The sequence below is a fragment of the Diabrotica virgifera genome, chromosome 2 (assembly GCF_917563875.1).
Source record: "Diabrotica virgifera virgifera chromosome 2, PGI_DIABVI_V3a".
Taxonomy (NCBI): domain Eukaryota; kingdom Metazoa; phylum Arthropoda; class Insecta; order Coleoptera; family Chrysomelidae; genus Diabrotica; species Diabrotica virgifera.
In genome coordinates this window covers 236,712,899-236,835,828 of record NC_065444.1, presented here as the reverse complement: position 1 = coordinate 236,835,828, position 122,930 = coordinate 236,712,899, and the positions used below count along the sequence as shown (strand labels likewise).

The window sequence follows — 122,930 nt, the reverse complement described above, 5'->3', positions numbered from 1 at the left end:
TACCATTGTTTTAGTTTTTAGTATATTAAAAAATGCGGTCTGTCGCTCAGCCCCGTTTTTACCTAGTTTGATATAATATTTTCGTTGAACTGGCAACGTTGCCCTAGAAATTAGAATGACACTTATGACAAGATCAACTTACACAACTTGAAAATCACGATTTTCGGTTATAAGAGTTGTACCAGTTTTTTTTTGACGCGAAGTGTACTATAGGAACAGTGTTCTCCATAGGGACCTAGACATGATTACTGTTAACAAGACCATAGAAAAATTTGCCAAGGGTCACGAACAACTTCTTCAACATGTCAATGTTGAGGCGATCCAGCTCGTCGACAACACGGATCTAGCTAGAAGAGTCAAGAGGAAGAAACCCTTCGAGTTAGTTAAGTGAAAAATAGAGCACGGTGCAAGTGATGGTACAAGTTAAAATTTGTGCAATATATTAACAGAACCTAGGGGGTACTATCGAGTTTGTCCTTAGTCTTAAGTTTTTTAGTAGTAATTTAGGTTAGAAATAAGTTGCTCATTGATCACATTATTTGATCAGATTGTAATGTCCTTACGCATCTTATTGGTGTTTAATAAATAAAAAATAAAAATTAAAAAATAATCAGTAGTAATTACATGACAGCTCTAAAATTATCGATTTGTTTCCCGAGTGACACTTTGGCAGTTTTAATTTCACGACCCGAAGGGGAGTGAAATTATGTCAAAGTGTCACGAGGGCAAAACAAATCGATAAATTTTTAGAGCTCGAGAGTAATAATTCGGTAAGATTATTTCATGAATAAAACTGTAATTTTTAAATCATTTTACCTAATATTTTATTGATATTTTCACCTGAATTTTTGCTAAACTTGTTTCTTGGTGTTCTCTGTGACAAGTTGTAAAAATTAATTGTCATTAATGTCACTGAATGTATTTTTGCGTAGCAACGAAGGACATCTGACGTAATACTTAACGACGGGAAATTATCAAAAATTATCAGTAGTAATTGCACAAGAGCTCTAAAATTATTGAATTTTTCCCGAGTGACACTTTGGCAGTTTTAATTTCACGGTCCGAAGGGAAGTGAAATTATGTCAAAGTGTCACAACTGCAAAAATTCGATAATAATTTTAGAGATCGAGTGCAATTTGTTGCGATTATTTCATGAAGAAAACTGTTCAAGACCAAAATTTTATTGTAATTTATTTATGTAAGTACAAATTAGTATAATTAAACACATAGTTGTTATAAATATTTGACGGTTGAAAGTCATCACTTTTATAATTTTAAAAACATTAATTGTCATTAATGTCACCGAATGTATTTTTTCGTAGCAACGAAGGGCATCTGACGTAATATACTTGACGACGGGATATTATCAAAAATTATCTGGTATAATATCACAAGAGAGTGAGAATAAATTGAAAATAATGCGACAGTTTTTCGAAAATTTGTTGTCTGGCAATAGACACGAGAGCCCGCAGGGCTCGAGTGGCTATTGCCCAATGACAACAAATTTGAGTAAAAATGAAGCATTATTTTCTTATTTATTCTTACTGTCGTGTGATATTCGTAAGATTATTTTTTAATACGTATATTATGGATATTTTCTTAAATTTGACAGTTGTCAAAATTAGGAAACCGGTTGCCATTAAACAGAAACAATCTACTTAAAAAAATTCTATCGGTAATTTTCTACAGTAGATAATTCTCAGTATAATTTTAATCTGATTGGACAGAATTAAACACGTGATCAAATACCTTACTATACGATTGGAAGTTAAAATCATTAAAAAATAATCGCAGTAATTTTTATTTCTGTAGCTTTCTATTGGCCAGAATCTCCTATGAATGAAATAATCGCTGAATTTTTTGTTTTTGTAGGTTTCTATTGGTCAAAATCTCTACGAATGAAATAATCCAAAAAATATAATAGTTTCAAATATAAATCCAAACTTTCTCACTACTGTCCTTTTTGTCTCTTCGTCACTGGCCAAATTGCATTAGAGGAAAACAATTAAGTGTGTTTGTGTGGAGTGTGCAGGAATAAGAGGATTTAGAATTGACATTTTTGTTCGAAATTGCCCCAGACTTAATTGATTACCCTACTGATCCAGATCAATGATGTGTTTGTATAAAGAATTTGCATTTAAATAAAATAGTATGTCGCTTGTATTACTAACAAGATACTGTGTTATTTTATATTCGCTATATTTATATTTAAATTAGGTTTATCTCTATGCATATATTTATTTAATTTCTATACAGGGTCCAATGTATCGAATGTAGTTTGTTACGTAGTATTTTATGTAATAATGACTTTTATAGAGTAACAAGAATAACGTAACTTGTAAGTAACCTTGATGAAACTTGGGAACACTCACGAGAGATCAGAACATGTCTGGAAAAGGCACGTACAGTGTTTTACAAAATGCAAAAAGTTCTATGCAACCGCCAGCTGGATATCGTATTGAGAACTAGAATACTTAAGTGCTATGTATTCTCCACCTTGCTCTATGGTGTTGAAGCCTGGACAATGATAGAAGCCACATAAAAAAAGGTTTCATGCATTCGAATTCTGGTGCTACCGTAAAATGTTCAGAATATCCTACATGAGCCATACGACAAATGCGGAAGGCTTGCGTAGGATGAACAAGGAAAGAGAGATTATGCTTATAATAAAAGAACGGAAAACACAATATTTTGGTCACATCGTAAGAAATCAAAAATATGAACTGTTACAACTTATAATCGAAGGCAAAATCAATAGCAAAAGAGGCCCAGGAAGAAGACGCAACTCTTGGCTTAAAAACTTACGACAATGGACGATTATGACCTCAATAGAACTATTTAGGCCGGCTGCAAATATGATTAAATGGGCAAATGTAATGGCCAATGTCCTTAAGGATAGGGCACCGTAAGAAGAATGACCATTATAATGATCCCTAAATCACAAAGAGCGACAAGGTGCAAGGACCAGAGACTGATTAGTGTAACGAGTCATTTGCTTAAGGGGGGGATTTGGTTTGAAATCAGCATATCAAGCTTATTTTTGTGAATTTTTTTCGAAGCTATGGTACAATTATTTTATTTTTTTAATTAAATAAACATATTAAGTACAATTCAAAGAATATTTAGAAAAAAATTCAATCCAAAATATTAAAAAGTAAGCCATTGGTGACCAATTTTGACAGGCAGCTCACAAAAAATGGATTTGGCGGTGGACATCAGAACTCGTCACTAGATCATACGAAACAAAAAATTCAAAAAGATTTAATTAGCTTATGAGTTTCGAAAGGTCACAACGTCGAGTTTTTTTATTTTTAATGATTTTTGAAATTTTGGTATCATTCAGAAATCAAAAAAATGAAATTTTTGGTAAAAATTTTGTGAAAATCAACAGATTTATTATTGTTGAACAAAAAATAAGCAAAAAAAACAAAAATATCTCAACGTTGTTACCTCACGAAATTTCTTAAGAAAATCTGTGCAAAATATCAGGTAGATCGGCTGAGTATTTTTTCAGTTACAATGTCCACCGCATTTGAAAAAGCAGTTTTGAGAAAAATGCGTTTAAAGTTTTGACAACTGCATCTTCATCTTCTTATTTGTCTACCAAATCGTAAAGTGATGCACATTGGAATATGTTTTTTGAATCGAGGAATAATCTACAAAAGAGAAGGCGAACAGTTGTTTAACGTTTCTCACTACGCTCAAGCGTGCTGGCGCGAAGTCGCGGCAAAGCGAGTCGAAGGTAGGGATATTCAAAACGCTGTATCTCTGGTAATTTTACTCCGATTATTTTGAAATTTCCAAAGAGTATTCTTGAAAGTATGCACTTTTATTTGAAATAATAAAAAAAATTTAATATTTCAAACCATACCCCCCCTGCAGGGGGGGGGGGTATGGTTTGAAACATCAACAGGATGTTCAGAAAGCTAGAAAAACTAAGCGGCGAGAAGCATTCTGCTTGAATACGCTCGTACAAAACTGAATGGACCAACGAAAAGATATAATCATCACATTCCTCGAATGGTACACAATGTTAATATGGATGAGAAAGATATAACGACTTATCCAGAATCTCTAATTGGAATCAAAATAATTGGAATCATATAAAGAGGGGTGTTTTTTGTCCCCTGTGCTGTTCAACCTCTATGCTGAGAATTTCTTTGCAGATGCACTTGAAGGCACTGACTGTGGTATAATGGTCAACGGGTACCCGATAAATAACACTCGTTACGCCGACGATACCGCGATAATCACAGATAACGAACATGATATGCATTTGATGCTAAATAAAATAAACACCGTAGGAAAACGTATGGCTTGAAGATAAATGCTGGAAAAACTAAATGCATGGCAATAAGAAAGGGCGCACTTTTAAGAGTACAACTGCAAGTTAACTTACAGAGTACTGGGCCGGAATGGGACGTTTCGATGCCGCCGGTTCATCGCCGGCCGTTTCGATGCCGCCGGTTCATCGCCAGTCCATTTCATCGCCGTCATATCTCGCAATTCCTAGAACTCCTAATTAATACTAAAAATAACTAATAATTGTAACTGTCGAAAATTCGGAAATATATCAGATAGCGATTAATTGACTGGCGATGAATCGGCCGGCATCGGCATCGAACTGGCGGCATCGAAACGGCGGCGATGAAACGTCCTAGACCCGTACTGGGCAAACAGATCCACAATATATCAATTATTCACGCTGGGGCAGCTTCTAGAAAAGGGATGGGAGTATAACAGACCCATACACAATCTATTCATAGACTTTCGACAGGCATATGATAGCGTAGAAAGAAGCCAAGTATGGCATGCCATGGCGGAGTTCTCAATACCAAAGAAACTCATTCGGATGACTAAAGTCTGTATGGAGGGTGGAATATCAAAATTACGTGTAAATAATAAACTGTCTGAGAGCTTTGAAATCAACAGTGGACTCAAACAGGGTGATGCGTTATCTCCACTACTTTTTAACCTTTTATTAGAGAAAGCCATGAGGTCGGCCAAAATAAAAAGAGAACTGTTATTGGTTCAAGGTCCCAAGTTATTACTAGCTTACGCAGATAACATTGATCTCGTTGGAGACTCCATCCGATCCACAAAAGCTATTTTCAACAAGGTGGAAGGAGCAACAAGCGAAGTAGGGCTGAGGATTAATGAAGAGAAGACGAAATATATGTGTATAAATAGAACGACACGAAGAGACAGGATAGGACAAAATGTGACGGTCAGCACCTTCAATTTCGAAAGAGTACAACGTTTTAAGTATCTGGGGGCCGTAATCACAAGTGACAACGATGTTACTGAAGAAATAAAAGACAGAATGCAATCAGCAAATCACTGTCTATTCGCACTCGACAAGTTTATAAAATCAAAAAATCTTACAAGAAGTTCCAAGATCAAAATCTATAAAACCATCGTCAGACTTGTACTAACATACGGATGCGAAACGTGGACCATGACTAAATCAAACGAAGAAAAGCTCAGATGTTTTGAACGAAAAATACTTAGAACAATTTTCGGACCTCACCACGACATTAACACAAACCAGTATAGGATCAGAACTCAGAACCAACATCGAATTAAAAGCACTCTACAATGACACCGATAATGTCCAAGAAATTAAATCACAGCAACTAAGATGGGCAGGTCACGTGCACAGACTTCATAACGAGAGACTTGTAAGACTGGTATGGGAGGAGAATCCTACAGGCCAAAGATCACTCGGACGTCCCAGAATGCGATAGAGAGATAACATCCAAGCAGATCTCCGAAAAATGAACATTCCATTTGACCCTAGGTTGATGGAAGACCGAACAAATTGGAGGAAAGTTGTACAGTCAGCCAGGGCCCACCCAGGGTTGTAGCGCTATACATGATGATGATGAACTGCAAGTGGATAATACTCCAATCGAACAAGTGAAAACATTCAAAAACTAGGGAATGATGGTGAATGACCAATGGAATCCTCAACAAGAAATAAAATGCAGTACCGAACAAGCAAGACAAGATTTTCTTAAATTTAAACCGCTACTTTGTTACCGCAATCTTTCCTTTAATCTCCGATACAGAATGGTTAATTCTAAGTGCTATGTATGGTGAAATATAAATTTTATTCGACAGGCATAACTATCACTGGCGAACTTTTGCATGCGACAAAAGACGGACGTCTGACCTTAGGATAATTCGCCAATGCACTATAAGAAGAAGGAGACACCGAATTAACCACACCAGACTCACTCATGGTTTCTTGATGTCCTCAGGAACTCGTCCAGCTTGCCTCCATTGCGATGTTTACCTGACCATGAAACATATTCTCACCGACTGTAAATAATTCATCAACCTAAATCATTGGATTTGGAACCTACTATTAAGGAAATACTCAGCAACCCTACAGAGATAATGAAAACTATACTGTTTTAAAAAACTGCCCAGTTCTACCACAAGATTTAGTCTAATAGACATTAGCTAAAGTTCTATGATAATTATTTGTTTTGTTATATCGCTCCCCGACTTCGTTAGTGCCATAACCCCGAAATCGCAAACTTTTCAGGACAGTGAAAACAAGGTTTTATGTGAACTTTTCATTTTTTTTTCTGGAACTACTGTATCTAAATTAAACAAATTCTGCACTCATGTTGACTATATATTTAGCTATCTAATGCTAGTATTTATTTTTAGTTATTGACATTGCTTTACCCTGAAATTCACCCTTAAAATATGATAAGGCGCTATTGCTAGGTCGCCCATATTTAAAATTCGAGGCTTAGGGCCTATGAACCTGTACATATTAATTTATTGAGATAGACATCGTTTTCTTGAACTTTAAAGGAAATAAAACTGCAAAATTGTAAAATATTGGTCAATATATTGTACTGTATTTAATAAACTAAATTTGTCATTTTATAAATATACAAATGAGGATATTATTCTAAAAAACTGAACACTGTAATTGTTTAAAATGATAAGATCATTCATGACATTAAAATGGTTCTTGACATGGGACCATAAGCTTCGGGAATAACTCGCTGACTAAGCAAGGCTTCAATATCACGCTTTTTCTTTTCGTCAATATCATTTTTTTTCTTGTAGGCATGCGTCAGTAATAATTTGGCAGGTTTTTTGTTGCTTTGTCGCTGTTTGAAGAAAACTTTTTTCATTTCATCTATGTCTTCGTACGAAGTAGCTATTAAGTAGTAGTCCGGCCTTTCGTACCTTGCAATCTTGATTTCAGTTAGCTTATGCTTCTGGCCAGCTTCATCAACATCAAAGTTGGCACTCCTTTGTTTTTGGAGTGCCTTGAAATCATAAAAATCTGTATGAAACATTTCTTTCACTTCAAATGGTTTTCCGGTCGTCTTTGCTTCTCTAATTAGAGTCACATATTGCTGAGGTATATAAATAGGTCCACATTAAATGTGTTTATTAGTCTCCTACACCTCTAATTATTAGTCCTTAGGTATACCCTTACCAGACCCGCCTTCCATGCATTCAATATAACCAGGATCATCAAACATCAAATTCAATTTCTGACGTTATAGAATAATCAACGCAGGGCCGTAACTGCGATGTTGGGGCCCCGGGGTAAACGTGATTTTCCAGGGGCCCTGCCGGCGAGTTTGGGGTTTACCCCCCAGCGGAATGGGGTCCGGAAAAATGTTTGATATTTAACCCCTTAAAAACTCACTTTAATGCATTCCGTGACTGAAGTTTCTTGTACCTATTTTAGTTGACCTACACAAAAATTTTTGAAAATACCTTATTTTAAGGTAAATAATTTTGCAAGTACCATCAATACAAAATCTTTTCTGTTTTCATAAAAAATATAGTATAATGTTAATTGCATTGTTCGACTACAATGTGGTTCCTTTCACGTACCAAGATGTAGCCTGGAATAAATTGGTTAAGACAAAGTAGCTGGGACCGGGGCCTATTCCGGTTACATTTTAGTTTTTATTTCGCAAAAATGACTAATTTCCTTAGTAACAATTTATATTTTCACGAAAGGTTCGGGGGCCCCAGCTTAGCCCGGGCCTCCTCTTCCAATGACGTTTTAGGTTTTATTACACCGAAATAACTAATTTCCTAATAATAATTTAAATCTTTTATGTTAAGGTCTCGGGGGCCCTGCTTACCTCCCTCAACTTTATGTTGAGGTCTAGGGTGCCACTGTAAGGTCTTTTTAAAATTGTGTCATTTGAAAATATCTCATTGGGATAGGCTTTTAAAATACATATTTTTATTTTCCTCGTTAAAATCTATGCACGGCCGACAGAACGATGGCCCCATCGGGGCCCCCCTTGCCCGGGGCCCCGGGGCAGTGCCCCGGTTGCCCCAATGGTAGTTACGGCCCTGAATCACCGTTGTTTGCTACTTCGTATTGCAAGGAATTGTCGCGAACTAGGTGCAGCATCAAGGCGGCTCTTGAATTGGTATTCATTTTGCTAAAGGAATAGGAAGGAAAATATTAATTTTGTTTATTGAATGTATTTATCGTGACCAGACATCTCGTAACGCGACAGTTCGTAACCGGACAACTGGTATCGGACAATTCGTAACAGCGACAGTTCGTAACGGCGACACTTCGTAACGGCGACAGTTCGTAACTATACAAATTCGTAACGGACAATTCGTAACGTCAAAATTGAATTATTCTGTTTATTTTTGTTAACGTGGAAATTAACGTTTATTACAGTTATAATTAAAATTATGTTTATTAATTTAACGAATCAGTACCGGGATAACATGTTTAACACATTTTATGTTTCGTGTTTCAGAATATATGTATTAAAAGTCTTTAAACACAAACAAATATCTAAATAGATTCAAACTTATAACAATATTTTTAAAAGTTTATCCCTCTTATTGTTCCTTAAATTTGCATATACCTAGACAAAGGAATAATGAGTAATTCGTGAAATATTTAAGCCAACAACCATCTTTAGACATTCCCAATTTTCTAGTAAACATTTTGTAAAAGAAAGATTATAATTACCTGTTATTTTATTATAAACCTCGTGATTGGTTATAATAGCGTTGGGGGTTGGGGTATTCAATCAACGGTTATAGTTGATACGAGGGATGGCTTTTAATACTTTAATACTTGGTTTAAATACTTTTATTGTATTCTGAAACACGAAATATAAAATTCCTTAAAAATGTTTATCCTGATACTGATTCGTTAAGCTGATATACATAATTTCATTTATAATAATTGTAATAAAATTTAGTTTCCACGTTAACAAAAATAAACAGATTAATTCAATTTTTACGTTACGAATTGTCCGTTACGAAGTTTTATAGTTACGAACTGTCGCCGTTACGAAGTGTCGCCGTTACCAACTGTCGCTGTTACGAATTGTCCATTACCAGTTGTCCGGTTACGAACTGTCACGTTACGAGATGCCATAGAACCGTATTTATACATACTGCAGCCCATGTATTAAGGAATGTGATAATGCAATGTGTCAAAATGAAATTCTGACTCCGAACAATGAAGGGCCAACTCCATATTAAGCTATATACAGCTATTAAAAACTCAGTTTCAAGATTAAAAAAAAGATGCTACAAATTCGCTTTAAATCTCCCCACATAACAATGATGTTCTTATCATGTTCTAAGCATATACTACCAACATTCGTCGGAGTATATTCTTTTTAGTATATGCGTAGTACAAGCATAGCATGCACCTTAAAAAACATTCTAAATTTCATGTTTTTTGCATATACTTTAAAGTATATTCTTGTACCGAATATACTGAGTACATTCGTGTACGTAGTAACTCGGAATATTCGTAAAAGTTTATTCTTATAATATACCTTTATCGAATATTCTTAGCACATACTTATAAGTACATTCTTAACACATACTTATACGTAGATACTTTTAAAATATCTTAAAAATAATATGTATGTATAGGAAGTATAATATTAGCCTTATAGATTATCAACTTCGTTATATTTTAGAATAATTAATAAAATTTATGTATGTAGGTAGTATTGGACGAATTTCATTTTAAAATTGTTGTATGGTAAAAAAGTTTAAACATTAATTGTATTAACGTTTATTATTAAAAATTCGTTTTCATAATTGAAATAACTTTACAATTTCAAGTTTATCACGAGTATTTTTACATCGTTGGAATTTGAATTTAGGTACATTCAATTCAATACGGGAGGCTGTGATACGGGCCATTCCAGAACCAAAGCATGCCAAAACCCATAACCAAAGGCTTTGGTGTTGCCAACCATCGAGTAAGCTTTTTCCGTCAACCTTAAAAATTCCCACTTTTATAAAAAAATTCCCTCCTGTTTACAAAATCTGAGAAGATATTTTTAATTATTTTCAAATATTTTGATTTTTTTTAATATTTTACAATTTGGACTGGAAAAAAATTCCGTTTTGAGTTAACTTTTCCCTTTATCACCTTTTATGTTGAAAATTCCCGCAAAAAGTGAAATTTCCATCCGTTTGGCAACACTCGCCGGTGCACTGATGTTGTTATTCCACTTCCACAATACCCCCTAACCCCGTCTTGTCTTATTCTGACCATTTCTTACCTGAATGGATCAGGGTAGGAAACAACGGTAAAACATGAAATCGAAAATATGTATCTATGCAGTGTGGCAGTGTTAAGGATGAAGACGAATGATAATAAAGTATTAGGACTAAAGAACATACATTATCTCTTTATTTAAATAACAAGTTTGTTTGTGGTGCTTCAAAATAGGTATAATCTATTTTGGTAACTCAATATTATTTAGTAAATACTATTGTGTTTTCAATTTTATCAATCAAAAGCAAAATAAAAATTAAATTAAATTTTGTTTTAAATAACGCGGGGCACAAAAATTTGATACACCCTGTATATTGAGCTGTAGATATTTCTTAGAATGTAGTTTGGATGTAAGTAGATTTCTCTTTTAATGAGCTTTCCGATGAACCATTAAAGACTTTTGTGAATAATTAATGTGAAAATAACGATGTATTTAGATTTAAAATGGAAAAAGATTGTTTAGGGTATAGGTAATTATAAATTTCTCGAAATAGATAATTGAAAAGAAAGTTGGAATTTTAATATCTTTATTTCAACACGAGTATATGTTGGAGAGTTTCTCCGAAAGTAATTAGGATTGTCGGAATAATTTTGAAAATGACTGTTTTGTTTGTCCAATGGAAAAGTCGAGGTTTCTGATGCTTGGCAATGTGGAAGGGGAAAAGTAGAGAGAATGATTGAGAGAGTTTGAAAAAGAAGTCATTATGTTTTTGGCATCGCTAAGGAGCGGTTCGACGTGTTAAGTGGATAGATGGTTAGCAGATACCAGTGGCTGTTTGATAGTGGAGAATAGTGTTGAAAAGTGGAACGAGAGACAGATCAAATTGAGACGAAATACCTCTTTGATTCTGTATTATTGTGAGAAGGAGAGCAGAGAATTTTTGGAGTTTTGTTTGAATCGAGTACGTGTCAAAAGAGACCCGGCTTGTTGGAGAATTGGTGCTGGTATGCTGATAGTTTTAAAGCTGGACAACGGAGAGAGGCTTTGATGAGTAGCCTTTAACATAGTCAACGAGGGAGAGCTGTTTGGGGTCACGAGAAGACATCCGAGTGAGTGAAGCAAAAGGTCAGTCAATTTATGTGAAAGAGATTTTTATGTTCGGGAACTAAATTTTTGAGTAAAAAGCATATGAATTAAAATTCCAATATTTCAAAATATAAATAGTAAATATAGGTAATCTTGCGAAGACATAAATTTGTTTTGTTTAGTTTGTTTTACCAAAGTCATCAGGAACAAACCGATAAATTGTTTTTTGTTAACTATAATAAATTTAAGTGGTAAAAATTTCATTCGGACATCTGTGTCCACAGGTTTTTAGATTCGATAGATTTCAGAGTATTGATTTTGATAAATAAAAGACAATTCTGTATTTTTATTTTAATATTTTGCTTTATTTCTTTTCCCTATTTTATCCCGATTAGGATCAACTCAGAGATACTGAACCCACGAGAGAAGATAAGTATAACGTAAGATAATTTGGATTTTTTTTAATAGTATAAAAAAGGCACCCTGAGATTTTTTATTCAATTTTTATGTATGATTTGCGACAATTAAATAATTAATCAAATAAATAATAATTAATATAAAATTAATAAGAAGCAGATCATAACAATACATATAAGTAAGTACATATAAGTATATAAATTTTAGTTACTCATACATAGTTTAGTTTATCTAAATATTATAATATAATAGTTTATATAGACAACTAAAATTTATAAATATGTACTTACTTTTTAAGTAATATTGCAGAATGTAGGTACTAACTACATTCTCATTTGCCATTAAAATACCTAAATATAATAGGTATTTGGTAGAACCAGTAGAACCTAAGCTGAGATTAGGTGATGCTGAAAACATACTTCTGAGCAATATAGCACTTGATAGCACTTTCTTAGAATATCCTTAAAAATATATTCTCCTAATACAAATATGTGCAGTAGTACGTTCTAAGTATATAAATAGAAGGTTTATAGCACTTCCTTGGAATATTCTAAAAAGTACGTTCTTAGTATAAACTAAAAAGATGTGCGGTAGTACGTTCTAAGTATATAAATAGAAGGTTTATAGCACGTCCTTGGAATGTTCTAAAAAGTATATTCTTAGTATATACTGAAAAGAAGTGCGGTAGTACATTCTAAGTATATACATAGAACGTTTAAGTACTGTAATGTAGTATATACTCAGTATGTGCTATGCACATTCGCAATGGTAATTACGCATATTCTTAGTATATACTTTTTCTGAAAAGTATGTTCTATGAATCTACTAAGAACATGAAATTGTTATGTGGGTCTAAAATACGACTTTTAAACGACTAATAATAATAAGCGTAATAGCGTCTTATGCCAGCATAGATTAATTATAGTTATCCTACAATAACGCCTTAGCACATATAATGTAAAGGCTGTATGACACGATGCATTTTCTTGTACCATTTCTAATATCGTTTCTGATATGTCAAAAAATGCATAGTGTCATACACAGATACAAGAAACGATATCAGAAACGATACAAAAATTTGTGTCAGGCACAGATTTTTGTACAAGAACTGCGCCAATTTCTGCGCAAAGAGCAAAAACGTAAATGCTGCTGGTAAAACTTCTAAATGTCATAATGGCGGCTGAAAATGAGATCATATGATTTATGTCTTGATGAATTTATTTGTGTTTGTATTGATATTATTTGTGTTTGGTATGGACTACTGTTCTACTAATAACCATATATTTAGCTCCTAATAAAGTTCAAACTATGTATAACTTTCGATTTCATATTGCATAATTTTTTAATAGAGGAAAATACAATACAGAAATACAATATAGTTCCTAATTTGGATCAAACTGAAGATAATTCTAATGCAAATATTTTAGCACAAATATCAAAACAAAATAAAAAACACAAATAATCAACAGTCAACGTAAAAATTCTAGTTAACATTAAAATATTTGTTTTTAAAAGTTTATAAATTTTATAAAATCCTTAAAATCAGCTGTAGACGCAGTACTACCATACCAATGTAACGTGAAACAGGGTGACAAACAAAATTTCGACCAATCACGTGCCGAATTTCATACAATTTTCGATGCAAGAACTTGCATAGTGTCATACAGGGCACGTATGTACGTACAAGAAACGATACAAGAAAATATATATCAGAAACGATATCAGAAACGATATTAAAAATGATACAAGAAAATGCATAGTGTCATACAGCCTTAACAGTATTGCAAATGATCTACCATCATAAATGTCTTTCTAATCAAGTTCGCATTACAGCCATAACACAGGATAGGGCAGTCAGCAACGTTGGGTGTATCACACAAACCCACAATTCCAATTTGCATTACTGCCATATCACAGGTTACGGCACTAGAGAAGTTTTACTTGAGTAATTTTTCTTGGTTAACAAGGTTAACAGCGTGACCCAAACTGTCTTGTGGCGGGCTTGCTGTCACTGGGAGCGCCAAAACCGGAAAACATCATAACGACACAGGCGCAATATCTTGATTTTAAGATAACTAAATTATATGAAATTATTACACAATGAAGACAACACCTAAATGAACATATTAGGCCAAAAAAACATTTTTCCATTTTTTCAGGGTTATGGCACTAACGAAGTCGGGGAGCGATATGTTTAATTTTAATGTTCCTGTACCAATGGCCATAGTTGTTTGTGTGTCAATGTGGTTGTTGGCCTCGGACATAACAATGGCCTAGTTGTCGAGGACTTTATGTAAATAAATAACGCTGTACTTAAACTGCCGTCAAACGGTCGTGCACTATAATGCCGTTAACAGCTATGACGTCATTCTTATAATGCGTTTGACGGCATTTTCTTCAGCTGCCGTTCGCTTGGAGGCTGGCCATCTTAGTATCAATTTCTGATAAAGAATTTATTAATATTAGAAGCTTTTCTTATAAACGAAAAAGAAAACAAAGAGAAGTATTAAAACGTATTTTAATTATGGGTAATGATAAATATATAATTAAATTAGTCTTTATTTATTGTAAAACCTGTTGTAAATTAAGAAAGAAAAAATAATTATAGAAATTTAATCCTTTCTTTGAAATGGAACCCTGGATTTATTTGGAAATGTTTTGGGGTTCCTTTCCTTTTTCTTTGGTAGTCCTATTGCTGTTAGGCCTTGTCCTTTTGGGCGTCCTCGTTTCTTTACTGCCACTGGCATTTTAATTGTCGACAAAGATACCTATTGATAATCATTATATGCTTACTTTTGAGGTATCATGATGGTGCTGAGTTTGAATTGACGTTATTTCTAACGCATTTCCATCTAACGATGCCTTGAATCGTACATGTACTAGGCAATCTTCTTTGAATGTCCAAGACTGCCGAATTTTATTCCCACCGCTCTTGAACTTCCTTACACCATGATTAATAGATTAAAGAGCTTACTATCGGCCTCTTAATTGTACTGCTTGCAATAGTACGTGCATCTCGTTTCCAAAACGTGGTAAATGTACTTTCTCCAAGTTCCGAGATGGCTTTTTTGCATCGGCAAATGAAGAAAATGTATCGCCAACTTTTAACATCATTGACATACCAATACTTAACCTAACTAAATGTACCAATATTTAGAAAACGAACGGACGCCCAATAATGACATTTACCTAAGTCATTCAAGTTTTCCAAATTAAAACTTATTAATCCCACAATAATTAACAATTAGGTACAAATATAACGCTTGTAACTATATACTGAGACGGGCACTATAATAAAATAAGATAAGAGAATCGTCAACTCGTGCATTAACTCACCACGTGTATATATGCTGAACTGCAAGTGAAATCGAACGGCAGCCGAAGAAAATGCCGTCAAACGCATCATACGAATGACGTCATAGCTGTTAACGGCATTATAGTGCAAGACCGTTTGACGGCAGTTTAAGTACAGCGAATAAATAAACATATTTACTTTTTTGAACGGTCTATAAATTCTGATATTACTGGCATACATGAAGTTATTTGATAACAAAACAATAAAGGTAGTTGTAAAAATAATTTTATGCGCCATTCTTGAAAATTTCTGAACAAAATGGCTAGTACACAAGTGTTGACCTTTCATTTACTTTATTTCCTTCATAAATTTTTCAACAACATACACAAAATACAAGTACATCTAGTTGCCACCTATTTAGATTAGTGTAATTATCTTACTACTACATTCTATAGAGTACCTACCATAATGCATGTCATAATAGTTATATGCATATGCATGTCATATAATGGCTTCTGCTTGTTTTTATTTTTATTAGTTTAAATTTAACTTGAGTTGAATGAGTTGGTGTTTAAAATGATTTTACTGGTTACTATCTTATTTTTTCTGGTTTTATTTTATTTTTATTCAAACAGAAAAATTTACTATTTATCGTGGAAATTAAGTGGTCCACTAGCTTTACCTCTTATTGGAAACGGACTGACATTTTTTTGTAAAGACAGCGGTAAGTTTTTGCAGATGTTTATAGTAGGCGAGCGGAAGACACCCCCAAAATGACATAGTACTGACCACGGTGTGGTGAATGGCTAATTTTGGTCATAATTTATGTTTCTGATAGTGCTGAAAACAACGAAAATGAGGTTTATTTTGAAATAGAAATGGCGGAACATCATCAAAAATGCAATTTTACCCTAAAAATAAAAAAAAATAAATCACGTTTTCAACTCTGTTCCATTTTAGTATTTTTTCTGAAATTTCCACAGCATATATTACTTACCGTTGTGAAGACTATGGGACCTGTTGTAAGCTTACAGTCTTATTCCTATCCTATAAAAGTTATAAATTTTTTAAAATAAAAGGTACAGATTTGTGAATTGCAAAGTTAAATCGCAAAAGTTGAGTGACAAAATTTGAAGTTTAGCTTTTTCATCACGTTTTATGTTAAAATATAGAGTACAAAGAAGTTTTCTGGGAAGTTATGGATTAAAATATTTTAGAGACAAAAAATGGTGCAGCTTTTAATACTGACGTTCTACACCCCCAAAATAACGCTTATTTCTCGAGATGCTGACCATGGGTGGTGAATGACAAATTTTGGTCATAATTTATGTTTTTGATGGTGCTGAAAACGAAAATGAAGTTTATTTTAAATTTTAAGTGGGGGAACATTGTTAATAATGTAATTTTACCCTAAAACTAAAAAATATTAAATCACGTTTTAACTCGCTACACCTCTGTTTGATTTTAATATTTTTTATTGAAATTTATACAGCATATACTTTTTACTTTTCTAAAGACTATCGAACATATTGCAAGTATTATTCTAGTGAAAGTTATAAATTTTTTAAAGTAAAATGTGCGCATTTGTGATTTGCAAAGTTTAATCGTAAAAGTTGAGTGACAAAATTTAAAATATAGCTTTTTAATCACGATTATGTTAAAATATAATATACAAAGAAGTTTTCTGGGGTATTGTACATCAAAATGTTTTATAGAAAAAAAATTGTGCAACTTTTAATATCAAAAATTTCAGAAAAAAATATTATCACCGAACAGAGTTGTAGCGAGTTAAACGCAGAAAAAACGTGATTTCTTTTTTTTATTACTTTTCGGTAAAATTGCGTTTTTGACAATTTCCCCCACTTCAAATTCAAAATAAACTTAATTTTTTCATTTTCGTTTTCAGTACCGTCAAGAACATCAAGAGCACCATCAAGAACATAAAGTAGAGCTTCACGATATTCGATAAAAATATCGATATTGTATTGATATCGTATCGAAAATCAATACGATACTGATACAATACATAGGTACCTTAGCAATATTAATGTCGATACGATACTCATTCTTTGAAATCAATACAATACTCTTGTATTGTCAATACGCCTGCCGCGATATTATTGAGAATATCGATATCGAGAAAAAAAAATAAAACGCCACGTGAGTGCTACATAAGGCCTATTTACACCAGTTAATAGGGAAAAAAATCGTCGATTTCACGTAAAAATGTTAAGCAGGGTTTTGAAGGTGCTAAACGGTAGATGAGAGATAACTGATGATAATTCCCTGAAGACGTACAGCTAATTTTTCTTCTTCTTTTTTTTAAACAGTTACAAAGAATGAAAAACTCAGGTTTTTGGCTATAAAACGTTTCTTGTGCATTTTAGAGAAAAAATTTTCAAATAAATATTGTAGACCTTAAAAAGTTCTTTAATTTGGTGGGACACATATTGAAATATACAAACAATTGACCGAGATAATTGTTTAAAACTCTCATTTTTTACTAATTTATAAATATTAATAACTTTAACTTTTGCAAAAAAAAATATATAATTTAACTACTTTAAATTATGCTATTTAATGGGTTATTTAAGTGTGCTAAATTTCAACCAGATCGACCAAATAGTTTATAAGTTATTCAATTTGTTTATCCCAGAGGGCAATTGTTTAAACAACTGTTCTTGCCCTAACAGTGACTCTAGAGATATTTTACAAATCGCAATAAATTATTTGAGACTTTAATTTTAAGATGTAAAATGTTTTTAAGTATGTAAAATGTAAAATGTTTAAGATGTAAAAGTGGAAAATGTTTTAAGATTTTATCAAAATTGTTATTAATAAAACCGTCTGAAAAAGACCCTACTTTTTAGGTTATAAACAATTAGAATAGCTTTGACAGTTTTTATGTTACACGCTTGTATGTAGACTCACTAAAAAGCTGGTGAACAAATACACGTTAAAATAGTAAAAAGGATTTTATATGACCAATAGAAATCAAGTTAGAATTTTTTTTTCAATAAATCATATTTCCATTGTTTATAAACATTAAGAGCTGAAAATTGAACAAGTTGTTTAAGAAAATCTATGTTTTATGACCCACTTCATAGATTGCATATGCAGTGAAAAAATAAAAAGTCATGACTCGTTAAACTGATGGTACTCGTGAAATACCGCCAACGAATGTAAAGGTGAGAATAGCTTCGTTTTCTTTTTTAGAATGGAATCCCAATTTGAAACAGGTTGAAAAAATTTGCAGTTTGCTATGACTTACTTTAATTAGTTAAATATAAGTAGTTCTTACGACATTATTGTAAAATTAAAGTATATTATTTATATAAATATACAATGATAAATATAAATTAATCCAATATATATTATTTTTAATTTGATAGTATTTTAAAAAGGTAAGTTTAATTCTATTATAATTTCATTTAATGAAACTATTAATATTTTGTCTAGGTAGATATCTAATTAGTATAAACCATGTTTTTATTCGTTTATTTAAATTAAAATTAGTAACTACTTAATTACTTTTTTAATTTTCTGTTCCCACTTTCTAAATAAATGGTTTTAAAATAAATTTTGAAAAGATTTTTTGTAGGTACTTCACAAAAAGTTTATGCAAGTTGTGATACATGATTTTCCTCTGATCATCCATAACAAAAAAAATACAGTGCTTTTCAGATAAAACTATCCACCTTAATACGTTGACAGACAGAACATCTATAGACGTCTAATTTCCATTGATGAAATGTGGCACAACGTCTATAGACGTTGTATTTTTCTCTATTCTACTATGCAAAATACATATAGTGTCACAACACTTGCTTATATACATTTGACACACACTGTCCGTCAACGTGTTAAATAACTTTTGAACCACTGATTTTTGGAAAAATCGCAAAAACACGTCAAATAATAGTTGACAGAGGAGACATTATACCATACTTAAGCTTGCCGAGAAAGGCACCTTCTTACCCCCATATCATCCCTTAATTTTTTCTTTAATTACTTGCACCTTTTTTATTTTATATTTGGATTCTCCTCTTTGTACTGAATTCAAAAATGTATAACACACGATGCAGTGATTAGTTTATGAGAAAAATAAATACAAAAGCAAGGAAACTGGATTGAAAAAAATTATGTTTTTAACAAACTTCCAAAAATTTTAACAATATTTATTCAAAATGACTTCTGAAATTTTTAATAATTATTATTGTTAAAATCTTGAATAATTATTGTTAAAATTTTTAGCAGTGAAATGTTCATTCTAAATGTTATAAAATTGATAAAAAAATAATTTTCATTCAATCCAGTTTTCTTGCTTTTGTATTTATTTTTTTTTCTCATAAACTAACCAATTTAAGCATCAAGTGTTATACATTTTTGAAATCAGAACAAAGAGTAGAATAGAAAGTTTCGAATAAAAAAATGTGGAAGTAATTAAAAAAAAATAAGGGATGATACGGGGGGTGAGAGGGTGCCTTTCCCGGTAAGGTTAAGTATAGCACAATGTCTCCCTCTTCAACTATTATTTGAGGTTGTTTTACGTTTTTTTCTAGATATCAGTGGTTCAAAAGTTATTTGAGGTGGATAGTTTTATCTGAAGAGCACTGTATATTCAAATGTATTGATTTGGTGACACAAACAAATTAAGTAGTTGTATGATTAAATTAATTATTATATTGATACATTTATATTTTGAATATTACAATTGCTAAAATAAATTTGAGGTTCAGTTTTCAATATCCCTGTCTTCTTTAGACGTCTTCTTAGAAATATGTAATCTTAGCCATTTATTGGCGCGGCGGCGTCTGATAAAAATACAATTCTGACTGCGTTAGTAGAATCTGCTGCAAAATGCAAAAAAAAATAATCAAAATACAACATTCGTAACCTTTGACCAACCACTTTATTGGAAAGCTCGCAGTATAATTGCAAATGTAGATATAAATGAGGATCCTCATAATTTGTCATCGGTTATTGTTAGACTTGGTGGATTTCATGCTCTAAGTTCATTTTTAGGTGATATTGGATATAATATTATATTGGATATGTTTATATTATTAATTGATTCCAATTGGTCATATAAAATTATTTTTTCTTTTTTAATATGTATTTTTTCACCAGCTTTTCAGTGAGCCTGCATGCAAGCGTGTGACGTAGAAACCGTCAAAGTTATTCTAATTGTTTATAACCTAAAAAGTAGGGTATTTTTCAAACGGTTTTTTAATAACAATTTTAATAATATGTTAATTTTTTTTAATATATCTTAAAAATAGAGTTTTGAATAATTGATTGTGATTTGCTAAATATCTCTAGAGTCATTGTTAGGGCAAGAACAGTTGTATAAACAATTGCTCTCTACTCTCTGGGATAAACAAATTGAATAACTTATAAACTATTTGGTCGATCTGATTGAAATTTAGCACACTTAAATAACCCATTAAAAAGCATAATTTAAAGTAGTTAAATTATATATTATTATGCAAAAATTAAAGTTATTAATATTTATAAATTAGTGCAAAAATGAGGGTATTTTACAATTATCTAGGTCAATTATTTATGTATATGAATATGAGTATAATCAAATTAAAGAACTTTTTAAAATCTATAACACTTATTTAAAATATTTTTCTCTAAAATGAACAAGTAACGTTTTATAATCAAAAAACTGAGTTTTTCATTCTTTGTAACTGTTTAAAAAAAAAGAAGAAGAAAAATTAGCTGTACGTCTTTACGGAATTATCATCAGTTACCTCTCATCTACCATTTAGTACCTTCAAAACCCTGCTTAACATTTTTTCGTGTCTTTTCCCTATCAACTGGGGTAATTATACAGTTAAAATGTAAGAGTTATAAGATGCACAAGTGCGTATGCTTCCATTAATACGAGAGAGAAGGATGATGAACCCAATAAGTAAATCAATTTCGATATTTTATTTTTAAAATCATCAGATAATATCGATGTTTTTAAAAGGAAATTGAAAACTACTTGCAATCTACAAGACCTGGACCAGACACAAATATTTTACTATGGGGAAAATCATATAGTAGTGTTTTCCCCGTTTTATCTCGGATAGATAGGGATCTTTTGTGTGTCCAAACGACGTCCGTACCAGTCGAGTGGCTTTTTTCTGAGGCAGCGCTGGTACAAAAAAAATAATAACGAATAAAAGATGCTCTTTAAAACATAAAAGTATCAAAGAAATCATTTGTGTCAACAGATGAATGAAGAGCTCTTTAAAAGATAATATTTTTTGTGAGGTTACAATGTAATTTATCCTATTTCTAAAGATTTTTTTTATTAATTTAATCCTTTTCATGTCGATATTTCATGGAGTATTGTATCGATGTCATATCGAAATCAATATCAATACGATATTTTTATAAGAAAGTATTGCCGATATCGATACACGATACGATACGTTATTGGCATAACCAATACAATACTCAATACTTAAAAAGTATCGATATTGTATCGTATCGTGAAGCTCTAACATAAAGTAAGACCAAAATTAGCCATTTAACACCCGTGGTCAGTATCTCGAAAACTAAGCCTTATTTTGGGGGTGTATAACCTTGATATTAAAAGTTTTAAAAGATGCAAAATTAAATCGCAAAAGGTGAGTACAAAATTTGACATTTAGCCTTTTAATCACGTTTATGTTAAATTATAGGGTACAAAGAAGTTTTCTGGGGTGTTGTAGTTCAAAATGTTTTATATTGACCACGGGTGTTGAATGATAAAAAAGAAATCACGTTTTTTTTCTGCGTTCAACTCGCTACAACTCTGTTCGGTTTTAATATTATTTTTCTGGAATTTTTTATATTAAAAGTTGCTCAATTTTTTTTCTATAAAACATTTTGATCTACAACACCCCAGAAAACTTCTTCGTATGCTATATTTTAACATAGACGTGATTAAAAAGCTAAATTTAAAATTTTGTCACTCAACTTTTGCGATTTAATTTTGTAATTTACGAAACTGCACCTTTTACTTTAAAAAATGTATAACGTTTATTAGAATAAGACTGAAGGCTTGCAACACATCCCATAGTCTTCAGAAATGTGAAAAATATATGCTATAAAAATTTCAGAAAAAATATTATATCTGAACAGAGTTGTGGCGAGTTACACGCAAAAAAGGTGATTTATACTTTTTTTTATTTTTAGTGTAAAATGGGGTTTATTTTTAAATCTTATTTTAATAGTCTATTGTAGTTTTATTTTTAAAACTTTTTCTATAATATTTGCTAAGTTCGATGTAAAAGGCGTCACAAAAGAGCGTGAAAATTCAAACTCATTTTTAGCGTTTTTTTTATTCGTAGATTATTATATGGATTCTTGAAGTTATTTTCCATATAAACGTTCCAACCCCCAGTTGGGTAGGTACCACCCCCAAGGTAAAAGCATACTTCGTCGTAGGATATATTTTGCTTGTTAAGGTATTTTCTATTTCCTGCTAACCCTAACTACTGACGTGGATATTAGGGTGGGTCGAAAATATTGTTTTGCGAATTTCGATTTGTAATAGTGCGGAAAACATGACCTGGGTAGAGACTTAAAAACGTGCATATTTATTTTTTAGTTATATTAACGTTAATTACCCGCGCATGACGTTTGAAAATTCGGAAAAATTGTTAAAATTACATTTATTTTATCAGAGTTTATTGTATAAATTACATGGCATAAAATGATATTACATTCTTATATTCAGAGATACACGTAATACAAATAATAATCAATCCAAAATATGAGAATAATCGTGCGCATACTGCGGAGGAAGGAGTGGGGAAAGAGGGCGTAAACTGTCGATCACGCGTCTTTGCCTCAGTGCACCTAATGAGTTCCGGGCGAAAGGTCGCGCGCATTTATCTAATGTTTTCGCGATTTTAGGTAGTTTTTGTTAGCTTTGTGACTTTGTGCATCATGGAGATTTCAAATAATACCCGAAAATCCACAAGTTGTCCCATATTTGGTGCTCCGGAAGAAATTAACGAAAATCAACTACCCACTTACAAACAAGTTATAAAATATTACAATTTAGTAGGACATCAGCTTAAACTTGAGAACAATTCAAAAAAAGAGCCATCCATTAATGAAGTATCTGAAATAGTGTCATCTAAAGTTGAATATTTATGGAGAAAAGCGTCTATTCCTACTGTGTCTCATAATCGTGTGATGCAATTGATAAAAAGTTACCACGCGAAGTGTAAAAATTTAATAAAATCTTTGAAGCGTTTATCAGAAGAAAAAATTCAAGATTTTCATAGAAATTCGGAAAAACTGTTTGATTTGAGTTCATGTAAGTGTAAAGATTTAGAGTTATGCACATGTTCCAAAGACCAAAAGATTCCTAAGGAAGAACGAGCTTTTTTAATAGATCAGAGAACAGAGAGAAAAATGATTATGGGAACTGTTGATTTATTGACAAGTAAGAGGAAAAGAAAACTGAGTGATAGAAAAATTAAGCTTAAATCCTATTACGATTCTAGCGTTTGTGAACCAGGCCCTTCTCACGAAAATCCTAATACCTCAATAACGTCTGGAAGTAGCGATGAAGAACAAACTTTGCCCTCAAGTTCTCACGAAAATCCTAATACTACAATAACGTCTGAAAGTAGCGATGAAGAACAAACTTTGCCCTCAAGTTCATCAAAACCAGCATCAAAAAAACGTGAAATAACATCTCTCAAGAATTTATCAACTATCTGTGACCGATACGGGATATCCGATAGAGCAGCTGCTGCTGTCGCTTCTGCTGTTTTGCAAGATGTGAAAATCAACAACGAAGTAATCGATAAGTCGAAATTGCGACGAGCGAAACAAAAATTGCGAAAAGAAACCTTATCTCAAAGCCAACTAGATACTATTCCTGCCTTATTTTTTGATGGACGAAAAGATAAGACCCTGAAAATTGTTATGAAAGGGAGAAAAATACCGCTCAACATCTGTGGAAGAACATATTTCAATAATTAAAGAACCAGGATCAGTTTTTGTCGGATATGCCGTTCCAAGCCATGGAACTGCAAAAGGATTGGAGTCTGCTATCTTTCAAACAGTAACAGGTCAACTGAATATGTCTCTAGAGGATACTCTTGCCATAGGTTGTGATGGGACGGTAACTAATATGGGCAAATACGGCGGAGTCATACGGCTCTTAGAAAAGCGTTTACACCGACCACTTCAATGGATCATATGCCTTTTACACTTAAATGAACTGCCCTTAAGACATTTATTTGCAAAACTTGATGGCACCACAACAGGACCTAATACTTATTCAGGTGCTATCGGAAAGTTATTAGATGATTGCGAGAAGCGCTCTGTTGTCGTGTTTGAAAATATAGAAGGTATGTTACCAAACATTTCAAATATAAAAGATCTCAGTTCTGATCAACGTTACCTTTATCATATCACATCTGCCGTCATAAGTGGTAAGTGCCCTTCTGATTTGTCTAATCGCTCTTCGGGAAAAATGTCGCATGCCAGGTGGCTAACAAAGGCCAACAGGATTTTGCGCTTATATGTTTCCACTGAGATACCTACAAACGAACTCAAACAACTCGCTACTTTTGTAGTTAAAGTATATGCTCCTATTTGGTTCGAAATCAAATTAAATCCGACATGTAAAGATGGAGCAAGGCACTTTTGGAAGTTGGTATTTTATTCTCGATATCTTCCGCAAGAATTGAAGAGTGTCGTTGATCCTGTAATAAAGCGAAATGCTTACTTTGCGCACCCAGATAACTTGCTTTTATCTATGTTATCTGACGAACAAAAACATGTGAGAAAACTTGCCGCTAGACGCATTATAAAGGCAAGGAAACCATCTGAATCCCTTCAGCTTCGAGTCTTTGAAGTGCCTAAGATAGATTTAAACGCTTCGTCTTACATCGATTTGATAGACTGGCAGCAATCTTACTAGCAACCACCTATATTGATCAATGTTCTGGATGAGACTCTTCATTCCCTAGTTGAGTCAGGTGGTGATGATGAAGTCCTTTTTCTGAGGCTACCATGTCATACTCAAGCTGTGGAGCGGGCTGTAAAAACAGTAACAGAGGCATCTATGCAGCTTTGCCACAAAACAGCAAGAGAAGCTTTAATTAAGAATAAAATTATTTCACGAAAGCTTATGCCTAAGTTCGAAAGTAAGAAAGATTTTAACGTGATTTGAAGATTTTTTATTTTGTCATATTATTTGTTTATTTTTCTTTCTTTATAATAAAATTTAGTCCAAAAGCACTTTATTTTATTAGTTTACGTTGTTGTTATTCCTATGAGCCACGATAAATCGATTTTCAAACAATTCACAAAAAAAACAAAAATTTCAGTTTTTCAAACTCAATGCGCGGGTAGAAGGGGTTAAACTAGAAAAATTCTTTTTTCATTGTTTTTCATGAATGGATGTGGGTCACGTTTTTTTTACTATTACAAAACTTATTGGACAATTTTATTTTTTTCCATACAAAAGTGACCCACCCTAGTGGATATATCAGAACGGAGTCATACCGTTGCCTCTGGTTTGTTTTCAATATGAATTTGTATTATATCACTCTATTTGTTGTTTTTAACATCAACTTCTTCTTCTTGCAGTACCGTCTCCTATTGGAGGTTGGCTACCATCACAGCAATCTTAACTTTGTTGGCTGCAGCTCTGAACAACTGTATTGAACTGCACCCATACCACTCCCTTAAATTTCGCAACCAAGAAATCCTCCTACGTCCTACATTTCTCTTTCCCGAGATTTTTCCTTGAATTATGAGTCTTAACAGAGAGTACTTTTCTCCTCTCATTATGTGGACTAGATACTCCAGTTTTTTCGTTTGTATTGTTTTTATGACTTCGCATTCCTTCCCCATCTTCAGCAAAACACCTTGATTTGTTACTCTTTCTGTCCATGGTATTTTCCACATTCTCCTGTAACACCACATCTCTAATGCCTCAATGTTTTTGATGTTTATCTTTTTCAGTGTCCAAACTTCCATGCCGTACAGCAGAACGGAGAAAACATAGCATCTTAACATTCTCGTTCTTAAGTTTATATTTATGTCCCGGCTGCATAGGAACTTTTTCATTTTGACAAATGATTGTCTCGCTATCTCAATTCGCCTCTTGATTTCTCTTGTCTGGTCATTAATATCAGTGAAGCAAACGCCTAAATATTTGTAGGACGTAACTCTTTCAACTGGCTGATTATTTATGGCTAAATTCACATTGGTGTAGAGCTTCTTTGTTACAATCATGAATTTAGTTTTTTTGATGTTCAGTTTTAGACCATACTTATTGGTATGAGTGCTTATGTTTTCCATCAAATACTGTAAATTTGCTAGGTTATCTGTTACTATTAGCGTGTCATCAGCGTATCGTATATTGTTAATTAACTCTCCGTTAATGTTTATACCAATGTTTTGCTCTAGGAGCGCTTCCTGACATATTGTTTCGCTATATGCACTCCTGGCCAAAAAAACCTGGACACCTTGAAAATAGGTAATTTTTGATGTCACGTATCTTCTAAACCTGTTGTCCGATTTTAGTGATTTTGTTAATATATTATAGCCTTATTCTTTAATAATATCGCTGTGATAATATTGTTGCTAGACCGGTAAATTGTCATTGTATACCGGGTGTATCAATCAAACTGTGTTTTTTTCTCAAAGTTCGCCACACCCTGTAGAATATTCTAGCAACTATAGAATACTAAAATTAAAACCCAACTATAGCCTCATGTTTTCTTAACATTTTATTGTTTGATTCATTTTCTTATGTTGGATAATAAAAAGTTAGGTACTTTAACAACTAGCCATGTTTTTCATCAATACAGGGAGATATGTGGAAAAAGGCAAGAAAAAATTTTGTTGTAAATTGAACGAGAAATTCAAAAATTATTTTTAATTTGAAATATCTCAGTGGCGTACTATTTTTTTTTAAATTCAGACCATTACCCGTTTGGGTCTTATTACCCGGATGCGCGACAATAATGAATATTAAATTTTTAATTGTTATGTCAAAAAATGCGCAATGGCTACCTCATAAAACCTACCAAATTTAATTTTCATATCTCAACCGGTTTTAGAGCAATACATAAACCGTCAGTTTGTAAGAAAAATTTCAACACCCTGTATCTCAGAAACGAAGCATTTGCGAACATACGTTTATAAAGCAAACTGTCATTATTTTTTCATTCAAATTACCCCTTAAAGTTTGTTATACTTATTTAAAATCTCCCTGTATTGATGAAAAACATGGATATTTGTTAAAGTACCTAACTTTTTTATTATCCAACATAAGAGAATGAATCAAAAAACAGAATGTTAAGAAAACATGAGGCTATAGCTGGGTTTTAATTTTAGTATTTTATAAATGCTAGAATATTCTACAGGGTGTGGCGAACTTTGAGAAAAAAACACAGTTTGATTGATACACCCGGTATACAATGACAATTTACCTGTCTAGTAACAATATTATCACAGCGATATTGTTAAAGAATGAGGCTATAACATATTAAAAAAATCACTAAAATCGGACCACAGGTTTTGGAGATACATGACATCAAAAATGACCTATTTTTAAGGTGTCCAGGTTTTTTTGGCCAGGAGTTTATATTGAATAATAGTGGAGAAAGCACACAACCCTGACTTCTGATGTTGAAAGCACTTAAAAGTAGAACAACTGGATGAAATTGCTGCCATACTAATATTGAAAGAGTACTCAATGGACTGCTTTTAAAAATAGAAACATAAACACTGACATGCGGTACGTGATACCGCAAAAAAACTTTACGTCAACTTAGCTCAAAAACTTAACGATACTTAAACTGCAGAAGTTGGGAGCAGGTACAATTACACACCACTTGAAGGTATATAGATGGTTTCTAGGAATCTTTTATAAAAACAAGTTTTACAACAAAATTTTCATTTTCGGCAGGGTATGGCATACCGCATGTCGGTGGTTAAGGGTTAAAATTCCAGGAAAATCTTGATACACTACACAAAATGGGTGTAAATACTTGGAAATAGAAAAAATCTAAACCATATTTTTTTATTTCATTTTTAAAAACTATAGTAAAATTTATTATAAGTATTTTGTAACACCCTGTATTAGTGTTGCCCAAGTGCAAGACCAAGACGAGACTTAGACAGTATTGGTCTTGGTCTTGCGCCAGTACACCTGGTCTTGGTCTTGGTATAGCGCTCCCGGTCTTGGTCTTGGTCTTGGTCTTGCAGCAAGAGTCTTGCAAGTCTCGAAGTTGCCTGAAGCAAACTGTCATTACTTTTTCGTGCAGAATTACCCATTAAAGTTTGCCATACTTATTTAACCTTTAACTACACGCGCTGGCGTACTTTGTACGCCAGATATAAGAATTCTACTGAAAATATATTTAAAAATTTAATTTTTGACCTTGCTTATTTTTCTAACCTATCACTGGAATGCAGTGCCGGATTTATATTGTTTACGAGTGTAGGCCACTTTATTTGCGCCGCCCCATGTACCTTACTAAAATAATAATTTTCCATATGTAGTAAGAAACGAACTAAGGTTGATCAAAATAATGAATTAGTCATTAGGAAGGGCTTAAGGAAACAATAATTACAATTTTTTACGGGACTTTTTAATAGCAAAATCATTTATAATATCATCATAGTTTATAGTGTTCATTATCTCTGCTTCTATGTAGAGAAGAGCCAAAGAATTCATTTTTTCTTGAGACAATGAAGACCTTTGATAATTTTTTACTCGTTTTAAACAGGAAAAACTTCTTTCCCCAGAGCAATTCGTAGCCGGAGTCGAAAGTGCGATGCGGAGAACTATATCTAAGTTAGGGTAAACATTAGACAGCGAGTGATTCCTCAAAAACGTTGAGAGACTGAGCAATGAGTTTGATCTAGGCTTCACTGCACATTCTGCAACATTACTAGAGGAAATGTAACTGTGAAAATGCACACATTCTTGAACCAAATCTTCCTCTAAATCATTGGTATAATATTTCACCAGCGACTGGGCTTTTTCGGTAACTATTTGTGTTGAAAATTCAGTAATTTTTGTTAAAAATAAAAACTTTTCTTTAAAGTTTAAGTAAGCATTATGCCTTCTCTCTATTTCAGCCCTCAGTCTATCAAGGATGACCAAAAAGGTGTCCACTCTGAAAAAATCTCTGGAGCCGTAGGGTGTTTCAGGTTCTTCATTCGATGTTTCATCCGTCATTTTTTTTCTTTTAGGTTGCCTCTTTATTTCACCTTGATATTGCTTAAGAGCGCTCATCTCAATTGCTTTTTCTTCAAAATAGTCAAAGTTGTCTCGTTCTGCTATTGTAAACTCTACTAGAGATCCATAGAGATCAGATACCGTCAAAACATCTACAGATGAGCTCTGAATCTGAATACTCACTTTATTTAATCTCTCCAAAATAGCATTCCAAAATACGACCATGAAAGCAGTTTCAAGTTTTTCTAATTTAATGCGAATTCCTTTTGCCTCATTTCGCGGGACGGGTTTCTCTGTAGTGTCATTTTCAATAATTTTTAAAACTGTTACTACTTCATCCCAAGAATCTCTTAGACTTTTACAGGCATCTGCTCTAGCCGACTAACGAGTTAGATTCACTCTCTTGAGCCTCTTTCCTCTTCCTATCTCATTTATCAGTTTTTTCCAACGTTCGGTTGACTTCACGAAGAAAGTATATACCTCCTCCAGCAACATGAAAAAGCGGCAGGCTTCTGGACAAGACTCAGCGGCCGAGGTTCCCACCAAATTCAGTGAATGAGCTGCACAAGGAACAAACATGGCAAATGGTGCTTGTTCTTGAATTTTAGCTTGTAAACCATTGTAAATCCCTGACATGTTAGAGGCATTATCATAAGATTGACCACGGCAATCTTTGAGATTAATGTTTAACTGTTCTAGCTCTATAGTAATGGCATCAAACATTTCTTGAGCTTTGTGTCCTACAGAAGGTAAGAATTTGATAAATCTTTCACATGGTTCTCCGTTATCTAAAACATATCGAATGACAAGCGTTAGCTGATCTATATGTGCTGCATCCGGTGTTGAGTCCACAATCAAAGAAAAGTACTTTGCTTTTTTTATCTCATTACTAATGTATATTAATACTTTTTCAGCCATTAAAGAAATAAATTCGTCACAAACAGTTTTCGATAGGTAACTAGTTGTTCCTGATCCTTGGTTTGCATATCTTTCAATGTGTTTAGCTAGTAATGGGTCAAATTCTGCTATTAATTCCAGAAGCATAATGTAATTTCCACTATGCTGGTCACCATACTTTTCATTACTTCCTCTAAAAGCGAGACCTCTAGAAGCTAATCCTTTTATAACAGCAACAACCCTCTTTAAAATGTTCTTCCAGTAAGAAATTTCTTCCTTAAGTTGGATAGTTAAGGAAGATTGGATATTGCCGTGAATCACACTTCTAGCTCTTAAAGCGAGAATGCATGATTTATGACTTGGAGAGTTTTCGTGTTGAGCTACTCGAACTTCTGCATTCTTCCAATCATTGAAGCCTTGCTCGTCAAACTGTGTCTTGTTCTCAAAAGATCCAAAGGCCATACAGGGTCCACAAAATACCGAGCTTTTGCTTTCCGAATAGACGAGCCAATTCCTTTCTTTAACTTCATTATTCTTCATTTTTCTGTAAAATATATTTTTTGGTAAATAACGGCGATGATCGGAATACATTCTTCCACTTTTTGTGAAATCACAGGACTTGTTTTGTTCAAAACCATTTCTGGCAATAATATCTCTCGTTAAATCGTTTATTTCCCATAAGGCTGGATCTGTGTTTAGTTTTGTTATTGAATGAATTTCAGTTGATGTCGTAACTATAGCCACTTCTTCGTTATCTGACTTTGAATAACACTTACTTGTTGAAGGTATTTCGGTGTCAGAATCAGGAGGATGAACAAGTTTTACTGGACACGACTGATTTGACTGTTTTTGATGGTACAGGCTCTTCACCTCAACCGGAACAGAACCTTGTTCATGTTGATTTTCCTTATTATTACTAATCCCCGAGTTCTCTTGTGCATTACGTAAACCCTCGTTGCTGTTTTCACTCTTAAAAAAAGCTTCTATTTTCCTGGTCTTCTGAAGTGCGTGTTCTTGTTTATCTTTTTTTATTTTGGCATTTTTTCTGTACTCAGCACCGCTAAGTCTTTTCCTTCCATCACTCATTTTCCGTCAGTTTGAGGACGCTATCAATCTGTAAAAAGAAAAAAGACGTGAATAACTGCGCCAGTGTGTGCGCCAACTAGAAAACGTCATGACATGTCTCAAATTTTAATATATTCTACCACAATATTGTCTTTCTATCTTCTATATTTTCGTTAGAGAACGGGTAGGGGAAAGGGACATAATTCAATGTTTAAAGTGTAAACTTTGGGCACATGCTGAATGTACCGAATTAAAAGAATATAAATTTAAGATGAGGTCTTGTTGTCACTGTACCATTTAGTTGCATTTTTGTTATTAAACTATTTTTCTTTCATAATATTACATTTAGTTTTTATGTAGAGGGTAGAGGTACCTCGTGATCTTACCCACATTAGTTTGTCAACTTAACTCCATGTGTGGGTATGATAACGAACTGAACACGTTTTATATTTATTTTTCCAAATTTTTAAAAAATATATGTATTTAATAAAAAAATACATAAATCAGTTACAAAACGTATAAACTTAATAAGTTTGCAAAAAAATATTTTTATTTTTCTTAAAGAACGTCAAAATTTAATTTTAAGTCTTATATTCGTCAACTTACCCTCCTTTCCCCTACTTAGTAAGAAGGTAGGCAGGTATCTTTCATTTTAATGAGGCAAAATTTTCATTTAATGAGTGTAAATGATAAAAATATATTAGAGTATTGCTACCATTGTGTAGAACTTACCTATTTCAACAGAAACTTTCACCAACAAAGTATAAATGATTAAATAAATATAAATAAATAAATAATTATTGAGAATCACTGATTTTTTCTTCAGAAGTAAGTAGTCGTTATGTGTTTTGTATAGATAATAGCGAGGCGACTCGAGCATAGCGTATGCAATCGATGCTTGCAAAACACTGCCGCTTTGAACTGTGCGGGAGTGCGGGCGGTTTGTCGAATGTCGAGCGCGGGTAGGAAATGGAGGTGGTTCGGCTCATGTTCGGCTGCATTGAGTCACTGCTCCCGCCGCGTCGTCGCCCCGCTGCTGTTATCCATCAGTCAGATACAGTCACACAATAATAGTATAGTAGATATTATTAGTATATTATTATGTAGATAAAAACGGTAAAAATACCTAGGATTGATAATTTTCGATATGTGAGTTTCTATGAGAATTTAACGTATTAGTATAAAAAACCATGAGACAACCTGTGAACTTGTTTGACCTTTATTCTCTATAATTAAGTGAGCTTCCTGTAAAATCTGCCGCCCCTAAGACGCTGCCGCCCATAGGCCGCGGCCTATATGGCCTATTGACAAATCCAGGACTGCTGGAATGTGCTTTACAATTTGGTTTTAGTTTCGTTATAATCGGCGTTCTGGAAAGATCGTAATTTACATTTTATTATTTGTTGTTTCCGGTGGTGGACAATATACCCCAGGATTATATTACTATAAGTCGTAATATAAGTACATATTTTAATTGTTTTTTAGTCATTATGGCAAAAAATATATTTTTCTTTGTAAACAATACTTTTTCTCCTGTAAAAAATCACATTTAAAAAAATTTTTTATTAGTAATTTTATTTATCATGGAATCCAGTTATTCCATGATTCCAGTTATAAATCCCAATTGGCGTACTGAAAAGGAACTCCAAGTATTCACTGATGCCGAATAAGGTTTATAACAAACAACTAAGTGTATTTTTTCAAAAAAAATTAAACAAATCCGCTGTTTTTAAGTGTATTTTCTTGTGGCGTACAAAGTACGCCACGCGTGTAGTTATGTTACAACTTGATGCGCGGGTAGTTAAAGGTTAAAAACATCCTGCATTGATGAAAAACATGGCTAGTTAAAAAAGTACCTAACTTTTTATTATCCAATATAAGTAAATGAATAAAAAATCATAATGCTAAGAAAATATGAGGCTATAGTTGGGTTTTAATTTCAGTATGCTATTGCATGCTTGAATAATGCTAGAATATTCCACAGAGTGAGAAAAAACACAGTTTGATTGGTACACCCGTTATGCAATGACAATAATTGACCTGTCTAGCAACAATATTATTACAGCAATATTTATTATAAAGAATAAGACAACGTATTCAAAAAAATCACTTAAATCGGACAACAGGTTTAGGAAATTTGAGACATTAAAAATGACCCGTTTTTAAGGTGGTGCGTTAATTTCTTGGAGAAGTGTATATCGTTAAAATTATATTTCGGTATTTTGTTTACACAATATCCGGCATTATTGTACTTTTGTCTCGTATCATTATCTTATGATCACGTATGATACTTTTAAATAATAGCCGCGCTGTTTCGGCAAATTTTGTTTAGCCGAGTGACCTCATAGCAAAGTCAGCATAAACAATACATAATAGCGTATGAAAAAAACTAATTACTTATATATTTATTAAGTATTATTTTCTATTAGCTAAGGTGACACATTTTTAAAAAGTTTGTATACGATATTCGATATTACTGTAGGCGTCGCAACGCAGGAATGTTATGTTATGATTAGAAGACGACTATATATTCTCAAAACCTGGACAATTAATTTCAGAGCGAAGAAGTCGGCTGCTGGGAAAGATTGTACAAAATATTTTATTTTTACATTATAGTAATGACTTCTAAGTACATGTCAAATGTGTCAAGTGTTTTTTTAATGGATATTTTGATTCGCTATGTATGTTTATGGTATTGTTCGTAATGCGCATAAATCCAATTTTCAAAAAAAATTTTGTTTCTCAAATAGTATCTAAGAATATAGCTGAACTTATATACTCTCTAAAACGACCCTCAGTTCTAACTGCAAGACGCAAGAGTCTCGCAGGCATAGTCTTGTTCTTGCTCAAGTTTTGCACGGTAAGTCTTGGTCTTGGTCTTGCTAAAATTAGGCGGTCTTGGTATTGGTCTTGGTCTTGCGAAAACGCAAGAACAAGACCAAGACTGCAAGACCAAGACCGATTTTGGGCAACACTACCCTGTATTTAATCACAGTAAACTGATTAAAAAAGAATTATGTTTTAGAATTACTGGATCGATCAGCAGAAGTTTGTAAAACATATCCCAGTCCATTGAGAATATGGTTTGGCCCAAAATTTTCTATGATTATTACAGAGGTTGAACAAGCTCAGGTATGGCTCTAAATAATATTAGGCTATCCAGAAAGAACGTTACGTTTTGGAATAGAAAAAAAAAACGAGTAAAAGACAAATATTTTTTTAAATATACTATTTGAAAGAGACACTCAAATTAAATATTATTTTTCTACATATCTCCCAACAAATTTAGGCACTTATCATAATATAGTCCAGAGAAATAAGATTTTTCTCGTGACACATCGCTCTCTAGGCCAAAACCAATTTTTTTAAGTAGTATGGACACCTATATTAATAACCTATGTATATGTTTCCTGCAGCCGATTTTGATGATATACATAGTTATAAACAAATGACTATCAAAAAACGCTATATTTTCGCTTTTTTCGTCTATTACAAAAAGTGAAGCATTCTAAACAAATTTGAGAATAAGAAACTCATAAATCATATAAAAAACTTCAATATGGCGTTCGCTGAATATGTCTATCCTTATTTGTTGCTTAGAAAATTCCAAAATAAATCATAAATTTTGAGATTTTATAAATGTTCATAACTTATGTAAAAATTAAGTTAGAACCTTCTTATTACACGGAATGCTGAGACTTCTTATGCTTAAATTATATTTTAAATTTCAAAGCAATTGGTCAAATAGTTTATAAGCTATTTAATTTGTTTATCCCAAATTTATTTTTTTTGCAACACTATAAGTCAGAATATTATGAGGTTACAGTAATATTTCGGACAGTTTATGAAACAAGAACATTTATACTATTAACTTAATTAAAAAAAAAAGAATGTGTGTGTACTTTGTACGCACGTAAGAAGTTATACTTCTACTACGTATTATGTGATTTTTAAGACAATACCAAAAATTAAAAAAAATAAAAGAATAAAACGCACACAAACACATTGAAAAATGCCACAAAGAAAAAAATGATTTCTGAACGATAATAATTGTTGGCAAAAATTTTAAATACGCATTTTCTGAAAAAAAAAAATTATAACAAATATACTTACAATCATAACATGCATAAAAAAATAAAAAAATAAAACTTGCATCGGGAATTGAACCCGTGAATTTCGTGGCGCTTTGATTCGTAATCGAAGCGTAGACTAACTCGTCCAATCCCACATTATTTATCATGTGGAAAAATACGGTAACTGAACGTTTTACTGTTTGACAGTTGTTTTGAAAATTAAATTATGTAGTTTAAATTTTGTGGAAGAAAATATAAAAATATAACAAAACAGTAAGAAAACAATATATTAGATGAAGATTGGTAGAACTTTTGTTGGTAATCAAATTAAGTATGTAAATCAAAGCATTACATACCTACTAGATAAATAAATCTACGCCAAAAAATCATAATTTAAAAATAAAAATCGAACCTAATTTGGGATTTCTCTCTAAAATCCGCATTCTTGAGAAAATAAATGTATGTATTTCAACCTAATCCAAATGTATAATTACAATATGATTATAATAAAAACTACTTACCAAATTAGAATGAGTTTTCCTTGTCCAAAATAGTCCAAAAGTCCAAAAATATAGGTATATGAAAACTATTTAAAAAGGCAGTATAACTATTAACTAACTTTTTTTTGTTGTTTCTTTTCACACAAATTTTAAAACGCAACAACCATAAATAATCTAACTACAGCTGTGCCACAGCCACCATATTGAATAATTTTTGACATGTCATTTGAACTTCCAATCAGAACAAAGTTATAATGCGCATGCGCCCGGTCGCTAGGTTTTACCATATAAAAATTCACCCTCTATCGCTGGTAAAGAAGTATAACTTCAAAAAATATGACAAAAATAATTTTAAATGGTGTAAAATTATTTTGCAAAACATGTCGATTTTTTGCTTACTTATGAACAATTAGAATAACTATTTAACCGTTACTTGTAGAAAAATTGTTTTTTCATATTTAGAAAGACTGAATTTTTATACACATTTAGTAAGACAAACAGTTGTCCTAGGACAATTAGGGACGAAGTTAGCCCCCCCCCTTTTTAATTCACATGTTTTGCAAAATAATTTTGCAGTGTTTAGAATTATTTTTTGTCATTTTTTTTAATTAAATTAATAGTTTAAATCTTCTTCTTTCATAAACTATCCAAAGTATTACTGTAACTTCATCATTTTCTGATTTATAGTGTTGCAAAAAAAAAGTTAATTTGGGAAAAACAAATTAAATAACTTTTGAACTATTTGGCCATTTGCTTTGAAATTCACGGTATTATTTAAGCACCAGAAGTCTCAGCATTCCATGTAATAGGAAGGTTCTAAGTTAATTTTTACATAAGTTGTGAATATTTATAAAAACTCAAAATTTATGATTTATTTTGCAATCTTCTAAGCAACCAATAAGGATAGACATATTCAGCGAACACCATATTGAATTTTTTATACGATTTATGAGTTTCTTACTCTCAAATTTGTTTAAAATGCTTAAGTTTTTGGTAATAGACGAAAAAATCGAAAATTTACCATTTTTGATTTTCATTTGTTTATAACTATGTATATCATCAAAATCGGTTGCAGGAAACATATTATTATAGATGTCCATTCTACTCAAAAAATTTGAACTTATATTTTTTTCCTTATATTTGAATTTTTTCCTTATATCTCTGAACTAATAGGGGTGAACTAGCTTTGAAATACCATTGTCATAAAATGTTGCCGCCTGAGATTTCAAACAGGTGTTCAACAATACGCTGCGTTGCAAGCCATGTCTTCATTGCTCGACACAGGTGGTAGTCGCTAGGTGCAAGATCCGGACTATACAGCGGATGAGGAAACACTTCCTACTTGAATAGAAGAGACAAGATCATCAGTCACAATGCTTAGCCGTCACTTCGTTCTTCATCATGAACATTGGTTCGGCCATTTTTGAATTTAATCGTTGATTGAGGTATTGGAGGGGTGTATACCGTCCAATACCTCAATCAACGATTTAATGCATCATTGACGCACTCCACCTTCAGTGATCACATTGTTCCCATAAACACCACAAATTTCGCGATAAATTTCAATTGGTTTGTTCTTTTAAGCCAAGAAGAATCGTATTATTGCCTCTCACAACTCGCGGGGTTTTCGATTTCGGCACACATTTCATCGTGTTGTAAAATAACTAGAAGAGACAATGACTTCGTGCTAGCACGACTGGACAGCTAGTATGATACAATTGATCCAAAGTATGGCATAACCCAGACATCCAGAGTGAAAGTTATCCTCCAACCAGGGCCCCCGTAACCGGGCGTGCAACGCGTGCGGCGCACGCGGGCGTAACCCCAAAGGGGCGCCAAACCGAAGGTTTGTTAAATAAGAAATATTTATTTTAAATTAGATAATAATTTTTTATATACAATTTTAATTATTTTATGAACAGCTAGAGAAATCTCAAAAATCAAATATTGTGCTATTACTGAAAAAATAATTATTTCCTTCCTGAAATGTTGAACTTACTCCGTCAAAAATATATTACATTTTGTTGTTCCTTCCTAATTTTTTTCTTTGAAGTAGATTGAATTACGCTTGGCATACCATCCAATCGATGTTATTATGTAATTCTTTTATTGTTATTGACTAATTAATTAATAATAATAAAAGAGTTATCACATTATTTGTAATAACTGAAAAGGGCTAATTATTAATAATAAAAGACATCACATTATTTCTAATAAATGTAGAAGGCGTTGTTGAAAAGCACAATAAATGTATGATAAAAAGTTCTTTCTAAAAAGCTTTGCATGGTCTAAAATCTAAGATGCAACCATCAAATCCTATCAAATTTTTTTAATTTTATATGAGATGTAATGTAAAAAAATATGAATTTCGATCAAAAGTAAAGTGCCTTTCTAGATCACAATATATTTCAATTAGAAGGATGTAATTGCATACAGTAACATAGTTTTAATGCTGAACAATTTTTTATAATAACTTTTCAATATTGTGAAAACTAAACGTACTTTGCTCTCGTATAATATTCATAAAATTTGATATTTGTTGGTTGCATTCTGAGTTCTAGACAATGCAGAACTTTTTATGAAGAATAACTTTTTCTGATAAAATTAATAATCAAATAGTTTCCCATATGGTTCCTAGTTATGTAGACACCCTGTATAAAATTTGTTTGAAAACTTTGAAATGACAAAATATTATTGTTTATTTACTTACATTTATATTTTTAATTTATTATGCAGGGTGCTTCATTAATGTTGCAAAAAATTTAAGGGGAAAGGCGCAAAAAGTCGCTTGTCAAAATTTTCAACGTGTTTTAAATGTATTCATTTTTTTTCGAATCTTGAGAAAATTAATTTTTAAAATTATTAAAATTATTTTAAAAGTATTTTTAAAAAATTTAAAAGCAGAATGAAAGATAACGTTATTGCCCAGGGGCTATCAGTCCTTAAAATAAAAAAAAGTTTCTTTTTAATTAAATATTTGCAATTATTAATAAAAAAATATAAAAAAATTTAAGAAACGCTTTTCTTTAGTTACGAGTGACTAAAATTAAAAATATAAAAAAAATCAACCAAAAAGTAAAAAATAAAAAAAATTGAAAAAATCTAACACATTCGTCAAAGAAAAGCGTGGCGCGTCTTCATCGAATAAACAGTTTTTGTCCCACGCTTTTCTTTAACGAATGTGTTAGATTTTTTAATTTTTTTTTATTTTTTGCTTTTTGGTTGATTTTTATATTTTTAATTTTAGTCACTCGTAACTAAAGAAAAGCGTTTCTTAAAAAAAATTTATATTTTTTTATTTTTTACTTTTTAGTTTTACACTTTTCACACATTAAAATATATCGTCAGGTTTATTAAAATATGTATAGGTAAAACATATTATGATATACTAACATGAACAGTAGTGGGAATCGGCAAAAAATTTGAAACTTTATTGTTTATTTATGAAGCATAACGTAAACAATTAACGTAAAATTGAAATTATGTATAGTTCATATCATTAGCTATAATTTTGTAAAAGTTTCAAGTTTTTAAATTTTAAAAAACAAGAGAATTAAAGCATTTTCCATTAAAATATTTTTTTTTATTTAAACAATTAATAAACAAAAAATTTTTATTTTTTATTGACTATTCGTGTATTGTTCCCATGAATGCATATGTCTGCAAATTTTCATTCATTTGCATTGGAGAAAAGGCAGTCAAATTAACGTCTAAAAATTTGACGCAAACTATTGAACTAAATAAAAGCGTTTAAAAATCACACTAAATTTTCTCTTTTATTTTCACCCCTGTAACTTATTAAAATAAACATTATAGAAGTTTTCAGGTACTTTCGGCCTCAGTAATAATGTAGTCTTTCATTTTTTCAAAAATATTGATTAGTTTTATAGAGGGTGAGTGGGGAGGAACGCACCAAACTTTAAGACTGTATAATATACGTAACAATAATCAAAAATAACTAATATGTATGTTGTTATTCGATTTTTATTTGTTTCCGAAAACGGGGTGTTTTTTGGGGAAATTTTTCTTACAAACTGACGATATATTTATTGCTCTAAAACCGGTTGAGGTGTGCAAATGATATTTGGTGGGTTTTAAGACATAGTTATTGCGCATGTTTTGACATAAAATTAATTTTTAATTTGAAATATCTCAGTGGTGTACTATTTTTATTTGTTTTAAAAATTTTAGACTATTACCCGTACGCGCGCCAATGGTGAATATAAAATTCTTAATTGTGTGTCAAAATATGTGCACCAACTATGTCTTAAATCCCACCAAATTTCATTTGCACACCTCAACCGGTTTTAGAGCAATAAATAAATCGTCAGTTTGTAAGAAAAATTTTAACACCCCGTATCTCGGAAACAAATGAAAATCGAATAACAACATATTAGTTATTTTTGATTATTGTTACGTATATTATACAGTCTTAAAGTTTGGTGCGTTCCTCACCACTCACCCTGTATCGTAGATTTAAAGGGCGCTAAAATATGTCCCGCACGCGGGCGCAAATCAGCCTTGCGGGGGCCCTGCCTCCAACACCAAATTGTTCTATATTATGGTCCACATAATGTTCAGCCACATAAAGTCACACCATTTTGAGCGTCGGGTTTGGAGGAGAGAGGGGGAAGAAATCGGTAAATTCGTAGTTTTTTACGTTTTTCGTCAATATTTCTGAAACTATGCGGTTTAGCATGAACAACCTTCTATACAAAAGTGTTCTACAGTAAATTTGAAATAAAAAAGGTTCTATGCATAATCGTTCTAAAATGAACGGTTCCAAAGTTACGGAGGTAGTATAATATAATTGGTCCAAAAAAAGGCCTAACCCAGACATCCAAAGTAAAAGTTTCCCTCCAACACCAAATTGTTCTATACGGTCCGCATATTGTTCAGTAAAAAGTTACACCATTTTGAGCGTCCGGTTTGGGGGGGGGGGGGGTGGGGAGAAATCGGTAAATTTAATATTTCTAAAATATTTATTTTATTAAATATTTCTAAAACTACGCTTTAGCGTAAACAATGTTCTATACAAAAATGTTCTACATAAAATTTAAAACAAAAAAGTCATATACATAATTGTTATAAAATCAACGGTTCCAGAGTTACGGAGGGTGAAAAGTGGAGGTTTTTGATACTTTTTATATTTTTTGGGCAATTGATGATGCTTTTGGGTGGTGAGGTTGACGTTCCTTTAAGGGCATATTATCACTAACATACGATCGGCAACTGAAATAGCAATTTTTATTTACAAAACACAATCCTGTTAAAGAAAATTTCTTTCATCAGTAATAATATTATAAATTGTCCAAAAAATATCGAAAACCTCCACTTTTCCCTCCGTAATTCTGGAACCGTTGATTTTATAACAATTATGTAGAGGATCTCTTTTGTTTTAAATTTTATATAGAATATTTTTGTATAGAACATTGTTTACGCTAAAGCATAGTTTATATTGACGAAAAACTAAACTTTATTAATTTACCGACTTCTACCATCTCCCCCCCCCCCTCCAAACCGGACGTTCAAAATGGTGTAACTTTTTACTGAACAATATGTGGACCATATAGAACAATTTTGTGTTGAAGGGAAACTTTTACTTGGGAAGTCTGGGTTAGGCCTTTTTTTGGACCAATTATACAGGGTGTAACAAAAATACAGGTCATAAATTTAATCACATATTCTGGGACCCAAAATAGTTCGATTGAACCTAACTTACCTTAGTACAAATGTGCACATAAAAAAAGTTACAGCCCTTTGAAGTTACAAAATAAAAATCGATTTTTTCCAATATATCGAAAACTCTTCGAGATCTTTTATTGAAAATAGACATGTGGCATTCTTATGGTAGTAGTATCTTAAGAAAAAATTATAGTCAAATTTGGACACCCCATAAAAATGTATGGGGGTTTTGTTCCTTTAAACCCCCCCAAACTTTTGTGTACGTTCCAATTTAATTATTATTGTAGTACCATTAGCTAAACACAATATTTTAAAAAAAATTTTGCCTCTTAGTACTTTTTTCAAAAGTCAGTTTTTATCTAGATATTTTGAATATTTGTCAAATCCACCACATATTATGTAGACTTGGTAATAATATGAAAATTTATTTATGATTTACATTTTTAGGTATATTTTGAACCATATTAAAAAATAAGTAATATCTCGATAAAAAGTGCCTTCTTGAAAAAATACAAAGAGGCAAAAAAGTTTTAAAAACACTGTGTTTAACTAATGGTGCCGCAGTAAAAGTTTAATTGGAACATACACAAACATTTGGGGGGTTTAAAGGAACAAAACCCTCATAAAATTTTTATGTAAACATATTAAAAAAGAAGCCGCAACTCGATAAAAACTGCCTTATCGAAAAAATACTAAGAGGCAAAAAAGTTGTAGAAATATTGAATTTAACTAATGGTACCACAATAATAATTTAATTGGAACGTACGCAAAAGTTTGGGGGGTTTAAGGGAACAAAACCCCCATAAAATTTTTATGGGGTTCACAAATTTGACTATAATTCTTTTTTAAGATGTTCCTACCATAAGAATGCCACATGTCCATTTTCAATAAAAAATCTCTAATAGTTTTCGATATATTCGAAAAAATCGATTTTTATTTTGTAACTTCAAAGGACTGTAACTTTTTTATGTGCATATTTGTACTAAGGTAAATTAGGTTCATTCGAACTATTTTTGGTCTCAGAATATGTGATTTAATTTATGACCTGTATTTTCGTTACACCCTGTATTATACTACCTCCGTAACTTTGGAACCGTACATTTTAGAAGGATTATGCATAGAGCCTTTTTTATTTCAAATTTAATGTAGAACATTTTTGTGTAGAAGTTTGTTCATGCTAAACCGCATAGTTTTAGAAATATTGACGAAAAACGTAAAAAACTACGAATTTATAGATTTCTCCCCCTCTCCCCCCAAATCCGGCGCTCAAAATGGTGTGACTTTTTTCTGAACATTATGTGGACCATATAGAACAATTTGGTGTTGGAGGATCACTTTCACTTTGGATGTCTGGGTTTGGGTCTAGTTATACCATACTAAACTACTGAACGGATAAATCGGAGAACCCCCACAATGCTAATGTAGCCACGCTAACCCCCCTCCCCACGTACCGAACTTTCTGAATAACCATTATACCTTTATATAACTTTTAAGTAAATATTATCTTTTTTAGAAAATAATGTGTTCTTATAATTTCACTACAAAGGATCCTGGCGTATATAGATTTCTAGAAGAATTCCTTGGAAAAGGTTTAATCACTGCCAGCGGTATGACATTTTAACTATTAAAATTCTAGATTTCAAACGTAAATAAATAATTGCAAATTGCAATTTTCTATTTGTGTTGGAAATATACCACAATTTTAATTTAAAATGAAGTTTTTTTTGCCTTTTCGATTTCTACTTCGAAAATCGTTATACAAAATAATAAATTAAACAATTTTTGTGTTTGTTGCTTGGTAAAAAATTCTTGACTAATACTTATTTTTTTATCTGATTCATATAATAAATACATACAGACGCTTATAATCTATAGGCAATCTGTGGCTAAACTGTGGCTCTTTGAAGGATTGCTCGTGGCTCTCAATAAATCTACCTGAATTACTTTTCATTTTTGTGTTTCAAAATGTCTTAAATTACTGACAACAAAATAAAAAAGACCAAATGTAACATCAGAACTTAGACAAGGAGACCCATTGGCGCCGTTGCTATTCAACTTGGCCTTAGAATATGTAATAAGTAAAATATCATCTGAGCTGACAGAGTTGCGAATCGAGGATCAAAACTATTTTTGGCGTTTGATGATGATTTAGGTGCAGTCGCTTATTCTACAAGAGACGTGAGAGAGGATTTTTCACAATTCAATGAAGAACAAGTAGTCTGGACCTTCGAATAAATGAAGAGAAGACGAAATAGTAACCAAAATCCAAGACCAAGAGTTAGGAGGAACATAATTAATAATGACCACAACTTGGAAGTAGTAAAAAAAGTTTAATTATCTAGGGCCGGTAATTACATATGCCAACCACATATACTTACTTTTTCGTGTCTGGATCCGACTACAGTTTTTCTGTCCAATATCGGACTACGTCTACACCCTTTGTGTTTGCAAGCCATAAATCATCGAGGGTGCACTGTGATGGGTAAAGTCTGCATACTCTCAGATGCTCCAAGTTCTGTATTTCCCCACGTTCACAAAGTGCGTCGTTATCTGTCTTGATACCCCATTTAATAAGGTTCTGTTTTACAGGGGCAACACCTGTGCGTATTCGGTTGAGTGTCCGCCAGGTTCTCTAGTCCAGGTTCATTCCATTAGGTCGTTCTGGATGTAGGGGGAACTGTTGGGGTGGTTCGACGCTGACATTTCTCATAAACCTTTTCCTTGATTTAAGTCGGCTGATTCCTAACGGTTCGTCAAACCCGTATAATTGGTGCCTTTCATCGAAAGTTTGCCTGAACTTCTCCACATATTGTGAGGCGCATCAACGGTCGTCTGGTGATGCGAATATAGCTGCCCGGTACAGTAGGGGTAGAGGGGTAGGCTTCATACAACCGGTAATTATTCTACATGTTTCATTTAACGCCATGGTGACTTATCCCATACGCTTGTCCCAGACGGGACAAGCATATTCCCCTGTTGAGAAACATAAGGCCTCAGCTGTTGACTTTAAGACCTGGGGGTTTGCACCCCACTTGCTACCTACAAGTTTCAGGAGAAGGTTGTTTCTCGTAGAAACCTTTTGTCTTGTGCTCTGACAGTGAAATTTATACGTTAGCGTCCGGTCTAGTATCACTCCAAGATATTTGGGCCTATCAGTTTGTTCCAAGCGTTGTCCCTCCCAAAAAAACATTCAGTTTTACATGCGCCAGATGGTTGTTGAGATGGAATGTACATACTTGTGTTTTAGTAGGGTTTGGCTTTAATGAGTTTTGTTTGTAGTAAGTTGGCATCATGTTTAAAGCCTCTTCCATTGTCGACTCCACTTGTGTGAGTGTTTTCCCCTTTACGGCGATACCAAGATTGGCAGCGTAAACAAAACTCTTAGTCTGAGGGTGCATTGGTTGGTCGTTGGTGTAGATGTTAAATACGGACGGCGCCAGAACGCTTCCTTAGGGTAGGCCATTTTTTTGGGTTCTCCATCTGCTCTTCTTTCCATTTAGCACAACGTAAAAACGTCTATTATACAACAGTGATCTAATGATATTTCCCAGGTCATAGTCAAGCGCAGTGTTATAGATCTTAGTTAGCAAGGTTCTGTGGTTTATCGTATCATAGGCTGCTGTGAAGTCTATCAAGGCTACTCCCACTCATATAAATAGAGGTCACTTCAACCACATATAAATAGACGTCTCAGTAAGGATAGCTGCGTGGTATAGAGCATTATACTCCATATCATCATTATTAAGATCTAAGTTGCTAAAATGACAATCTAAATTAAGACAGTACCTCCCAATTATTCGCCCAATTGTTACATATGGAAGTGAAACATAGACTCTACATCAGCGAGAAACAAATAAGCTGCTGGTTATTTTGGTTATATTTGGTTCTCAAAAAGATGAATTGACAAGAGAGTGGAGAAGGCGCCGCAAAGTTGAATTGGTGATTATGTGTGGTACTGAAAACTAAGATGAGATGGGCAGGTCATGTTGTAAGATCAGAGGAAGACAGAGTGTTAACGACAATGTTTTTGAGAGATAGTAGAAGATCGGAAGGCCGTCCCAGAAAAAGATGGAAGGATGATGAATGGTGACTAAGAATCGAAGTATCCTGAATTAGTAAAGGCTGCTTGTAGAATTATTTGCATGTTTGAAACAACGATGAGCACCATTACTTTAAAATTCGTGTAATCCAATTAGTAAGAGAAAAATTTGATACCTTTTTACACTTTTTAAATAAGTAATTGTTTAATTGGGCTCGCGAAAAATTTTAAATTTTGAAAAATGGCTCCGACTATCAAGTAGCTTGGCCAGCCCAAGGAGCCAAGCCAAGAAGTCTATGGTATCTAATAGGTCTGTAGACTTAGATACATGGTATGGTAGGTAGCCCCTTTTGAAGTTTAAAGAAGTTATTTATCTACTAATACTTATTTGCATAACTTATACAGGGTGTCCCGAAGAGATTGGTCATAAATTATACCACACATTTTGGGGTAAAAAATAGTTCGATTGCACCTAACTTACCTTAGTACAAATGTGCTCATAAAAGAAGTTACAGCCCTTTGAAGTTACAAAATAAAAATCGATTTTTTTCAATATATCGAAAACTATTAGAGATTTTTTATTGAAAATGGACATGTATTATTCTTGTGGCAGGAACATCTTAAAACAAAATTATAGTGAAGTTTGTCAATCCCATAAAAATTTTATGGGGGTTTTGTTCCCTTAAACCCCCCAAACTTTTGTGTACGTTCCAATTAATTCATTATTGTGATACCATTAGTTAAACACAACGTTTCTAAAACCTTTTTGCCTCTTAGTATTTTTTCGATAATAAAGTTTTTATCGAAATACGGCTTCATTTTTAATAAATTTACATAAAAATTTTATGGGGGTTTTGTTCCTTTAAAGCCCCCAAACGTTTGTGTACGTTCCAATTAAACGATTATTGTGTTACCATTAGTTAAACACAGTGTTTTTAAAACTTTTTTGCCTCTTAGTCTTTTTTTGAGAAGTCACCTTTTATCGAGATGTGGCTTCTTTTTCAAAATGTACCTAAATATGCAAATTATAAATAAATTTTCAGATTATTAACAGGTCTCTATAATCGTACTTAACCATATACAAATATGTGGTGGATTCGACAAATATTCAAAATATGTCGATAAACACGGGCTTATCGAAAAAGTACTAAGAGGTAAAAAAGTTTTAAAAACATTGTGTTTAACTAATGGTGCCGCAATAATAATTTAATTGGAACGTACACAAAAGTTTGGGGGGTTTAAAGGAACAAAACCCCCATAAAATTTTTATGGGGTGCACAAATTTCACTTTAATTTTTTTGTAAGATGTTGCTGTCATAAGAATGCGACATGTCCATTTTCAATAAAAAATCTCTAAGAGTTTTCGATATATGATAAAAAATCGATTTTCATTTTGTAACTTCAAAGGGCTGTAACTTTTTTGTGTGCACTATTGTATATAGGTAAGTAAGGTTCAATCAACTTATTTTGGACCCTAAAATTTGTGGTATAATTTATGACCAATATTTTCGGGACACCCTGTATAACTAAAGCTGGTATATCAATCTCTATTAAAGTCTAAAAATGTACTTTTAATTGATATTACCCCTTGAACTGCTGAACATTTTTGACGTAGGTAACTTTCACATTAGTTCAGAAAGTGAAGTGTTTGGGTCGCAATTTTTTCGTCCAGCATGGATTTACTTGAAATTTTCACAGAAGGTAGGGAATAGCCCAAGGATCATTTTCTATATTATGTCACGGTACGCTAAATCCTTGGGTTGGTTGCCACCCCATCTCGGGGGTGGGAATTTTTTATTACATTTTAACTGTGTAAATCGATGGAAAAAGTAATTCTAAGAAATAAATGTTCTTTGCGCGTTTTCTTCGTAAAACTAACATTTTTCGAGTTACTCACATTCAACCGTGAATAACTTGAAGCAACAGTTTTTCGACGAAAAAATCGACTTTTTTAAGGGGTTTTTTGAGAATAACTCGAAAAATATGTATTTAATCAAAAAACTATACTGATTAAATTCAATATTTTAGAAACATAAACAAAATCCTTCTTTTATAATTTTCCTATGACAAATACAAACGGAGATACGGCATGTTAAAGGTTAGCCTTTTTCGTCAATTGCATAATTTGAAATATTCAAATCCAACTAACGGGAAAACTTTGCATTTCTCAAGGAAAGCTTACATAATTTTTTTTAAGTATACAGTTATACTTTTCAAAAAAACAAAAAAAAATGGTTCTAGCATAAAAATTGAGTGACTTATGGTCAAAATAAGGTCGGTACCTACCTACTTTTTTCTACGAAAAATCAGTGAAAACAACCCACTAACTATCTTCCTAATTAAAATTGATCTTCACCCTTCTGTAATGATTTTTATACAGTATGTCCCTGTAAGTTGTATCCATATAGAAAACTTTTTTATTATTAATTTTACGAAAAAAACGTATTTTTTATAAAAAGTTCTGCATGGTCCAAAACCCAAGATTCAACCATCAGATATTGAATTTTATGAATGTTATACAGTGGAACCTCGATTATCCGTCAGGGCACCGAACCAAGGGTATGACGGATAATCGAAAAGACGGTTAACAGAACATTAAAAAAAATCATAGTATTATGGTGACACAGTGAATTATGGTGACAGACAGATATTGACTAATAATTGCGTTTTTATTTTCGGCTTGCGATTCAAAAAATAGAACTCTAAAAGCACGGTGTCATTTATCATTGCCTATTTAAATTGAAATTTAATCCAGAGCCCTGGATAAGAACAAAAATTATTTAGATAGAAAAATGCGGTGGGGGCATAACTGCACATGTACATTTCAACGAATTTTATCCATCTTTATACGAGCTATGTCAAAAACGACAAATTTAGATCAAAAGTAAAGTACCTTTATAGTTCAAAATATTTTAATTAGAAGGATGTAATTACATACTGAGACATAGTTTTTAATTCTAAATAACTTTTCATAATAAAAATTTTCTATATTGTGAAAAATAAACGTATTTTACTCTTGAGCGAAATTCATATTTTTTGACATACCTCGTATAAAATTAATAAAATTATGTCAAATTTTATTGGTTGTATTTTAGGTTTTAGACCATGCAGAACTTTTTATTAAGAATGACTTTTTTTCGTAAAATTAATAATAAAAGAGTTTCTGAATTGAAATAACTAAAAATAATGTTAGTTATATCTATATCCATAAATTTTCAAAAAAAAATTTTCAATTAGAAGGATGTAATTGCATACTAGAATATAGTTTTTAATTCCAATCAACTTTTCATAATAGCAATTTTCAATATTGTGAAAAATAAAGCTACTTTACTCTTGAGTGAAATTCAAACTTTTTGACATAACTCGTATAATATTCAAAAAATTTGATATTTGATTGTTATATCTTATGTTTTGGACCATGCAGAGCTTTTTGTGAAGACTAACTTTTTTTCGTAAAATTAATAATAAAAAAGTTTTCCATATGGATACAACTTACAGGGACATACTGTATATGTATTATCAATATACCCAAGAAGTTTTACCTATTTAAAAGGCCTAATTTTAGAAAAATTGGAGTTTAAAGATAAATTGATTTTTGGCAATTCCGTATTTTTCACACTTTTCTTCAAAATATTTCAGAAAATTCTGGAGATACGAAAAAAATGACACAGTACTAACTTGTAGCTTTTTTAATAAATAAAATTTCCCTGCTCATAGATTTTCTTTGCAGTGAATATTTAGTGAGGTATAGCTGTTTAAAACCTCTATTTACGAGCAAACGCCCTCTTATTCGAGCCCTTTAAACTCAACCCATTTAAAAACTAAAGGATCTTACGGAATTTAATTTACATAGTCTCATAGCTCTTTAAAAAAACCTACAAAATCATGTTTGAAAAAATTCTTTATCGTCAAAAATGTAGGAGCCATGTTTATAAAACGATTTTTTTTTTCGAATAATTCGAATAGTCCTCTTGTGAGTGTAATAGAGCATTTTTAATGAATGTATGTAATTCAGAACCGTTTTTTTTTGCAGTAATACGTTATAATATGTTCCAATTTCTCCATTCAAATCGAAAGACAGAAAAGAAGAAAGATCTGTTCATGTGTCTGAGTGTGTAAGTGTATATTTCGTTGATCCCTCTTTAATGTTAATAAAAATTGCAATGTTATTAAGGGTAGACTTTAAGGGTTGAAATATTATGGTATTATATCCTAAAGCATAAAACAATCATTATTTAACTAATCAAAACCCAATTTTACCCATATTAAGGTTTACAATGTTTTTACATGATTTCTGACAATAAGGGGTAGTTTACACCCCTAAAAATAATCAACGCCCTTGAGTATGATATAGAATAGGAAGTAGCGGGTGAGATGATCCTAGTCCCAAATTTTTATGCAAATTGATGCAAGCCGAAATCATTCTTTTAGGATAAATAAATTTTTTATATATAGCTCCAACAAGGCTAGTTTTAGGGGTTGAAATATTATATTATGTATATCCTAAAACATAAAACAATCATTATTTAACTAATAAAACCAAATGTTGACCATATTAAAGTTTATAATGTTAATTCAAAAATACCACGTTGTAAATGTTAATTCAAAAACCATTCTCGTTGGAACTTAACCACGCTGAGCAGATGGGACGTGAATTATAAATTGTAAAATTTCCTCATCTTCCTTAGTCTCAGCATCCGTTATGGCTTGCAAATTGTAGAAGCGTCGGAGGTGTTACCAGAGAAGGTTCCCATTGTTTTCAATCTGGTAGGATGTAGAGTAACATTTTTATGTTGTTTTATGTGCTATTAGATTGAAAATTTAGTCTTTTAGTCGTTTTTTTAAATTGTATTTTATAATTTTTTACAATTAGGGGTAGTTTTCACCCTTAAAAAACCAAAAGCGTACAACGGCTGAATATAGAAAATTAACTAGAGGGTGAAATGAGCCTAATCCCACATTTTTGTACAAATCGATGCTAGACGAAAAAATTGCGAGGTTTTGCCTTTTTTCAGCTTCATTTTCTGACCTATAAATGTATAATTCAATTTTTTACAGGTTTGAAGTGGAAGACAGATAGACGTTTAATAACTCCAACATTTGCCAAAAAAAACATTCTACAATATTTCCAGCCCATTTTAGATCAAACGAAGATACTGATTAAAATTCTGAATAAACAACTGAATCAACCTACCTTTGATATTGGACATTGCATTCATACATGTTCAGTCGATATTGTAAATGGTAAATGTTTTTCTATTTGCTTTGTGGAATAGTTACTGTTCTAGCCTACTGAATTTTATCGATTTTTAGCAACAATTTTAGGAGTTACTACCAGAGCTCAATTTGGAGAATTGGACGGATTGTGTGACATTGTAAAAAGGTAAACTATGATTAATCACTAGAAAGATGTCAAGTTCGAATGTTTTGTTATTTAAATTCTGTGTGATGTGTGTAATAATTATTTTAGTCAACATATTCATTTTTAAATAACCTCCTGGAATGCTGAATTGAAAGTTAAAGATGAATTTGATGGTTGTAAATCTACAAGCATCTCTTTATCACATTAAGAATATGGAGGAGGCACTGCAAATAGAGGACACTAGAGATATCGTGATAGGTCTAGGTGATCTCAATTCAAAGTTTAAGTCTGCAGCTGGGACACATTTAACTGAACCCATAAACACCTCTTTACGCGAACTGTGCCACCAATATACGAAAATTACCAAACAACACTCTCCGTGAAGCATATTTATATTAACTCAGTGAAAAATATATGAAGCTATAAGAAAAGAACACAACATCCCAAGGAATATGAAGAAATCCTTAGGAGTAAACATAAATGAAAAAAATACAATAAATTATCTAAGACACTGGATTATATCAGTTATTGTAACTTTAACGTCACTTAGAATAAACAAAATGTTTCTTTTAAATGATATGTTTGAAAAAGACTAAGTTTAAAAAATGTCCTGGCTGAGAAATCTCAGAGAATGGTTTGGATGCAGCTCAACTGAACTCTTTCAGGCTGTAGTGTCGAAAGTGAGAATAGCAATGATGATTGCCAACCTTCGTCGCGGAGATGGCACGTAAAGAAGAAGAAAGTTTTCAATCTAATAGCACATAAAACAATACCAAAAAATGCTGTTCCACATCCTACCAGACTGAAAACAATGGGAACCTTCTCTGGTAACACCTCCGAGGCTTCTACAATTTGCAAGCCTTAACGGAGGCTGAGATTAAGGAATCTCTGATTAAACTGGAATAATGATACGGCTGTAGTTTCGTGTTGCAACGAAATTGAAAATGGTTATTCATTTTTTATTTACATGTTTACTCTGATTGGAGTACGAAGGGAACCATTCTCGTTGGAATTTAATCGCGCTGAGCAGATGGGACGTGAATTATAAATTGTAGAATTCCCTCATCTTCCTTAGTCTCAGCATCCGTTATGGCTTGCAAATTGTAGAAGCCTCGGAGGTATTACCAGAGAAGGTTCCCATTGTTTTCAGTCTGGTAGGATGTGGAACAGCATTTTTTGGTGTTGTTTTATGTGCTATTAGATTGAAAACTTAGTCTTTTGCTAGCAGTTGCCGCTAGGGCATCCCTGCCATTTCGTTCGTTGCAATTCGTGACTGCACGCCGGGGTTTGTCCTAATTGGGTCAGAGAGAGAAGCATATGTGCCTCCTGATGAGAGACTAATAAGTTTCGAAACCGATAGAGGTGCTTGCTGCACTCTCTGATTGAACTGGAATAATGATGCGGCTGTAGTTTCGTGTTGCAACGAAATTGAAAATGGTTATTCATTTTGGATATGTTTGAAATTAAAAATCACATTAAATTTTGTTTTTTTTACCCCTGTAAGTTATTCAAATAAATATTATAGAAGTTTTCAGGGAGTTTCGGTCGTCGGTAATAATGTAATCTTTCATTTTGCGTTTAAATTTTTCAACAATAGGTACTTATTAGTTTTCTCAAGATTCGAAAAATATAATGGATTTATATAGCATCGGACCAAGATTTTGCGCCTATTCCCTTTTAAATACGAAATTGTCACATTCAATGAATTATAAATCGATTTGTATTGGTGTTACATTAAAAATAAATCGCTTTCTTTAACGCTCTCTCTTTAACTTTTTATAAAATTAATGTATTATGAGTTTACCTATATGTTTTTTCGACAAAAATTTAAAGTTTTTGTTTCATTCTTGAAAAATCTATTGAAAACAAAAAAAAAATTAAATTTTCAAGCACGATTAAGTCTAAATGTATTGAAAAACTTTACTTTATTGGAATTTTTAATTTTACTCTTATTTGCAGACTCTATATCATTGTCCATGCTAGAATTGTTAAAATTTGGCTACAAAATGATAAGTTATTTCAGTGGTCATCATACTGGAAAGAACATGAATATGGAAAAAAAGTTTTTTATGAGTTTATGGATCAGGTGATTAAATACTTTTCACAATACTTTTTATAACAATATACGAATAAATACCACACAGAATACTGAACTGAAAATTTATGTTTTGTAGGTGATCGATAATAAATCTGTTAACGCCAGATCATGTGTACCAATCATTGATCAGCTAAAAGAGATCAGTGACAAAAAAACAGGATTTTGTAGTCATTTTGACTTAAGAGATCATCTTGCAACTTTATTTGCGGCAGTAAGTTACAGTTTTACATTGTCTATAAATTTTTATAGTCCTAGTGAGATATATTCTTCTATTTTTTATACGATTTAATATAACAGATCACTGGTACTTATCTTCGTAGACTTTCACAAAGCCTTCGACACCGTGTTCCGCCGACACCAGCCAAAAAACAGCAGAATAGACTGCCGCTTTACAAAGTCAGTACAAACATTGTACCAGAATGTCACAATGCGTGTAAAGCTACATGATACGACCAGAGAAATACATATGAAGTATTCTCTTCAAGAAACTCTCACCTAACTTATTTATAACGGTCCTCCAATACGCCTTTAAAATGCTAAAGTTGGAAAATATAGGAATAAAAATAGACGGGGAACTTCTCAATTATCTGCGTTTTGCCGACTATATAGTACTTCGTATATAGGGTGAGGCAGATAAAGGACCTATTAGATATATCTCGAGAACTAAAGGCAAGTGAATCATGAAAATTGGAATGAAGGGGTTTTGAAGAGTGATCTATTTAATGAAAATATTTTTATCTATTTGCTACTTCCGGTTATACCGGAGGTTGCTTATAATTTCGTTTTTTTAAATGGGACACCCTGTATATTTTTACATTTTTGGATTCTCCTCGATTTCTTCTTTCTTAAAATATGAGGTTTTGTAATATTATATAGGGTAGTCTAAAAGATAATTACGTTTTTTTATTAATTTCGTTGCAATTTTCACACCCTATAGAATTGTAGCAATTTGACATTAAAAACTCGATTTATGTTCTAATGATTTTTAATGTAGTCTACTATTGTTAAAAATTATTAATATGGGCTATTCCACGAATATACGACTGTCTTGGATTATCGCGACAATGCATATTTTAGTGTGCAACATAAGAAGTGCGAAAGTAACGTGTACGCAAATAAAAAAGTTAGGTACACGCGAATTAAACTTCATCAAGCCAGTGACGTCATTATTTAGCGTGCGCGGTGACTTTATATTTTGGTACACGCTATTTTGATATTTTTAGTGTTTGTTGTTTGTTTGATAGAAAATATTTTTATTAAGGGAAGGGGAAGGGAAGCAAAACTATTCAGATGTTTCAAACTTAATTGTAATAAAACAATATTCATATAAAAGTATATATTCAGGTTAGCAAAATAAATATTAGTTAACATGATATATACAAAATACTGCTAAAATAATTTTTATACGTAAGTTAATTATACCAGTTTATATTGGTGTTTATTTTTATTTATACAGGGAGTTGAACTTGTTACGATTTTAATAGAAAATTGGTTATAACTTTGTAAATATCCTGCATAACATAATAAACCTTTATATTTTTGTGATATGGAAGTTAAGAAGATTTCGAACATAAAATAAAATATAGGGTGTTCCATTTAAAAAACATAAGTTTGGTCCGCCAGTATATTATCGAACGCCCTGTGACATTCTAACTAATTTTAGTAATTTTGTAATATGAAGCTCAAAGTTTGCTAAAATTTTTGATACTAACTTTTATTGCTATCTATTACTATAGCGGATCTACTGAGCTTTATCACACTAATCAATCGCCCCGTATATTTTATCTTATTACTTCTGCTACCGTTAATCACGAATTTTTGTCTCTTATCTTTTTCATACTGTTTTAGAATGTTGTTAAACTCATTATAAGAACTAAATAATTGTCCACACTCCATATAGTTCATTTAAAAAAAAAACACTAAAGTAAAAAATAAGGAAACTCTTTACAAATCAATATTATCTAAAGTGTAAACCTAACGCGATTAGACAAATTCTAACCACACTCTGACACTCGCGATACTTACAGATACTTAATACCACAGCATACACGCGGCTCAAATTAGCGTGTACAAAAAAACCCAGTCATAGTACACGTTAAAGAATGACGTCACTGACTTGATGACGTTTAAGCGTGTACCTAACTTTTTTATTTGCGTACACGTTAGCCTGTACCTAGACACAGCGGAAAGTAAATGGCTCTAATAATTGTTCCAATAAACAACAATGTATTTTGCAATTTACTTTCGTTCTTCATAATTTGCACAGTAAAATATTCGTTGTCGAGATAATCCACAACAGACGTATGTTCGTGGAATAGGGTATATTATTGCCAAATGTTTAATTTTAGTATACAGGGTTGGTCGAAATTGGAATGAGTATTTTCTGAGATTTCTTAAATGGAACGCCCATTTTATGGTACATTTTTATTTCTTAAGCATTCCCTATACCAAACGACTTTAATTTGTGCTTAATTGTTAATCGCACCAACAATCATAACTACGTAGTATTTTGATATAGCTCAACGATTATTGGTAATTTTAAGTATCAGTCTAGATTAATATTATGTATTTATTTTCGAAAAATTATTTGTGATTGAATATTTTTAGGGCCGACCTAATAAAATTTCACGTATTTTGGGTTTCTATTTATGTTTGGCTTGAATCACTAATACCTCACAATTTAAAGCAGTTAGATATAGGGAAAGCTTAAGAAATAAAAAAGTACCATAAAATATCAATTCATTGCAATATTAAAATACAGGGTGCTCCATTTAAAAAAAAACTCAGAAAATACTCATTCCGAGTTTCGACCAACCCTGTATACTAAAATTAAACATTTAGCTATACTAATAATTATTAACAATAGTAGACCATTTTAGAAATTATTTGACCATAAAAAGAATTTTTAATGTCAAACTACTACAATTCTACAGAGTGTCAATATTGCTACGAAATTAATAAAAAAAAACGTAATTATCTTTTAAACTACCCTGTATATATATATATATATATATATATATATATATATATATATATATATATATATATACAAAATATGCATAAGATGGAATGCAACCACAGACACGTGTTTCTGACTTATTAGTCGTCATCAGTATGGTATAGCCAAACAGGAGCAACGCAACCAATTTGTGGCTGTAATGTTAGAAGACCCTCAGGATTCGAGAGCAACAACTAACACATCCACGGAGGAAGCTACAGCTACGTGAGGAAAGTAATGCCAAACGTCTAAAACGTTTTAAAATCAAAGAAGGAGAGGTTAACGCGAGTTAATAGATATCGGCATGGCTCGCAACAATGAAAATACAAAATATGCATAAGATGGAATGCAACCACAGACACGTGTTTCTGACTTATTAGTCGTCATCAGTATGGTATAGCCAAGCAGGAGCAACGCAACCAATTTGTGGCTGTAATGTTAGAAGACCCTCAGGATTCGAGAGCAACAACTAACACATCCACGGAGGAAGCTACAGCTACGTGAGGAAAGTAATGCCTAACGTCTAAAACGTTTTAAAATCAAAGAAGGAGAGGTTAACGCGAGTTAATAGATATCGGCATGGCTCGCAACAATGAAAATACAAAATATGCATAAGATGGAATGCAACCACAGACACGTGTTTCTGACTTATTAGTCGTCATCAGTATGGTATAGCCAAACAGGAGCAACGCAACCAATTTGTGGCTGTAATGTTAGAAGACCCTCAGGATTTGAGAGCAACAACTAACACATCCACGGAGGAAGCTACAGCTACGTGAGGAAAGTAATGCCAAACGTCTAAAACGTTTTAAAATCAAAGAAGGAGAGGTTAACGCGAGTTAATAGATATCGGCATGGCTCGCAACAATGAAAATACAAAATATGCATAAGATGGAATGCAACCACAGACACGTGTTTCTGACTTATTAGTCGTCATCTTATGCATATTCCATCTTATGCATGTTCCATCTTATGCATATTTTGTATTTTCATTGTTGCGAGCCATGCCGATATCTATTAACTCGCGTTAACCTCTCCTTCTTTGATTTTAAAACGTTTTAGACGTTTGGCATTACTTTCCTCACGTAGCTGTAGCTTCCTCCGTGGATGTGTTAGTTGTTGCTCTCGAATCCTGAGGGTCTTCTAACATTACAGCCACAAATTGGTTGCGTTGCTCCTGTTTGGCTATACCATACTGATGACGACTAATAAGTCAGAAACACGTGTCTGTGGTTGCATTCCATCTTATGCATATTTTGTATTTTCATTGTTGCGAGCCATGCCGATATCTATTAACTCGCGTTAACCTCTCCTTCTTTGATTTTAAAACGTTTTAGACGTTTGGCATTACTTTCCTCACGTAGCTGTAGCTTCCTCCGTGGATGTGTTAGTTGTTGCTCTCGAATCCTGAGGGTCTTCTAACATTACAGCCACAAATTGGTTGCGTTGCTCCTGTTTGGCTATACCATACTGATGACGACTAATAAGTCAGAAACACGTGTCTGTGGTTGCATTCCATCTTATGCATATTTTGTATTTTCATTGTTGCGAGCCATGCCGATATCTATTAACTCGCGTTAACCTCTCCTTCTATATATATATATATATATATATATATATACCCTTACAAAACCACATATTTTAGGAAAGAAGACATCAGAGAGAATCAAAAAATGTAAAAATATATAGGTTGTTCTATTTAAAAAACGAAGTTATAAGCATCTTCCGGTGTAACCGGAAGTAGCAAATCAATGAAAATATTTGCATTAAATAAACCACTCTTCAAAACCCCTTCATTCCAAGTTTCATGATTCTGTTGCCTTTGGTTTTTGAGATATTTCTAATAGGCCCTTTATCTGCCTCACCCTGTATAATCACCGAAGTTGTGGGAGAAGCATAACAGATACTACAAGAATTAGAAAATGTGTGTTCAACAATTTGGTCTAAAAATGAACCTCAGTAATACCAAATTTATGACAAATTTAGTTACCAGTGAACACCCTCTTCTTGTGGTACTTTCTCCTTTAGTGCGGCTCTAAACAACGATGTTGAATCAAGGCCGGTCCAGTCTCTGATATTTCTAAGCCATGAAATCTGGCACCTACCGGGACCCCTTTTCCTTCAATCTTACCCTGGATGATCAGTTGCGCGAGACGGTACTTTTCGTTTTTCATTATGTGTCCCAGGTAGCAAACTTTTCTGACTTTGATGATTTTTAGCAGCTTCCTATCTGTACCTATTCTCCTCAGAACATTTTCGTTGGTGATGTGGGTGGTCCAAGGTATTTTCAAGATTCTTTTATAAAGCCAGGGTTCAAAGGCTTTTAACTTATTTATCAGTGTTATGTTGAGTGTCCCGGCCTCCGTTGTCATTTTGATAAACCTTTGTCAGGCTACGGGGCTACCTCTATTCTCGCTCTTACTTCTTGTTTATAATCAAGTTGACTGTTGAACCAGCAACCAAGATATTTGTATAGCTTTACGTATTCAAGCTGTTGGTGGTTCACATATATTGGAAGGGGTAAATTTTTGTTCCTTCATATTTTCATAAGTTTGGTTTTCGCAGTATTGGTCTTCATCCCCATTTGTTCACAACTCTCATTAACCCTATTTAACAGTATCTGAAGACTATGGCCCGAATCAGTCATTAATACCGTGTCATCTGTATAGCGGATATTATTTACTCTTTGCCCGTTTATCCTGATTCCTTCTGAAGAGTGCGATACATCGTGCGCAAATATTACCTCAGAGTAGACGTATCGGTGACAACACACAACCCTGTATGGCACCTCGTTGTATTTCAATTGGCCTTGACGTGTTATCATTGGTCTTTATGCCTGCTTTCTGATTCCAATAAATAGCTTCTATAATTTTAGAATCTCTTTTGTCGACTCCAATATCGTTTAATCTCTCTATCAAGGCCCTGTGCTGCACCCAGTCGAACGCTTTTTCAAAATCTATAAAACAGACAAAAAGGTCTGCTTACTGATCTTTACACCTTTGTGCCAAAGGTTGAAGACAGAATATTGCTTCTCGTGTCCCCATACCTTTCCTGAAGCCAAATTGTTCTTGACCGGTGACCTCGTCACATTTTCTATATATATATTCTGTTCTGTATGATTCGCAAGAAAAGCTTCAGAATGTTATTTAGTAGACTTATAAGGCGGAAGTCCTGGCATAATTTGGCGTTCTTCTTTTTAGGCACTGGTATGAAGACAGATTCCAGCCATCTTTTAGGGATCGCTCCTGTACTGTAAATATTATTAAATAGTCCGAGAATAAGGTCTAAGTTTTCCTCGTTGATTAACTTCAATAGCTCATCTGGTATTTCATCTTTCCCTACATATTTGTTGTTTTTTAGTTGACGTAGAACATATTCCAGTTCGGACTTCGGTATTGGAGGACCTTCACGAACAGCGAACACCTAACCATCCAAAATCAAGTGGTCGAATGGATAGAAAAGTGCATATATCTCGGTCATGAAATCAGAATAAAAAAGGATAGTCAGACCTGTGAATTTCAACGACGAATTAACACTTGCTTGGGCGGCGTACGGTTCACTAAGAGACATCTTTAAGGGCAACATCCCGATAGCTATGAAACGGAAGACATTTGACCAATGAGTTATGGAAGAACGGAGCGGAAACTCTCACGCTTATAAAACATACGGAGCAGAAACTCTGCTCATTAAAACAACAGCACTAAAAATTCGAGTGGCACAAAGTCGCATGGAAAGATCGTTTCTCGGCGTGACAAAAAAAAAGACAAAATAAGAAACTAAGTCCTCAGGAAAAGAACAAGTATCACTGATGTCGTCGAACAAGATGCCAGAAGGAACAACCAGTAGTTCGCTTAGAGAGGCAGAAGATGTAAGATATAATCTTATAAGCCTCGAACAAGATAGTGTAAAAATATTGTATCAAAACAGACTGAACGAGAAGCTTGAAAACATAAATTTCAATAACATCGAAGACCACTACAATTACATTAAAGAAAGTATTCACTCTGCAGCAAAAGAAGCCCTTGGATATTACGAAAAGAAAAACAAAAATACTCCATACTGGTGGGATGAAGAAATAGACACAGCGATAAAACAAAAGAAACAAAAGTATGAACACTATTTAAGTGCAAAAACAGATACCAATTGGTCTAATTACAAAAACCATCAAGCAAAGGTAAGACAAATGATAAGACAGAAAAAAAATGAATCCTGGGATCAAAACTGTCAAAAAATAAATACGTATATAGGAGGAACCAGAAGTACAGAAAGCTGGAAACTTATTAAATCTCTTAGGACCAACGACAAGAAAAAAGGTTTAATCTCACCAATTTCGTTAGAAACATGGGACATGTACTTCAGTAAACTGTTGCAAGAAGATCGAAGAGAATTCAAAATAAAAGAAAATAACCAAAACATACGCGTCGAAGCATCTCCTATAAGAATCACGAAAAAGGAAGTAAAGGATATCTGTACTTCACTCAAAAACAAAAAAGCACCCGGACCTGGCAATATACCCTCAGAACTAATAAAATATGGAACTGAAAAACTATATGAACACCTGACAATACTCTTTCAAAACTGCATAAACAAAGTAGAGGTTCCAGCTGAATTTAAAACCTCTACCATTTCAACTTTACATAAAAAAGGAAACAAACAAAACTGCGACAATTACCGTGGAATAGCAGTTACTAGTACCATTAGTAAAATCTATGGGAAAATGATCAAAAATAGAATAGAAAGAGAATACACTGATATGGAGGCAGAAGAACAGGCGGGTTTTAGAGCTGGTAGATCGACCATAGACCACCTTTTTTGTATCATTCAACTTATAGAAAAAAAGGTTGCTGTAGATCAAGAAGTCCACTTTTTGTTTGTTGATCTAAAAAAGGCCTACGATAGCATCCCCCAAAACAAGTTATGGAACACTCTAAGACAAACGAACATCAACTCAAATCTCATAACAGCAGTGGAAAAACTATATGATAACGCCAACGCCAAAGTTAAAATAGGAACGAATGTTTCCAAAGGTTTTGTAGTCGACAAAGGACTGAAGCAGGGATGCTGCCTATCGCCGACACTTTTCAAAATATATCTGGAACAAGCATTAAAACTTTGGAAGCGGAAGTGCAGCGGCATGGGTATACAATTAAATAATAACAACCTGTACACTCTATGTTTTGCTGATGATCAAATTGTGATTGCCAACGATTATGACGATCTATAATACATGACTCGGAAATTAATCGAAGAGTACAAAAAATGGGGATTAGAAGTTAACATAGAGAAAACAATGTACATGAACATCGGTGGCAACGAACAGAATCTAGTTTTAAACGACGGACAACACATTAAGTACAACAATAAATATTCTTATTTAGGAGTAGAAATCACGGACGACGACAAATCAGATCAGGCTATAAAAAAACGAAACACTCAAGGTAGAAGGGCCATATCTCAACTAAATAGTATTATTTGGGATCAACATATATCCAAAAAAAATAAACATCGAATATACAACACTATTATAAAGAGCATAGTAATGTATGGAAGTGACGTGTGGCAGTTAAAGACAACTACTGAAAGAACACTACAAGCCACGGAGATGGACTACTGGAGACGTGCCGCAGGAAAATCAAAACTCGAAAGAATTAATAACGAACGTATACGAGAGATTATGGGAGTCACACATACGATTGTCGAAGATATAAGAGTACAACAACTAAAGTGGTATGGACATGTGCAGAGAATGCCAGAACAGCGTCTGCCAAAACAGATTCTAGATTGGTCACCATATGGTAAGAGAAAAAGGGGCCGACCCAGAAAGAGCTGGAGAGAAGGAATAGACAGAGAGATCCGAGAGAGAGGTTTAGACAAAGACCTTTGGGAAGATAGAGATGCATGGAGATTGGGCATCGGAAGACGTCGGAGGACGATTTAAACCGATTATATATATATATATATATATATATATATATATATATATATATATATATATATATATATATATATATATATATATATATATATACGTAGTGAGACTATAAGACTCAAGATAGACCAAAAACCAATTTACTGGCGCCAAAAGGAAGAAAAACGTAGCAGAGGACGACCACTAACACGCTGGATGGACGACATTAAACAAATGTACAAGAAATGGCAACAAGACGCTTAGAACTGTGGAGAGTGGCGAAAAATAGGAGAGACATATGGAAGATCAGTGAACAGAAGAGATTGCATGATGATGATGATGATGATGATGATGATGATGATGATGATGATGATGATGATGATGATGATGATGATGATGATGATGATGATGATGATATTCAATATTACTATTTCGAGTCTACGCAAAGTTGTTGGAATACCTACTCTTTCCACCTTTTTAGTCTGATTACATATTTTGGTATTCAATAAGTATAGCATGTAACATCATTATTAGTCGAGGAAATGAAGCTGAAAAAATGGCAAAACCTCGCAATTTTTTCGTCCAGCATCGATTTGTACAAAAATTTGGGATTAGGCTCATTACACACTCTAGTTCATTTTCTATATGGAGCCGTTGTACGCTTTTGGTTTTTTAAGGGTGAAAACTACCCTTAATTGTAAAAAATTATAAAATAACATTTTAATATTGTCAACATTTGGTTCTTATTAGTTACAGAATGATTGTTTTATGCTTTTAGATATACTATCATAATATTTTAACCCTTAAAACCACCCTTGTTGGAGCTATATATAAAAAATTTACTTATCCTAAAAGAATAATTTCGGCTTGCATCGATTTACATAAAAATTTGGGATTAGGATCATCTCACCCTGTACTTCATATTCTATATCATGCTTAAGGGCGTTGATTATTTTTAGGGGTGTAAATTACCCCTTATTGTCAAAATATATATTAAAGCATTGTAAATTTTAATATGGGTAAAATTTGGTTTTGGTTGGTTAAATAATGATTGTTTTATACTTTAGGATATAATATTTTAATATTTCAACCCTTAAAAACCACCCTTAATAACATTAGAGTTTTTATAAGTAGAAATGTTAATAGATCTGTACAGAAAAAAAGTAGAATTAAAGAATTACAAAAACAAACTGTCGAAACCCAAAAGACTCCATCTTTAAACAAATAAATGTTTAAAAATAATAAAATCTTTGGATTTCTTCGTTCGGAAGCAGATTCTCTCTTATACCTATTCCCCATCCTTCTAAAAATTGCAAGGAAAAGGGTGATGAATGTAGAGACATGGGGAGTCTACATAGTTGCACTCCACAACATATCAATTCACCGAGGTAAAGATCAACAAATCTGCTTCCTAGTACTCGATACGTGAGTAAAACCGTGGGTAGATAAAAGGCATTATAAAGATGGTAATGATCTCTGAATCGAAATTAAATATAATGCCTTTTATCTAATTACAAAAACATTTATTTACACAAAAATAAGGATTTACAAATATGTACAAGTACAAATGCAAATAGTTTTTTGTCATCTTCCAGTATACGAACCGGTTCTGTGGTATTATACATACATTGAAAATTATTTGTAAGAGGACTATCCGAATTTTTCGAAAAAAAAAATTCGTTTTATAAACATAGCTCCTTCATTTTTGGCGATAAAAAGTTTTTTCAAAAATGACTTTGTAGAATTTTTGAAGAGTTATAAGACTGTGTAAACTAAATTCCGTAAGATCCCTTAGTTTTTAATTAGGGTGGGTTTAAAGGGCTCGAATAATGGGGTCTTTGCTCGTAAATAGAGGATTTAAACAGTTATATCTTGCTAACAGTTTACTGTAATGAAAATCTACGCACCAGAGAACTTTAGCAATTAAAAAAACTACAATTTAGTAATATATCATTTTTTTCCTATCTCCAGTATTTTCGGAGATATTTTGAAGTAAAAGGTAAAACATGGGAAATTCCAAAAAATTAATTTTTTTAAACTCCAATTTTTCTAAAATTTGGCCTTCTTAATAGGTCAAACTTTTTGGGTGTATTACTAATACAAATGTAAAAGGAATTATAGAAAGGTGAAGAACAGCTTTTAATTAGGAGGGTAGTTAGAGGGTTGTTTTCACTGATTTTTTCATAGAAAAAGACATTTTTTTCATTATAGGTCGCTTAATTTTCACGGTAGAAGTTTTGTATTATTATTTTTTGAAAGGTCTAACTGTCTACTTGAAAAAATATTATATAAGTTTTCCTCGAAAAATGCAAAGTTTTTCCGTTATTTGGGTTTGAATATTTCAAATTATGCATTTTACGAAAAAAGCTAACTTTTAACATGCTGTATCTCGGTCCGTATTAATCTTAAAGATATTACAGAAAAAGAATTTGGTTTATGTTACTAAAAGATACAATTTTGATATCGGAAATTTTTTTGATTAAATGCATATTTTTCGAGGTATTCTCAAAAAACCTTCTAAAAAAATCGATTTTTTCGTCGAAAAACTGTTACTTTCAAGCGCGAATAACTCAAAAAATATTAGTTTCACGAAGAAAATGTAAAAAACATTTTTTTCTTAGAATTACTTTTTACATCGATCTACATGGATAAAATGTAATAAAAAATGCCCGCCCCCAAGATGGGGTGGCAACCACCCCCAAGGTTTTAGCGTACAGCGGCATGATATAGAAAATGATCCTTGGACTATTCCCTACCTTCTATGAAAATTTCAAGTAAATCCATGCTGGACGAAAAAATTGCGAGCCAAAATGCTTCATTTCCTCGACTATAATATGTTAATATTGCTTTTAGTCTGAAGATACAGTAACGTCGATTACTTCTTTTACTTTACTTCTTCTTGGAATGTATCCTGAAATCCAAGAAAAAGTGGTGCGAGAAATATATGAGATAATGGGTGATGGAGAACATGATATTCAAGAACCTCATTTAGAGAAGTTCGTTTATTTGGATATGGTAATTAAAGAGGTAATGCGTTTGTTTCCGATTGCTAGTTTCATTGTTCGGAAATCAGAACGAGAATTTAATTTAGAAGGTAAGTAGCTTTTCTCCACATTCTGTTTATTAGTATAGGCGTAACCAGGGGGTGGTTTTGGGGTTTATAACCTATAACCTTTTGTATGTACTTTGAGCTCTATATGCTTTACCTTTACACCATTATTATTCCATACCCCCAGATACCTTCAAGTAGATGTAACCACCCCCCCTTAGGATCATCCTGGTTATACTGTTACACCTCTGTTTATTAGCTGTTAATTAGAATACTAATGACTACACAGAAATTGTTTATATGACAGTGACCTACAGAATAGATTAAAAAACCCGAAATGAGCTCAGGACCAGGGCGCATCTGTAAAAATCATTTGGATGTTGAGAGGTGACTCATATTTTTTTTTGCAGAAATTGCATTGAAAATTACGCATATGATAATATTTGAGTTATCCTCCCACTTAAAAAGGTCAGGAACATTGTTTAAATAATCAAAATGTCAAAAAATGAAGGAAAAATTCGATATTTTTCTTGGTTTTGTGATTATAACTTTAAAAGTATTCATTTTCGAGAAAAATTGCACCGACATAAAAGTTGCGTAATTAAATTCCCTACAATATGAGATTAACTGAAAATTTTAAAAATTGTCACCCTTGTTGCAAAATAGCAATAATTTCGAAAAAATCCATGGTCCTTCTCGTAGCACCAAAAATTAATGCTTATTTAAAAAAAAATTCCTGATGCCGTGGTAATTAACCGATTTTAATTTTGCAAATTGTAAATGAAAGGTACAGTATTCTTCTATTTGTAAAAACTTTTGACTTGCTATCTGCTTTATTTTCAGTCCTGCAACATTTTGAAAAAATGAATTTTTTTGCGAAAGCTGGATTGCAAAATTTATTTTGCAAAATGTACTGAACCGATCTTAACTAAATTTACAGTATTGTTTTATCATACCATAACGTGTTTTGGGGTGAAATATGAAGTTCCTATGTGGAGCACAAATGGTTGAAAAACGTAAAATGCTAATACTTGTTTTTTATGTATTTTTCGCAATTATTGCTATTTTGCAACAAGGGTAACAATTTTAAAAAATTTTAACTAATCTTATATTGTAGGAAATTTAATTACGCAACTTTTATTTTAGTCCAACTTTTCTCGAAAGTGAATACTTTTAAAGTTATAATCAAAAAACGAAGAAAAAAAATCGAATTTTTCCTTCATGTTTTATCATTTTGATTATTTAAACAATGTTCCAGACCTTTTTGAGTGGAAGGATAACTCAATTATTATTATATGGGTTAATTCCAAGCAATTTCTGCAAAAAAATTAGTCAGTCACCTCTCAACGTCCATCTCAAAACAGATCCGTCCTGGACTACTCGGTAAACAAGGACAAAATTATTGCAAGTTGTGTACATCATCAGTCCTTCTTCTTCTTTAAGTGTCATCTCCGCAGAAACTACGTACCCATCCCCTTAAACCAGTCCCTTAAATTTTTCAACCATGACACTCTCCTTCTCCTTCCACTTATCTTTCCCTGTATTATCAGTCTTAGAATTTCATATCGCTGCCCTCTCATTACGTGTCCCTGATATTGTAATGACGGTCGGCAATCATCATAGCTATTCGGACTTTACAGACAACTGCTCTGAAAAGTTCATTTAATGTACATCCGTACCATACTCTTAGGTTGCGCAGCCACGATATTCTGCGGCTCCCTATGCTTCTTTTTCCTTGAATCGGTCCTTTCGTAATCAATTGGAACCAGTTATATTTCTCTCCACGTGTAATATGCCCGAGATATTCTAATTTTCTTGTTTTGACGGTATTTGAGATTTCCATTTTTTTATTTATCTTTGTCAAAATCTCTTTGTTTGTGACGTGTTCTGTCCACGATATTTTCAGAATTTTGTTCTGTACGCCGACAGCTCGAATGATTCTAGTTTTTTCATTGATGCCGCATTCAATTTCCAAGCTTCCATTCCATAAAACAAAGTCGAGAAAACGTAGCAGCTAGCCAACCTAACTATTTGGTCCAACTTTAAGTCTCTTGTGCAGAGCACTTTGCTCATTTTGTTAAAATTTGCTCTAGCATTTTCTATTCTGATTTTGATTTCCTGGAAGTAATCACCTGTGGAGTTGATCATTGTTCCAAGATATGCATATTGGTCGACTCGTTCGACATTGGATCCGTTTATGAAGAAATTCTCGTTATTTCTTTGAGTCTTCGATATTCTTATAAATTTTGTCTTCTTGACATTCATTGTTATACCGTATTCTTGTCCAAATTCCGCTATCCTGGTCACCAGTCTCTGAAGATCCCAATATTTTCGGCTAAGATGACTCATCTGCATATCTAATGTTCTTAATGTGAATTCCATTTACCTTTATTCCAGTTGTTTCACCCTCAAGAGCTTTTTTTCAGATCTGTTCCGAATAGACGTTAAAAAGAATTGGCGACAACACCCATCCCTTTCTTACTCCTCGTCTGATTTTAATTTCCTCTGACAACTTATTGATATCACGTACTTTTGATCGTTGCTTATGGTAAAAATTCAATATAATCCTGAGGTCATTGTAGTCTATCTTCTTTGATTTCATGACATGCATTAATTGTTAATGTCGTACTTTGTCGAATGCTTTATTATACTCAATAAAATAAAAATGCTTTATTTTAGTCATCGGTCCTCCCATACCTATTTATTATCGTGTAATAAAATGTTATTAATAAGTGTACTTACATCAAATCAATGTGTAAAGCTTGTTAGCGGGGCAAAATGATAAGATTTTTCGCTTTACCTGCTGCATGATCGCTAAATCAATATAGTTCTTACTTCACAGAGTAATAGGTTTTCTCTTAGGTACTTTATACATATATAGATATTGTTTTTTTAGGATATTTAATCCCTGAAAAATGCAGCGTGATAATATCAATTTACAATATCCATCGAGATAAAAGGTATTGGGAAAAACCAGATGAATTTTATCCAGAACATTTTCTCCCTGAAGCTACGAGAACGAGACACCCATATGCATATATGCCTTTCAGTGCTGGACCAAGAAGTTGTATTGGTTAGTACAAGTTATGTACCTTTTACTTTATGTACTTGCATTATATAATCATACAAAAAGTAGTAAAAAGTTCTTGATTAAAAAAACAATATAATCTTGTATGTATGTATCGGTTCTAGAACGTCTTTCGACGTTGTCTGATGCCTAACTTCCACGTCCTTCTATCATCCCATTGGCCATCTCTAAGATCCCTTGTACTCATTGCTTTAGTTACCCCTTCTTTCCATGTCTTTTTGGGTCTTCCTCATTTTTTGCGGTTTGGCGGTACATACTGCATAATCTTTTTGGGCAATCTTGTGTCTTCCATTCTTTGAACATGACCATACCAAATCAACTGTTTCCTCTCAATGTCTGTTGTTAAGTAACCATCTATTCCAATTCGTCGTTTTACTTCCTCATTTCGAACTGTTTCCCTACGGGATATACCTAACGATCTTCTAAACACATCCATTTCTACAGCTTCTAATTTTTTCCTGTAGTTATCGGTTATTCTCCAAGTTTCTGCTCCGTAAAGTAGGCTGCTTTTAATAAATGTTTCATAGATATTGTATTTTCGCTGTATTCCTATTTCGGAGCTCCAAAGTATTCCATTTAGGCAGCCAATTGTTCTTCTAGCTTGTGTTACCCTTTCTTACTTTATCGTACTATATACGTAGTATAGTATAATAGATAAAGTTATAGGATCGTGCAAAAAAAATTTTTTTCAGATTTCACTTTTTTTCGACGTTTTGAGTCCCCCTGAGTGTAAAAAGCAAATAAAAAAATGTCGGAAGTATGTACGTACGTACGTATGTTGCCACCGCCCAGCAAAAACTACCGGACCGATTTTGATGAAATTCGGTATGAGTTAGTTTAAGAGAATTTTGTCGAGAAAGTAAGCTTTTAAAAAAAAACTCTCAAAGGGGGGCCGAAATAGGGGGGTTATTTAGGGCCCATTTTTGCAAATTTTGACCGAAATAAATGAAATTCAACTCAGAGTAAGCTCATCGATAGGTAAATAAGAATACGGAATTTGACATTTCCAAATTCAAAATGGCGGCCAAAATGGTCGACCGCCCACCCGACACATTTCCCTACCTATCTAAAAACTTGTTTAAGATAAGTTTAATTTGAAAAAGTTGTTATATAGCCTAAAGATTGGGCTATAAGAAGGATGTTATCGTTTTTCAGAAAAAGTTACGGGTTGCCTATATTTAAGGGGTCAAAATTTGACATAAATTTGAACTAGATTTTCTCAAAAATAGCTCCAAGGAATTTTTTTATTTTTTGATATATTTTTAATATCCTATCGGTAAATTGAAAGACATTAGTCAGATTTCTTAACTCCCCATAGGAGGGGAGTTATGATTTTTTTATAAAAAAATATTTGAGTGCCCGTAACTTCCTTCTTAATAGAAACTTAAATTTGAAATTTTGCAGACATATATGCTACTTTATTATCTATTATCGCAATAAATTTTACCTAAAGTATGGCTTCCGGTTGAACCGAAAATGAATAAAAAATCTTATTTTTTTAATATGTCTTGTATATTTTTACACATTTTGAAAGAATGCAAAATTACCTTTCCAATGACATAAAATCTATTGCTGTAGCTCAAAAACTCGAAAAGTTACGGTAAATATAAATTTTGCTATAATCTTATGTGTGTCCTTTCTCACGCGATCATAGCAGAGCATTATTGTAGGGCAGTCAATGAGGGTATTTGGCTCCGAATTCCATCCTACTACATTGATATACTTGATATTTTCACAGTAAGTAGGGAATAGCTTAAGAAACAAAATCTACCCTATATACTATGGTGCTTTTTATCTTGGGGCGGTTCCCACTTCTTCAAGGGGGTGGAAAATTTGTTGGTCAAAATAAGCACGGAAGTGGCTGAAGAATCTATTTCTAAGCAAAAACTGGTCTATACTTTTTTTTGGGAACTCAATACTTTTTGAGTTATGCGTAGTTGAAAATTGGCCATTTTCATGGAAAAATGACACCTTTTCGGACGGATTTTTTGTGAATACCTTAAAAACTATGCATCGAACTAAAAACACTATATAAAACATTTTTTAGATTATATTATATATAACATTTTATAAATAATAAAGAGCTTCGTTCCTTCGTAAATGTTGTATTTATAAAACAAAAAGAGATATGGTAGGTGAAAATAGTTTGTCTTTTGGTGCATGCTCAAATTGGTGTATTCAACTTGAAATAACAGAGGAACGGTAGGTTTTAGGTGTATAATGCTACCAACACCTTTTGTAGTGTTTGAAAATGCCTTTAAAACGAGCACCGTTAAATGTCGGTTACATACAAATTAAGCGAGATATGGTGCAAAAAAAATATATGACTAATGTACTTTAAGGAAAAATGAAAAGTATATACATTTAACTCCCCATCCACCATAATTTAAATGCATTGTTTTTCTTTTGCAATACCTTTTAATATAGTGTTATTTTTACTTTCAAAAAGTTTAACGGGTTTAAAATGAATGGTTTTTGTAAAAAATGTGATCAAATTATAGAATGAATTTTTAAATTTTGTTAAAAATCTTCCTTTCTCTCCATGTAATTTGAAAATAAAAATATTTCACCCATGAGAAGTGGTGGGAACCGCCCCCATGATAAAAGCGCCATAGTATATAGGATAGACTTTGAATTAGGAGATTGGGCTACTCCCAAAATTTCATTAAAATCCATGCAGTAGGATAGAATTCGGAGGTAATATCTTGTTTTTAATCTCGCGCATTGACTGGCGTAATAGAAATAGAATGAAATGCAAATATTGTAAACTATTAATTTCTCAGAAAAATGAACTAATTTGAAATGAAAGTATGACTATAATATTCTATGGATTTATGCAATAATCTATACATACATCTATAGTGTTTCCCCGAAATATGACATCGAACATTTTCTCAAATGCAGGAATTAATGATGCGTAGAACCATAAAATACTTTCAAGTACAGAAAATGTTTCTAAAATATCAAAATAACGAGTAACTTTGTTATTTTTATAGAATGCCAGTGTCTAGTACCATAACGATAATAGATCGGTACGATAAAGTTCTCGGGCGGCCCTTCCATCCAGCGTTTTTTTATTGCCTCATCGTCTTTTCCCGTTCTATCGAAGATTACTCCCAGGTACGTGTATTCACTACAGGATTTAATTTCTTCATTATCCTCTAGTTCGATATTGGGTAACTTAGCTCCTATGGGTAGTTATTTAGTTTTTTCCACATTAATTTCCAAGCCCCACTGTTCATATTCCTCCTTTAGTTTTCTTGCCGTATACTGTAGATTGTCTTTATCATTAGCTATGATGACTTGCTCATCAGCAAATTGTAAGGTATATAAACAAACCTCTCCGAGGTATATACCCATACCGTGGCATTTACGTTTCCACTGGTTTAGTACTTTTGCAACATATATCTTGAACAAAGTTGGTGAAATACAGCAGCCCTGGCGCAGACTTAGACTTAGATTTCTTGTTAAATACAAAATGAAAAATATGAATTATTTATCTAGTATTTTAGTAGTATTGTCACAATAATTATTATAACGTTGATTTTATTATTATTTTAGGCAAACATTTTGCAGTTATGGCACTGAAAATAATATTAGTAACCATTCTTCAGAATTTTGAAATTGAATCTGCAGGTAAATTGGGGGATATAAAACTGAAAACTGACATTAGTGTTCGTCCGAAAGATGAATGTTTTCCTGTTCAAATAAGGAAGAGGCAGTTTATTGATTAAGATATTTTATTTAAATAAATAATTATTTGGTTTTAGTAATGATTTAAATTGAATAAATTTATATTTTTTATTAAGTATCTATCTACTCGAAGTTTATTTAAAACATTATTTTCCTCAATCAGGCTTACATTTTATAGTATATTATAAATAGTAGTAGAAAATCGCCAGGAGAGGATAGAATATCGAATGAACTCCTAAGATACGGAGGACAAGATCTGACCAAACAACTATTAAAATTAATCAAAAAAATAATAGATCACAACAGAATACCACAAGAATGGAGATCAAGCATCATCCCAATACCCCTCTTCAAAAAGGGATACAAATCGGATTCGGAGAATTACAGAGGCATTAGTTTATTAAACACAAAATTAAAATTAAAACCCAAAGTGATAACAAACAAATTGAATGAAATTATAACATTTGTAGAACAACAATATTTTAGTTCGGGACATAGGCGTAACCAGGGGGGTTTGAGGGTTATAACCCACCCCATTGGGATGTACTTTGAGCTCTGTAGGCTTAACACTATACCCGCCAGAGACCTTCCAGTAGTTATAACCCCCACTTAGGATCATCCTGGTTACGCCGTTGGTTCGGGAAGATCAGGCACCAACGATATATTTATTTATAATGAAACAAGTTTAAGAGAAATTTATGTAGAAAAGGACACACCATTAAACTTAATAAAAATAATAAACTTAAAGATAAAACCCATAACTAAATTAAAATTCATGGTGACGTTTCAATTATTACTTTAATAATCGTCAGAATAATAAGTTTCTTGAGCGGATGCTTTAAAATAATTTTAAAGGAACAAACAATAATTAATGAAAGCGTAAAAAATGACATTGACAATCATTGGGTTAAGTCAATAATTTCAAACACGCCATGTCTTGTTGCGTGTTTAAGGATGACTTCAAAAGAAATATGGATAATGCCTCCTTGATGCTGAGTTCCGTTGGAGAACTTGCATGACCAATGATTGAGAAGTCCTTACGACTAATAAGGTGGTCAGAATAAGTCATATGTTGGAATACCGCTGAATTTGGAACTGTTCTTGATCGTCTTCCTAAGTGAGGAGTGACACCTAAGTGTTCGCAACATCTGACATTAAAGTGACGTCGAGTCTTCCCGACGTACGTAGCTGGATGATATTTTTCTCATCTTCAAACATACCGATCACATTCAACATTTTTAGATTATCTCAACCAAAAACACCACAATATGAAATTTACTAGTGAAATTGAAGTCAATGGAAATCTGCCCTTCTTAGGAATTAACATCTTCAGATCACCTTCAGGTTTTTCCACTACAATATACAGAAAGCCAACCTTCACCGGCCTGTATATAAACGCAGATAGCTTCATTCCCAACAAATACAAAACAAGTTTAATCAATATACTTGTTCACCGCGCTTTCACTATCTGTTCAACCTGGCAATTCCTACATGAAGAGTTAGAAAACATAAACGTGATCTTAAGTAAAAATGGTTTTTCGTTGAACTTCTTAGAAAGATACATCAGACGTTTTTTCAATAACAAATTCCAACCAAACAACAAAGTAGAAGAAATCAAAGAAAATATCTATATCAAACTTCCATATACTGGTTACCACAGCTTACAAATCCGACGCAACATCCGTAGAACAATTAAAAAAGCATTTCCCTCTATAGAATTAAGATTTCCTTCTATAGATTAAGATTAAGAACAGTTCCAAATTCAGCGGTATTCCAACATACGGAATGGGACGTTTCGATGCCGCCGGTTCATCGCCGGCCGTTTCGATGCCGCCGGTTCATCGCCAGTCCATTTAATCGCAGTCATATCTCGCATTTCCTAGAATTCCTAATTAATACTAAAAATAACTAATAATTGTAACTGTCGAAAATTCGGAAATATATCAGATAGCGATTAATTGACTGGCGATGAATCGGCCGGCATCGGCATCGAACTGGCGGCATCGAAACTACGGCGATGAAACGTCCTAGACCCTCCAACATATGACTGATTCTGACCACCCTATTAGTCGTAAGGACTTCTCAATCATTGGTGATGCAAGTTCTCCAACGGAACTCAGCATCAAGGAGGCATTATCCATATTTCTTTTGAAGCCACCCTTAAACACGCAACAAGACATGGCGTGTTTGAAATTATTGACTTAACCCAATGATTGTCAATGTCATTTTTTACGTTTTCATTAATTAGGCATTCCAAATCACGTGATATAATATGGCTGCTGGATGGCGAAACTGTCATCCATAGGCGTATCCAATGTTTAAACCACTTCATATTTAATTTGCTATCACAATTTCACAAATTTCGCTACACAATTAACAAAAAAACAAAACCAAACAGGATATTCTTTACAAATTTGTCAATATTCAAGGTAAACATTAGATACGCCATGACCACCCCCCTTAACTATGTCTATGGCCATGTCAGTTTAGCCATCCACCGGCCACCACTGACAGTTCATTGGAATCCCTAATTATTGTTTGTTCCTTTAAAATTATTTTAAAGCATCCGCTCAAGAAACTTATTATTCTGACGATGATTAAAGTAATAATTGAAACGTCACCATGAATTTTAATTTAGTTATGGGTTGTATCTTTAAGTTTATTATTTTTATTAAGAGAAATTGTTAAAATACAACAAAACGTCATATTTATGTTTGGTGAACCTTAAGAAAGCATTTGACAGGGTCAAATTAAACCGGTGCCACCCAAAATTCCGTCAGCCAAAATCCCAACGGCCAAAACACCGACACGCCAAAATCCCAACAGACAAAAATCCCGAAATATAAATTATTATGTATTTTAAAAGAAAAGATTATTTAAACACTTCATTTTATAATATAAAAGCTATACTTACTGAAATGGAAGGTTGTAAGTGACATGATAATATCTATTATATGAAAGTAAACTATTATATGAAGAATTTGATTATACATATGTATATTATAGGACTATATATTGGCAAAAAAAATAATTTAATTCATATACCCATGTTAGAAATTTTATTTAGAAAATTAGTTCATATTAAATGGTAAATACTTTTGTTTAGTAACAAAAAAAGAGTGTGTGTACTTGTGTACGCACGTAAGAAGTTATACTTCTTTGTCGTCATAAAAAAACATTTTTTTTTATATACCTCATACAAAATTGATAAAATTTGATATAAGATGGTTATATTTTAGGTTTTAGATCATGCAGAACATTCTATAAAGGATAACTTTTCTTTCGTAAAATTAATAACAAAAGTTACCATAATTGAAAAAGCAGAAAATTATTTCTTTTTCAAATAGAAGGATGTAATTGCATATTAGAATATAGTTCTAATTCCAATTAACTTTTCATAATAACAATGTTCAATATTTTAAAAATAAAGCTACTTTTCTCTTGAGTGAAATTTATATTTTTTGACGTACCCTGTATATTACCCATAAAATTTACTATCTGATGGTTGAATCATAGATTCTAGATATTGCAGAACCTTTTATGTAAAACAACTATTTTTCGTAAAATGAATAATAAAAAAGTTTTCCATATTATTGTTCCAACTTACAGGTTGACAAAAATATTTTTAAATCAGTAGGTAAGTCAAAAGTGTAAACTTAACCTTAATTTAACAAGAGTTATTAAATTAATATTTATTGACGGAAAACTCCATTTTACAATTAAAATTAAAAGTCAAAATTAAACATTGAACACAAGTTAACTTACATTACTTACAATTAAACTAACGACATCAAAAAATTAAAATAATTCACGTGAAATAGTCCTTTTAAAAGCATTTAGTGTGACTCCCATAAAGTCTATATTTGGAAACTCATTTACACTAGAAACAATTCTATTTAAAGGCATATTTTCTGCATGACGTGTATTGCACGATCTAGCGGATAGCAAGGGACATCTTCTCAAATTCCTAGCTGGAACATAAAAATCTATTCGAACCAGAATGCTAGGTGCAACAATAATACCATTTAACACCTTAAATACGAAATTAAGGTCAAAGTATCGCCTGCGATCCTCTAGACGGTGCAAATGAAACATCTGCATGACCTGACTGGAATTCAATTGCATTCCTCTAGTACCTAATCTATACCGCAGATATCTAACGAATTTATTTTGAATCGATTCAATTCGATATTTGTGATTCTCATAACTTGGACTCCAAATCACTGAACAATACTCTAGTAATGAACGAACATAACTCAAAAACAATCTCACAATTACAAACAAATTATTAAAATCATATGACATTCTGATGACTAACCCTAATGTCCGATTAGCACGCGCAATAATGGCATCATAATGGTCCGTGAAACTTAGCTTACTATCCAGCAACACACCTAAATAATTACCTGAACCCTAGATAAATCCACATCTCCTATCTTGTATTTAAAATCATTGTATTATATCTTGTATTATAATCGGTTCGCTAAACTCAGACACAACTGGCTAGTGTTGTTAGTAGATATTTTTTTTGTTTTTGGCCAATTTTGCGAAAATTGGCAAAATTATTAACAATTTAGAAATTTTTTTTTTTGCCAATTTTACAAAATTGGCAAAATTATTTACTAAAATCACTAGCCATTTGTAGTAACACTAGTGGTACTCATTATTTTCTTTTAAAATATCATACAATATATTATTTACAAAAGTATATACAAATCCCGTATAATATCCCTACTTTATAGCATTTTCAATATCTTCCGTAAGTCCAAACGCTGAGTTTCCAATTTTTTTTCAAGGCGTCCAACTTTCTTTGAAGCGAAGCTCAATTGTTCAAATATAAAAAAACTCTCCTGTGGTCTTGTCCGTATGAGATGATATGCCAGTCGCTAATGCATTATTGTCCTCTATGTTAACTTTTTAATTTATCTGTTCAGCCTACAAGAAAATTTAATGCAATTTAAATTTTAGACCACAACTACACCTGATATGAATAACATTGTAACTCCACTTATAATGTTTTTCAACTATTGCTTAAATGACATCTATAAAGGACAACTTTCATTCTGATCTAAAAACTTTTATCCTATCTTATGTACCTAATAGGTCTGGATCCCGCGTATGAAAAAAAAGTTGATTAATAGCAAGCTGAAAATTTGTTAATAGCTTAAGGGTGTCTAGTCGGATAAACTTTGATATATGGGAACACTGTAACAGGGGCAGTTTTAATTGTGGAACAGGTTAAAAATTTGGAACGGTCAGAACACGAAAATGGCACATTTATTTTGTCCGACAGAACAGACATAAACTCTCCGAACAGAGATTAAACTCTCATGCAAAAATCAGTCTGCTATTTATCACCTGTCATAATTCCTGTCATTTGACATATTCTATATGTTCCACTCATTAAAACGCCAATTTGGTGATAAATAGCAGTCTGATTTTTGCATGAGAGTTTAATCTCTGTTCGGAGAGTTTAAGTCTGTTCTGTCGGACAAAATACATGTGCCGTTTTCGTGGTCTGACCGTTCCAAATTGTTAACCTGTTCCACAGTTAAAACTTCCCCTGTTCCAGTGTTCCCATATATTAATGTTTGTCCGACTAGACACCCTTAAGCTAATAACAAATTTTCAGCTTGCTATTAATCAACTTTTTTTTTCATATGCGGGATCCAGACCTATAAATAATACAGTCGAACCCGCTTATTAGAATACCTCTTAAAGGAATATCCCGGTTTAAGGAATAGAAATATGAGGTTCCGAAACGATTTTACTAGCCGCCAATGATCGGTTATTAGAATATCCCGGATATAGGAATACTTTTGCTTGGCACGAAGGCTATTCCAATAAGCGGGTTCGACTGTATAAAGTTTTTTAATAAAATAACCTCATTGTAAGTGCAAATTTTGAATCACTCTGTGGAAAAACTTTGTAACCAATGTTACCAATACTATTAATTTCTATAATTGATGAATATTTTTATAAAAACATTGTAACATCTATATAATTTACGAGTGAACTAACTTCCACTGATAAAAATAAGGTACCTGATGTTCACAGTGGATTACATGTTCAAGAAGCATCAACAGCGGAAACCCCTTCATGCATCAAAGTCATTAGTTTATTATTAGATACGTCTGCTAAGAAAAAATTCCCAAAGAAGAAAAATCTTGGAAAGAAGAGACAAAGAGATCCAAGTGTTTCCAAAATTAATATTTTGAAGAAACTGAGGAACTCTGACCAAGAATACACTAGAAAAACTGTAAAATTAACGTAAATGAGAGAACTGGGGCCTCGATGTAACGATAAATGTAACATTAAATGTAAATCGAAATTATCTAAAAAAAAATGACTCAATTCATTTAATAATTTTTGAGCAATAGCTGATCATTTAAACAGAGTGCATACTTTTATTTATGTAGAGCATACTTATGCAGATATAGTCCGTCCCCTATAACTTTTCCCATGCGGTACGATTCATTTTCAATCAAATTAAGTCAAAACATAAATTGAAGCGAACGTCGATGTGTATATACATTTTGTATACTGTATACTATACTATATACTACACACTTCGGCGTACTTTTCACTTTCTGTTTTAAATTAATTTGATTGAAAATGAATCGTACCGCACGGGAAAAGTTATAGCGGTTTGCCTATATGTTCTCAAACAATAGAGAAAAGTTAAATGAGTCCACGTGAAACTGTTAAATATGGCAACTCGACTTAAATCAGAACCATTAATTCTAACAACAATGTGATGCATGAAAGCGAAAAGCTGAGGAAAAGTTATAAAAGATGGATTAAGCAAATTGTAGCTGGAGCATCACATGAGCTGATGGTTTATTGCATAGAAGGAGACAGTCTATTACCACCGCACAGTACTCAGCTGAGAATATTTTTTAACAAAAAATCAAAATATTAAATCTGTTATAGTGGAGAGGAGAAGACTGTTTTTAAAATTGTTCAAATCACTCAAAAACTTATCATTTCTATACAAATTTGTCAACATTCTTCATTATTCATTTTTTAGTTGTTATATCCACTTGAAAAAGCATAAGATAAATGTGTTTATTGGATTTACTCACTCTCAATTTACTTCTTCTTTTCCAATCTCCCCATTCTTTCAACATCATGTTACCTACGCACTTTTTTGAGGCTTGCGTACCATTTCCTGTGCTGGAACTTGATCAGGATAATTTTCGTCCTCTAAATAAGCAGGTTCGTCTAAAATTAATAGATTTATGTAAAATATTGTTATGTGAATGTACTAGATAGCCACTTTACACGATGCAACTAATTGCGCAATTTCTTGCAGTAGTAGAAATTGCATCGTGTCACACGAGAATTGAACAGAACAGCTGCAATCACTTGCAGCAACTTCTTGATGCAGGAAGTTGCAGCTAAATAGAATATGTTCATGCAATTTTTTCTGCAATTTGGTTATATCTTTAGCAACTTTTAAGGCTACACTGTTTGTTTTGACATTCTGTCAGCCTAAATTTCAAACTAAACAATATTTAAGGAAACTATAGGAACTTTTTACCAATTTCACGCTTCACAGATAATATTATTCTGGTGGATAACTTTAATTATACAACATAAGGATTAAAGAAACTATTTTCTATTTTTATTTCTTTTGTAACAACTTGTTTCCTTTTGTAAATGAATAATGTATTATAGGTAATACTTGCATTAGGTATTAAATTATTTTGTTATATATAATACATATTATAACTTTCTCAATAATCTAACATTTTTAATCTAATATCTGATAACTCTACTCAAAAAATCACATTCAATTTATAAAAACAACATAACCTAAAATTTATGGTATTTTTAAAACACTTACCTTAGCAGTAATAAAAGACTCCAGCACTGGACTGTCCGATTCTTTAATTTTGAATAAGTGAGATCGTAGATCGTCCCGGTTGATTGATGTTATCCACAGTTATCTACGTCTTCGAGCTAATAGGTTTTTATCAGTAATTTTGTGATTGAAAATCACACTCACACTATGATGTACTGATGGGCTTGCATGCCGCAATGGCATGCAATAGGCATCTCTTCTATGTTAATAAGTCCAAAAATATAATATGAAAACTATTTAAAAAGGCAGTATAACTATTAACCAACTTTTGTTTGTTGTTTCTCTTCCCACAAATTTTAAAACGCAACAACCATACATAACCGTCCAAACCACAGCGCACAGCTGTGCTACAGCTGCCATATTGGATAATTTTTGACATGTCATTTGAACATCCAATCAGAACAAAGTTATAATGCGCATGCGCCCGGATCGTAGGTTTTAACATATAAAAATTCACCCTCATATCGCGCGTAAAGAAGTATAACTTCAAAAACAGCATATTTTTAAATAAAAACCAGGAAAAACACAACTTTTGGTAAACCGATTCTTCCGGTTCAAGACCTCGATCTTATACATCAAAAAAAGAACCTATATATCAAATTTGGTTGAAATCTGAAGTTTCGTTCAAAAGTTATCGTGCTATTGTACAGTCGCAATTTTGAATCCCCGCCATTTTTGTAAAAGGTAAAATCTGAGATGGCCTCCTATCTAAGGTTGAACCTTGATATGTGTAGTATATGTGGTCCAAATTATATGCTTCTATCATTAAATGCACAATTCTTATAATATTTGCACGAATCTGCCGCACTACAAGGCCGTTATATCATACTTAATTGACTTCTAAATCATGCCATTATTTGTCAAATAATATACCCGTCGGACATTAATATTTTAAAGTCATAGCAACGATGTCAAACAAGGCAATTATTGTCAAAAAGCACGTTAAACACTTTAAACACGTCACACAAGTCAACCAGTGCCACCTAACTTGTACCCTCCACTACCACAGACTCAAATTCCACTAGTGCCAATCACATATCATAGTTCTGCTTCAAATTATCAATACAACGATTACCATCCACAAGTGAGGAAGAGGAAGAAAACAACGAACCAGCAGCCAGATCAATTTGGCAAAGAACTCACAGACCGGACGAGAGGACAATTTATAATAACAAAACTAGAAACTTAAAAACAGCTCTAGAACAGATGAGAAACAACTCATTTAAAAACTATATATCAAACCTTTTTTTGCTTGAAAAATGTCTTTGGCCGAGCCAATTAGCCAGACTTGTTTGTGTTTGATTGCAGATTCATAGTCATAAATTTCTTATTTCATAACGTAAGTACTACAATATATTATTAATAATATTTTTTTGATACAACATATTATTATGTATATATTTTTTTATTATATATTTAAATTTGTGGTAATCACTTTTTTTATTTCTATTTTTTTTTTGTTATTTTTTACTTGCTTTTTTATTTTGTTTATTTTTTTTTTTGTTATTATTATTTTATTATGTGTTTTTTTTTATATCTTATTTTTTTCTTTTTAATTTTTTCAATCCAAATTAACAAATTATTCCTAGTTTACAACTTGTATTTACATAATTTAACATGTTTATAAATGAGATGAAGAATTTCCATATCATTTGTAAATATTAAAGTATCAAAGCTTTCGCGTCAAGATAACTCTATCTGGAAACCAATCAAAACCAAAAATAAACCAATAAATACTTCACCTCCAATTCGGAAAAACTCAATACCACCAGGACCATGGGCCAAAAGCAACAAAAAAAAAGCTGCTTTATTTGCTGAACATCTAACTGAAGTCTTCAAGCCACACGACAATGACCAAGTACAAGAAGTAGAGCAGGAACTACATTTACCAATTAATCAACGAGAGCGACTAACTTTAATTACACCGAAGGAGATCAAAGATAAAATTAATAATTTGAATGGAAATAAGACACCAGGCACTGATCTCATAACAGCAACAACGCTAAAACAACTTCCTAAAAAAGGTATAATGAAGTTATTGTACATATTAAATGCAATATTAAGACTTAATTATTGGCCTATATCACTAAAAATTGCCCAAGTAATTATGATGCCGAAACCTGGTAAAGCTTTAACGGATGTTTCATCATACCGTCCAATAAGTCTACTGTCAATAATGCCAAAACTTCTTGAAAGGCTGTTACTTGAAAGAATTATGAGCGACCTAGAATTCCAAAACTGGATCCCAGAACACCAATTTGGATTCCGGCAAGCTCATTCTACAGTGAAATAATGCCATCGCATATCAAATGTAATTAATAGAGCTTTGGACAATAAACAGTATTGCACAGCAGCCTTTATGGACATCAGCCAAGCATTTGATAAGGTATGGCACCCAGGATTACTTTATAAAATCAAAAAATCTCTACCCAACAAATACTTTGACTTATTAAAATCATATCTAAATCACAGAGAATTTGAAACTAAAGTGGAGGATGAACTACTAAACCGTAACAAAATTCAATCAGGAGTCCACAAGGTTATATATTGGGTCCACTTCTTTATGTACTGTACACATCCGATTTACCAACCTCTCCACAAACCACCATTGGAACTTTCGCTGTTGACACAGCAATATTTGCAACTGAAGAGGATCCAACAGCTGCAGTATTAAAACTTCAAGAACACTTAGATCAAATTGGACAGTGGTTAAAGAAATGGAACATAAAAGCTAATGAAACTAAGTCAACACCTATAACTTTCACACTAAGGAAAGACCAATATTAGCCTTAATCAAGTCAACATACCACAACAGAATATTGTCAAATACCTGGGGCTTTATCTTGATTCTAAATTAAACTGGAAACAATACATTTTAAACAAGAAGAAACAAATTGAGTTGAGAGTGAAAGAAATTAATTGGCTTATAGGTAGAAAATCTCGACTCTCAATTGAGAACAAACTGCTGATTTATAAAACAGTCATCAAACCTATATATGGACGTACGGTATAGAACTATGGAGTTGTGCCAGCAAATCAAACACAAAAGTTGTCCAAAGAACTCAATCAAAAATTCTACGCACCATCGCAAATGCCCCGTGGTACATTTCCAACCAAAACCTTCATAGAGACCTAAACATCCCGTTAGTCAGCACAGTAATTCAAGAAAGAGCCAACAGACACCACGAGAAATTGGAAGGCCACCCCAACCAATTAATATTGCCACTACTGCAGCCACTAAACAACAGAAGATTGCGAAGATTATGCGAGGTGAAACCGCTGCGCTGGGTGATGTACCTCATAACGCCATTTTAGTGTACAGTACTATAGTTGATATAAGTTATTGTACTTTTTATCAAATTAACTCATAGAATATGTAAAACTGATTGTTAATAAATGCTTACAAAAAAAAACACCATTTAAAATTTCCACGCATCTTTACTTACGAATTTTAAAATAATTCAGTGATTTAGATGGCATCAAGTGACGAAGAACTACCCCCATCTATTCTCGACGTTGTCAATAATCTTGATGTGTTACCGGAAAAATAAATTAATTAATTAATTAAATTCAGTGCGGAAAAGTAAAACTTTCCAAATTAAAACGCGTGCGGAAAAGTACACTTTTTTGCACGCTCGTAGAAAAAAACTATTTCCTAACGTATGTACTTAGTTTTTAATTAAATTATTTCTTTGGCTTTCTATGACACCAGGGGTCGCCAGAATATTTCAACCTGTAAAGGGGTCGCGAAATCAAAAATATTGAAAAACACTGGTCTACGTCTTGACCTTCTATTTACTTTATTTATTTCGTAATTTTTCCACAACATAAACAAAATACATCTAGTTGTCACCTAGATTCATGTAATGATCCTAATCCTAATACTTATGGAATAATCGTACTACCTTGTATGGAATAAAATAATGCATGTCGTAATAGTCGTAGTAGTTTCTGCTTGTTTTTATTTTTATTAGTACACTTTTAACTTGAGTTGAATGAGTTTGTAGTTAAAATGATTTTACTGGTTACTATATTGTTTTTTCTGGTTTTATTTTATTTTTATTCAAACAGAAAAATTTACTATTTATCGTGGAAATTAAGTGGTCCACTAGCTTTACCTCTTATTGGAAATGGACTGACATTTTTTTGTAAAGACAGCGGTAAGTTTTTGCAGATGTTTATAATGTTTTGTTAAAAAAGTAGTTGAATAATCCAGTTTGAATCCTATTTGAATAATCCAGTCACTGTGGAGGATAACAGGTCAATACCTCTAAATCTTTATAGCTGAACCGATTTTGCTAAAAATTTGAAATGAGACTTATCCCCCTCTCCAAAAGATATATATGCGCTAGTTGAGCTTCTTGTTTTTAAAGGGTGAAATCCACCCCTTATTGAAAAAATTAATATTTAAGCATTTTATTGATTTAAATCATGTTAAATTATGCAATGAAATATTTTCAAGTAGTATAATAATGGATATTGTGTACCTACATTCTCAACCAATTTATTATTATACAGGGTGTTTCATTGGGAAAGTAACATACGTTAACTGTAGAAAGATGATACTTAGGCGGTCTCAAAAATACCATACTTAACCCTTTCAGCACCAGTGGACGTACGACGTACGTCCACTTACGATACTTGATGACGTACGACGTACGTCAAATTTATTTTATTACGTTTGAACTGTTTTTGTTTGGATTTTTTGCTTACACTGAAAAAAAACTATGTAGTTTAGTCAGAGTTTAGCATATCATGGGTCGGGGGTCCGGACAAATAATCCCCGGACAAAAAATCCCCATAAATTATCCCCGGACAAAAATCCCCACAAATAATCCCCGGACAAAAAATCCCCACAAAAAATCCCGGACAGATAATCCCCACAAATTTTTTTGGAGAAAATATTCCCATAAAAAATCCCGGACAAAAAATCCCCAAGAAATATTTTTGCCGATTAAAGTTGTCAAATGAATGCTTATAATCCAACGATGGTACTAAAGATGAGCAATTTGGTCCGTCGGTCTGCCTGACCGCGAATATAACTCCTCCGTCACTGTAATAGGTAGCATGACAAATAAGGTGTCGAATGAAAGCTTGGTCGATGGTACTAAAGATGAAAAATTTGACCAAGACTGTCTGTCCATCTGTCCGTCCGACCGCGAATGTAACTACTACGTCATTATGCCAGGTAGAATGACAAATGAGGTGTCGAATGAACGGTTATAATCCAACGATGGTACTAAAGATGAGCAATTTGGTCCTTCGGTCTGCCTGACCGCGAATATAACTCCTCCGCCATGTAATAGGTAGGAAGACAAATGAGGTGTCGAATGAAAGATTTTAATCCAAGGATGGTACTAAAGATGAGACATTTGACCAAGGCTGTCTGTCCATCGGTCCGTCCGACCGCGAATATAACTACTCCGTCATTATGCCAGACAGAATGACAGATAAGGTGACGAATGAACGGTTATAATCCAACGATGGTACTAAAGATGAGCAATTTGGAGAGGGGGGTAAATTTAAAATTTTAAACACAAATCCCGCGATATGCAAAATAAACATCAGATCGAAAAACTGAAAAATACATTTTTTTAATATTTTTGAAAAATCTATCGCATGGTGTCAAACACGACCCGCCAAGGAGGTCTGGTGGGAGGTTACTTTAAAATCTTAAATAGGATCCCCAAATTTGTATTGTAGATTTGGATTCTTTACGTAAAAATACTAAACTTTTATTCAAAACATTTTTTCGAATTATGGATAGACGGCGCTATAATCGGAAAAAACGATTGTTGTAAATGGAAAAATAAATTAACAAATGGTAAGGCCCCACTAAAATGGAAAATTTTACTTAACTTTTTTTTGGTTTTAGGACCTAGTAATCACAACCCAATAGGTCCCCAGAGCGCTCGAGTGACTGCACATTTAGCATACTTTGCTCCCCTACCATAAGTAAAAAGTGTGGGAAATCCTGGAGAATCCTATACAGGTGTCATCTATCCGTGAGAAAAATTTGGCACAAATTAGTACATTTAGTTGCGTCTCTTTATACTTTTCACTCAACGGTCTCATGCATTGTAATAGAAAATATATTCTTTTGTATAAGTTATTACATTTTTCAGTGTAGGTTCGTTTCTATGACGTACAACGTACGACCGTTGGTATAAAAGCATGGAAACTTACGCCGTATGTCCAAACTTAAAATCGCTGGGATTATTTACTTCAAAAAAATTAGTAGCTGGGGGTGAAAGGGTTTTAATGGGTCTTACTCCATTAATAACAAAGATACTGGGTGTTTTATCTATTTTGCCATTTTCTTAATTGGTTCATAACTTTTTAACCACACTGTATATGTATTTTATATTTGGCACGCAAATATCATTTAAGATGTACAATAAATTAATTTATTTACAATTGTAAAAAATCCAGGTCCGGATTAAAAAATATTGGAAAAATATTCCGACCCCAAAACAACACCCTGTACATTAAATTTTTTTAAAATGGATTTTTCAGTTGAAAAGAGGATAAAAAACTAAATTCAGTGGTATGCTTTGAATTTTCGGCAAAATGATTTTTCTGGTGAAATTTTGAATTTGAATTCTGAAATTAAGTGAAATGCGAAAGCTCTAAGTAGAAAAAAATTGAAATACAGCTTACAACTTGTCAACCACACTGTATATTGATTTTATTTTTAACACGCGAATATTCTTTTAGGTGACCAGTCAATTAATGTATTTACAATTATAAAAAATCCAGGTCCGGATTAAAAAATGTTGTGTAAATGTTCCGACCCAAAAAAACACCTTGTATATTAAATTTTTTTAAAATGGATTCTGCATTTAAAAAGAGGATGAAAAACAAAATTAGCGGTATACTTTGAATTTTCGGCAAAATGATTTTTCTGGTAAAATTTTGAATTTGAATTCTGAAATTATGTCAATTGCGAGAGCTCTAAGTAGAAAAAATTAAAATGCGACTTAATTTTAATTAATACCATTATTTAATCTAAATTGGTAAAATATTAATATTTTAGTGTTTTTTATTATGTGTGAAAAATAGTTTTTGGCGAATATGCATCTTTAAATAATGAATAAATAATAAAGGGCCAATAAAGAATACATCACTTTAATCAATAAAATAGCTAAAAATTATAACAAAACAGCGAAAATTTGCAGCATAATAACTATTTAAAACTAAACTACTTATTCAAAATTACTACCATCAAAAATTATTTTTTTTTGTACGTAGGTACGGTAAATTTTTGTAGTTAGATACCTATAACCTCGTCCAATTTACTTACCGTTGCACGTCATCCGCGCCATAGCCTGTGACACGATACCAACACGAAATATTTAGGCGGTGGGTGTGTTCCTTTTTAGAATCAAAATGATTCTAAAGGGGAACACACCTACCGCCTAGATATTTCGTGTTGGTATCGTGTCACAGGCTATGGCGCGGATGACGTGCAACGGTAAGTAAATTGGACGAGGTATAGTGTCATGTGTGCTGTGTGTGTTGAGTGCATTGTTACTTTGCAAAGGCAACGTCATGCGTCATTGTCTTTGCAAAGAGACGCTAATTGTATCCGAACGTCGGCGGTCCCTCCGGTGAGTACCGATCTCACAAGGACAGAAATTATTTTCATTTATTAATTTATAATAAACGAAAAATTTCTGACTCTGGTGAGATTCGAACTCACGACCATTCGGACCTTTCGATCCAAAGGTAGGCGCTCTTACCACTGAGCCACAGAGGGGGTCATCAAAAATTATTGTTATGTGTGCAAATGTTAATATTTTACCAATTTAGATTAAATAATGGTATTAATTAAAATTAAGTCATATTTTAATTTATTTTACTTTGAGCTTCGGAATTCACATAATTTCAGAATTCAAATTCAAAATTTTATCAGAAAAATCATTTTGCCGAAAATTCAAAGTATACCACTAATTTTGCTTTTCATCCTCTTTTTAAATGCAAAATCCATTTTAAAAAAATTTAATATACAAGGTGTTTTTTTGGGTCGGAACATTTACACAACATTTTTTAATCCGGACCTGGATTTTTTATAATTGTAAATAAATTAATTGACTGGTCACCTAAAAGAATATTCGCGTGTTAAAAATAAAATCGATATACAGTGTGGTTGACAAGTTGTAAGCTGTATTTCAATTTTTTTCTACTTAGAGCTCTCGCATTTCACTTAATTTCAGAATTCAAATTCAAAATTTCACCAGAAAAATCATTTTGCCGAAAATCAAAGCATACCACTGAATTTGGTTTTTTATCCTCTTTTCAACTGAAAAATCCATTTTAAAAAAATTTAATGTACAGGGTGTTGTTTTGGGGTCGGAATATTTTTCCAATATTTTTTAATCCGGACCTGGATTTTTTACAATTGTACGCCTTAAATGATATTTGCTTGCTAAATATAGAATAAATATACAGTGTGGTTAAAAAGTTATGAACCAATTAAGAAAACGGCAAAATAGATAAAACACCCAGTATCTTTGTTACTAATGGAGTAAGACCCATTAAGTATGGTATTTTTGACACCGCCCAAGTGTCCTCTTTTCACAGTTAACGTATATTACTTTTCCAATGAAACACCCTGTATATACGAGCGCATCTATATCTATCATCTAAAATATAATCTTCTGCTTATATAAAGTATTTTTGATTATTTACAATACTTCAACCCTTAAATCCTCTATGTCAAAAATACATAAAAAAAAATATTTTTCAACAACTTCAAAAGTTTTAAATGTACCTTTATATTTAAAAATTCCTTCCTTGTCAATAAAATATTTGGATCGCCTTGTCAATAAAATGGTAAAGTTATTTAAAAAAAATAAAATTTACACATGATTTAATAAAAGAGGCATTGTAAACCGGTTAAACTTTTGGAGCTTATCCATAACAATAAATAAAATGAATTGTAGAAGATATACGTTTAATTCCATTTCTGATAAAAATAGTGTCAGGTACCTACTTATACCACCCTTTTTTTTTTCAATTATTAGAGTAATCCAAATTCTGTCCATCCAGAATACCCAAAAATAAAAAATCTTCAAACAATTCGACATCCAACCCGACACGTGTGCTTTTACCCAAGGTACCTAAAACGAAAAGTAAAAGCACACTTCGAAATAGGATAGTTTTCGCTTGCTACTTACTGCTAAAATTTCATATTTGATAGTTTGTCAAATTTCAATAATTCATAGCTTTCTTATCACTACTTACTGCTAAAATTTCAAGAAAATCGATGCATATTGATGGAATTCAGACATTCAGGGTTCAGAATTCTAATAGTCCAATGCACTAATGGGAGGTTTTCTTCTTCTTGGAGTACCGTCTCCTATCGGAGGTTGGCTACTATCAAAGCAATATTAACTTTTTTGAACAATTGTATTGACATGCACCCGTACCACTCTCTTAAATTTCGCAACCAGGAAATCCTCCTAAGGCATTCATTTCTCTTTCCCGAGATTTTTCCTTGGATTATGAGCCTTAGCAGGGTGTACTTTTTCCCTCTCACTATGTCGCCTAGATATTCCAGCTTTCTCGTTTGTATGGTTTTTATGAATTTGCATTCCTTCTCCATCTTCAGAAAAAGCTCTTGATTTGTTACTCTCTCTGTCCATGGTATTTTCTTTTCCACATTCTTCTGTAGCACCACATTTCGAATACCTCAATGTTTTTGATGTTTATATTTTTTAGTGTCAAAGCTTCCATGTACATCTTCTCCATACAGCTTCTCCGTACATCAGAACGGAGAAAACATAGCACCTTAACATTCTCGTTCTCATAGTGGGGGGGTAAATACTTGTAAATAGGAAGACATGCACCATATTGTCTTATTTTCATTTTAAAATCCATAGTAGACTAATATGTGGTTAGTCTTTCGTAACACCCTATATGTAATCACAATAAACTGAATAAAAACTATGTTTTAGAATTACTTGACCGATCAACAGACCTTTGTAGAAAATATCCCAGTCCACTAAGATTATGGTTTGGCACAAAATTTTCTATTATCATTTCAGAGGTTGAGCAAGCTCAGGTATGGCCCTAAATAATATTATATCAAATTTGAAGTAAATATTATCTTTTTTAGAAAATAATGTCTTCTTGTAATTTTACTACAAAAGACCGTGATGTATACAGATTTGTAGAAGAATTCAATGGAAAGGGTTTAATCACTGCTAGTAGTATGAGATTTTAACTATTAAAATTCTAGTTTTTAAAGATAAAAGATTAAACTAATATTTTCCAAATTTTTATACCTACGTTTTTTAAACTCACGACAACTATTTTAGCATCTCTGTACATTATATTAACCCATTAACGCCCAAGTTTTTTTTTATTTAAAAATCTTTATTTTAGGGTTAATTTGATGAAAATGTTAATAATTTAATCCAAAAAAACAAGTTTTTCGGTTTCCTGTCTTTTTTTAAAAAAATTATATGGTGTTGCCATATGGTAACGCTGGGCGCTTAAGGAATTTTTAGCATCGTTGAAACCAAAATTTTTAATTTTTTATAATATTTATTTGAGAATATTTTCATCGTCTGGTGTGGTATCCTATAAAACAATTAACACACAAACCAACGTTGAATTTTTTACACATTGTTCGTCTAGATGTTGTACATCTGTCTCCAGCACATCGCCTTCTACTGCTTGATGTAACAAATGGTCGAAGCGATCAAAACGAAGATCTGGCAAGTTCTGTCTATGTAGACCAGGTCCTCCTGTATATAAGGGACGACTTTCATATCTTGCGAGAAGAACTTGGGCCAATTCTCTCCTAAACGATAGCAAGGATATATATTTTTTATATAAATGTCATGAATTATGGACTGCAACATCCAACAACCATGTTACAATTTGCCAGCACTATTTTTACTGCAAATTGCTACTCGGTAGGTTGAAACACCTTGATCCATCCAGTCGGTACCCACCATATTTTGTTGTATTCAGCAATATAGTGAGGCCGACTTACGTGAATGTGGCCTTTTTCTTCATGAGAAAATCTTTTTACCGTGTCCAATGCTGAACCACCACAACTCGTAGATGCTATTGTAACAACAGAGTTATCTTTCCATCGCACCAGTAACACTATCGCTTCTGCTAACAAAAATCCACGACTGAAAAAAAATAAGATTATGACTCCGTAAGATCCCACCGCAACCATATGGTAACGGCGTACTTTGACTATTTTTACCGAATTCGCTACATTTAATTGTTGATAAAATACAACAATTTATAATAAGTTGGGGTATAATAAACTTAGTTTTTTTAAATATGCAAATATAGTTACTAGAAGACTATCAAAAATTGCTTACGCAAAACGGACGTCCATCCTTTTCTATAAATTTAAACCACACTGTCATATGATTATCTCTCGACGGTTGAGAAAAGGCTAAAATACGAATCCGTTACGTTTTATGGGTGCCTGAAGTATTCCTAGAAACGATAGTTCTCAAAATATGTGGCTGACTAATTCCATGGGCATACCGCAGAATTTTTAAAAATCATGTATTTTACGTTACCATATGGTAACTCTGGGCGCTAATGGGTTAATAATACTTCATATTGCATATTTATGTATGTACATATACTTAGTATAAGTAAGAAATATAGTAGACAAATCAGATTTGTAGCTTTTGATAGTTCTAAATATATATGTACTTAATACAAAATTAAGATTTTTGTAGATACTAAAAAATACACGTGATATAGGGGTGGGTGGGGTGTAGTCTTAAACTTAACCTAGTATCACCAAGGGGGAGGGGAATTAAAAATGTCAACAAAAAACATTATGTGATTAATGGACGACCCCTTACCTCTTGAGCTACTAAGGATTTGGTGTAACTTTCAGATGTATAATTTTTTACAGGTTTGAAGTGGAAAACAGATAGACGCTTAATTTCTCCAAAGTTTGCCAGGAGAAACATTTTACAATATTTCCAGACAATTTTAGATCAAACGAAGTTACTAGTTAAAATTCTAAATAAACAACTGCATCAACCTACCTTTGATATTGGACATTACATTCATAAATGTTCAGTCGACATAGTAAATGGTAAATATTTTTTTATTGACTTTGTGTAATATTTACTATTCAAGCCTAATGAATTTTATCGTTTTTTAGCGACAATTTTAGGGGTTACTACCAGAGCTCAATTTGGAGAATTGGACGAACTTTGTAACATTGTAAAAAGGTAAACTATCATTAATCACTAGAAATATGTCAATTGTGAATTTCCTCTAGAATGTTCATTCGTCTCGGTAATCTAAGCAGACTGTTGAGTTCTTGAGAGTCAGCTGGTCTGCAGTAGTTAACCTCGATTTAGAATAAAGTAAATTTCTTAATTTATCAATGCCTCTTTGTTATTAATATACAGATCGGTTTAAAACATTTTTCCGATATTCAGTCGCCACTTCTCTCAATTTGTTTATGTCTTCTTCTAAGTTACTTTCTTTCATTTCCCAATTAATATCTTCTCTCCATCTAAGCCAGAGTCTTCCTCTTTTCCTTCCTCCTTTACTAAACGTAGAGATATTTTTTGAGATTCTTTAACTCGTTCAGTTGCTGGAGTTTGTCTCCTGTACCTGTCTGTTAGTGGCAAAAAAATTCACCTCTCGGATGCCGGGTTAAGGACTTTATTCATTTGGAATCCATTTGACAGACTATTTTCAACCTTTATCTTTGTGATGGCATGAGCATACAGCTTTTTCGTCACACTTATTTAATTCATCCTTATTGTTGTTTTCTCTAACACGTCTCATAGTTTTTATTGTGGAAGGCTGTCATGGTCCAGTGTACCACGGTAACAATAATAGTAGATATAATATCTCCGATTTCTCCGAAATACGACATTGTCACCTTAAGTGAGTTATAACTTGGTTTTTAGGCTTACAGCAAAAATAAAAACTCTTTAACTTCTTATACATTTTATGGATGAACAATTTTTTCGATAGAATGCAATCAGTTATTCATGAAAAATCGATTGAAAACAAAAGAAAAATTGAAATGTCCAATCACAAATGTTTAAAAATATTAAAAAACTTTTAAAAATTTTCAATTTTACTCTCATTTGCAGACTCTATATCATTGTCCATGCTAGAATTGTTAAAGTTTGGCTGCAGAATGATAAGCTATTTCAGCTGTCTCCATACTGGAAAGAACATGAACATGGAAAAAAAGTTTTTTCTGAGTTTCTGGATCAGGTGATTAAATACTTTCACAATACTTTTTAGAATATAGTATGGATAAATACCACCTGAAAATTTATGTTTTGTAGGTAATAGATAATAAATCGATTAACGCTAGAGCATATGTACCAATCATTGATCAGCTAAGAGAGATTAGTGACGAAAAAACAGGATTTTGTAGTTATGCTGACTTACGAGATCATCTTACAACTTTATTTACGGCAGTAAGTCATAGCTTTACATTGTCCTTAACACATGACACATGTCTTCAACAAAAGTCTTGTCATCTTCCACAAAAATGTCTTCTAATAATTTAGTTATATACTAAGGATTCCACTGATGGACATAGGTAACTATAAATATTTTGACAACATAAATAAATATGTACAGGGTTATTCACTATATTTTGACCCCCCCCTTTAAACTGCTTTATTTACAGAATTAGAAAAAAATGTAAAATAGAAAAGTTATTCGATTTTTAAATTATGATTTTTGACATATATATCATACTAGTGACGTCATTCATCTGGGCGTGATGACGTAATCGACTATTTTTTTAAATGAGAATAGGGGTCGTGTGCTAGCTTATTTGAGAGGTTATTCAATTCTCTATTCAGTAATATAAACATTAAGATAATTATTTATACAGGGCGCCCAAAACTTATTTTTTTAATTAAAATAATTTACACAAAAAGAAGAATATATGTAATTTATTTAATTCAAAATATCTTCTACTGCTGTAAGAAAACAGAAATAAAAGTTTATTGCACAATTAAACATTTCTTTTTTGCTTAAATTTAATGTTCCAACTGCCAAGAGGCAGATGGGTGGCAGCTTGAACATTGAATTTAAGTGAAAAGTAATGTTTACTTGTTCAATAAACATTTATTCTTTCTTATTTTTGTTTTGTTTTATATTTTTGAAATGTATGTAGATTTTGAAATATACTTGTTGTGACTGGCTGAGTGGTGACAGCCCATGCCAAAAAAAAATAAACATTTATTTCTGTTTTCTGGCAGCAGTAGAATGTATTTTAAATTAAATAAATTACATACATTCTTCTTTTTGTGTCAATTATTTTAATTAAAAAAATAAGTTTTGGGCACCCTGTATAAATAATTATCTTAATGTTTATATTACTTAATAGAGAATTGAATAACCTTTCAAATGAGCTAGCACACGACCCCTATTCTTATTTGATGACGTCACTAGTACAATTTATATGTTAAAAAATCATAATTTAAATATCAAATAACTTTTGTATTTTACTTTTTTTTCTAATTGTGTAAATAAATCAGTTTACAGGGGGTCAAAATATAATGAATAACTCTGTACAAGCAATTGAAATTCGAAGTCGCTATTTGAAGTTTTCGTCTATCTTTGCGCCGATTTATATAGAATTTCACTAATTTTGAATCATTTTTAACAAACTTTCAGTCATAACTCTTTGAAGCTATTTTCTTGTGGCATTTTTGTAATTAACTATTTTTAATGTGAAATAAGCCACAATTTTACTAAAAAAATGATTTTATTAACGTTTCGACGTCCAAATTGGATGCCGTTGTCAAAATACAAGAAATATTAATAAATTAAACAAAAATGTTGTTGCTTAGTAAAAAATTCTTCTAATAATTTATTTAATCTGACTCATTTATATCGGCAATTCAGATATATGTAGAAGACTTTAAAATGATATTGACAATATTTATGAGTTGCGTTCCTGGGACGACTTTACTGAAAGATAGTTCATTCGATTACATGAAATCAACCATAGCATGTGATCTGTGTTTAAAAAGACAACCACATGCAACGGTGACAGTAAAATCCACGCGCTAGAGACTCCATAGTAAATCACGAGGGAAAACTAGGAAAAAACCTCGTGATACTATCCCGACATCGTAAGTATTAGGTCTTACTTTAGTTTACTCTCAAAACTAATACCAAATTCTGACCTTAATATGTACATATAGTCCGTCCGCTATAACTTTTCCCATGCGGTACGATTCATTTTCAATCAAATTAAGTCAAAACAGAAAGTGAAACGTACGCCGATGTGTGTAGTATATAGTATAGAGTATACAAAATGTATATACACATCGACGTTCGTTTCAATTTATGTTTTGAGTTAATTTGATTGAAAATGAATCGTACCGCATGGGAAAAGTTATAGCGGACGGATGTGTATTTGAAAGTTCAAGTCAAATTATACCGGTTTTGATTATTTGCATTGCTAAAAATTAATTTTTTATTGTCAAACAAAGCTATAAACAAATACTGTTTCCCGTACCCAATGCATGCGTTTTAATGCATGCTATGTAGAAACTGCCTGTTTGTAGGCTCGACTACTCGTTCGATTTTAAATGAGAAATGCATTGAAAACATCACTCAAACACTATTAGTCTATGTGGTGAGACCGCTCCCGTCTGGAAAAATTTCTGATTCGGTTTCTTTGTGGATTCCTATTTAAAAATGTCCCCTTTAAACAAATCTGAAGGGTGCCGGGCGGAATTTTTGGGCAGAAATTGTTTAAACAATTTTTTTAAACAAATACAAAAGATCACGTTTTTTTGCTCCGGAACTTATATTTTTCAGTTTTGTGGGTCATTCTGAACAAGAAAGGTATCTTGTAAATTTTCTCAGAAATTGATAATTTTCGAGTTATAGGCGATTTAAAATCTGAAAAATGCGAAAATACGCATTTTCGAGGCTTAAAAACTCATATTTAAATTAATATTTTTGAGGTTGCCGTATACTTGAATTGAAGACTAGATATTCAGCTTCAAGATTCTGAAGAGTCATCGCGTTTAACTTTAATTTATACTGTTATTTTTTAATTGTTAAATATGCGTGTTTATCCGATTTTTTGCCGGTGCGGCGCGCTCCGTTTCAAAAATCTCCTATTTTCATCCTAAAAATATTTTTTCTAGATTCTTTGGGACATTCTAAATAAAATAAGTTTCTTGACATTTTTCTCAAAAGTTAATAGTTTTAATGTTATAAGCGATTTAAAATCCGAAAATGCGTTTTTTGTCATTTTTCGGATTTTAAATCGCTTATAACTTAAAAACTATTAACTTTTGAGAAAAATGTCAAGATACTTATTTTATTTAGAATGTCCCAAAAAATCTAGAAAAAATATTTTTGGGAGGAAAATAGGGGATTTTTGAAATGGAGCGCGCCGCACCGGCAAAAAATTCGGATAAACACGCATATTTAACAATTAAAACACAACGGTATAAATTAAAGTTAGACGCGATCACTCTTCAAAATCTTGAAGCTGAATATTTAGTCTTTAATCTAAGTATCTGGGACCTCAAAAATACTAATTTAAATATGAGTTTTTAAGCCTCGAAAATGCGTATTTTCGCATTTTTCAAATTTTAAATCGCCTATAACTCCAAAACTATCAATTTCTGAGAAAAATTACAAGGTACCTTTCTTGTTTAGATTGACCCAAAAAATCTAAAATATATGTGCCAGAGTAAAAAAACATGATCTTTTGTATTTGTTTAAAAAAATTGTATAAACAATTTCTGCCCAAAAATTCCGCCCGGCAACTTTCAGATTTGTTTAATGGGGACATTTTTGAATACGAATCCACAAAGAAACCGAATCAGAAACTTTTTTCAGACGGGAGCGGTCTCACCACATGGACTATATGTGTTTATAGATTTGTTTAACAATTAAAATAATTTTTAGCAATGAAAATAATCAAATCCGATAGAATTTGACTTGAACTTTCAAATGCTATAAGCAGAATTGCTATTTTATTTTTTAATCAAAAGTTATTCGGGTTCAAGAATTGCAATTTTTCGATTTTTTGAAAGTTTAACCGCGTTTATCTCGAAAACTATGCATCCTACGAAAAAACTTGTAAGAACATAATATTTTGCTTAGAATGACCAAAAAAATACAAAAAATTGTTTGGTTTTGCGAAAAACCGCTGTTATGTAATTCCTCAAGTTCTTTGTTTATAACAATATTATCGACATGCGGATCAACTGTTACCCAAAAAATTCGTGTTGTACGGGCCAAAATACATAAAAAAATTTTGGATAAGTCCATCTGAATAAAGGAGGCCGTTGTACCCCCCTTGGCGACAGGACTCTTTTGACAACGGCATCCGATTTGGACGTCGAAAAGTTAATAAAATCATTTTTTTTAGTAAAATTGTGGTTTATTTCCCATTAAAAATAGTTAATTATAACTCTTTAAGCGGAAATGACATCAAAATCGGAACTAAATATTCGAGCTCCAGTTTTCAATACACATAGTCTGATATATCAAATTATTTCTGAAACTATAGCATGTTGTTTTCTTTTATAACTCAGAAAATATCGGCCCTCCTAAAAAATGCGCAAAGAAGAAATTGTAGGAAATCGCATTTGCAACAATTTCGTTCATTACCATTTTACCAATTCGAATATCGTATGAACTCCTAATGTATGGAAGACAAGATCTGACCAAACAACTATTAAAACTAATAAATAATAAAAATAGAACAAAACAGAATACCACAAGAATGGAAATCAAGCATCCTAATACCTCTCTTCAATAAGGGAGACAAATCGGACCCGGAGAAATACAGAAAAATTAATTTAATAAACACAATACCTATTAAAATTAACAACCAAAGTGATAACAAACAAACTGAATGAAATTATAACATTAGCAGAAGAACAACCAGGTTTTAGGCCTGGAAGATCATGCACTAACGCTATATCTAGAATGAGACAAGCTCGAGAGAAGTCATTAGAATACAACAAACTGGCTTATTTGTGTTTCGTGGACCTTAAGAAGGCATTTGACAGGAGCAAATTAAAGGACGGTATCCATTTATTCCTTCTATTAACAAATTGGCAATGTCTTAAAGCTAACTAAAAGAGATGACATAAATATTATAATGGGAGATTTGGACGCTAAAGTCGGTCAAGGAGAAGTGGAGAATTGTGGGGGGCGATATGGACTCGGGGAAAGAAATTAACGTGGCGATAAGCCTGTTGATTTCTGTATCAATGAGGAACTCATAATTGCAAATACCTTGTTCAAACTTCCTAAACGTAGACTATATACATGGAAGTCACCAGCTGACAATAACAACAAAATAGTCAAAAATCAAATAGATTATATTATCGTCAACAGAAGATATAGAAATTCTATAATATTTATCATCTAAAACTTATCCAGGAGCGGACATATCCTCCGATCACAACCCGGTTGTTTTGTCTATGAGAGTGAAACTAAAGAAGGTAAAGAGCTCTAGCTCCAATAAAATCATAGATACAAGGCGGCTCAAACAAGACAAGACCTATGCGGAAACGAAATTTAAAATAAACGAGAACTTAAGGAAATTCAAAAAAGATAGTGCGGAAACTCTGACTGTTGACCAAAAATGGGGAAAAATTCAACATGCCTTAGTATCAGTTGGAAAAGAAACCCTAAAACCACTTGGAGAAAAAACAAAATCTTGGATGACAGCAGAAATTCTTGAACTTATGGAAGAACGAAGAAAACATAAAACAAAAGACCCGAATAAATATAAAGAAATTCAGAGAAACATCAGAAAGAAAATTCGAGAGGCAAAAGAGAGGTGGCTCTCCGACAGATGCAAAGAAATAGAAGACCTGGATAAAAAGTATGACACCTTTAATTTACACAAAAAAATCAAAGAAATGACAGGTTCTAGAAAAAGCACAAGAACGAATACCCTTAAAAATGATAAAGGGGATATTATTACTGACGTGAAGGAGAGATTGTCTCAATGGACTAATTACATCCAACAAATCTTTAATGATGAAAAAGGAGAACTGTCATTAGAAATCACAGAGGATACCGGACCACCAATATTAAGAGACGAAGTCATCTATGCCATTAAAACCACGAAAGAGGGTAAAGCTACTGGACCAGATGATGTGCCCATCGAATTATTAAAACTTATTGATGAAGATGGTATTGATGTAATGGTTGAACTCTTTAATCTAATATATCAGACTGCCACAATCCCCAGACAATGGCTGCAATCGACCTTTGTAGCAATTCCCAAGTCAACCTTTGTAGCAATTCCCAAAAAGTCAACCTTTGTAGCAATTCCCAAAAAGTCAAGTGCAACAACCTGCTCGGATCACAGAACAATATCTTTAATGAGTCACACACTTAAAACATTTTTGAAAATAATACACAGTAGAATTGACCCGTGTTGAGCTGCCCCCCCCCCCCCCACTTGCAAAAATCAAAAAACAAATAGCCCTGATTTATGAGCTCTCATATTCCGCAAACTAAAAATTTTGAGCTCGTTCCACTGAGCAGGAATTTGATACTTTAGTAGGGGGGGCTGAGTCAGCCCCCCCACTACTTAAAAATAGGAATATTTAATCGGTTTTTGCGGCAGAATTACGAGCTAATTGACAGTCGTGACATGAAAATTATATCTGTTACAGTTCAAGTTGATTCTCAGTTAGACCTGACTCCAACTAGTTGGAGTCAACTCCAACTGAAACGAGCAGTAAAATTTGATTTTAAAAATTTAAATCAACTTTTACTAGTTGGAGTTGACTCTTCCTGGATCGATTCAGTAAATGTTGATTATACGAGAATCTTAAGAGCATTTTTGATGAGTGTGCGTTTCTTTGTTTTACCGTTTCAACTACTTATTAGTATACTCTGTAACGTCGCCCACGTTAGGTAAATTATTCTGATTCGATGTTTTGCACAAACTTACTCAAAGAAATACATCCGTATAACAATCCTTATAACAAATACACAGGGTGTCACGCGGTACCGCGGTCGAAAAATTGTTTAACCAATTTTTGTTAACCAAATTCACAAAAATAATTTTTATCTACTCTATCTCATATTATGTAAAGCAGCGGTTCTCAATCTGTGGTACATGTACCACTGTTGGTACATATCATTATTTGCGGTGGTACACAAAACACACAAAAATTTAAAATAGTAGTACATAGTAAGTCTTGATTATACAATCTAAAAATATAGAAATATAATAAAAGAAACTTTAGATGGTACATGACTCAAAATATTGAGAACCGCTGATGTAAAGGTTTTGTTGTGTGAAAATTGTAAATATTGATAGCAAGCAGTACATGAAGGGTTTAAAGTGTGTCTGAAGTAACAATGTATTTTAAATCGGTTTTACTTTTTCGCACTGTTTTTTAGCACACTTTCATATAATTAAACATCCTTAACTTTCGCCTTCGGGAGGAAATCAGACACGCCCTTGCAACGGCAACTGAAATGCTCACAAAACAGCGACCACGGAAGCAAAGATGGATGACAGAGGAAATATTGGATTTAATGGACGTCAACTAAAAAACAACAAATCTGTAGGAAAAGATGAAATACCAGCTGAGCTATTGAAGTTAATCAACGAGGAAAACTTAGACCTTCTTCTTGGACTATTTAATAATGTTTACAATACAGGGACTATCCCTAAAATATGGCTTGAATCAGTCTTCATACCACTGCCTAAAAAGAAGAATGCCAAATTATGCCAGGACTTCCGCCTTATAAGTCTATTAAATAACATTCTAAAGCTTTTCTAGCGTATCATACAGAACAGAATATATTATAAAAAATGTGATGAGGTCACCGGTCAAGAACAATTTGGCTTCAAGAAAGGTATGGGGACACGAGAAGCAATATTCTGTCTTCAAACTCTGGCACAAAGATACAAAGATCAGCAAGCAGACCTTTTTATCTGTTTCATAGATTTTGAGAAAGCGTTCGATAGGGTGAAGCACAAGACCTTGATAGAAAGATTGAACGACATCGGAGTCAACAAAAGAGATTCTAAAATTATAGAGGCTATTTATTGGAATCAGACAGCAATCATAAAGACCAATGGTAATACGTCAAGGCCAATTGAAATACAACGAGGTGTTAGACAGGTTTGTGTGCTATCACCCATACTTTTAACGTCTACTCTGAGGTAATATTTGCGAACTCTTTATCGCACTCTTCAGAAGGAATCAGGATGAACGGGCAGAGAGTAAATAACATCCGGTATGCAGATGACATAGTATTAATGACTGATTCGGACCATAGTCTGCAGATACTGTTGGATAGGGTTACTGAGAGTTGTGAAAAAATGGGGGTGAAGATTAATACTGCGAAAACCAAAGTTATAAGAATATCAAGGAACAAAAATTTACCTTTTCCAATAAATATGTAAAACACCAACAGCTTGAATCCGCAAGCCAGTACAAATATCTTGGTTGCTGGTTCAACAATCAACTTGATTATAAACAAGAAGTCAAGAGCGAGAATAGAGGTAGCCCGACAGGGGTTTATGAAAATGAAAAGCTTATTTTGTAACAGTAGCATTAATATCAGCCTTAGATGTCGTTTTCTGCATTGCTAGGTGTGGTCAATACTTTTGTATGGAACGGAGGCCTGGACACAACATAACACTGATGAACAAGTTGGACGCCTTTGAACTCTGGCTTTATAGAAGAGACTTGAAAATACCTTGGACAACCCACACCACCAACGAATATGTTCTGAGGAGAATAGGTACAGATAGGGAACTGCTAAAAATCATTAAAGTCAGAAAAGTTAGCTACCTGGGACACATAATGAGAAACAAAAAGTACCGCCTCACGCAACTGATCATCCAGGGTGAGATTGAAGGAAAACAGGGTCCCGGTGGGCGCCAGATTTCATGGCTTACAAATATCAGAGACTGGACCGGCCTTGATTCAACATCTTTGTTTAGAGCCGCATTGGACAGAGACAGATTTGCCAGTGTAGTCGCTAACCTCCACTAAAGGAGAAAACACCACAAGAAGAAGAACTTTCGCCTTGTCATGGTGATGACATGTGAGCAATAAATTACAAAAAAAGTTTTGACAGTTTTGTGGTTTGACAGAAGTTTGAATTTTTAAATGCCAAAATGGTGCAATGGTGCATCTCACTCGCACTCACATTGATAGCTGCGTCAATACGCTCCTAGCACTCATTGTTAATAATTAAAAATAACCGCTTAGTAATAAAATAATAACAAAAATTTCTTCAGTATCTTGTAGGGGAGTCGTTAAAATTCGTATGACAGTAATGACAGATGACTTTTGCATATTGTATACCTACCTAATTACTAAATCTGTAAAGTTTTGATTTATTTTGTATGAATATAATTGCGAAACACTACAGAATTTTACTTTTTGACATAAATTTTATTAATAATAAGATAAATTTTGTACAATATTTTTAGTAATTAAAGTAAATAAATTTTAATTTCACTCAAATAAATAATCGATTGCTGCCATTGACCACTTACATTCAATCTCGGTTAATTTGATTAATAATCGCGGCAGGTAAAGTAACATTCTTCTTTCAATACAACAAAGTGTTACTTTACTGCCGAAAATAAGGGCAAATGAGTACAATAATGGAGGATTTTAGTGACGTTTTGCGATAAACAATGATTTTAAACAAATTCGCTAAAATAATTTTTCACTTCGTACAATTTTTTTTAGATCCTTTGTGCCTTTTTCTCTAAAATTGACTGTTGTCGAGTTATTAGCGACTTAAATTTTGAAAAACGCCAAAATAACCATTTTTAAGGTTTAATAACTCGGTTAAAGATAATAATTGTGAAAGTCGAGCAAGCGGCAGTGGAGTAACGGCATAATTGCTGGCCTCATACGCCAGTGTACGTGGGTTCGAGCCCTGCCAAAGGCAAACCATTTTCATTTCCAATAATGACACGAGCCGTCTCACCGTGCCTCGGAGAGCACGTTAAGCCGTCGGTCCCCCTGGGCTAGTGTACATCGACACTAGTTACTTGAAACAGGGTTAAAGATGTAATTGGCGCCGGAACTGTCCGAAAGGCAAAAATGCCATACGATATTATATATTATGAAAGTCAGAAACTAAAAAAAATCAAAGATTAAAGCTACCTCTATAAGATCCTGAAGAAATTTTTGTCATTATTTCATTAATAAGATATTATTTTTAATTATCAACAATGAGCGCTAAGCGTGTATTGAGGCGGCCGTCAATGTGAGTGCGAGGGAGATTCACCATTGGACGGCCGGAATGGTGCATCTCTTTAGCACTCACCATTGACGGCCGCCTAATACGCACTTAGCGCTCATTGTTAATAATTAAAGATAAAGCTTAGTAATAAAATAGTGACAATAATTTCTGCTGGATCTTGGTAGAGGGAGCTATAAACTTTGGTTTGGTCACTTTCTGACTTTCATAATAATGGATTTTAACCGAGTTATTAAGCCTTGAAAATGGCTATTTTCGCATTTTTCAAATTTTAAATCGCGTATAACTCGACAACAATCAATTTTAGAGAAAAATCACAAAATACCTTTTTTTGCTCAGAATAACCCAAATGATCTAAAAAAATATTGTTCGAAATGAAAAAATTATGTTTGTGAATTTGTCTAAAAAAAATTGTTTAAACAATTTATCGATCAAGGTACTGACTGGCACCCAGTAGATTTGTTATAAGGACCTCTTTTTGAGTAAGTTTGTGCAAAAAATTCGAATCGGAGTAATTTACCTAACGGGGGCGACGATACAGTCTAGACTAATTTGAACATTTTCAGTAACAATCCACTAGGAAGAATTTCCTGTAGCTGGCTGTATACCATTAATTACAAGTAAAATTTAATAAAAAATTTTTGGTCTTGGTAAAAGGTATATTATTTTAAAAAGCCCTATAGGGCTACAAACATCGAACAGAACGTTTTCGCTCTAAAAAGAGCATCATCAGTGTTGCCTAAAATAAGTATAACCATATTAATTATCAAAATGTTGAATTTAAAGTGATGACCAAGGTAGAATCAAAGTTTGGTTATACTTACAAGAACATGGTGAGCCAACCAAAAAATACGAAGGTCAAAGCCTTTCAAAAATGGACTAAAAGTCACATCAAAATGCTAACATAGCAAATTCCAAAGGATGGATATAATCCCTAAGGATATGGCCCTAGGATAACATATGACTCCCACACGTTGTAAGTGGGTCAAAGGTAACAAATTAGGTCATTATGTTACAAGAGCTGACAGGCAACTAAGATATGAGATATCAAAAGCGAATCTGTCTGATGTCAAGACAACAATTGTCAATGGAACTTGAAGTATCATGAAAAATTGGTTACACAGCTACTAAATTTATAGTTGTTTATAGTACAAGCAATGATAACAGCTAACATCAGTGTGTTGGAATTATAAAAATAAAGAGTTAGTGAGAATAGATTATCTAGATGTAAAATAGAAGGGGGGAATTTGAGTACCCACAATCATCAATGAAGTGTACGTAAATTGATGAAGAAAGGTAGGCAAAACAACATACAGATAATGTAATGTATGGTTTATGTTTTGAAATTAGATAATTTATATTTGTGAACCAACACAAATGATGGCTGAGAGACTGGCTGAAAAACTAGAGACAAAATAGGGGTCGTGATATCAAATGCTGAAAAAGTTGTAAATGCAAAATCTTATTTATAAATTAATAAAATATAGATGGGTTCATCAACACAAATTTACAAGACTGAAAAGGTTGTATTACAAGCTTAGTCCAAATTTCTTTATTATGTCCTTTTATGTTAAATAACATCTAGGGCAAAGAAAAATTAATAACTTGGATAAAAGTGTCTAAGCTACAACTAAAGTGGGGTCAGATGAAGATAAGTGTTGAGTAAGATTATTGAGTATATGAGAAAATTAAAAATTGTGTTTATTTGAGATAGATGAGTTTGTGGTATATAAAGTAAATTTGACATCACTATTGAGACTAATTAACATTATTGAGAGACTGGGGACTCCAGAGACCAGGCAACCAAACAAACCAAATGATGAATGAAAGGTTGGCTGAATGGAATAACTACTAGATGTGTGAAACTTGAAAGATATATTGTACAGTATTATTGGTTGATTTAGTTTAGAATGAAATAGTTATGATTGGACACTAAACGAAAAACGGTTTGAAAAGATGATGTGGAGAGAATGGGATATATATTGAATAGATATAGTTGTGTACAAGTTGTGACAAATGGATGTTGCGGATATAGTTGAAATTGCTTTGTTTGGGAGAAGAAAAATTTTTTGAAGAAAGGATTAGATGATTATCGAAAATTGAGTGAACATGTGGATGTGTGTGAATAAGAAGAGAAAAGAAAGAAATATAACAATATTGGTAGATGTGAATAATTAGGAGAAATAAAGTAATATAAGAAACAGATTTATAATGTAATTTATGAGAAAAGTTGACGATGTAACGGTTGAAAGTCACGATTGAAAGACACATGGCGATTAACACAATTTGGACTTCTCTGTTTCTCTTTGACTATTTCAAGATCCTCGTATAGGTCCAATCTCAGAAAGTTTTTATCGGGAATGTTATGTATAAGGGATACGTTATCAGGGATATTGAGAGTATGGTTGTTTTGTTTAAGATGTTGAGAGAAGGTTGATGTATTCTCTCTTTTAGTATGTTCAAGTGAACGGGAGGCAAGTGACCTACAAGTTCTCCCTATATATGTGGCATCACAATCAGAGCATTGCAATTTATAGACACCGCTACGATTCATGTAGTTAATAGGGTCTTTGGAGTTGGAAAGGCACTGTCCTAAATTACTTGATACCTTAAATGAAATTTGAATGTTATCAACTGATCTTTTAATAATATCTCTAATATCTCCAGACAAACGTTCATGATGATATGGTAAGGAAGTGTAAATGGGTTTGGTGGTCGAATCTCTGGGGAACGCAGCCTCTCTCAAGACTCTCAGTTGTCTTTTATGGATAAACTTGTCTATGATGTTAGGTTCGTAACCATTATTGAAGGCTATTTTTTTGAGAATGTTCAATTCTTTGTTGTAATTGGATTGTGATAGAGGGGTAGTTTCTAAACGGTGTATGAAACTGTGAAATGCTGAATATTTGTGTGAAATGGGGTGATTAGATGATAGGGGTATGACATGGTCCGTCTGTGTTGGTTTCCTATAGATACTGAAATCGAAATGGTCATTTAATCTGGTGATAGTGAGGTCAAGAAAGTTAATGGATTGGGATGATTCTAGTTCCATGGTGAACTTAATATTAGGATGGATTTGGTTGATTTTAGAAAGAAGTGAATCAGCTAAATTAGAATTCCCGGCTATGAATAACAAACAGTCATCCACATAACGAAACCAGTGTAGAATCTCCGGATTTTTCGTGATCTGTGTGGATTCTAGATGATCCATGAAAATATCAGCTAAGAGAGGGGATAGGCAACTACCCATGGCTAAGCCATCAGGTTGTCTGTAGAATTTGTTATTGAAAACAAAAAAGTCTTGAGCTAGACAAAATTGTAATAATTGGATGATGGAATCTGTAGTAGACATGGTGATTGAACTGGCTCTAAGAAGAGAGTGTACCAGATTAATAGTTTCTTGTTTAGGGACAGAAGTGAAAAGATTGCTAACATCAAATGAAAGCATAGTAATGTTAGGACGAAGATTTATTTGTTGGAGTTTATTGACTAGATGACTAGTGTTTTTGACTGAAAAACGAGGGGTGAAGTTCGTCAAAGTATTAATGAGGTTCAATATAAATTTGGAAAGAATAGAAACAGGAGTGTTAATGAAGCTCACAACTGGACGAATAGGAATGCCCTCTTTATGTATCTTAGGTAAACCATACAGTCTAGGTGTCAACGGGTTACTTGGTATTTTATAATAAGGAGCAAACTGTTCTGAAAAAACAGTTTTTTTTATCATTTTCCATCATCCAATTATTACAATTTTGTCTAGCTCAAGACTTTTTTGTTTTCAATAACAAATTCTACAGACAACCTGATGGCTTAGCCATGGGTAGTTGCCTATCCCCTCTCTTAGCTGATATTTTCATGGATCATCTAGAATCCACACAGATCATGAAAAATCCGGAGATTCTACACTGGTTTCGTTATGTGGATGACTGTTTGTTATTCATAGCCGGGAATTCTAATTTAGCTGATTCACTTCTTTCTAAAATCAACCAAATCCATCCTAATATTAAGTTCACCATGGAACTAGAATCATCCCAATCCATTAACTTTCTTGACCTCACTATCACCAGATTAAATGACCATTTCGATTTCAGTATCTATAGGAAACCAACACAGACGGACCATGTCATATCCCTATCATCTAATCACCCCATTTCACACAACTATTCAGCATTTCACAGTTTCATACACCGTTTAGAAACTACCCCTCTATCACAATCCAATTACAACAAAGAATTGAACATTCTCAAACAAATAGCCTTCAATAATGGTTACGAACCTAACATCATAGACAAGTTTATCCATAAGAGACAACTGAGAGTTTTGAGAGAGGCTGCGTTCCCCAGAAATTCGACCACCAAACCCATTTACACTTCCTTACCATATCATCATGAACGTTTGTCTGGAGATATTAGAGATATTATTAAAAGATCAGTTGATAACATTCAAATTTCATTTAAGGTATCAAGTAATTTAGGACAGTGCCTTTCCAACTCCAAAGACCCTATTAACTACATGAATCGTAGCGGTGTCTATAAATTGCAATGCTCTGATTGTGATGCCACATATATAGGGAGAACTTGTAGGTCACTTGCCTCCCGTTCACTTGAACATACTAAAAGAGAGAATACATCAACCTTCTCTCAACATCTTAAACAAAACAACCATACTCTCAATATCCCTGATAACGTATCCCTTATACATAACATTCCCGATAAAAACTTTCTGAGATTGGACCTATACGAGGATCTTGAAATAGTCAAAGAGAAACAGAGAAGTCCAAATTGTGTTAATCGCCATGTGTCTTTCAATCGTGACTTTCAACCGTTACATCGTCAACTTTTCTCATAAATTACATTATAAATCTGTTTCTTATATTACTTTATTTCTCCTAATTATTCACATCTACCAATATTGTTCTATTTCTTTCTTTTCTCTTCTTATTCACACACATCCACATGTTCACTCAATTTTCGATAATCATCTAATCCTTTCTTCAAAAAATTTTTCTTCTCCCAAACAAAGCAATTTCAACTATATCCGCAACATCCATTTGTCACAACTTGTACACAACTATATCTATTCAATATATATCCCATTCTCTCCACATCATCTTTTCAAACCGTTTTTCGTTTAGTGTCCAATCATAACTATTTCATTCTAAACTAAATCAACCAATAATACTGTACAATATATCTTTCAAGTTTCACACATCTAGTAGTTATTCCATTCAGCCAACCTTTCATTCATCATTTGGTTTGTTTGGTTGCCTGGTCTCTGGAGTCCCCAGTCTCTCAATAATGTTAATTAGTCTCAATAGTGATGTCAAATTTACTTTATATACCACAAACTCATCTATCTCAAATAAACACAATTTTTAATTTTCTCATATACTCAATAATCTTACTCAACACTTATCTTCATCTGACCCCACTTTAGTTGTAGCTTAGACACTTTTATCCAAGTTATTAATTTTTCTTTGCCCTAGATGTTATTTAACATAAAAGGACATAATAAAGAAATTTGGACTAAGCTTGTAATACAACCTTTTCAGTCTTGTAAATTTGTGTTGATGAACCCATCTATATTTTATTAATTTATAAATAAGATTTTGCATTTACAACTTTTTCAGCATTTGATATCACGACCCCTATTTTGTCTCTAGTTTTTCAGCCAGTCTCTCAGCCATCATTTGTGTTGGTTCACAAATATAAATTATCTAATTTCAAAACATAAACCATACATTACATTATCTGTATGTTGTTTTGCCTACCTTTCTTCATCAATTTACGTACACTTCATTGATGATTGTGGGTACTCAAATTCCCCCCTTCTATTTTACATCTAGATAATCTATTCTCACTAACTCTTTATTTTTATAATTCCAACACACTGATGTTAGCTGTTATCATTGCTTGTACTATAAACAACTATAAATTTAGTAGCTGTGTAACCAATTTTTCATGATACTTCAAGTTCCATTGACAATTGTTGTCTTGACATCAGACAGATTCGCTTTTGATATCTCATATCTTAGTTGCCTGTCAGCTCTTGTAACATAATGACCTAATTTGTTACCTTTGACCCACTTACAACGTGTGGGAGTCATATGTTATCCTAGGGCCATATCCTTAGGGATTATATCCATCCTTTGGAATTTGCTATGTTAGCATTTTGATGTGACTTTTAGTCCATTTTTGAAAGGCTTTGACCTTCGTATTTTTTGGTTGGCTCACCATGTTCTTGTAAGTATAACCAAACTTTGATTCTACCTTGGTCATCACTTTAAATTCAACATTTTGATAATTAATATGGTTATACTTATTTTAGGCAACACTGATGATGCTCTTTTTAGAGCAAAAACGTTCTGTTCGATGTTTGTAGCCCTATAGGGCTTTTTAAAATAATATACCTTTTACCAAGACCAAAAATTTTTTATTAAATTTTAATTTTCAGTAACATTTAATTTCTAGAATCGGCTGTTTGTATGAATCAGAATCAACTTTTACTAAATGGCATTGGGAAGAGTATACTTTTCCTAGTTGGAGTCTACTTTTACTAGTAAATGTTGAATATAAATCTTCATTTTATATTTATAATCAACTTTTACTGAAACCGCAGCCGTTAGAGTTGACTCCAACTAGTTGGAGTCAACTCCAACTGGATAATCAACTTGAACTGTAACATATCTAATATATATTGGAATCAAACTGCCAAGGTTAGAGTTGACAACCAGGACAACCAAGATATCAAAATACAGAGAGGAGTCCGTCAGAGTTGCGTGTTGTCTCCACTACTTTTCAATGTCTACAGTGAAGCGGTATTTCAAGAAGCGCTCTCAGATTCAATAGAAGGTATATATTATATCAATGGAGAAGTTTTGAATAACTTATGTTTTGCGGACGATACAGTGATAATAACAGATAACAACAATGATTTACAGAACGTAATGCAACGCCTTAATGAACGCTGTCATGAGTACGGACTGAAGATGAATTTAAAGAAAACTAAATACATGATCATGACTAAATCAGCACACGTAAACATCCAATTAACTTTTGAAGATACTGTGATTGAGAGTGTGAATAACTACAAATACGTAGGAACATGGATAACATCAAATGTATACCAAAGCAAAGAAATTAAGACACGTATTTAAATAACACGTGCATCATTCATTAAACTTAAAAAGTTTCTTTGTTGTCGGGATATAAGGTTAGAACTACGCCTAAGGATGCTTCGATGTTACGTGTTCTCTACTCTTCTTTATGGCTTGGAAGCGGGGACCTTGAAACAAGTCCATTTGAATAAGTTGGCCGCCTTTGAATTTTGGTGTTACAGAAGAATCCTACGAATATCATGGATTCAAAGAATGTCGAACGTGGAAGTAACTAGAAGGATAGGAAATCAACCGGAAATAATACTAACTATCAAAAGACGTAAACTTGAGTACTTGGGACATGTGATGAGAGGGCAAAAATACTCATTATTACAACTTATTATGCAAGGAAAAATCCGAGGAAAGCGAAATGTGGGAAGACGAAGAACATCCTGGCTTAAAAACTTACGGGAATGGTTCGAATGCAGTAGTGCAGAGCTATTTAGAGAGGCAGTCAACAGGGTCCGCATTGCTATGATGATTTCCAACCTTCGATAGAAGATGGAACTTAAAGAAGAAGAAGAATCCATTTATTGTACGCAAGAGAGGTACCTTTAAGGATAATTAAAACGATCGAAAATATCTATCAGAACAACGCAATAAAAGTAAAAGTAGAAGAATAACTAACTGATTCAATTGAATCTGGCAATGGGATAAAACAAGGGGACTCCCTGAGTCCTCTGATGTTCACCGTGATCATGAACAAAAACATTGCTAGAAACAGTAGAGATAAAAACCCTTCGAAAAATCGATGGTAAGACACTATGAGAAAGAGCCAGAAGTACAGATATACGACTAAGATACAAGGTAGAGAGAATTAATAACTGGGTAAGAAACAGAAGAGTAAAATGATAAGTTCCCAAATAGGAAGACGATCAGTAGGAAGATCACGAAATCGGTGGACCTACAACATACTGGAGGCACATTAAAAAACATATAGTCATGTCTACACAAAAAGAAGAAGAAGACCATTTTACCATAACGTTCAGTAATGGACTTGGTATGGAGAAAAGAAGTACTAATTCAAGTCTACGAAAAGTTTTTAGAATACCTACTCTTCCCACCTCTTTATTGTGTCCTATTTATTTTGGTAATCAATAAGTATAATATGTATGTAATATCATTATAATAATATTGCTTTTAGTCTGAAGATACGGTATCGTCGATTGCTTCTTTTACTTTACTTCTTCTTGGAATGTATCCCGAAATCCAAGAAAAAGTAGTGCGAGAAATATATGAGATAATGGGTGATGGAGAACATGATATTCAAGAATCTCATTTAAATAAGTTCGTTTATTTGGACATGGTAATTAAAGACGTAATGCGTCTATTTCCTATTGCTAGTTTCATTGTTCGGAAATCAGAACGAGAATTTAATTTAGAAGGTAAGAAGCTCAAAATCTTAAATTTCAATATTATATTATAGATATTGTTTTGTAGGATATTTGATCCCAGAAAAATGCAGCGTGATAATATCAATTTACAATATCCATCGAGATAAAAGGTATTGGGAAAAACCGGATGAATTTTATCCAGAACATTTTCTGCCTGAAGCTACGAGAACGAGGCACCCATATGCATATATGCCTTTCAGTGCAGGACCAAGAAGTTGTATTGGTTAGTACAAGTTATGTACCTACTACCTTTTATTTTATATACTTGCATTATCTAATCATGCTATCAATAAAAAGGTCTTTATTCAAAAAGAAATATATTCTTTCCCAGAAGAATTAGATGTGCATTACCTTATTAGATGTGCTGAAGGAGAAAACTGTCTGTTCTGAAGGTCGATAGGTCTCGATTTTATTAGATATTCTGTTACTAATAATTTTGTGAACCCTTTGTATGGGTGCGGGAAAAGGTTTATTAGGACAGTCAATGAGGATATTTGGCTCCGAATTCCCTCCTACTACATCGACTTACTTGATATTTTCAGAGTAAGCAGGGAATAGATCAGGAAATAAAGTCTACCCAATGCCGATGTGTGCTTTTACCTTGGGGGTGATTCCCACCACTTCTCGGGGGGTGGAAATTTTTTGGTTAAAATAACCACGAAAGTGGCTAGAGAACCTAATTCTAAGCAAAAACTGTTCTATATTTTTTTTTGAAAACTCAATAGTTTTTGAGTTATTCGTGGTTGAAAATTTTCCATTTTCATTGAAAAACGACACCTTTTCGGACGGTTTTTTTGCGAATACCTCAAAAACTAGGCATCTAACGAAAAAAACTACATAAAATGTTTTTGTAGCTTATAAAAAAAAACAAAGAGACTCGGTCCTTCATAAATCTTCTAGTTATAATACAAAAAGAGATATGGTAGGTGAGAAAAGTTTGTTTTTTGGTGCATGCTCAAATCGGTGTATTCAACTTAAAATAATAGAGAAACGGTCGATTTTAGGTGTATAATAATACTAATATCTTTTAGTGCTTAAAAAACCTTTAAGATGAGCAATATTAAATGTCGATTAAATTCAACCTAAGCGAAATATGCTGCAAATATTGATGGTTAATGTATTTTAAGAAAAGAATGGGAAGTATATTTTTCACCCTCATCCTTTACTTTTACAGTCGGAAAAATGAAAGAATACCCATAGACGATCACATCAATCACTTATTTTGTATTTGCTGTCATTTTCTGTAACAAACGTTTTGTTATTTATAGAAAAAGACAGCAAATACAAAATAAGTGATTGATGTGATCGTTCATTCTTTCATTTTTCCGACTGTATTATAGTTTTATTTCTATGTTTAAAAAGTTGGACAAATTTAAAATGAATGATTTTTGAAAAAAAATAAGCTCAAATTATAGAGGGCATTTTCAAGTTTTCTTAAAAAATCTTCCTTTTTCTCCATGTAACTCGAAAATGATAAGAGACACGAAAAAAAGATACCAAACATAAACGTAGGGTTTTTTTAGTTAAAACTAGGGTATTTTGTTTTGCTTTTCATTTCTGTATCTCTTATTGTTTTCAAGTTACAGGGAGAAAAAGGAAGCTTTTTAAGAAAATTTAAAAATGCGCTCTATAATTTGATTTTATTTTATTTCAAAAACCATTCATTTTAAACCGGCCAACTTTTTGAACATAGAAATAACACTATAATAAGAAGTATTGTAGAAAAAAAACGATGTATTTAAATTCTGAAGGATGAAGGGTGAAAAATATACTTCCCATTTTTTCTTAAAATACATTAGCCATCAATATTTTGCAGCATATCTCGCTTAGGTTGAGTATAATTGACATTTAATATTTCTCAGTTTAAAGGTCTTTTCAAGCACTCTGAAAGGTATTGGTAGGATACACCTTAAGTAGACCGTTTCTCTGTTATTTCAAGTTGAATACGCCGGTTTAAGCATGCACAAAAAAAACAAACTCTTTTCAACTATCATATCTCTTTTTGTATTATAACTAGAAGATTTATGAAGGAACGAGTCTCTTTGTTTTTTTAGAAGCTACAAAAATATTTTATATAGTTTTTTTCGTTAGACGCATAGTTTTTAAGGTATTCCCAAAAAACCGTCCGAAAATGTGTCATTTTTCAATGAAAATGGCCAATTTTCGACCACGAATAACTCAAAAACTATTAAGTTTAAAAAAATATATAGAATAGTTTTTGCTTAGAATTAGGTTCTCTAGCAACTTCCGTGGTTATTTTAACCAAAAAATTTTCGGGATATTTTAACCACACATCGGCATGGGGTAGACTTTGAATTAGAAGATAAGTAGAGGCTATTACCAAAAATTCATTAAAATCCATGCAGTAGGATAGAATTCGGAGGTAATATCCTTTTCTTGCTCCCATTGACTGGCGTATATCTTCGTCTTCTTGTTGTTGACTGGCTTTACAACTCGGGCTAAGTCTTCATCGCATCCACTACAGCCCTCCATCTTCTACGATCTTGCGCTTCCACTTTCCATTGTTGTACCCCAGTCCTAGATAAATCGGCTTCAACATTATCCTTCCTTCTTTTTCTGGGACGGCCTACTGATCTTCTACCGGCTGGTCTTTCAAAAAATACTTTCTTTACATAACCTATCCATCTTATCTAGTTAGCTTTTATATGTCAATTTTATATATCTATGAAGCAGGTTAATGGCTCGATAATTTTAGATGTTCTGTTTACTGCCCTTTTTGTGCAATAAAATCTTCTTCTTCTTCTTCCTTCTTGTATGTAGGCTTTAAAGCCTGTTTCTTCTTCAATATTAGCCTCCTAAATTATTTAAGTTATCGCACCATCTTTCTCTTGGTCAGCCAATACTTCTTCGTAAATTTGGTGACTTATCTCGTGCTATTCGTACTATCCTATCCTCTGCCATTCTACTAATGTGTTCGTTCCACTCCTGTTTCCGTTTTGTCACCCATCTATTTATGTCTTCTACATTTCATGATCTTCTTATGTTCTCGCTTCTCTCCCTATCCAACAGACTTTTCCCTGATATTCGTCGGAGTATTTTCATCTCTGTTGTTTCTAGTAGTCGTCTCGTTTTAGATGTGTCAGGTCTTGTCTCCGCCTTGCATGTCAATATAGGTCTAATTGCTGCTTTATAGATTCTTGCTTTTGTGTCTTGTCTTAGGTGTTTGTTCTTTCAGATTGTGTCATTAAGGGATCCCGCCCTTTATTTGCTTTTAAGCTTTGTTGTCGTACCTACTTTCTCTTCAACATCTCCGTAACTGGTTATATCTATTCCCAGATATCTGAACCTTGCTTCCTGCTTTATTATTTTCCCATCAATTTTGATTTTACATCGTAGTGGGTATTTAGATGTTGTCTTTTACATTTGGTTTTTTCTGCTGATATTATCATATTGTTTTTCTTGGCTGTTGTATTGAAGATGTGTGTTAATCTTTGGAGATCGTCTTCTGTCTCAGCGATTATTGCGGCGTCGTCTGCATAACATAATATTTGTATTTCTTTGTTCCCCATTCTATAACCATGACCTTTACGTACTGCTTCTATTATTTCGTCTATTATTATATTAAAGAGCAGTGGACTTACAAACAAACAATATATACAGGGTGTAACAAAAATACAGGTCATAAATTAAACCACATATTCTGGGACCAAAAATAGTTCGAATGAACCTAACTTACCTTATACACCTACAAATATGGACACAAAAAAAGTTACAGCCCTTTGAAGTTAAAAAATGAAAATCGATTTTTTCGAATATGTCGAAAACTATTAGAGATTTTTTGTTGAAAATGGACATGTGGCATTCTAATGGCAAGAATATCTTAAAGAAAAATTATAGTGAAATTTGTGCACCCCATAAAAATTTTATGTGGGTTTTGTTCCCTTAAACCCCCCCAAACTTTTGTGTCCGTTTCAAATAAATTATTATTCTGGTGCCATTAGTTAAATTAAATATTTTTAAAACTTTTTTGCCTCTTAGTATTTTTTCGATAAGGCAGTTTTTATCGAGTTGCGGCTTCTTTTTTAATATGTTTACATAAAAATTTTATGAGGGTTTTGTTCCTTTAAACCCCCCAAATGTTTGTATACGTTCCAATTAAACTATTACTGTGGTACCATTAGTTAAACACAGTGTTTTTAAAACTTTTTTGCCTCTTTATTTTTTTGATAAAGCATATTTTATCGAGATGTGGCTTCTTTTTTAATATGGTTCAAAATATACCTAAAAATGTAAATCATAAATAAATTTTCATATTATGTATTACCAAGTCTCCATAATCGTTCTTTACCATATACAAATATGTGGTGGATTTGACAAATATTCAAATATCTCGATAAAAACTGACTTTTGGAAAAAGTACTAAGAGATAAAAAAGTTTTTAAAAACTTGTGTTTAACTAATGGCGCTACAATAATAATTAAATTGAAACGTACACAAAAGTTTGGGGGGGTTTAAAAGAAACAAATCCCCATAAAATTTTTATGGGGTGTCCAAATTTCATTATAATTTTTTCTTAAAATAATACTGCCATAACAATACCACATGTCCATTTTTAATAAAAAATTTTCAATAGTTTTCGATATATTGGAAAAAATCGATTTTCATTTTGTAATTTCAAAGGGCTGTAACTTTTTTTCCGTGCACATTTGTACTAAGGTAAGTTAGGTTCAATCGAACTATTTTAGGTCCCAGAATACGCGATTAAATTTATGACCTGAATTTTTGTTACACCCTGTATTATTATAATATTATATTATAATATTATATTATAATATTATATTATAATATTATATTATAATATTATATTATAATATTATATTATAATATTATATTATAATATTATATAAACTAAACAATACTGTGAAATGCTGTTTCATAGTGACCATGAAGATGTGAACCCAGAAGAAATAAATGACGAAAAGGAACCACATATTTTAAAATCGGAAATAGAAATCGCAATAAAAAAATTGAAAACTGGAAAATCTCAAGGAGAAGACGGAATCACGGCGGAAGCACTTAAGGAAATGGGAGACATAGGAGTTGAAGTGATGTTCAAACTGTGTAATGAAATCTGGAACACAGGAAAATGGCCAGATGATTGGTGTAAGCTTACTTTCATACCCATTTATAAGAAAGGCTCACCAACTGATTGTAATAACTACCGCACTATAGCCCTGATCTCCCACGCAAGTAAAGTCCTTCTAACTGTAATTAACGAGAGATTAAAATCAATACTTTTACCACAGATCCCACAAGAACAATGTGGATTTGTCCCTGGAAGAGGCACACGAGAACAAATTCTTAATCTCAGACAAATTATAGAAAAATCTAGAGAATTTAATCTAGAAACATATTTGTGCTTCGTCGACTACTCGAAAGCGTTCGATAATGTAAAGTGGCATAAAATGTGGGGAATACTGAGAGACATGGGTACCCCCGAACATCTAATATACCTGCTGAAACAACTGTATATCAACAATACAGCAAACGTAAGAGTCAAAAACACATACTCCGATAATTTTAAACTAAAAGCCGGTGTTCGTCAAGGATGTATTATCTCTCCCACGTTATTCAATATATATAGCGAACACATCATGCGCATTGTATTCGACGGATGGCTAGGAGGAATATCAGTCGGAGGCCGAAAAATCAGCAATCTCCGCTATGCTGACGACACTTTAGTACTAGCATCATCAACAAATGAACTTGAATACATCATGTACAGACTAGATACTATTAGTCGTGAATATGGACTTAAAATTAATGCACAGAAGACCAAGGTAATGATAATCGATCGAATTAGAAATAACCAGCCGGAAATACGAAACGTAGCGGGGTTTGAAGTGGTATGCCGTTTCAATTACTTAGGTTCTGTTATCACAAACAATGGTGGATGCGAAGAAGAAATACGCCGACGCCTTACAATGGCCAGATCAGCAACGGTCAAACTCACTAAAATATGGAAAGATACGGCCATAACCAGGAACACGAAACTGCGCCTGGTACGGACGCTTATCTTTCCTATCGCTACCTATGCTTCAGAAACTTGGACCATTAAAAAGTCCGACTCATAATGACGTATAATGGCCTTTGAAATGTGGGTATATCGTAGAATGATGCGCATACCCTGGACAGCACATCGCACAAATATCTCAATATTATCATAACTCGACATCAACACTAGGCTTACCACCATCATCAACCAAAATATATTGAGGTACTTTGGACACATTACCAGACAAAGAGAAGGCAAGGTAGAGGGTAAAAGAACTCGAGGAAGATCGCCACTCCGATGGTCAGACCAAATAAAATGCGCCGTCGGTTACTCTCTGTCTGAGGCAGCACACCGCGCCCAGGAGAGAGAAGAATGGATAGCAACCATTCGTCAAATACCATAACGCCACCACACCGAGAGAAAAAAATTCTTGGCATAAAGAAACTTTATCAATATTTAAGAAAGATCGACTTGGCATATTGCCTAAGAAATATATCTTTGTATGTAAGATATACTTTTCTAAAATATTTCAAATAAATTCTACTATAGCCAAAGAAATATATCTTAAACATGATTGAACTATCACTTTCTGGCAAACTTCAAACCCATTTATCAGAAAGAAATTACACTTGATGTTAATTAATTTTATTAGTCATAAAAATATATTTTTTACACATTAGAAAACTATTCTTTCTGAGTAATAATATTTCTTAGTAAGGAATATTATTATTTTACTATTAATAATTAATTTATTTAATGTTAAGAAATATATTTCGCAGAGATAAACGTATATTTAGAGTTAAGTTAATATTTCTTGAAAATAAAGTGATATTACATACGGCAAAATAAATCATTGTGTTACGGTAAAATCATTATTTATTAATAAAACAAGATATAAAACGTTATTATTACATACAAATATTTTCTCCACTCTTAAACCACTGGCTTCTACACAACAATAAAAGGATGGAGAGGCAAATCCAACTTCCTAAAATTTTCCTTCTTTTGTTAATAGCACTTTGTATATCAGCAATTCACTAAAACAAAATCGTTATGTAGAAAGAGTAAACTTACTTTAATAAAAGTTTTTTTTATAAAGATATGGATATTTATTTTGACAAATTTAGGAAATACAAAAAAAAACAAATACACGGCCCCACATAAGAACTATTAATACTAATAATAATTAATCATATTTAGTTCAAACATGGCATTATTTACCCTACACATCTTTGTTTATTTTTTTCTTTTTGTTAATGAAATATTAATTATTTATCTGTATAATATCGTCGCCTTAGTACTATAACTTGATAACTCCAAAATTGACGTTTTTGAGATAACTAGTTAACAAGATGTATTTTATTTGCCTCCATATTGTGAAAAACCTTGATAGCTCACTTCAAACGGGTTAAGTATTTATTTATGATTGACGAAAGTTGATAAAACCAAAATTCCACTAATATTCAGTGCTAAAACTTGACAAGATAAGTTATCAAGCTATTATTTAATCGAAATAATGGTGAATATGACATACACTGAATGCTATAACTAGATAACTCGAGTTATCTAGTTTTAGCACGTGTTTCTCTGAAAACATTGAACTTACCACATAATTGCTATCTGTTTATTCGGTTCATTTTAATGCAAGAATTCGAGAATTGTTAGCAGATCTGGCAACCCTCATGACAGAGGGCTAATTTTCAACAAAATAATCTTTAAAATATCAGTTGTGTTAAAAAGTTCACTTATATGCGACTTAGCACAACATGCGACATTACCAAATGTTAACATTATGGTAGTGCTAAAAGTTTATAACTTTAATTTTTCATGTTTTTTTCCATATTGGAAAACAAATTTACACCATATTCCTAAATAGATCAGTTGTCAAAAAGTTAAGGAACAGTATTTTAGAGCCGCAGAGTGAATTCCATATTTACCAACATCATGGTAGCAGCACAAATATCTTTAAAATCTTTAAACTCGTTTATCTCAAAACTACTAATTTCGAGTTATCAAGTTATAGTATTAAGGCGACGATATTAAGTCACATCGTTTAGCTAAAAGAAGAGGAAAAATACTACCAATGTAAAACATTGAAGCAGACATAATAATATGTAATTTTCTTAATTTTTATAATCTAAAAGAGATAGCATACCTAATCATTAAGAAATTTTATTACGGGAAAGTATTATTAGTTTACATCTAAGTCATTTAATACATATTAACTAATTCACGGTTTTCAGCAATAACATTTCTTAACCCTAAACATATATTTCTTTTAGACTAACGGGTTTCTTTATCTCAAATAAATTAACAGAACAAATCCTCAGCGTTGCACCCGCCATGTTTGATATAGCGTTGTATTGTATATTTTTATAGAAGACGATACATTGAAGAAACCTATTATAGTTGATACATAAGTATACACATTTTTAAAAAGGTACTTACATGTATGAAGTTCTACCATTTCTGGAAGGCCCCGCAGTTGGTTAATAACTCCTCTCTTAATATTGTTCTGAAGCTATATATTATATAATTCTGTCCCAGCTTTAAATTGTGGCATATTTCCCAGTTAGAATAATAAGCTCATTTATTTCAGAGTCGTCCATCATTATACCTAAAAAGCATATAAAGATACTATTATGTTTCTTTTTTAACCATTCGGATACGCAACAATATTATTATTACATCTTAAATTACTCAAATTACTTTTATTTAATACCTATATATGTACGTACCTTCAAAATATCCGTTAATTTTTAAAGTACACCAATAAATCCAACATCCATTTATATGAACATGAACATATCACGCCATCTTGACAAACACTGACGACTAAATCATAAATAGTTAATCTGCGCAATTCTTTTGTGGAAGTAAATCTCTTTGCAAGTAACATTTCGGCATTAATGACAAAGTTTTTATTTTATAACCACAGTTACTACAGAGGGTATTTCTGAAGAATTATTTCTTGTGGTTTAAAATATTTATTTGATTGCAAGAAAATTTCTTGTTCACAAATATAAATATGGATTGACTTAACATTATATTTCTTATACTGTAAAATATTTGTAGTTTTCAATTTAAGAAATAAAAACTTTAGGATAAGAAAATTAAATGTAACCATTAATGCATTTCTTAGTATTGAAGAAAGTATATGTAAGAAATTATTGAGTTGTGTTTAAAAAACTCGTTTCTTTATATATGAACCGGTATGTTTAAGTTAATAGGATATGTTAACTTTTAAGAAATTTTGCTCAAAGAAATCGGTGTTTTAGGAGAAAAGAAATTGTTCTCTCGGTGCACATCCTTACGAAGGATAAAGGAGAGAGGAGGAGGAGGAGAACTTAATGAGTCACCTTGTCTGACTCCGCTTTGTACTGGTATAAACTGCGTTAGTTTTCCATTTATCTTTGCCTCTATTCGATTATGAAAATAGACGTTTTCGATGGTTTGTATAATATTGATTGGTATGTTTCTTCTATACAGTAAATTTAAGACGTCTTCGACTTAAATGCGATCGAAAGCCTTTGTCAGGTCTATAAAACATAGATATGCTGGTTTATTGTACTCGATGGCCTTTTCTGTGATTTGTCTCAGTACAAATACGGCGTCTACGCAGGATCTTCCGGATCTGAATCCTTGTTGTTCATCTGATAAAGTTGTTAGTTTATTGTTTTTGTTGGACAATAAAATGACTTGGACATTTTGTCTGCTGTTTGGGACTCTAAACATTTATTCAGAAGAACTCTCATTGCCTCTAAAGTTGTAGTGGCTACTAATCGTAGCATTTCTTTAGTAATTCCATCCTCACCAGGGACATGGTTATATGTCATTTGAGATAGAGCGTGCGAAATTTTCTCAATTGTGATGCCTGGTAGTTCTTCTGGTCCGGCATTAGTAACATCAACCGATCTTACGCTGTTAGATCGTGGATTCTTTGAGGTATATAAACTTTGATAACAGTCTTCGATTATTTTCTTAATTTTTTCCTGGTCACGTTTTATATCGTTGTTTTTATCCTTTATTTATGGTATTTGCGTTTTTACAGGTATATTAATAGATTTCATTACTTTGATATTTTTGAAATATTGCACTTATTTTCAATTCGAGAACCAAGATTGTTCTACGTGTGTTTTGCGGTCTCATCTCTCATCAGGAACACCTTCAGTAGCGCGAATTGAAATGAAATTACAGCATTTTAAGTAATATCTCATTTAAAATGTCGTTGAAACTTATTTTCATATATACCTACACTATTATACAGGGTGGGCCAAAGAAAACCGTCCACCTCGATATTTGGCAGTAGCTATTAGATTTTAGGGAAATGCTGAAACAGGTCGATTTTTATTTTTGCCTTATGATATTTTGGTGTAAATGTCATACTAGTTTTAAGTGGGAACATGGATCGTGTGGTAGTTCATTTGAAAGGGTGTTTAATTCTCTATTCAGTAATATAAACATTAATATCAATATTTATACAGGAAGGCCAAAAATGATAATTTTTGAATTAAATTAATTGGCGCAAAGAGAAGAATGTATGTAATTTATTTAACTCAAAATACATTCTATTTCTTATGGAGCATCTTCACACTTTATGGACACATTGTTTAATCAAATAATCGGAAGTTTTGTCTATAGTTTCAATAATTTCAGATTTCTTTTTAAATAAATAAACATGAAAAATATGAAATATGGATCTACTTTTTTAATTTTAGTAATATTGTCACAATAAAAATTTTAACTTTGATTTTATTATTATTTTAGGCAAACCTTTTGCAGTTATGGCGTTGAAAATAATGATAGTAACCATTCTTCAGAATTTTGAAATAAAATCTGTAGGTAGATTGGGCGATATAAAACTGAAAACTGACATTAGTGTTCGTCCCAAAGATGAATGTTTTCCTGTTCAAATCAGGAAGAGAGAGTTTATTGCTTAGGACATTTTATTTAAATAAATAATTTTATTTTAGTAATGATTAAAATATAATAAATTTATATTGTTTATTGGATATCTATCTACTTGAAGTTTATTTAAAACATCGATTGCCTCTATTATACACTCACAGACAAAAATATTGCATATTTTATTTTTAAAGTACAGTGGAACCTCGATAACCCGGATTAATCGGGACCGCGGCCGATCCGGGTTATCGAAAATCCGGGTTAGCCGGAGAATATAGTAAAAATTAATAAATAACCTCCATTATAATTACAAAAACATGAAACACATATGCACAGTACACATCTAAATTACGTATAGTTGTATAGAGTGTAGAGTTTTGTTCATTTCTTGGTAAAAAACTC

At 32.7% G+C, this 122,930-nt stretch overlaps 2 protein-coding genes across 2 annotated transcripts; both read left to right on the top strand.

Annotated features, from left to right (window-relative positions):
- The first annotated feature begins 15,825 nt into the window (after window positions 1-15,825).
- LOC126880495 (cytochrome P450 4C1-like) lies at window positions 15,826-72,032 on the top strand. Its single transcript, XM_050644373.1, has 10 exons — window positions 15,826-16,018; window positions 34,491-34,597; window positions 43,237-43,330; window positions 50,821-51,006; window positions 51,076-51,145; window positions 53,084-53,210; window positions 53,299-53,433; window positions 64,982-65,222; window positions 68,074-68,250; window positions 71,827-72,032. The coding sequence occupies exons 1-10, from the start codon at window positions 15,871-15,873 to the stop codon at window positions 71,997-71,999; spliced, it is 1,458 nt and encodes a 485-aa protein (XP_050500330.1). The 5' UTR covers window positions 15,826-15,870; the 3' UTR covers window positions 72,000-72,032.
- A 19,858-nt stretch (window positions 72,033-91,890) lies between these two features.
- On the top strand, window positions 91,891-122,635 carry LOC126880949 (cytochrome P450 4c3-like). Its single transcript, XM_050645026.1, has 7 exons — window positions 91,891-91,906; window positions 91,983-92,052; window positions 92,935-93,061; window positions 93,136-93,270; window positions 111,358-111,598; window positions 111,654-111,830; window positions 122,391-122,635. The coding sequence occupies exons 1-7, from the start codon at window positions 91,891-91,893 to the stop codon at window positions 122,561-122,563; spliced, it is 939 nt and encodes a 312-aa protein (XP_050500983.1). The 3' UTR covers window positions 122,564-122,635.
- Window positions 122,636-122,930: the final 295 nt, after the last annotated feature.

Coding starts and splice junctions, on each gene's coding strand:
- LOC126880495 (XM_050644373.1), top strand. CDS start 15,871: ATGATTTTACTGGTTACTATCTTATTTTTTCTGGTTTTATTTTATTTT. Junction 51,007..51,075: donor TTCAGTCGATATTGTAAATG/GTAAATGTTTTT, acceptor ATCGATTTTTAG/CAACAATTTTAGGAGTTACT. Junction 51,146..53,083: donor TTGTGTGACATTGTAAAAAG/GTAAACTATGAT, acceptor TCTTATTTGCAG/ACTCTATATCATTGTCCATG.
- LOC126880949 (XM_050645026.1), top strand. Junction 111,599..111,653: donor ACGAGAATTTAATTTAGAAG/GTAAGAAGCTCA, acceptor ATTGTTTTGTAG/GATATTTGATCCCAGAAAAA. Junction 111,831..122,390: donor AGGACCAAGAAGTTGTATTG/GTTAGTACAAGT, acceptor TTATTATTTTAG/GCAAACCTTTTGCAGTTATG.